Source organism: Miscanthus floridulus, chromosome 18 (assembly GCF_019320115.1).
Source record: "Miscanthus floridulus cultivar M001 chromosome 18, ASM1932011v1, whole genome shotgun sequence".
In the NCBI taxonomy this organism is placed as follows: Eukaryota; Viridiplantae; Streptophyta; class Magnoliopsida; order Poales; family Poaceae; genus Miscanthus; species Miscanthus floridulus.
Window position 1 is genome coordinate 97,511,186 of NC_089597.1, and position 144,179 is coordinate 97,655,364.

The window sequence follows — 144,179 nt, forward strand, 5'->3', positions numbered from 1 at the left end:
ACACTTCGACGCTGTGGATTTCCCTTCGTGGAAATTGGGGTCGTTTCACCTACCCCAAGAGCGGCACGATCGACTACGTTGCCCAAGGAGGGGCACAAACACTCCAACAACTCAATCGTCTACCCCAAGAGTGGTACAATCGACTACTTCGCCCAAAGAGCGGCACAAACACTCCAAACAACTCGGTCAACAACCCAAAGAGCGGTACGATCGACTACTTCACCAAAGGAGCGATCTATAGTACAAATTGGTTGATTACCCCAAGAAAAGTATAATCAACTCCATCAACTCTACTACATCACAAGAAGAAACAAGCTATGGTAAAGTAGAAAAAAGCCACAAGGAAAGACAGGGTGAAACTTTTCCATATTATTCAAAGACATCTCAGAAGAAAAAGAAAGACAAGTCGAAGCCTGCTCATTTCAGTCAAAGACAAATTCAAAAGCAGGGCAAAGCCTGATCATATTTTCAGAGACAAGTATATATTACAAGAAACCACAAGTTCATTACACAAAACATCTAAGGAGCTGGAGGCACAACAGGAAGCACATCCATCTGTTCCAAGATTTGGTCTGTAAGACCACCAAGCTCTACCTTCGCCTCATCCCATCGCTGCACAAACTCTGTAGTCACGGAAGGATCTACAATCTGCTGAAGCGGAGCATCAGGAGTGGTAACCCGGATGAAGGATATAACATTGTTTACACAACGGTAAAAACCACCCTTGACAAACTCAAAAAATCGAGTTGACAACACCGGGATAATGCCTCTCAACCCTTGAGCAAAGTCCTCCTGGCGACAAACAGCAGCAATAATAGGCTTCACAGCTTCATAAAGAGCCCGGAATTGATCTTGGGCACCTGTCAGCTTAGTTTGGAGAGCCCGGAATTGATCATGGGCAGCTGCTAACTTCTCCTGCAAATCTTGCACCGACTTCAAAGCCTGAACAAGGTCACGGTCAGCTCCAGATCTAATCAGCTTGGCCTAAGCAAATAAATCTTGGGCCTCTTTCAATTTGATATCAGAAGAAGAACTTACAGACTCGGCTTGATTTTGAGAAGTACGGAGGGTATTGACCATCTCCTCTCATTCTTTCTGCCAACTCTCCTTATCCTTAACAAGAGCTGAAAAGAAAGCAGACAAAGAACTCAAAGAAAGAAAGAAAAAACAAGGCAGAAAAAGCAAGTATGCAAAGAAAGGAGAACCCACTAGTTTTTTCTTTCTTCAATGCGGAGACCTCATTCTGAGCAGCAGTAACAGCATGCAAAGATGAGTCGCGCACCTTCTCAGCCTCAAGCACCTTAGCATTGAGGGCGGACTCCATAAGAGCACACTGCGCCTTCTCATAAGTCAGGACAACTTCAGTCCGAGCCAGTTCATCTTCCTTTCTTTTCAAATTGGCTTCAGCAATGGTAGTAAATTGCGCCTCATGAGGACTAAAGAAGACATCCTGATCTTGAAATAAAGACTGCAAAGCAAAAATATGTGAGACAGCAGTAGAAAAAACCAATATCGAAAGTTAAAAAGAACTCGAATACCTTGAGTTTGGCGCCATACGCGCCCGAGAAATTTTCCCACAAATAAACCAACTCAGACAGCCGCTCAACATGACCGAGTTGGACCAACTCCTCCCCACCCTGAGTTAACAGGAGAGTACTTGGAGTAGAAGTCAAAGGCTGGCTGGCACTAGAAGTACCAGCAGCATCCACAGCAGCAACAGACGAAGGATTATTATCAGCCGGCTCCCCATTCACTGCATCCTCCCGAGCAGCTGCTTCGAGGTTGTCCAACAGGGACAACCCGGTCGGCAGAATAGGAGCAGCAAAAGGGCTGCCTAAGTTCACTTCAACTCGGTGCTCCATTGGAGGAGACACCGGAGTTCCAATAGCCTCCTCCTCAACACGCGGAGCAGGAGAGGCAATACGTGGAAGAGAAGCTACAAAGAAAACAACCCGTCAGACAAAAAAGAAAAAAACCAAGAAAGCAAACATAAACGGGAAAATAACTTACCAGCAGTAAAATCTTGTAGAGGTCCACCCGCATAAAGAGCCAGGGAAGAAGAAGTATCCTCCGAAGGCCTACATTCGAAAAAAGAGCTCGGGCCAGTCAGAGACAAAAGCAAAAATGGTGAATCAGAAGACAAGATAAATATACTTACTTGATAACCTTCTTAAAGTTTCTAGCCACCCCTGAGAAGCCAAGATTCGGGAGAGGCACATCGAACAAATCATCCTCAACCACCTCAAAGGAGGGGATTGGGAGGGCCTCCAGGACAGAAGTAGATACAACTGTCATAGAAGGGGCACAAGGTGCCGGTTTCTGACTATAATGAAAAAGCAATTCAGTTATTTAGGAAAAGAGCAAAAAGACAAGCACAAGAAAATTTACAGCGGAAGACTTATGGTCGAGTGATCAAGGGGACCTCATCCTCAGTCTCCACCTCGCTCAAGACAACAGACCGGCCTTCTATCAAGACAACAAAAGCTGGGATCAGTAAAACAAAGCAAACCAAAAGACAGAGGCAAAAACAACACAGGAGAAAGCACAAGCTCACCTACGAGAACATTACCTGTTGAGGCAATCTGACGAATTGAACGTTGCCTCTTGGGTAAAATATGCTTAGCAGCAACCTCTGACTTCTGCTTCCTAGATGACAAGATATATTGAGCAATTCAAGGATCAGGAACATACTCAACGTAGGAGTGGTGACCTTCAAACGAGCCAGTAATCAACCTGGCAGAAGAAGAACCCGACCCGGTAGCAGCAACTACCACAGGACCGGCAACAGCATCATCATCTTCATCTCCTTCTTCAGCGGGCTCTTCAACAAAAGCCCCGCCACCACCAGCAACATCTATCTCAAGCTTAAAAGCCCAACCAAAACTCTGCAAGAGAAGAAGAAAGAAGTCAAAAACAGAATACGAATTACAAAAACCCAAAAGAACTCGGAGGAGATTACCACTTACCTCAGGAGGAGGATGAGCAGCATCATACTCTTCAACACGAGTAGGCATCACAGAGACCCCACCCAGAATACGCCCCAGGCATTCAAGAATGACCTCCTCAGGCAACTCAACATCAGGAACAAGTCGAGAAGGATCTGAGGCCCCAGTATATTCAAAGCCGTAATGCACCCTCTGCATAAGAGGTTGCACCCAGCGACACAAGAAACTGGCAACTATACAATTGTCACTTAAGCTTGCCTGTTTAAGCACTGCAACTCGAGCGAGTACAGGCTTCAGAGCAGCACGCTCAGCAGAAGAGATTTTATCTTTCCAAATAGAGAGGGGAACGAGAAGAACAGAAAGATCATGAGAAAAGGAAAGAGCAGGTTTTGAAATATAAAACCACTTCTCCGCCCAATTCTTGACAGAATCAGAAAGGGTAAGAGAAGGGAAAGAAACTCCCTGATGGGATTGGATAAGGCAGCAGCCGAGAAAAGGAGTATTATTTCCGTCTAACAAACGCACACGGAAAAAATGACAAAAAAGAAGAAGATTTGGAGGAATTCCAACGAAAACTTCGCAAAAATGCACGAAGGTAGAAAGAAAAAGAACCCCGTTAGGGGTAAGATGATGGATTTGAATCCCATAGGATCCAAGAAACTCAAGCAAGAAATTGGACAGAGGATAACAGAGCCCCGCCCGCACAAAAGGAACAAAAAGAACATATTGATTCGGAGTGGGAGAAGGGACATCATGCTCACCAAGACCAGAGAAATTAGAGAGACATTTCTCTTGAAGAAGGCCATGAGCAACAAGCAGATCCAACTCTGGCTCCGAAGTCGACGGCTTGGGGAGTTGCCTCTGCATTTTCCGCATCGCAACAAATTCGGTGTTCTCGATCACCTTGAGCGACGCCTCCTCGTCGATAGATTTGCCCTTATTCTTGCTCTTGTTCTTCGCCACCATCTCAGAAAAACAAAGACAAGATTTGGACGGAAATAGCAGGAGATCGAAGGCACAACAGAGCTAGGGTTTTGGCTGAGATTGGGGAATTTTTTACTGCAAAGGCAAATTAAGCCAACAGTAACAAAGCAGTTATCTTTATACAAGAAAAATACGCGGCCCACGAGGCCCAAAATCACGCGGATTGCCCGAAGAGGCCCTTCAAAGTTATCGTTCCACAATTACCGTGCACACAAAACGAAAAGGCAATGGTCCGTTCAGACTATAACGGATACATGACGAATTAACACATTCACAAGGAGGCAACCAGGAAAGAAGGATGCAACAAGTCAGTCATGACAAAACACCACAGTACAAACATACAAAAGAGCTCGGCCACATCAATAAACAACTCGGTCATAGAGCAGAAAGGAATATTTTTTTATTTCATCAAAGGTACATTGAGATTACAACATAATACAAGATCTGATGAATTCGACGAAGAAAGCAAAGGAAATCATTCAGCATGAGGTTGCAACCCTCGAACCAAGATTCGATATTACCAGGTAGGATAAAACAACTCGAACGCACTTTTCTCCAAAGGAAAGGCGCACATCCAAGATTGCTATAGGTGATAGAGAAGGCACCCACAAGTCATCCAAGATTGACAACGACAACCACATCAATATGGAAGAACCCGACACCATCTCTCAACACGTGCTGATCTGTATTGGACTGAACCTAAATGGCACAACAGAAGACTGAATAATGGCTGATCTACAACGGACTGTCGAAGAACAAGCTGAAACACGCGCCAATCATCACTGTAAGAAGAACAAAAAAGAAAGAGCAAGCACTGGAAGATGAGGCAACGCAACATGCATCACTCACATCACAAGTCCTACACCATTTGCCTTAATATCCCTTACAGCTAAATACCACCTCGAGACTAGCCTGCTACTAGTCTCTATCACAAGACCTACACCATTTACTAACAGAAGAAAACAGAAGAAAGAGAACAGGCCTGGGGCTCGTCGAGCTCCCAAACTATAATATCCATGACTACAAAAAGAAGAAAAAGAAACTGCACAGCAGGGTATCAGGAACAGGCCATATTTATAGCACAACTCAGATGCACATATGCCAGACTCATGGAAGAAAAAAGAACTCCAAAAGGACAACCATGTGAACCATTGCAGAGCCAGGACTTCAGTAAAAAATCAGATGTGACTAGACCATCACGAAGGAACAATACATACCCAGAACAACCACAGTACAAGATAAAGTATATCCAAGAGAATATTCCACAGCAGCAATACAACCCGTGAAGACACATTGAATTCTCCAACAACCAGAATGACAGCAGCAATAAGCAGCCGAACAAACAACTCGGAGACGTGTGAAGGATCACATACAAAACTACAGTGTCAAAGGATTACAGTTGAAAAAGAACTCGGACGGAGAAAAATTATAAATCTCATTGATCGAAGACAAATACAAATGTTACAGATGGCCAAACAGGACCAGATAAACTCAGACATAAGATAGAGACAAGATTCTTAAATATTGCAACAAGGAACCTAGTGGCAGCAGCAGCGGCAGCTCGGACGCAGAAGAACAGATAGAGCAGCATGATCATTACCAACCAAGCATAAGCCCAGGGGCTGCTCAACCTCACACACCAGCATATCTACGAATGAAGAAAGAATTGAAGAAGAATTTTCCTACTCAAGGCAGAACCACAACCAATAAAAAATGTATTTATAGCAAACCATAGGTAAACAAGGCTAAAGATCACAAGAAAGAGAGAGGAAAAGAACAAAAGAGCAAAGCAACGAAGGCGAATAGTGCCCAAAAGCAAGATTCCTGAGAAAAAGTAAAAGAAGACGCTCACTTATGGCTATACAAAACCCAACCGTGACCAGCAAAAGACAAAGACCAAAGGAGTACAAATCAAGACCCTTCTTCCGGCTTCCTTTCAATAGAAAAGAACCCAGAGAAGGCTCGGGGGCTGCAAATACCTACCACAGAAAAACATATTTTCAAATTTTTTGACCCTCCAGCTTTTTTGTATAAAAAAACAAGAGACTCGGGGGCTACACTCAATGAGTGCAATTTTTGTAAAATTGCACTCGCTGCACTCAAAGGAAAAAGAACCCGGAGGACATCAAGCAAAAGTGCACATCAACCAAAAAAAGAATCAAAGAAGACCATCTCAAAATTTCACTTCAAGAAGGACTCGGATCAAGACTACAACAACTCGGCCCTTGAAGCTCAATCATAAAATGCTCGGGGGGCTTGTCGATGGGGAACCCTACGAGCCCCCCATAGACCATACTGCAGGGAGGTAGGCCTTGGTAACAAGGCCTACAGCCCAATCGTCAAGAAGAACGCGGAGCAAAGCAACGTGCAAAACCGAAACTTCAACTCAAACTATACCAGGAAAGGCGCCTGAAGCGTAGCTTAGGACTCTGACCTTGTATCCGAATAGGACACAAACAACGCCTCTCAGCGCCTGGACTATAAAGGGCTGGTGATGGTGCCCATTGTAAAAAAAGAAGGCATACCCGATACTCAAAGCAATACAACGCAAACAGGCTAACGCCAAAACTGGACGTAAGGTTATTACTCGACCAAGTCGAGGGCCTGAACCAGTATAAATCGTGAGTCTTTTTACGCAACCGCCGAATTTCGCTATTCGCCGAAGCCCGAACAACTGTCCCGGATACCCCCGTGGCAGGCTATCAGTGGTAAAACATCGACAATCCATTAGTACTAAAAATTAGCCGACTAATACCTTATACCTGTTCATTTTTAGTAGGAGACTGTTTAGATTCACCTGCTAATTGGTAGTTGGATAGTGGGTTAAATGTGTATATGAACTATTAGCACCTATTAACAACACCAAACCTGTTAATGGAATTAATAGTTAGCAGCCCTCTAGCTAATAATTAGCATATTTATTAGCAGATCTATTTGGATCCACTATTATTAATTTTAGCTGCTAATTTTTAGTGCTCATGGTTCATAACTTACAATTTTTTTCAGCATAAATATAGGTCACAATAGCTTTTTTCTGTTATAGAATAACAGCACCTTTTTTCATAGTGGAGACCTTGCTAATGCTGAAGATGAGAAGCTCGGCAACACAACCATAGACGGTTGTAACACAGAGATTTGTCATTTGACCTCAGCTTGCTTTGCGACCTGAGCAAAATACCCACTACCCGTTACCCGAACCTGAAATATCTAGCCCCGAGCGTCGCATCTCCGCCCTCACCAGCCGCTTGAACTTTGGAGCGGCAGAGCCCCTTGAACCCCTCTCGCTGCACACCGCCACGCCGCGCTCCGCTCTCGTCCCATCCCCTCTCTTCCCCGATGGACACGCCGACGAAGCGGCGGAACCAGCCCGGCGGCGCGCACCCTACACGCCGTAAGGTCGTGGAGGATCCCTTCCACCCCGCACCCCCTACACCTGCCGCGGCGGCGGCGTCCCCGTCCCGCCTCGTCGGCGCCATCGTCGAGAAGGGCTTCGCTGCCGCCGCGCCCTCCTCCGCGCCCCGCCCCTCCGTCCTCCCCTTCCCCATCGCCCGCCACCGCTCCCACGGCCCCGTAAGCCGCCGCCGTCCTCCCAAACCCTAGGCCCCTAACCCCCTAACCTCGATTTGCTTCGTTGCTTTTTGATTGTATGCTCCCCGCTGACCAACTACTTCTTCCCGTTTCGCAGCACTGGGGTCCCGCGGCGAAGGACGCCTCCAAGAATGGGGCTGCGGACGACGACGACGAGATGGACATGGACGAGACAGACTACCATCCTGTGGCGGCTGATGCAGCTGGTCCTGTGCCAAGGAAGGAGAAGAAGGGCATGGATTTTAGCCGGTGGCGTGAGTTTGTTGGCGATGCTCCCCCCAAGCGGAGGCAGGGGAAGCCAGTGCAGGCCAAGAAACAGAGTGATCAGAGAATTGATGCTGGGGCTGTGGCTTCTAAGGTTGGTGGTGTGGCAGCTACGGGGAGAGCATTGGAGGGAGGTGCTATGCGGCTTGACAGTGGAGAATTGGAGGGAGGTGCTATGCGGCTTGACAGTGGGAATGCTAGGGAAGGACCCGGTGCTGTGCTTTCGGTTTCTGATGTGGTGTCCAAGAAGCCAATGAGTCAGGCTGAATCGAGAGATGAATTGGTGAAGGCAGGTGAGGTTAGGAATTCGACATCACAAGCAGAGAGTATGGACCTGGACGGCAGGGAGTCATCGATGGAAGCAGAGATCAGTGCAGAGAACATGGCTAGGTTGGCTGGGATGTCTGCAGGGGAGATTGCAGAGGCCCAAGCAGATATTGTAAATAAGCTGAACCCTGCATTGGTGGAGATGCTGAGGCGGCGGGGAAGGGAGAAATCTGGAGGCACGAAGGATGTGGGTAAGGACAAGGGTCTGGAAAACTCAGGACCGCAGAAGACCAAAAGGGCTACACCAGGGGATTGGTTGACTGCTGGTGAACATAGTGGGCACTCTTGGAAGGTGTGGAGTGAGAGAGTGGAGCGGATCAGGTCTTGTAGGTTCACATTAGATGGAGACATATTGGGGTTCCAATTTTCTCACGAGCAACAAGATGGTATATCACATGGTTTTGCTCATCTGAGCTACATTTGCTTCTGTTGATGACTTGATGTGGTATCCTTTAGATGACAACCTATATCTCCCACTTTCAGGCAAGAAGATGCATTCAGAAAGTGTTGCTGAGCGTGATTTCCTTAGAACTGAAGGAGATCCTGCAGCTGTTGGGTACACAATCAAGGAGGCAGTGGCACTTACCAGGAGCATGGTTTGTTTTTTATACACCCTCTGTTTCTAATATTATTTTCCATTTACTTGGAGGGTTTTTTCCTGTCGAATATGAAGGAGAGCTGCCTATCATTGCATTAAGAAGAAAACCCAGAATACAATGCGCACACAACACACGCCACACCCACACACCAGTCACTCTTAGTTAGAATCGCTTCAGTTACATCAAAAGCATGAGCCGACCTGAACACTATCAAGCCAACTACTTGGCGACTACCTCCAGATGTGATAACCCCTTAGTGCCAGCAAGGCGCCAAAGATGGGCCTCAAGGATATTTCTAATCACAAGCTAAATGCTGAGATTGGCTCCATTAAACACACAGACACAGTCATTATGATGTTTCCACATCATCCAAGCACTTTGGACAATTAGCGGGTTCAAATCTTTCTTGACTTTCTCCACTGCATCCAACCATTTACTTGGGAAAGGTTATTCCAAAAATGTCTTCTCAATAAGAAAATTAAAAGTGTGATTGTTACGATAATTTCCACGCTCTATCCTAGTGATGTGAAATAGGCTCAGGATTTCTAGCATGGAATAAAATATGTATTACTTGAGTTCTTGTGGCCTTTGTATTATGCACTATTTTATGGGGTACATATTTTACTTATATTTTTTTCAAGGATTGGTTATTTTTTTCATTTCTCGATTTGTGGATCCCAAGGAATATACGTTGTTAAGGTGAAAAAAGGCCTTTAGTTCTTAATTTGTATCATGTATATGCCATGCTTATGTCGCAGTATGACGTCTAAAGGTGTGTTAGCCTGTGTGTCCATGCATGTGTCCAGGTTCATTGTGTCTAGCAGATTTTCAGATAGTAGTCAAGGAGAATAATAGACAATCATAGGAGTTATGACTGCAGTAATTAGGAGGATATCATGGGCAGGTGTATGAGCTATATATATGAAAAAATGGTGAGAGAGAGAGGGAGGGAGGAGGGAGGAGGGAGGGAGGGATGGATGGATGGATTTGCTGTATATATGATAAAATGGTGAGAGAGAGGGAGTGATTTCCTAGTGCCTGTGATAAACATTGAAGATAGAGGGAGTGACTTCCTAGTGTGTGTTTATAATAAACACTGAGAAAGGAGGGAGTGATTTCTGTCAAGTTGTTAGGTGAGGTAATGAGTTTTTTTCACAAATTTGGTTTGTGTAGAGCATCAGCTATTGAACTGGTTATCTGTCAAGTTCAATGTTCTAGTCTATTTTATACTTCTGTGTCAACATAGGAGTGCCATGGCGAGCGTAGTAAATACTAAATAGTAACTGTCATTGCTTCAGGTTTCAAAGAATGCATTTTTTACATCATTTGTTAAAATATATTTTTTAATTTTTAAAAGTTGCAACATCAAGACATGTGATATAATTCAGCTTCCTCAAATTGTAGGTTCCGGGGCAGCGTGTGCTTGCATTTCAACTTCTTGCTTCTATTCTGAATAGGGCATTGCAGAACCTTCATAAGATTGATCTAATGGATAATGTTAAAGGAATGAATTCTAATGAAGAATTCGATGACTGGCAAGCAATTTGGTCCTATGCCCTTGGGCCTGAACCAGAGTTGGTACTCTCCCTAAGGTAAAAATACCTTTCTTAAATACCCCCTTTGTTATCAATGAAGACCCATTTTCTTGGGAGTTAGCTTCACAATTTTATCTTCTGAGGAAAAGAGTGGAGCTATTGCATGGCTTCTACTCTTTACCCCTATCTATTGCTGGCACTGGCATGCTATCTACTGAGTGTTTGTGCTATGTGACCTTGTGATCTAAACGTTATTCCTTATTTATTGGATTCAGTGCTTCCTTGTTACATGCATGGAGTAATATTATGCATTCAGATTTACGATGCGTATAAACGAAGAGAACCATAAATGGAATATTTGAATAGTTTGATCAGTAGTAAACATGTAAAAACAATCGTGGACCTCTCATATTTGTGTTGTCCCTTAGCTTTGTATTTTAAAGGTGGCATTTGTGTCGGTGTTTGCGTGTGCATCCACCTTGTTATCTGAAATACATGGTTGCATTCTTTTTGTTTGACCCAAAGCTAACTATTTGGATTTGGGACCTAGTGATGCCAGTTTCTTTTCTTTCCTATTTTCTACTTTGCACTTTCTGTTACTAACTGAAGCATTTGCAGGATGGCTTTGGATGATAACCATGATTCTGTAGTTCTGAGTTGTGCTAAAGTAGTTAATGTCATGCTGAGCTGTGAGTTCAATGAATCCTATTTTGAATTTTCAGAGGTAACTTTGTCTTTTTTGGGAGGTTCTCCTCTATTTTTTGTTGCTAGTTTGAGCCTCATTTTGTCATTGTTATACTTGCAGAAAGTAGGTAATGGAAAAGATATCTGCACAGCTCCTGTATTTCGTAGCAAACCTGACCTAGATGGAGGCTTTCTTGAAGGTGGGTTTTGGAAATACAACACAAAACCATCAAATATACTCCCACATTATGGTGACAATGATGAGGACGAAGCTGATGACAAGCATACAATTCAGGATGATGTTGTTGTGTCTGGCCAAGATGTTGCTGCTGGTTTTGTTAGGATGGGGATACTTCCACGAATCTGTTTTCTGTTGGAGGTCAGTTTTTGTCCTTTTATTCTTATTTGATTTGTTGTCGTTTCTTTGAAAATACCACCCCACCAACGTGGCACTGACAAGTAAGGATCAATTCAGGTTTATTGAATGATATCAGAGGCTGTTTGAAAGTTCGATTGATTTATCATGTCCAATGCTGCTATTGGACCACCTGGTCCTCACCAGCAAATATCATTTGCTTTGGTCACACCATGTCAATATCTGTTGCTAGTGAAAGTGTAATAAGATAATTATGATCAGCTTCTGAATTTTTAGCACTAACCTTGGAAATTGGGATTCCTTGGAACATATTGTGGTGCTAGGTGTCCTATAATTATGACTCACTATCAATTACTCACTCAAGTAGAGCTTTTGTGTTGTTGCTTGCCTCATCCTGTGGGGCTAGTATCTAGGACATTTCTATTCCTCTTAATTTATGCTTGGAGTTCCTGACATTTTTTTTAATAATTGCCATAAAATTTTAATTGTACGTGCCTATTAATTTATCATATCTTTTATCCAACATCTGCCTATAATTTTGAATGTATCCCCTAGCTTCTGTGCTGTTCCTTTGAACTCGGTCATGATATTTGTTCCACCAGGTATAGTGCATGTGCATTGCACTTGTACATTTTTAGTGAGCCCTGTATCAGCTAATGCCTAGTTGACTCTTTTTTTTTTGCTAATAATTTTGTTCTTTTATTTCAAAAAGTGATTGTAATCATTAAGGGTGTTAAACTGAACCTTTTCTTTTCCATTGATTCAGATGGACCCATCTCCTGCTTTAGAAGATTATCTTGTATCGGTTCTTGTAGCACTAGCCAGGCACTCTCCACATTCTGCTGATGCAATCTTGAATTGCCCAAGACTTATTCAAAGTGTTACTAAGCTGTTGATAAATCAAGGATCAATGGAAATTCGCTCCTCACAAATCAAAGGGGTTACTCTCTTGAAGGTAATTTTTTGGTTCTTTTGACACCCCTGTGTTATAGAGTTATCGTGATAGATAGTTGGCATCATCGATTGACATGTTGCACGCATGTTGATGGCTTGATGCTGAATAATTCCAGTAGGTGCAGATTATTATTAGACAGGTGCTTCTCTTGGTCATCCTTGCATACTTTACTGACCGGGAGTGGAGATGTGTTATAATATTCCCAGTAATGTGTGGCACTCGTCTGAATTATTAGTTGAGCTCAGATGATTTTCTTTGTATGCAAGTGCATTAATAGTTCATATCGATTGCCATATGGTATAGATGTTTCATGAATTGGTTCCTTTCTAGTTCATGATGCTCATTCCTTGTCTCCCTCAATCACACTGCCCTCCACATTTTATGTACCCACACATACTAATTTATGTGTTTTGATATTTTATAGCGTACATATTCACTTCTATGTTCCAGTAATATTATACTTTGAAAATACAGCATCTTGAAAGCTACTGCAATCGACTCATATTCTAGAAAACGTGCGCGGCTTCCCTTGTTTTTCTGCCAAACAGGACTTCTTTTCAGCATCTAAAGCCACATATTCTGTTTTGATCAGGTTTTGTCCAAATACAACAGGCAAACTTGCTTGAATTTTGTGAACCATGGAGTTTTTCAGCAGGCATTGTGGCACTGGTACAGAAAAGCTGGTACTATTGAGGACTGGGTAAGATCTGGAAAGGAAAAATGCAAGCTTAGTTCAGCAATGATGGTTGAGCAGCTGCGGTTTTGGAGAACCTGCATCTCTTATGGGTTTTGTATAGCTCATTTTGCTGATTTCTTTCCTGTTTTGTGTCTGTGGCTCAGTCCTCCTGAGTTTGAGAAACTAAGTGAACACAATGTTCTTGTTGAGTTTAGTTCTGTTGCTAGAGAGTCATATCTTGTCTTAGCAGCTCTGGCACAAAGGTTACCGCTCCTTCATTCAGTGGAGCAGCTTTCCAATCAAGATCTGGGAGTTTCTGCCAGTTATATTGAGACATGTTCTTGGAGCCATGTTGTCCCGATGGTAGACTTAGCGTTATCTTGGTTACATCTTAATGATATTCCCTATGTAAGTTCACTAATCAGCGGGCAGAATAGGAATACAGAGCACATGGTAGAGGCAAGCTATTTGATTTTGGTGATTGCTTCTGTGCTAGGCATGCTTAATTCAATTTTGGAAAGAATATCACCAGATGTCACTCCTGAGGATAAAAGTTACAGCTTGCCCTGGATACCGGATTTTGTCCCCAAAATTGGCCTGGGCATAATTAGTAATGGATTTTTCAGCTGCTCGGACACTGTTGCTGTTAGAAATGCAGAGCATCAGTCTTTTTGTTGCGCGTCTTTGGTGCAGGGACTATGTTATATGAGATGCCATGGTAATGTTGATGTATCATTGTCTTCCATAAGCTGCCTTCAAAGATTAGTGCAGCTATCTTGGTCTGTTGACAGAGTGATCCAGGGAGCCAAAAAAAGTTGTTCCGAGTGTTTCAATGAGTCTGGAACAGGTGTAGCTGGCAAGCTACTAGGAGAAGGTATCTCCAGTTTATGGCATAATGATTTGCTACACTTGCTGACTTCGCTATTGCCAATGATTTCATCACAATGGTCCATATCACAGAACATAGAGATGTTTGGTAGGGGAGGGCCAGCTCCTGGTGTTGGGTTTGGCTGGGGGGCATGTGGTGGAGGGTTTTGGTCTCTTAAATGCCTACTTGCACAATTGGATTCGCAGTTGGTTGTAGAATTGATCAAATGTTTCTCTTCAGTTCAAGGAAGTCCTGTCATCCTCGATGAAGGTGTGAAGTCAGATAATGTGACTAACACAGTTGTGACAGCTTCAAATTGGATCAGTTCTTCCCTAGGGTTGTCTTTGATTGCCGGACCTGGACAAATCTATATGTTGGAGAAAGCTTTTGATATGATTTTTGAACCTTCTATTCTGAAGTATCTCAAATCATCTATACACAAATTTGCCTCTGACATGGAATTACTGAAACCTTTTGAATGGGACATAAATGAAGATGAATATCTGCTCTTCAGCAGTGTTCTCAATTCACATTTCAGATCCAGATGGTTAGCCGTCAAGAAGAAGCATTCAGATAAATACGCAGGAAATAATAGCAGCACTAAGATTTCAAAAACACCAGAGACATTGGAGACAATTCAGGAAGAAACAGAATTGACAGAAGCTGTAAATCAACCTTGCAACACATTAGTGGTAGAGTGGGCGCATCAGAGACTGCCTCTTTCTGTCCAATGGATTCTAAGCGCAGTTTGCTGCATTGATGATCCAAAAGGCACGCTCTCAACATCAGCCAACTATATTCTTGATGTCTCAAGGGCTGGTCTTATCTTCCTTTTAGGTCTGGAGGCCATTTCAGCTACCCTGTGCCTCCATGCTCCTTTGATCTGGAAAATTCATGCACTTTCGGTCTCTATCCGCTCTAGCATGCGTTTGCTACAAGAAGACAGAAGTAGGGATATTTTCTGTACTTTACAGGAATTGTATGGCCAGCATCTGAACAGGTTATGCCAGAAATTCTGTAAATCTAACTCTGTTGAGGAAGTTAAGGGTGTTGCAGTGGCCACTTCAGAGGAAGCAATGGAGATGATCAGTAGCCTCGAAGTTCTCAGGTTCCAGGAGAAAATTCATGGAAGCTACACTACTTTTGTTGAGAGCCTAGTTGATCAATTTGCAGCTGTCTCATATGGAGATTTTGTTTTTGGTCGGCAAGTGGCCATTTATCTGCATAGAAAGGTTGAGCCAGCAGTACGGCTTGCAGCATGGAATGCACTGTCTAATGCGTATGTGCTTGACCTGTTACCCCCGCTAGACAAATGCATTGGCAACGCCCAAGGATACTTGGAGCCTCTTGAGGTACATTTTCTTTAATTTATTTTGCATTTCTGTTCCAGAGAACCTTTTTCATGGAGTAAGTAACTATGTGAATGATTTATTTTGGAACTTGACCTTTGTACTCTGTTTGTCTTTGTCTATTGCACAGCCTACAATATGCAGTAGACAGTGCAAGATTTATACTATTTTGCTGACATTTATTTTGGTTTTTATATGTATGATTTCCATACCATCACTTAGTATGATTAACTTCTGTAGTTGGCTGCCTCTCCATGTTCAAAGAACATAGTCTCACTGTTTCAGTTTTTTACAATACTTCTGCAGGATGATGAAAAAATTTTGGAATCTTATGCTAAATCATGGACGTCTGGTGCCCTTGACAAAGCTTTACAGCGTGATTCCATGGCCTTCGCATTGGCAAAGCATCACCTTTCAGGCTTTGTCTTCCAGTCCAGCGATTCTGGCAAAACGCTGCGAAACAAGCTGGTCAAATCGCTTATCCGGTGCTATGCACAAAAGCGGCATCATGAGGTAATTGCTCGCTCATGTTTCTTTGAGTGCTTGGGACTCTGCAATTCCTTCCACGTATAAGCTTGACCTGTCCTGAGTATCTGTTGAATTCTGTACCACAGGCTATGCTGAAGAGCTTCGTTCTGCAAGGCATCACACAGGATTCCAATAGCAGTGGCAATGAGCTTGGATGGCGATTCGAAATCTTGAAGGATGCCTGTGAGATGAACTCCTCCCTCTTAGGTGAAGTCCAGAGACTGAAGGCATGTCTTGGCCAATGAAGGCCAGAAAGTTATGAAGGCCAGAAAGTTAAGTGTGTCATTAACTAGGCAGCGTTGGTTAGGAAAACTATACGGCAAAGCGACCCAAAATATGCAACTATGAGCAAGCTCACGATTGGCTAGTGATTACTTTCGATTTTGATGAGGGGGACGCCGAGCAGGCAGCAACCCTGAGTCTAACCCGCTATGTTAGGCTTCCTTGACTCCCCTACCCCCTCTCATACAGTATCGTGGTTTGACATCTTGAAAGATGCTCGTTAGTCGAGAGATGGCACTATTCCCTCAGGTCAAGTCAGAACGAAGGCATCGCGTATTCACGCATAGTCAATAGAAGCCAGAAGATGGGGACGTCATGAACTTGATAGGTGATCAGTAGTTCTACTTGTTGCTTTGGAGATAGGTTTCAGTTCCAAGACGTCTAACGGACACGGAGAGCACAATTGGCAGCAGTGCACAAACTGCAATTGTCGCTGATCCACTAGCCGTGCCATCGATCGACGACCGATGGCTTTGACGCTTGTATACTGTTATTATTAGTGGAGGACTCCCACTAAGGATGGCAACGGGGATATGCCCGTCGGGTATCGCCGGAACGTTCTTTTCCCCGCTACGGAGAATTCATCCTGTCCCCATCCCCATTAACTGTCTCGGGTATAGATTCTTGCACATCCCCATACCCGTCGGGTATCGGTCGGGTAACAGATACCCGACGGGTACTGCATATCCGATAAACAAGGACACTTGGGGTCGCAGCTTTGCAATCGGAGACGTTTCTTCTTCACCCGGGTATAAGTGTCGGAGTCTCGGAGATGCCGAGGAGAAGGAGCGAGGTTGCGAGGAGGACGAGCAAAGGTGGCAGAGAGACCGAACTGAGGAAGCGTGGGGCACGAGCGCTTGTGAGACAGGCGTGCTTGTGCTGCTGGTGGAGATGGTGAGGAAAAATTGAACGAGGGTTCCTAGAACACACAAACTATATATATGACTGTTCAGATTTGGACCAAAATACCTATGTTGAGTTTCTTTGGGCCTAATACTCGCATGACAGCTCAAATAGTCGGGTTCCCCAACGGGTAACGGGGACGGGTAAACAGGGAATGTTTCCGTACCCGCTATACCCGTCGGGTATGGATTCTTTCCCATTTAGATGCCCGCGGGTAAAGATATGATCCTATCCCCGTCCCCTAATGGATCAAATACCCGTCGGGTATCGGGTATCGGGGGGCCGTTGCCATCTTTAACTCCCACTTTCCAAGCAGAAAAGAAAAGGCCATGGCATGCTCATATACTACGGGCTGGCTCGTTGCTGAAATAGCCAAATAGGGAGTTGATGCTGCTGCTGCTTATCGCCTCCGCCGCCGGCTGCAGCTTCTTCCTCGTCGCCCGTGCAAGTGCACCGCACCACCGACCCAACCAGACAAACAACAGCCTCGCTGCATACCGAGCTAGAGGGACGCGCTGCTGGCGTTCAAGCGATCCATCACAGGCGATCCCGCAGGCCGGCTGGCGTCGTGGCGGGAACAAGACCATGACTGCTGCCGCTGGGGAGGGGTCCGGTGCAGCAACGTCACCGGCCATGTGGTCGGGCTCTATCTCGGAGCCCCGACTGCCCCCTGCGATTTGGGCGATTCTGGCATCCTTGGTACTGGCTCGGCCTCCTACGATGACCCAATATTCCAGTGCTCGGGTGGAGCATTTCTTGAAGGCCAGGTACCACTGTTCTCTCTGCGACACCTGGAGCATCTCGATCTCCTCTCAGCTCGGTAATCTTTCCAACCTTCAGTATCTCAACCTCTCCAACACTGGCATGCACTCCTCGGATGTATCATGGATAGCACATCTGCCGCGGTTACGGTACCTTGACTTGGGGTCCCTAAACCTCAGCACAGCATATCACTGGGCTCATGCCGTGAACATGCTCCCTTCACTCAGGGTCCTTGGCCTTTCTCGGAGCCAGCTTTGCAAGTGCAAACCAGTCGCTCCCGCACCTTAACCTCACCAAACTTGAGAGGCTCCATCTCTCTCTCAACTTGTTTAATCATACGGTGGCATCTTGTTGGTTTTGGGGTTTGACGACAAGCCTCAAGTACCTGAGCGTTAGTGCTATTTTATCCGGTCGAATCCCTGATGCTCTAGCAGCCATGACATCCCTCCAAGTCCTAGATTTTTCAGGGTTTATAAATTCCGTCACGGTGCCGCCGTATTTGCTGAGAAACCTGTGCAGTTTAGAAATCCTGAACCTAGAGCTATCCCTTGCGTCTGGGAACATGACAGAGTTCCTTGAGAGCTTGCAGTAGAATTGTTCATCACACAAGAAAATACAGCAACTCAACCTGGCAGGTAACTTTATCAACGGAACCCTACCAACTGGGATGAGCCGATTTATCAACTTAGTCACCCACTCACCCTCCAACAGTCTCTCTGGCACGTTCCCATCTTTTCTGCAAGGCTGCACACAGCTGGGGCTCCTAGATCTATCAGGGAATAACTTCACTGGGAAATTGCCTATCTGGATTGGGGACTTGATGGAATTGCGATATCTAAGGCTAAGCAATAATCTGTTCTATGGGAACATTCCATTCAGCATTACCAACCTTGGAAAACTTTACAATTTGAATCTCGCAGGCAATGGTTTATCAGGAGCTATCCCTTGTCATTTGTCAAATTTGACTGCGATGGCAGGAAATGGTGAGAACGATGACTCTGGCGATCAAGATTGGTACTTTGATGGATCCCTAAGTTTGTTACCTGTGACCACAAAGGGCCAAGAACTTTATTATTATTTTGCACTTTCCAGCATGGTGAGCATTGACCTGTCATCGAATTACTTAACTGGTGGAATTCCAGAGGAAATAACTTAAACTTTTAAAGAATCTAAATTTGTCAAGGAATTGAATGGGAGAATTCCACATGAGATTGGGTTCATGCAATCGTTGGAATCGCTGGAGGCTGGACCTCTCAAGTAACAGGTTCTCGGGAGAGATACCGCCTAGCCTGTCGAACATATCATATCTGAGCTACTTGAACCTGTCACACAACAATCTATCGGGAAGAATACCCTCAGGATCACAACATGACAGCCTCTACCTACAACATCCAGATATGTAATAGTGGCAACAATGGTCTTTGCGGGCCTCCTTCAAAAAAAAAAGAAATTGCTCGAGGAGTACTGTGAAAGGTCACGGCTATGGCAGTCACAACAGAACCGCACATATACCAGAGCCAGTGTTCTTCTACCTTGGGCTCGGGTCAGGATCTATTGTTGGTCTCTGGGTGGTGTTTTGCATCCTGCTTTTCAAGAAAACATGGAGGATTGCATATTTCCTCTATTTTGACAAGGTATATGACACAATATCTGTGTTCATAGTTGTTACTTGGGCAGTCATCTTCGCCCGAAAGACAACCGCACAGTAAGCTAATCAATCGATCAGAAAGCTTGGCTAGAAGGATGTGTGCGAATCAGGCCATGTATTACAAAGCAGTTGGCTTCTTTGTTACTCTATTTTTGTTTTGTGTTACTATTACATTGGCCACGTTTGATTAGCTGTGCTAGCAGTATGCTGTTCATTTAGAAGTTAAATATTACGTTTTCTTTTACTTTGTCTACACTGCCTGTCTGTACTATATACAGGGGTGAAAACGGTACGGATATTTTCCGACCGTATTCAAGACCGAATCCGTTTAGAGGGGTTCAGATCTGTCCGTATCTGAGTCCGGATATTTAACATCCGACACCGTATCCGTATCCGAATACTCAAATCACATATTTATGATGTCGATATCTAATCGTATCCTATCCGGCATGGTTGACACTATCCGTATTCGAATCCGAATCCGGACAGAAATATAAAAACAAATGTGATTTCAGTGATATCCGTTCGTATCCGATCCGTTTTCATCCCTAACTATATATATATATATATATATATATATATATATATATATATATATATATATATATATATATATATATATATATATATATATATATATATATATATATATATATATATATATATATATATATATATATGCAGAGAGGCCAAGGAACGGCACTATCAATTTGTTCTGAAGCTAACTGTTGCTTAACGCTTGTAATGAAAGCATGCAATTTCACTCTCCTGTTTTTTTCCCCTGTCAACTGTCATGGAAGGCAAGGAATATGAATGTTGACAGTCATAATCAAAGGTCTCACAGCAAGAACAACAACAGACAGACAAACCCAACGTAGCAGTAATGTTCACCCACCTCTATCCAACCGTGGTAATTCTCGTGGGATATCATATCAAAGCGCGAGGTGTGAACTGATTAATTAATAAAGCATTAAGCTTTGAATCAGAAATAATCCGAACTAGACGCCCTGGCGGCACCTCCACGGCGCAGGACCAAATTAAGCAGAAGCCAGTGGCCGCGTGTGTCGTGCCGGACCGCCGGTGGTGGATCCACGCTGGGGTCGTGCCTGCGTAGGGATGCCGTAAGGTCGGGTGCCAAGACAAGCGAGGCCGTTGTCGTGTGTCAGTGTCACGCTCTGACTATGGCCTCTCTGTTGACCATTGTTTATTGTTCCCTGGAATATGCTCTCGGCAAAACCGTGTAGGCCCCTCTGGTCGTCTCCGGCAACCGGTTGACGAGGCATTGACTAGTAATAGCTAGCGTGACCTTCTCGTAGACTTCTTTGAATGAAATAGGGCCCCACTCGTGCTCATATGCTGCTGGGATCGTACGCTTCCTTCACCTGTTCGCTTAATCGTCTTATCAGACCAATCAGCTTATAAGTCACGACCATGATAGCCGACGTTGTTTCTAGTCAGGCACGCAGGAAAGGAATAGAGCAGCTACCTACCTTACCTCACTCCTGTTCTGGAGTCCTGTTGGCTAGCATCTGGGTTGATTAAAACCCACTTGACTTCTCTTCAACCATAGAATTTAGAGCATTGGTGGCTCCTTCGCGTGTTGACATATGTCGTTCTCTATTTTTCAAAAAAAAAACCCTTATGATTCTTAGAATCAACCCGCAGTCCAACCCCTTCCCACCCCGCAACTCTAGCCTGACCTCTTGATCCCTCTCCTTTCTCTCCTCTCCCCGTCGCCGCCGCCGTGTTTATCTCCTCTCCCCGCCGCCGCCGCCTCCTCCGCACCTCCACCCCTCCTGCGCAACCTCCACACAACCGTCGCTCGAGATGGAAGCCGCATGGTCTTTGTGGCATGGGGGCGCACAAGATCAGCAGGCGCCTAATCGGGGAAGAGGAGGTAGCGCTGGACCCTCCCTACCCTCTCCTCCCCTCGCCACCTCCATGCCGGCATGAGCGCCGTTGTTGCTCCTCGATTCGTGAGAGAGGGATCTCCGCCTTCCTCATCGCGTCCTTGGACCCGACAACACACTACGGTCTTGCCCGCCTCTTCTAAAGCCGTCGTTTTATTCCATTACAATCCCAGCAATATAGTGCACAAGCAGCGAATCTTTATTCACGAGTGGTGCCGGTAAACTTCCGTTCCCCATTCCTACTGCTTAGATCCGCTCCCGTTGCGTGCTTTGTTCTTCGCTGTTGCTCTGGAAAAAAAATATGGCCTCGGGTGCTCTCGTGCTGAGCAACAGCCCAGAGGCGACAAAGTGAATCAGCCGAGTGAAAAGATCCTAATGGCTAAAGGGGGGTGAATAGCCTATTAAAAAATTTTACAACAACACTTAGCAAACCGGTTAGATAAATATGAGACGAAGCGAGTGTTGCGCTAGCATACTAAAAATATAAGCCACCTACCACAATTCTAGTTTATATAGTCTCTATCCACACAATGGCTATGTCACTACACTAAGTTAGTGTGCTCTCAAAGGCTAACTAAAGAGCCACACTAACCAAACTAACAAGCTCTCACGACTAGCTACACTAAAGAGCTTGACAACTAGTTTGCGATAATGTAAAGAGAGAGTGAGCAAGATGGTTATACCGCCGAGACGAGGAATGAACCAATCAATCACAAGAATGAATACCAATGAAGATCAATCGCCTCGGAATCAAATGATGACACAATGATTTTGTACTGAGGTTCACTTGCTTGCCGACAAGCTAGTCCTCGTTGTGGTGATTCACTCACTTAGATGTTTACGTGCTAATTTGCATCACATGCCAAACACTCAATAGGGTGCCGCACAACCAACACAAGATGAGGATCACACAAGCCACGAGCAATTTACTAGAGTACCTTTTTGGCTCTCCACCGGGGAAAGGTCAAGAACCCCTCACAATCACCACGATCAGAGCCGGAGACAATCACCAACCTCCATTCGACGATCCTCGCTACTCCAAGCCGTCTAGATGGCGGCAACCACCAAGAGTAACAAGCGAATCCCGCAGCGAAACACGAACACCAAGTGCCTCTAGATGCAAACACTCAAGCAATGCACTTGGATTCACTCCTAATCTCACAAAGATGATGAATCAATGATGAAGATGAGTGGGAGGGTTTGGCTAAGCCCACAAGGTTGCTATGTCAATGCAAATGGCCAAGAGAGTGAGCTAGAGTCTGTCATGGGGCTTAAATAGAGAGCCCCCATGAATAGAGCCGTTGGCTCTCTGTTTCCTGAAAAAACGGGGTGACCGGACGCGCCGGTCGTATTGACCGGACGTAGGATCCCAGCGTCCGGTCCTTAGATCTTCGCCACGTGTCCCCTGCTTCAAATGCTGATCGTCTGATCTCAACGATCATCAGTGCATTTAAGTTATGACCGGACGCACTACAATATAGGACCAGACATAGGACTCCAGCGTCCGGTCACTTCCAGTAAGGGTCCAGAAATAGAAATTCGCGATCGGACGCTTCCGGTCACACCCGACTGGACTGGCCCAGCGTCTAGTCACTCACCATCTTTTCTGTGCACCGCCACATCAGCAGGACCGGACGTTGAACAGTGTTCAGCCAGAGTTCGGTCAAGAGACCGAGGGCGGCCTTCACTGCGCGCCACTGACCGGACGCTGGGTGACCAGCGTCCGGTCACTGTATCTCAGTGACTATCACTTCCTTCATTTCACCAACTTCTCCAGCCTTGCTCAAATGTGCCAACCACCAAGTGTATCACCTTGTGCACATGTATTAGCATATTTTCACAAATGTTTTCAAGGGTGTTAGCACTCCACTAGATCCTAAATGCATATGCAATGAGTTATAGCATCTAGTGGCACTTTGATAATCGCATTTTGATACGAGTTTCACCCCCTCTTAATAGTACGGCTATCAATCCTAAATGTGATCACACTCTCTAAGTGTCTTGATCACTAAACCGAAAAGCTCATATCAATTTCACATTTGCCTTGAGCCTTTTGTTTTTCGTTCTTCTTTTCCAAGTCCAAGCATTTGATCATCATCATGTCATCATCATCATCATGTCATGATCTTCATTTGCTTTATCACTTGGAGTAGTGCTACCTATCTCATAATCACTTTGATAAACTAGGTTAGCACTTAGGGCTTCATCAATTCACCAAAACTAAACTAGAGCTTTCACCAAGCAACTTATTCTTTTCCCTTCTCCATCACTCAGGCTCTCTTGAGCATATTGTATACCAACTTTCTAATTTACCTAACTCAAAATTATTTGTTTGTTCAAGATTTTTTATTTAGTTAGCATTCATTGCAGAGTTTGATGATGGCAGGGACAACTGTACTAAAGTGTCTAGGTGGGCATAATCACCATGGCAGGAAGCCATAACCAATACCATGGCTTCTGCAAGCTTTATCACAAGCCAGCAAGGTCTCATTCTTTTTCTTTTACCGATTTTCTATGCTTTCCCACCCTACTTGGTTCAAATAGATTTTTCAAATGTTCAATATCTTGCTTGATGAAAAAAGATAAACTATAAACGGATCTCGACATATCTATTTGCATTACTAAATAATTACTACATTGGTTGATACATATTTTCAGTTAAGTACTATGCATCTTAACTATCAATTGTTTCAACCAAATTTCATCCCTAAGTTATGTTCTCAACAATTATAAAATAGTTTTTAGCACATTCAATCCTTTGTTTTCTTCTACGAAGAGCTTACTAAGGGTTCTATATAGATTGTTGACCAGGCTGCATTTGTTTGAACGTAGGTGGTCATCGCTTCTCATCCATCCATCTTGACCTTTTTAGATTCAAATTGATTAACTTGTCCTAAAAAAAGGTTCCCTTAGCTATTTGTAAAATCTGAATGTGAGCCGAATGTTGATGTTGTATATAATTAATGTTTACCAGTTTGGTCGATACAAAGAGTAAAACACATATTAGTGTTCAAGTTGACGTTAGTTGCGGTAGTTTTGCAGCTTTGAAACGACATGGATCCATAGAACACCAACTGGGCAAAACAGGATATGGGGTGCGGTTAGTATTGAAGGCAGAGCTCAAGTGATGGAGTCATCATGGGTTGTCAGGTATGTGAAACTCCCTTTCATAGTATATGATATTATTTTGTGCAGAACTTACATATATTTCTAATTAATACAATGTCAGATTGAAACACAACTGTGAACTGTAGGTATCTGCCTATCTGAAAGTAATTGAGCTACTTGTTCGGCACATTATTTCCGCTTGAAGACATGTAACATCATGGGGTTTAAGTATGGTGTTGTTCTTGTGGATCTATGTTTTTTTATGGGTTTTGCGATGTGGTATTGTTAAGCCATTGAGCTTTCATAATTTGTTGGTTGAAGCACGAAACAATGCTCCATCTGACATACTAACCTTTAGGTTTGAATTATAATTAGGCATTTCCTAATTTCTTCCCTCGATCCCTGCTGCTATATTCTTAGGTTTCTAGCTGTTAGAAAATAGGCATGGGGGAAACTAACAAACTAGGTGCACTCTCACACTTACCTGCTTTGTCCACTTCCTAATTTCTTCCCTCGATCTAAGCATCTCTTCTATACTTCTCCATTGCTCCTTCCTAGCTGTATTGGCTTTGCACATCTATTCTGGTGGTTGACATATATGGCACTATGGTAAGGGTGTAGGGGACCATGACGCCTAAGAGGGGGGGGGGGGGGGTGAATTAGGCAACTTAAAATTCTAACTCTAAGAACCATGGCCTCTTTTTCTACCCTTAGCAAAACCTCTGCAAAAGATAAACTATCTTAGTGTGCAACTACAGTTTTGCTAGTGTGTTGCTATCTCTACCACAAAAGAAGTAATACATTCAATTTAAATACGGAAGCTAAAGAGCAAGGTAGAGATATGCACACTCCCGTCGATGACTCCGGTATTTTTATCGAGGTATCGAGAAGCGCGCAAGCTTCCCCTTAGTCCTCGTTGGAGCCCCTCGCAAGGGCCAAGCTCCTGGTCGGGTAACTCCGTGGGTAGACTCAGGCCTTCCCCACGCACAAGTGGGTCTCCGACGTGCCTTTTGGCAAGCCTCTTCCGGATGCTCCCCGCCGTCTTCACTATCCAGCTTCCGACCGAAATGTCGCGGGCCTTGTTCCCTCCGGTACACGGTGGCAGCCACACCACAAACGCGGTTGGTGTGATCTCGCAAGACTACAAGCCCCTCTGATGTACAACAATGGTGCGCGCAAGCACCAAGTGGTAAGAGGTATGCAAACCTCACTAAACACTAGGCCTAAACCTAGAGTAAGCGCATAAGCGGTGGTCTAATCAACCTAAGCACTTCGCAAAGCACCTACGCTAATCACCTAATGGATCACTAAGCACTATGCATGTGGAGATCACTAAAATGGTATATCAACACCCTTGATATGTTTCCTCAGCTCCACACTACTCAAATGGCTGGTTGAAGGGTATATTTATAAGCCCCACTGAGAAAGTAGCCGTTGGGGACGAAATCCCTCTTTTCTGCTACTGACCGGACTCTGACCAGCGTCCGGTCAGCACTGACCGGACGCCTATGATCACGAAAACTGCTCTCTAAAACCTTACTGATATTGACCGAACTCTGGCACCCAGCGTCCGGTCACTTTGCTGCTCAGCGTCCGGTCCAGCGTCCGGTCGCTGCAGCTGACGCCTGCTGTTGCCGAGCCTCTTGATCGAAGCGCCCAGTCACTTTCCACTAGCATCCGGTCCAGCGTCCGGTCTAACGTCCGGTCACCTCTGTGAGCTCGTTTCTTCATGATCTTATGTACGGTTTGGTTCCTATCTTCGTGCTTGGACTTTGTTTGATATCTTGGGTCTTCTCTTGTGCTCCTAGGGTCTTGCTTATGGTGTTGATCATCGGATCATCATGTCACATTCGTCCAAGTCACGTCTTGCACCCTATTGAAGTACAAAATAATCACTTGCAAATTCATTAGTCCAATTTGGTTGTGTTGGTCATCAAACACCAAAATTCAAAGTAAATGGGCCTAGGGTCCATTTTCCTTACAATCTCCCCCTTTTTGGTGATTGATGACAACACGACCAAAATAAGCAAATAATAAAAAATTGGAATTTTAAAAACTCTCTACTTGCTAGGATGCAATGCAAGGGGCAAGGTTATATGATGCTAAAAGATACTACTTGTTAAACTAAATGAATACCACATGAAAACTTATCTTGCCCTTGCAAATGTCCCCATGTAACATTATAGATTTAAACCTTGCTTCCTACAAAATTTTCAAATTACATAGATTAATCCATAATCCACTATCCTCCCTTTCTTGGACCATTACCACTTGTAGACCATTACCACTTGTAAATTATTAGCTTTTGGTTCTACAAGATAATGCTTGCTTTTGGTCCTCTAAATTCTCCCCCTTTGGAATCAAACACCAAAAAGGAAGACATTAGTAGCACAAGGGAGGGTCAAACTTTGTGATCCTTTGTATGTAGAGTGGAATATGTCACAAAATTTGACTCTCACATTATATAGACTAAGCTCCCCCTAAATATATGCATACATATGGTAGGAGGCAAAGCATATGCATAATTGACAAAATATTGCTCAAGGGAATTTAATCTATATAATGCATGGAGAAAGCATATAAATATCAAAATGATACCGGTTTAGAAATACCATATGTGGAAATCAATTTGATTTCTACCACTTACAATAGGTGGTGGATATTTGAAGTATGATTCTTAACTCTGGGGACTCTATTTTCCTTGCAATGAGACTACTACACATATGATAAGCTTGAAAAGGTGTTAGTCTCAAAGCATCCAACTTGTAGAGTAACCTCCCCCTAGATTTGTGCACACAAGTATGAAATACTTATAGGAAACATGCACATTGATTTTAGAATAAAAAATACCACTTGAAAGATGACATCACATGAATGTGAGAGTCATTTTCAAAGGCGATATTCGGGAGAAATTATCTACAATTTGGACTTTGACACATATTAGATGAACAATTGTAAGACAAGCTATGTGCGGTGCTCCTAAACAATTTTAAACCATGTAGGTTTGCTCCAAGGGTTAAGAATGAAACCGAGCAAGCCTACCATAAGATATATCTAGTGTATGCATGACAAAAGATATAAGCATGCAAATGCAAACATAGGCATGAAAAGTAACTAGATGCTTAACGATACCAATTTGTAAGAAATACCACTTGTAGGAAATTAAATCTAGTTACCTAACATGGGAAGGGGAATTTGGGTACATAGTATTCACTAACCCACTTGGCAATGATTTTGTTCATCATGATGCACCCCATGAAATACACCCATACTTTGCCAAGTCTCTAAATTCCCCGAAGTCCATTGGACTTCTCACTTCCCTTTCGGGATCCAAACCTTCTTGGTGCTCTTCATATTAGAAATGATCTCCTTTGGCACCCAAAAGCATTTGACCCCATTGTTGGCTTGCTTGTTCACCTTAATGGCCACCACCTTGTCATTTTTCTTCTTCGTCAAGAGATAAGGTGTGGAGGCCTTTTTGTTCACCTTGTTGGTGTAGGTGTTTGAGAGCTTGCTTGTTTGCTTCTTCTCTTTCTTCTTTGCTCCTCTCCTATTCTTCACCTTGCACTCATAGGACTTGTGATCTTCCTTGTGGCACACATAGCAAACCACGGTTTGTCCTTCATCAAGCTTCACTCTCTTGACATTGCTATCTTGATGAAGTTGGGCTTGCTTCGCCTTACCTTTCACTTGAGTCAAGTCCTTGGTGAGGCGAGCTACTTCTTGCTTGAGTTGCTCATTTTCCTTTGCAACCTCTTGTGTGCATGTATCTACAACAACTTTCTCAATACAAACTTGGTTGCACAAAGACGAGTCTAAACATAAATCATTATAAGAAGTAGAGGCATCCTTTTTAGGCATATTAAAGATGAAACTTTTCTTTTTAGATGCCTTAGTGGGGGTTGTACCGACAGCTTCAAGATTAGCAACTTTAATAGTTAGATCATCACAATATTTGCACATGGTTTCCATTTTAGCAAGCAAACTTTTATAAGCATCTTATGATCTAACTAACTTTTCTTTTAATTTTTTATTTTTCTTTACAAGTTGCTCATCATTGATTGTGCATGCATTTATTGTTGCACTAGCCTCACGTTGCTCAATTTTAGTAGATAGTTCAACATTGAGATTAGCAAAGTTCTCATATTTTTCAAGCAAAGTTTTGTATGCTTCTTGTGAACTATCTAGCTTTTCTTTTAATTTTTGAGCTTCTTTTGTTGACTAGTGCAAACTTTAGCATAATTAAGATTTGTTGCACAATTTCATCATAAGAAGGCATTTCATCATCACTATCACTCTCACTAGAGGATGAGCTTTCGTTACATCATGCCATAAGGCACACACGAGAAGAGCTTGATGATGAGTGCTTGAGTCCTCGCCTCTTGTGATGGTGTTCTTCTTCACTTAAAGAATCATCCCATGACCTTATTGATGTGAGGGCTTGGTTCTTGCACGCCTTCTTCTTTGTCTTGGGTATGGGCTTGTTTGGATAAACTTCCATAAAGTGCCCCAACTCGCCGCATCCATAGCATCCTCTCTTTCTTTGCTTATTTCTTTGATTGGTGAAAATGAGATCTTAAATTTAGATGGGCACACCCTTGACAATGAGCCTTTGGATTATCTTCTCCACTTTGTTGATTAGTTTGATTGATTCTTCATCAAGGTCGGAGGTGGAGGAGGAAGATTGATCATCTTCACTTGAATCTTCATCATCATCATCACCGTCATCCTCATCTTCTTCTTCATCTTCACTTGAGGAGCTTGAGCTTGAGCTTGTCACAACTTGCTTGCCCTCCATCTTCTTTTTCTCGCTACATACGAGAGCTTTGCCTTTGCTTGATGAAGAGGCTTCTTCTTGACCCATCTTACGTGATATTTCAAATGCCACTATCTTGCCAATGACTATGCCCGGGGTCATGGTGCTCAAGTCATCTATGTTATGAAGGATGGTGATGATGCTTGCATATTTCCTTTGTGGTAGCACAGAGATGATCTTCCTCACGATGTCCGCATCATCTAGCTGTGTTAATCCTATTGAATGGAGCTCATTGATAATTAGATTCAAACCAGAATACATATGACGAACAAGCTCATCATCATTCATTATAAAGGAATCAAAATTTTATTTAGCTAGACAATGTTTTTGCTCACATACATTAGATGTGCCGTCATGGAGCTCTTGAAGTTTTAACCAAATTTCATGTGCCGTATTTAAAGTGAACACTTGGTTAAACACATCCATGCTAAATGATTCAAACAAGTAATTCTTAGCTCTTGCATTGAAATGCATTTCCTTTTCTTCACTCTTTGTGGGTTTACCGAGATTCTTAATGGGTTTCATCCCGTCATAAGTGACTCTCCAAACACCCAAATCAACTGCCTCAAGGTGGCAAGCCATTCTAGCTTTATAATAGGGGAAGTTAGTGCCGTCAAAGTACGAAGGCCTAGAGGTATCCATCCCAACCACTCTAAATAGCGTCGGCTCAACGACAGTTAAGCCAAAGATCCAAATTGAGCCAACCGGCTCTGATACCACTTGTAGGGGACCGTGACGCCTAAGAGGGGGGTGAATTAGATAACTTAAAATTCTAACTTTAAGAACTATGGCCTCTTTTTCTACCCTTAGCAAAACCTATGCAAAAGATAAACTATCTTAGTGTGCAACTACGGTTTTGCTAGTGTGTTGCTATCTCTACCGTAAAAGTAATAATACATTCAATGTAAATGCGGAAGCTAAAGAGCAAGGTAGAGATATGCAAACTCCCGTCGACGACTCCGGTATTTTTACCGAGGTATCGAGAAGCGCGCAAGCTTCCCCTTAGTCCTTATTAGAGCCCCTCGCAAGGGCCAAGCTCCTGGTCGGGTAACTCCGTGGATAGCCTCGGGCCTTCCCCACGCGCAAGTGGGTCTCCGACGTGCCTTCCGGCAAGCCTCTCCCGGATGCTCCCCGCCGTCTTCACTTTTAAGCTTCCGGCCAAAACGCCACGAGCCTTGTTCCCTCTGGTACACGATGGCGGCCACACCACAAACGCGGTTGGTGTGATCTCGCAAGACTACAAGCCCCTCCGATGTACAACAATAGTGCGCGCAAGCATCGAGTGGTAAGAGGTATGCAAACCTCACTAAACACTAGGCTTAAACCTAGAGCAAGCGCATAAGCGGTGGTCTAATCAACCTAAGCACTTCGCAAAGCACCTACGCTAATCACCTAATGGATCACTAAGCACTATGCATATGGAGATCACTAAAATGGTGTATCAACACCCTTGACATGTTTACTCAGCTCCACACTACTCAAATGGCCGGTTGGGGGTTCTATTTATAAGCCCCACTGAGAAAGTAGCTGTTGGGGATGAAATCTCGCTTTTCTGCTACTGACCGGACTCTGACCAGCATCCGATCAGCACTGACCGGATGCGTCTGGTCACAAAAACTACTCTCTGGAACCTTACTGATGTTGACCGAACTCTAGCACCCAGCGTCCGGTCACTTTGCTGCTCAGCGTTCGGTCCAGCGTCGGATCACTGTTGCTAACGCCTGCTATTGCCGAGCCTCTTGATCGGAGCGTCCGGTCACTTTCCACCAGCGTCCGATCACCTATGTGAGCTCGTTTCTTCGCAATCTTGCGTACGGCTTGGTTCCTATCTTCGTGCTTGGACTTTGCTTGATATCTTGGGTCTTCTCTTGTGCTCCTAGGGTCTTGCTTATGGTGTTGATCATCGGATCATCACGTCACCTTCATCCAAGTCACGTCTTGCACCCTATTGAACTATAAAACAATCACTTGCAAATTCATTAGTCCAATTTGGTTGTGTTGGTCATCAAACACTAAAATCCAAAGTAAATGGGCCTAGGGTCCATTTTCCTTACAAAGGGGACTGTTGCTCTCTCTATGGCTTACTCTATTACATGGATATGTCTGTTTGCGACATGTGTTGCTTGTTCATGTGTGCTTGTCATTTGTCTACCAAATGTTGTTGTAGTTATGATACATGTTGCAGTGGTACCTTCTTTTCTATACTGCTTCTTGACGTCGTGTAGTGTGTGATGTCATGGTTGGTCCTTTTTTAGGCATGCCAAAATTACAGGAGGGTAACAAACATTTCAGCGACACAGTTCAGATTCAGTAAATAAGTCCTTTCTTTTATTGTAAATGGAGGAGAAGAGAGCTCCCCACCATAAAATGAACCAAGCTAAAGTGAACCAAACTATAACTGCAGGCGTGAAAATACAGTTTTTAAAATTTGATACACTCATTTTCCTGGCACTAGTAATTTCAAAGTACTTTCATTCCGAGATCTGACTGCAAACTCAAGTTGGTTGTAGATTAGACATTTATGCTTTCTTGCTACACATTTTTTCTTTTCGATTGCTGCTGCTCCCTGCCCCACACACTTAGATAAGGGCGTCCCCAACAAGGGTGCAAAACGCTAGCAAATAATATATTTTAGTCTAGGTGGAGGAAAGAGAATGCAAAATTCACAGTCGCTAGCGAGATGTCAAGCGCTATGCTCGCACGGAGCCCAAGTAACTCACAGTCTATGACTTGTGGCCCTCCCTTTCTTTTACTATGTGTAGCAAGCATTTTCTACTTTGTTTACTCTCTCTCTCTCTCTCTTCCATGTTGCTGGCGATTTGCATCGCTCTGTTGGGGACGCCCTAAGTTGAAACTTGAAAGTCATTGACCTTACATGTGTATATAAATTTCCGTGGTTGCTCCCTAGCTGTGGTCACCAATAATTCAATTAGTTATGTGAAAGCTCTTTTGCTTGTCATAGATTTCTGACCCAGTGTAACAATTAGCTACTAGACAATATATGCAATTGCCTCTTTTGAATAGGTCATGTTTGACATCTCATGTTTATAATTTTTGGTGAAATTTGGATGCACACGTAAAAAAGAAAAAACTTCATGTTGTTGTCTAGATAGCCATATGAGCATCATTTGGAGCTTTATATTTATTAGTCTAAAACTTGTAGACCTTACATGTGTACCTGATTTTCTTGGTCCCTCTAAATATAATAACTCTTTACCTCTCCTATTTGCAGTGCGATCGAAGAGAACTAATCATCGAAGGAAGGTCACAGTGCTTTTGCCTCTACCGGTTGCAGTGGAGTGATGATTTACATGTATCTGAATCCTCATTTACAACTGAAGTTCAGTACTCTTTTAGTTTGCCTATAGCATTATATTTCTACCCTAATTGTTGCGGTATATTTGGATCGACATTCTAAGCTACCGGCTATAGTGTTCGATATGATCATGAATTTTGATCTTGAACTGTAATTGATGTGCATGTAATGTATGACTGGATAGAACCATAATGGCTACTCCATGGCTGAATAGAATCATAATGGCTGCGATGGCTATACAACTTGTGTTGTTTGCGAATGCTTCATGACGTGTGCTAAGTAAAAAAGGGCAACCCCAGTGCACGAAGCTCCCACTTGCGCTGGGTCCGGAAAAAGGTCCGATCACTTGGGTCTTTTGTTAGTAGCCTTTCCTGCATTTCTACAGGAGGTTGTTTCCAGGACTTACCCGTGACCTCATGGTCACAAGGCAGCAGCTTTACCACTGCGCCAAGGCTCCCCTTCATGACGTGTGCTAAGTATCGTATGATATCTCTTTGCTCTTGTGCCACGGCCCACAATAATAATAAATATGTGCTTACTATCTTAACTGTGTCCATGATAATATATTGTTTTTTCTCAAATCACTGTAGGTCGCCCGAAGGCGCCTGATGTTCTAGTGGTATCCATTTCCGCGGCTGCCGGCTGGGTCATGCCATGCGGCGCGTAGCGCTGAACACCCTGGCGTTTTGCGCGGAAAATGCTAGGAAACAGATGGTGCCGCGACCCACGACGGCTACTACTGGGAGACTGACCAGCTGCTGCTGCTGACTTGCTGAGTGTCTCAGCCTCTCAGCGCGTCCGTGCTACTTCAGGCATCTCATTCTCGTAATCACCTTCAGAAACCTGCTATACTATTGAGTGTTGCCAAAGCACGTACTTAGGAGTATATATGGTAATCACGTTGTCGTAAGCATTTGCATCCATGAGCATCATATTCTTAGTGATGCTGTCATGTTTTTTTTTTGAGAGCAACTACGGTTTATTTGCCCTTGCAACGTTAAGATCCATCCATCGCTCTTCGATAGATTTTTTTTTTGGGTTCAAACAATCAAGGTCTACCGATGAGCCAATATATATATGCCATATCCGAATACTCTGTTACCTCCGCCCTAGATATAATTCGAGCGTCATTTTAAGTTAAACTATCTTGAGTTTGAATGAATTTTATACATACAACTACAAATATTTATTATATATATCAAACATATACCATTAATCTCAGCATAAAATATAATATCATAATCATAATATAACTAATTGAAGTTGTAAATGCTAATTCTTTTTTCAACTCTTACAAACTAGATAAATTTGAAATAGATTGACTAATGACACACCTAAAGTTGGATCTCTTCTGTTTCATATACTACTTCTAAGGTTTGGCGCGGCGTTGACGTCAAGTCTACGGCCCTAGTATTTTTCACCATAGCTTGGCGTGACTCGAGATTGCGACTGTTATTATATATTAGCATGTGCTACACGGGTGCCGATCGGTTCTTGGAAGAAAAAATATAATTAGTACGCATCCATGCAAATAAACAGTGCCATTGCTTCTTGCTTACTTTTTGTCTACGGTTGTTTAGAGAGAGCTAGCCTCGCTGCCAGTCAAATTCTTTCTTTAATTTCCCATTTCTACGTGTTAAGTGATGCGCGGAGGTGCGAAAAATCACATCCAGAAAATACCAGAATGGGTTGTGCGCCAACTAAGGGCCACGTCCTGATGTCCCCACGCCCGCGCGCCGTGTGCTGCTGCGCCTGCACAAGAGAGCATGCTCCACCGTGGGGACCAAACCTTGTGGTGCGGGGCGTCTGGTTCAGCGTTTGTTGGGTGCTGGCCCGCTCTGACGCTCTGCATGAGCGCATGCACTTTGACCAGAGAGTGCTCGACCATTTGGGCACTGACCATTCGTTACGTGTACGTTCGACTATTGGAGCTAGCCCGCATGATAGAGATAGGCAGTGGCGCAGCGCTAGATGGGTGCATGCAGAGTTTGCCTACCCACGAGTCAGAGCGCATGAGGAGCAGCCACCTGTTGCAACATAATGAAACCAGGTGAATCAATTGAAATATACGTTTGCAACATATGTGTATAACCACAGCAACATATGTAACATCTCGATAAAACACTTGCAACATACGTCTGAATAGGTGAAACATTTGGAACATATACTTACAACATACATGTATAGCCACTGCAACATATGTAACATACAGATAAAACACATGCAACATTCAGATGAAACAGCTGAAACATTTGAAAAACACACTTGCAACATATGTGTATAGCCGATTTAAAAAAAACATACGTGTATAGCCACTGCAACATATGCAACACACATATGAAACACTTACAACATACGTTTGAAACATATACTTTCAATACACGTGTATAGCCATTGCAACATATGCAACAACAGATCTACTTTTGCAACATCTAGATGAAACATATACAACATACATGCATCTGAAATGCATGAAACATACTGTTACAATATGTGCTCATCTACTTGCTGCTGCTCAATGAAGGCTCGTTGATGCGAGCGCGGGGTAGCGCAGCGTGAGGCGCCGGTGGCGCGCGGTGCGAGGCACGGGCGGGGTGCGTGGCACGAGGTGGCTCCCGCGTGAGGCATATGGGCGCGCGGTGCAAAGCGGATCCGGCACGAGGCGCGAGGCGGTTCCGTCCCGATGGAAGCGTTCATATTTTTTTAATAATGGGCCGGTCAGACCTAGTCCATAGGTTCAGTAAAGGCCTGCGTCCGGCCAGACAACCGCTCGGTACAGAGCATTATTGGCTAATAAATCTTGCTTGACCATATGGATTATGGGTAAGAGTGGGTTGATATGCATGAATCACAAAAGCCAAATGAGCAGTAGGATAAGGGGTGCGTGCCCCCTAGTTGTGAAAATTGTAAGTTGGAGACAATGTACTCGACCTCTTGGGCATCAAGGTCAACCTTCAGCGACCATCTGGTCCGTATCCTTTATCGCCCTGTTCGCTTCAACTTATCAGTTGTACCGTTTCAGCGAAATAACAATTTTTCTCTCACAACAAATCAGCATCAGCATCAGCCGTTTTTTCTAGCCAGCCAAACAGGGCCTATATCTAGTTTATTATTTTGAGTATAGTTTCTTATCTCTTCTTGGCTCATGCATGCATGCTCAAACCGATTCCATGATCGAGCTGTTTTTCAGTCATGGAATATTATTTTTCTCTCCCAACATTTAAGCATAAGCATCCGCATAAGTCGAATTTCAGTATACTGGAACCCGAATCGGATAAACTAAAACCCCTTAATACAGTGGGAAGAGATTCAAACTTCGTGGTCAAACTGGATAGTCGAAACTCGAAAGAAGTAAGATCGAGATCCACGAATTTTTTTTTACTTACAATTTCTTCAAACCATCTTCAAACATCCTGTCCTGCAGCAATCCCCACCGTCCAACAAGATAAAGCTCAACATCCCGAAACTGCCGACCAAAACGAAACAAACACTCCGCTGCAGCAGCTCCACCCTTCATCCGGATCCCACTCACGAGAAGAACTCGCCACCACGCGCAATCCTCCCCCGGTCCCACCGGGGGCCCCACGGAAGACGGCCCGGCCACCACGTCACCATCGGAACGCCACGGTCGCGATGACTGCCGTCGAAACATCCATTGAACGAACGAGCTCATCATCATTAAACCGCCCCGTGCTCTCGAAGGAACCCGCCCGCCCGGCCGTTGCTTCCCCGCCGCTCCCGCCGCCGCAGACCGCACCAGCTCAGCTGAGTTGACTTCGCCACCTCCTCTCCTCCTCCTCCGGCGCCGCAGGGAGGGATGGAGGGTTCGTCGTCCTCGCCGGGCGACGGCGGGGGCGGCTTCCAGTTCCAGGTCGCGGTGGCCGTGCGCGGGGACGGCCGCGCCAGCCACCGAGCCGCGCGGTGGGCCGCCGCCAGCCTTGTCCCGGCCGGCGGCAGCGTCGCGCTCGTCCACGTCATCCCGCCCGTCTCCTTCGTGCCGTCTCCATGTAAGGATCACTTCACTTCCCGCCCTCCCTCCTACCTCCCCCTCCTCGATCGAGTCCTTTGGGTTCCAAATGGCAGCGACCTGACGTTGGGCTCCTCCACGGTTTCTCTTGGTGTGGCGAAGCGGGGGAGAGGGTGCCGGTGGACAAGATGGAGCGGGAGGTGGTGGAGATGTACGCGCAGGACTGCCGCGGGCGCGCGCAGGAGGTCTTCCTCCCCTTCCGCCGCCTCGTCGGCCGCGGCGGCAGAACCGTGAGTGACCCCGCGCGTTTCACTCTGCATCGTAGCTTTGCTGGTACTGCGTCGTTTCTGATCGACTGAATTCGCAGGTGGAGACGGTGGTTCTGGAAGGGGATAGCGTCGCGGAGGCGCTGGTGAAGTACGTGGCGGAGTCCGGCGTCCGTAGTCTCGTGCTCGGATCCGCCACACTCAGCTGGTTCCGGAGGTGAGGATTTAATTCTGTTAACATTTTCTCCTGGTACAGAAGGTGGTTGGAATTTTCACTTTTGACAAATCAATGCCGATGTTGTTCGGATTTACTACTATTTATTAGGGAATTGCTGTTAAATTTTGCTGAAATGAAATAAAATAAAGGACACAAGGAGCAAAAAGGAGTGCCCCTTTTTTGGCGATAGTGTCCCCTTTTTGGAGATAGTGAGATGAGCTTCATTCTGTCAGCCTAACGGTTTGGCATGCAACAGGGACATAGGGTCGTAGATGAACAAACATTTCCTCACGATTGAGCGTCATTTCTGTCAAAGGCTAGCACTTTTTGCAAATCTCTCCAAGCACAAAGGCTAGAATTTTGCTTTTGAGAACCCCAAAAGTGATGTGATGGATCATGGGCTATCAACGGTTTAGCCTTTTTCCTATCCTAATTAAAACAAAAGGAAAGCAAGGGAGCAAAAAGGGGATAGTGACTTAGTGAGATGCGCGCGCGCATTTGGCATAGTGAGATGTGTACAAGCACTGCTACTCTGCTAGGGAACAAAAGGAAAACAAAACTCAAAATATAAACAGACAAACCTTTTGAGATAGTGGGATGTGCGCGCAGCATTTGTCTTTGGAAAGCTGGGTGCATGAACGTACGTTGGATTGATCTTATTTTTTATGAAGACCAACCTCTTTTAAGCCCCTTTATGTTTTTGAGTAAAATATGATAGGACTAACCTATTGTCCCTTGGCAAGAGTGGCAGCAGGTATGGTCCTATTTGATGCTTATCTGTGCAAGTTATGCAGGACTAGTACAACTGATCTCTGCTTTTTGTTCCAAATGAGCAGTTGGTTGATAATTTCTTGTTGACCACCTTGAGGAATGCATTGGAAAAAAGATAGAGAGTGTCCATATTGGGATATTTTGCCACAAAAAGGCTCAGCAGTACCTAGTGCTTATCCTCTTTTTCTAAATTTGTGATCACCTCAAAAGATGTACATGCAAGATGGAAAAGAATTGTTCTTGGAAGGCATAAAACTACCCTCTTGAGCGTCCCACATCAGACATCACAATTCACAACTCACATACCTTTGCTAACAATTCTTTTTTGTGCAAAGGTTGCTTTGATCAGTTCTCATAAATATATTTCTGTGAAGCTAGAAGATGTCATTTGCAAAGCAGGATTAGCAGCTGGTTTCTTTTTTCCTTTTTCAGTTGTATAGTTTGGTGCATTATGTGCCTCAACTGCCACATCTTTTTGGTGGATCTACTTTTGTTGCTTGTGGTAGCCTTCTAGACCCCTTAATTATTTTTTTCTGGTAGCTGTCCATCTAATGATTCTGTACCAACTCCTATCAAACTGAAAAACTAAAATTCCAGTTTAAACCTTGTACTTGCCATGTTGTGCTCTGCGTTTTCAATATGACTATGTGACATTTCTGCATGTATAGCCGTGTCAATATATATTACTTAGGAATAACATTTCAATGTTGCTTGGCTGAACCCATTATCGACTTCAAATGCATATTAATAACTAAAATATATTTGTTGTTATTTTTTTTAAATGGAAATGGGCGTTACCCAGTTTGAAAGAAGAGGAAGAACTAAAATAATGGGTTTGTCTGTTTATATTCTGAACTTTGTCACCATCGATTTTTAGCCAATCATTGACAAATGGTGCTATTATTCCCTTTTCAGGATTTTACGGCTCCAAGATGTGCCTTTTACAGTTCTGAAAACTGTGCCAAGTTTCTGCAACATATTTGTCGTGTCCCGGCGCAGATTAACAATAAAAATTGCAAATCAGGCTCGAAATAGCAGTATGTATTGCTCAGTTTCCTTTCCTTCAATACTTTTGTCTTTGTTTACTATTCGTTTTGAGTTTCTTTTTTCCCCAAATATATGTTTCTTTACAGAGTCGAACGCTTCTATTCGGATTCAGTCAATAAGTCATAAAGCATTTGATCAAATACAGAGGGACTGGTTGCAAGACAAACAGGCTTTGAATAATCTGGCTGATGATGAGATACCAAAATATTCTGGAAATTCTAGTTCAGGCTCATTCTCTCAAGTCTGCAGTTCTCTAAGCACTTCTTCCAATGCCATTAAAAGTTCAGAAAGTCATAGAAGAGGTTTTTTAGGAAGCTTAGGTCGAAGGACACCAGGGAGAGAAAGGAACAAAGATTTTGATGCTATTAGCCAATTGAAGGAAGTTCATTATGTTGCCTTAAGCTCAGTTGAAGAGGTCAGAGCTTTTTTCCATCCTTAAGAACATTCTGGCTAGTGCTCACTTTCAGATACATCAATTCATTTCTGGAAATACTCTAAAATTCAGTACCACTGACTTTGTTTTCTGGCTTCATTTCCAGTACCAACATATAGATGAAGAAGAAAAACTGAGGAAGGAGCTGAAGGATACTTTGATGGTGTATGACAGAGCTTGTGGAAATCTCGCCCATGCTAAGAAAAAGGTCAGTGATGCATGATAGTACACTACTTGGCCCTTAAAAGTAAAGTTTTATTTTAAAAATCTGTCTGTTGATTCACTATGAGGCATTCTTATTTACGCTTAACTATCCAAGGTTGATAATGATCTCATGATTTAGCTGGTACAGTCCAAACTTAAGTCTTTCATTTAGTATCCTTGGTTCCCCCCTCCGACAGAGGATTTTTACTTATATGCCTATTTAATTTTTACTGTTTCAGATTCAGTTACTTTCTAGTGAGTGCTGTGATGATGTGAATAAGGTGCAAGACGCACTGCAGAGAGAGGAAATGTTGAAACAGACGGTTGCAGATGAGAAAACCAAACATTTAGAAGCAATTGGAGCAGTTGAGATGGCAAAAAATGCATTTACACACGAGACCTATTCCAAGCACCAGGCTGAAATATTAGCTAACATGGTGTCTATTGAGAATGCTAAGGTTGTGGATGTCCTTTTATCAACGGGCAAAAGTTGCAGGCAGTACTCGAAACATGAAATAGAGCTTGCCACTGATTACTTTTCTGATGCAAAGAAGATTGGTGAGGGTGGCTATGGGAACGTATACAGGTGTACCCTTGACCACACTGAAGTAGCTGTAAAAGTTCTTCAACAAGATTCCACCAATAAGATTGATGAGTTCTTGAGAGAGGTACGCTGATTTATATGTTTCTAATTTTCTCATTGGACATAGTCAATTACTTTTTTTTTCTAAATTTTGAAACCTCAAGTTGCATGTATGTGTGTTTTTTTTGGCCTTTTTCAAACTTGCTACATTTTGTACCAGCTGTACTATGTCATAAACATAACATACCATGTGGTTAAATGATTCATTACATTGATCTATTGTGTGACAGGTGGAGATTCTCAGTCAACTTCACCATCCCAATTTGGTTTTACTGCTTGGTTTTTGTCCTGAAATTGGATGCCTTGTGTATGAATACATGGAGAATGGGAGTTTAGAAGATCTACTTATCAACAATAAAGGGCAGCCACTCCATTGGTTTCTTCGATTCCAAATTATCTTTGATGTTGCTTGTGGGCTTGCTTTCTTGCATGGGACGAAACCAGAGCCCATTGTCCATCGTGACCTAAAGCCTGGGAACATCTTGCTGGACAAGAATTATGTAAGCAAAATTGGTGATGTTGGTTTTGCAAAGCTCATATCAGATCTTGTGCCAGAAGGGTTCACAGAGTACAGAGACACTGTCATCGCTGGCACACTGTATTACATGGATCCCGAGTACCAATTAACTGGGACAATTCGACCAAAATCAGATCTTTATGCTTTGGGTATTATCATTCTTCAACTACTAACTGGCAAGCGTCCACATGGGCTGGTAAGTAGTGTAGAAGAGGCAATTAAAAGGGGGATATTATCAGATATCCTCGACAAGTCTCAGCCTGATTGGCCAATTGCTGAGGCCGAGATGTTGGCAAAACTTGGGTTGTGGTGTACAGCCTTAAAATGCAGGGACAGACCTAACCTTGAGTCGGAAGTGCTTCCAGAGCTCGAAAATATCCTAAGCAGGGTTACTGTTTCTCTCAAACTCGAAAATATCCTTGCACCAAGCCACTTCTTCTGTCCGATACTGCAGGTAAAATTAGCTAGGTACTTTACATCAACAGTTCCATTTACCCGTTTGCCACTCTAGCTAAATGGAAGAATTTTGATGCAGGAGATAATGGAACATCCTTACGTTGCTGCTGATGGGCACACCTATGAGCACAGGGCAATCAAAGCTTGGCTCGAAAAATACAAGATATCCCCAGTGACAAATCAGAGGCTTCCACAATTATCCATAATTCCTAACCATTCCTTGCATGCGGCAATACAACAATGGAAGTTACGGACATCTTAACAAAGGCATGAGATGACTGTTTTGTTTGTTGTATATAGTTTGATTCATCACTGTCCTTTTGAGTTAAGATGTAAATAAAGAGCAATAGTTCAATAGTGAAAGAAGATAGTATTGTAGGAATAAGTTGTGTTAATAGTCTAGATTTGTTAGAGCTGGTTTAGGCTAAATGGCCTATATCTTGTACTCAAACAATTGAAGTTACAACTGAATTCAGTTCTGGGATGCTGTATGTTTTTGTAGCTATAGCCTACAATACATTTTCTTGGAGGGTCCGATTACAATTTTCAGTGTGATTTCTCTGAGATCAGGTATCTTGGTGAAGTGTTGTTCTGTACACCATTATCAGTAGCTAAAACTCCTCAGTTATGGCACACTTTGTACTTCTTATCTTAATAAATAACACACAGCTCTCCTACAACGTTTGAGGAAAAAAAATCCTCAGTTTGGATTATCCAAACCATCCTTTGTTTTCTTGCAAGAATTAGCCTAACTCTACAAAACATCTGAAGGCATAAAATATGGAACTAAGAACTGGAACTGCCCAGGATGAAATTTCACAACGTGATTCCAGATTTTATTTTTGAAACCACTACGAAGTATCTTATTGGTATGGGATACAAGTTGTTCGTCGAGGTACTTGACAAAATTACTCAAAACATATTGACTTTTGAATGGGTGCTTCCAAGTGGTTCTATGCTATACTGCTAGCAGTAACCTGTACTTCTTTTGGAACAAGTAATGTGCAACCATCCATTCATCTCCATTGTTGTATCCAAAAAGTTCAGCTACCGAGATGAAGAACGTCCGCCAATAAGCTATCCATTTGGTAGTTGATTCCTTCCCATAAGTTTTCTCGAAGATCGGTCTTATTGAAGTGATACTCTTGTCCATACGTTTTAGCCACTCCTCGCTGCACAAAAATGACCCCAAGTGCTTAAGTTAATCAATACACTGTACTGGATGTCGATGCACTTGTTGCCTGACATTTTGTCCTTTACAGTATAAAACACGACAGTGCAAATGGCAAAAAATGATAAATCCTCTACTTACAAGATAAAGCTTGAAATGCAACTTTTGCATTTCCTCACTAATAGTCACAGGAGTTGCTGACTAAAAAAATCAGTTTAGAATGCATGGATTATTACAGCGAGGATAGTTTGAAGCTTGAAAGGATATACTCCCTCCATCCATAAAAGAATACAAATCTAACATAGTACCAAGTTAAATTATCTTGAGTTTGACTAACTATAAATAAAAATTATCAATATTTATAATATTAAATAAGTATCATTAGATTTGTCATGAGTTTGGTGCCATAAATACTAATATTTTTACATATATGTTTAGTCAAAGTTTGGACAAATTAACAAAGAATGTATCTAGATTTACATTTTTTTTTGGACAGAGGTATATAGTACCTAGTTCTCGCATAATGCGTGCCACTGACAAGCCAATGATTGACCACAGATACATCTTCCTGCAGTAATATAGTCAGTAAAATATCAATAACCACATGTTATCAGAGTCAGTAAATATAAACATTTGTAAGAGTATTGATTGATAGCCGGTCAACCGGTATTCATACTTAATGCATGAGAGCACTCCTCAAAAAAGAAAGAATGATTGGACACTACCTGAAAGTAGAGAAGTAGGTTTGCAGATGGCATTGTTCCTCCACTGAAGAAATACCTCGTGATCCAATCATCATCATTTTTATCCTGTCAAATTGTGAGGTGATGAAAGTTAACATAATTGTTGAAGTATAAGTGAATTGCTCACTTCTCCCCATTAGCTTAAGCTTTTGGATTAAACTGGTCGTTACATGCATCTCAATATGGTATCAAAGCCAAGTTTTGAATTCGAATCCTGGCAAAAAAAAAAAAATAATTGTTGCTCGCTCCTAGTCCACGTCTGACAGTTTACATGGAATGCGTTCAGTATGGATCAGATATTGAGAACTTAAGTTCACATGGAATGCCTTAGATATTGAAATTAAAACTATGCTGCGTGCATCCGACAGATTAGCTACAACTTTGTGCACCAGCCAAATACAAATACAGGTACACAGTTTATTAGGTGGTGGAATGCACCAAATGACCAGTGAAAATGCAGGATCATTAATCTACCTCAAAATGATATGGAAATGTTTTGTGGCAGAAGAAGTGAACAAATAGTAGGCCGTCCTCTTTCATCCACCTGGATATCTTCTTAAGAAGTGACTTGTAGTTTTTCATGTGCTGCATAATGGGCCATGACAAACGATCATTTGCCTTGATGAATATTGAAAGCACAGCAAGACACCAAACTGAATCATACCTCAAACATCTCTATAGATATGATCCTGTCAAAAGAGCGCTCCATCTCAAACTTGCTGATGTCTGCTACAATTATCTCAACATTTGACAACTCATTTTCCCTGAAACAGAATTGAAGTGGCAATGTGGCATAACAAAGCATTACCGGAAGGGAAATCAAAGTTAGACCAAATGGTGGTAGATCTGTCTGCATATCTAGCAAATCTACATGCATGTGAAAGATAATTTTTTGTCAATAGTATGGTTAAAATAACAGAAATAGGTCTTGACAATTATATCCTTAAACAGTTCATGATATTTGAACTTCATTATTTGCAAGTTTTCAACAGCTGCAGAATTGACAGCAATATAACAACATGATGAACATGAAACAAATTGCAGTGAGAGGAATAGTCTGCAATGGTCACTTAGAAGGGTTACATGGAACATAAGTTGGCACTACATGTAAAAATAATCAACTGACTCCATGTACCACCGAAGCACTGAAACCATTACGCTTACCTACATTGCTCTTCTATAAAAGCCTTTTGTGTAGTAGAGTTGCATATCCCTGTTACACTGCAGTTCCTATATTTCTTTGCAATGTACAGCGAAAGGGATCCCCATCCACATCCAACATCTAGGATGCTCTGGCCATCTTGTAGTTTTGACCTCTCACAGTACAGATCCATCATTGCAACCTCAGCATCTTCTAGGGTGCTTGAATCATCAGGGAAGTAGCAGGAACTGGAAGATTCAATGTATTCGTGTGGATTAACCAAAGAGAATATGTCTTTTGCTTAAACTAAGGAGTGGGAGTATACACACTGCACCATCAGCCACTCATATAAACAGACCTCTTCCTAGTATACCATCTGACCAGAATGTCTTTTGCTAAAACTAAGGAGTGCGCACAAACCTGTATTTGAGATTCCTTCCAAGCACTAACTTGAAAAATGCAGTTGGCAACTCATAATGTTGGGCTTTAGCTTTGTCTGTTTCAATGGCAATGGGCATCTCTTCAAGAGCTGCATCACGGAAAACACGCAGCACAATAATGAGAAATTCGATTCCTAACTCCTAAGAGATCAATAGCATCACAAAACTAGTAATCAATCAGGGTATCGCTCTGGTGGCTAGGTTAGTCTTTACTGAAACATTAGATAACAAAACAGATACATATTGGCATCTGTTAGTCATCATTGGAGCCTCAGAGGATTGTAATGCAGGGTTGATGATACTTTGGCCAGATTGGTACAACTTAACGGCAAACTATCCCAAAGAGGGCCTATGTTGCAACAACACATGATCTCGGTTGCTCCCGTAGTCCCGTCGCCGGCCCCTTCCCCGGTCCCCCGACTTCCCCCTCCGCCCCTCCCAGTCAGTCGTCCGCCCGGAGCCCCAGATCCACGGACGCGGCGCCGTTCTCCTGCTCCTCCGGGTCCAGCAGTCCAACCGCTGTTCTCCTGCAGTCAGCTAGGGGCTCCGTCGAGAGGCGCCGGGGAGCAGCGGCCAAGAGATGCCGGCGTGCAGCGGCCAGGGGCGGCCGGCGATGGCAAGCTGCGCCCTGGGGCGCCGGCAAGCAGTGGGCAGGGGCGTCGGCGTGCAGTGAACCCCTCCACTCTCTGGCCCGCTGACCTGGGCCCCACGCACCTGTGTCCCAGACCGGTGGGTCCGCCCTGTCAGCCTCACCCCTCCCTTTCTCCTGCCACCCGTCGCCGAGCCGGACTCTGCTCCGACGGCAACCGCCAAATCCCGAGAATCCTGGCCCTCCTTTGGCCTGATCCCCACGCTGAGCGGCCGAGCCCCTGTGCCGCGTCGCCCCATCTAGCCCTTCGCAGCAGCAGCCGCCGCGCCCCAGAAGCCAGAGCTCCCAGCGTCGAAGCTAGGGTCCACGGATCCTCAAAAGGGCAAACCAAGAGACAGAACCACGGATATGTCAAGAAACGTGTGGTCCGTGCTGGTGATCTTCTTGATCTGCCTCTTTGTTTGCCCTTTGAGGATCCGTGGATTCTCATGGAACTTCTCCTCCTCCTGGTCTGCGGCCACGCGGTGGCCGACTTCGCCATGGATGGAGCACAGTCTGCTCGAGAACGCGCGGTCGTCGTTTGGGCATGTAGGCTTCGACCTGTCTGGGAGGTTGCATCTTCTTGGATTAGAAATGTGGCATGCCTGCCTCCTGCGTGCCTATACAGGTTTGGATGTGCATTTGCATAATATTGCACACGCAGCAGTTTACAGACAGTACCTTCCATTTAACACTGAATGACTTCTTTTACTGTCGCATGGATGTGCATGTCTTCGTTTTGATGATTGATATAATTCACCATCCAGGGTGGTTAGAAGAAAACAGCACTGCCTTGTCTTCGTTTTGATGATTGGAATACTGAAGTTCAAATCAGAGCATTGTGTCTGTGCAGCTCTGTATAACGGATGCGGTACCCTGTCTTATACTGTGGCACTTTGTAATTCTTTTGCAAATTTATTTTCTCATCTTCTCTCTGAAATTGTTTCCAAATAGTCAACCTATCCTGCGACAACTCAATGTGCCATGCATTTTAGTTGAGGCATGTTGTTAGCAAATTGGAATAATAAAATGGAGATTCTCTCTTTTCTTCAATGTAATCTGACTGATCTATGTTGTAGTGCAGAGTGATTCCATATTATACGTTGTTATTTTTCGTGCATTATATCCTGACATCCGTCTCACAATAATCTCTCTCCCTCTACTTTCAGATATAATTACAGTTGACCTTAGTGTTCAAAGGATGACCAGTTATTTTGTTTCCCATTTCTCTTCAACTGTTGTCACATTACTAGTGAGCAGGTAATTGGTCACAGAGGAAGCAATCTCATATTCCTAATGAAAACGAAAATTCAGAGATTCAGAGTTCAGGAAACCAACCCGTTTTAGTTTCTTCTTGGTTGCAAGTACGCACTGATGATGCATGATAAATCAGAAGGTGCTATTTGCTTTTGTCCTACCTTATGCGGAAATTTAGGATATGCAACGACTTAAAATATTTGTTTTGACTTTTGTTTTCTTTCCTTTTCCATATCCTGTGTATCCTAGCTTATGGTCACTGGGAGACCAGATAAATGCTTGATCAGTTTGGTGATTTTTTTACTCCATTCATATGTGTTTAACTAATGTTACCTTTTTTTGCTTTTTGTTTTAATTTTGTAAGCTTGGGGCTAATACAACAACAACAACAACAAAGCCTTTAAGTTCCAAACAAGTTGGGGTAGGCTAGAGTTGAAACCCAGCAGAAGCAATCAAGATTCAGACACGTGTCTTTTAAGCACTCCTATCTAAGGCTAAGTCTTTAGGTATATTCCATCATTTCAAGTCTTCTTTTATTGCCTCTACCCAAGTCAACTTCGGTCTTCCTCTGCCTCTCTTCACGTTACTATCCTGGCTTAGGATTCCACTATACACCGGTGCCTCTAGAGGTCTCCGTTGGATATATCCAAACCATCTCAACCGGTGTTGGACAAGTTTTTCTTCAATTGGTGCTACCCATAATCTATCACGTATATCATCGTTCCAAACTCGATCCCTTCTTGTATGACCGTAAATTCAACGCAACATACACATTTCCGCGGCACTTATCTGTTGAACATGTCGTCTTTTCGTAGGCCAACATTCTGCACCATACAACATAGCAGGTCTAATCGTTGTCCTATAAAACTTGCCTTTTAGCTTCTTTGGTACCCTTTTGTCACATAGAACATCAGATGCTTGGCGCCACTTCATCCACCCTGCTTTGATTCTATGGCTAATATCTTCATCAATATCCCCCGTCTCTCTGTAGCACTGATCCTAAATATCGAAAGGTATCCTTCCTAGGCACTACTTGACCTTCCAAACTAATATCTTCCTTCTCCCGAGTAGTAGTGCCGAAGTCACATCTCATATACTCAGTTTTAGTTCTACTGAGTCTAAAACATTTGGACTCCAAAGTCTCCTGTCATAACTCTAGTTTCTGATTCACTCCTGTTCGACTTTCATCAACTAGCACTACATCATCCGTAAAAAGCATACACCAAGGGATGTCCCCTTGTATGTCCCTTGTGACCTCATCCATCACTAAGGCAAACAAATAAGGGCTCAAAGCTGACCCTTGATGTAGTCCTATCCTAATCGGGAAGTCATTCGTGTCTCCATCACTTGTTCGAACTCTAGTCACAACATTGTTGTACATGTTCTTAATGAGCCCGACGTACTTCATTGGAACTTTATGTTTGTCCAAAGCCCACCACATAATATTGCTTAGTATTCTATCATAAGCCTTCTCCAAGTCAATAAAAATCATGTGTAGGTCCTTCTTCTTCCTATACCGCTTCATCACTTGTCTTATTAAGAAAATGGCTTCCATAGTTGACCTTCCGGGCATGAAACCAAATTGGTTCATAGAGACCTGCGTTATTGCTCTCAAACGATGCTCGATAACTCTCTCCCATAGCTTCATAGTATGGCTCATCAACTTAATTCTCCAGTAATTAGTACAACTTTGAATATCCCCTTTATTCTTGTAGATCGGTACCAATGTACTTCACCTCCACTCATCAGGCATCTTGTTTGATCGAAAAATATGGTTGAACAACTTGGTTAGCCATACTATAGCTATGTCCACGAGGCATCTCCACACCTCGATTGGGATACCATCCGGTCCCATCGCTTTACCTCCTTTCATCCTTTTCAACGCCTCTCTGACCTCAGATTCTTAGATTCTCCGCACAAAACGCATATTGGTGTCATCAAAAGAGTCATCCAACTGAAAGGTTGTGTCCGTATTCTCACCATTGAACAATTTATCAAAATACTCTTGCCATCGATGTCGAATCTCATCCTCCTTCACCAGGAGATGCTCCATTTCATCCTTAATGCACTTAACTTGGTTGAAGGGAAGGTTGAAGTCCCTTGTCTTTCTCTCACGAACCCTAGCCATCCTATAAATGTCATTCTCTCCTTCCTTCGTACTCAAATGTTGGTAAAGATCCTCGTACGCTCTACCCTTTGCCACACTTACAGCTCGCTTTGCAGTCTTCTTTGCCACCTTGTACTTCTCTATGTTGCCCACACTCCTGTCATGGTACAAGCGTCTATAGCATTCTTTCTTCTCCTCAATAGCCCTTTGGACTTCCTCGTTCCACCACCAAGTATCTTTAGCCTCGTCTTCACTTCCTTTGGTTACTCCACACACCTCTGAGGTCACCTTCCGAATGCTGGTTGCCATCTTCTCCCTCATGTTGTTTATGTCTTCTTCTTCCTTCCAAGAGCCCTCTTTGATAACCATTTCCCTGAATACCTCTGACGTCTCCCCTTTCAGTTTTCATCACTTTATTCTTTCAATCTTAGCTTGTTTATCTCTACGGGCACGCACCTGAAAACGAAAGTCTACCACCAAAAGCTTATGTTGAGAAACAACACTCCCCTGGTATCACCTTGCAACCCAAGCATGCTCGTTTGTCCTTTCTTCTTGTGAGGACAAAGTTAATCTGACTAGAGTGTTGTCCGCTACTGAAGGTCACTAGATGAGATTCTCTCTTTCTAAAGAAAGTGTTGGCTATCATCAGGTCAAAAGCTACCACGAATAACAAGAGGGATTTCCTTCCTCTTTATTGAACTGGAGGTATGGATCTTGAGGTTATCAGAAAAAAAAATACACATGACTATGATTATAGGAAGCAAGAGCTTTTTTTAGTTCTGCAATATGGTTAAGTGACCCTCACAAAATGCTTGCGCACTGTCAATTTGGTGTTTTTTGCATATTTTTTCGAGGAAAAAAAATATTGTTCTTTAATCTACCTGCAGAGCATTAGAGGTGATAGGGAAATAGATGTTTTAGTCCATAGAGATCCATGGTCAGGCTTCTCACTACTAGCGCTGGTGGTTAGTGCAGTCCTCTAGATTTCTACTCAGTTTATAGGTTTCTTGAGGGACATTCCTCTGCTTAATTCAATTGTTTCCCAAACCAATGTACACATTCCTCTCTCTTACTCATGGTACTTAATTCAATCGTTCCCCAAACCAATGTACGTAGTACACGTTCCTCTCTCTTTGTCATGGTGCCACAGTGGATTAAAGTTCCAAATTACTTTAGTCTTCAGGGATTCAGTGTGAGTGATCCCTGGTGACTGGTGTGACTGAGCCCTATCAGCAGTCAGCTCCCATAATCATGCAGAGAAAATGAAACATAGAGTTTGATAGGGATTTGTTGGAACTTCCTGTCACTTATCTTTTACTCTAATTAAATTAGTTTTCTGAGCTCTAAACTTGGTTGAGTATTTAAACTTGCCAGGAGTGTAATGTAGGACTTTTAATGTCCCATTTTAAGTATATTCACACAAACAGGTACTCTATCTGAAGACATCTCTTGTGTTTTTCCCTGCCATAGTGATGGGTCCTTGGTGTGGGTTCAGAAAATAATCAGTGCTTGGGTCCTTGGTGTGGGTTCAGAAAATAATCAGTGCTTGACCCATCAATATTTAGGATACCTAGGATGGATACCTTTCGATATTTAGGATCAATGCTACAGAGGGACGGGGATATTGATGAAGATGTTAGCCATAGAATCAAAGCAGGGTGGATAAAGTGGCGGCAAGCGTCTGGTGTCCTATGTGACAAAAGGGTACCTTTATAGGACGGCGATTAGACCTGCTATGTTGTATGGTGCAGAATGTTGGCCTACGAAAAGACGACATATTCAACAGCTAAGTGTCGCGGAAATGCGTATGTTGCGTTGGATTTGCGGGCATACAAGAAGGGATCGAGTTCGGAACGATGATATACGTGAGAGATTAGGGGTAGCGCCAATTGAAGAAAAGCTTGTTCAACACCGGTTGAGATGGTTTGGACATGTGCAACGGAGACCTCCAGATGCACCGGTGCGTAGGGGAATCCTAAGTCAGGATAGTAACGTGAAGAGAGGCAGAGGAAGACCGAAGTTGACTTGGGTAGAGGCAATAAAAGGAGACTTGAAAGGATGGAATATACCCAAAGACTTAGCCTTAGATAGGAGTGCTTGGAAGACAGCTATTCACGTGCCTGAACCTTGATTGTTTCTGTTGGGTTTCAACTCTAGCCTACCCCAATTTGTTTGGGACTTAAAGGCTTTGTTGTTGTTGTTGTTGCTTGACCCATCACTATGGCAGAAAATAATCAGTGTTTTTTTCTGCCCGGAAGCCTTATCTTATTTAATTTCCTCACAGGCTGCAGCTTATGGCACTTGGACTCTAATATAATGAGGTTTAATAGGGTTCAGTTTGGTATTTGTTAGTGCGAGAGAACAATGTATTCCTGGCATTCCCTACCAGTCTCATAACATAGCAGTCCTTGTTTTGCTTAGATACTGACCTTTTGAAACAACAATATTCATTTGCTGCATGAATCGACAAGTTCCATTTTTTTTGCAGTGAAAGGTATTCTTTAATCCCCTGCGATATATGAAAAATGTAAGTAACTGCTCTTTTGGTGCTTCCACGTTAGCTTTCTGTTGGAGAAATCTTTGTGAAAAAAAATGGCATACTGCTATTTGATTCATCGCTTCCTCTTTGCAAGGCATGTGCTATTTTTTATAGGAATTACTATGTCTCAGCTGCTACTTGGTTGTCTTAGCTTTACCACATTGTCAACGTAAAAATTTATTTTACCTTGCCTTCTTTTCATCATTTAAAGGTAAATCAGTGTTAACAACTTTGAGATTCTTTTCAGCATTCCAATACTGTTAAACATTTTTGCACATTACTAATATGTTTCTGTAAAGCCACATCAAATAAATTCTCATAATTGATTAGTGCATCCTGTTTTTCAATATTACAGCGATCTTGTGTATGATCTGTCAATTCTGAGCAAGCGCTTGACAGAGCTGGATTTCTCTACAGTGTTGACCATCCTAACCATCATAGCTATTCATGTATAGAGTACTGTACTCTCTTTTTCTGTTTCTGAGTGAAGCTGGGAATATGCTTTCATCTAAATGGGCAGGTTGTGGAATGAAGTTGCCCATTCATATTTTTGAGTCCAAGGGCTACCTCATCAAGAACAATGGCTTATCTATGTTGACATATTGAGAACATGTGTCTCCTGTAATATGTTATGTTCATGTCAACTTATTATATCAATATAATGCGCCGTTACTAAATATTGGGTCTTTGAGTGTTATTCATTCTTTGTCAAGGTCATTTCATTTGACAAATAAAACCACAAAGTTATCACGCGTGCATGGGTGTGCACAAATTACTAGTCTACAAAAGAGGGGTGGCCTCATCAGGAACATTGTGTTTTGTGTAAAAATGGACCTTTGGAGACAAGGCTTCATCTCTTTGCTATGCCTTTTGCAAAGGCTGTTTGAGGCCAAGTGTTATCTTGGGAAAATCTCATGGTGCAGCTGTCGCAACAGGACCCTGAATGCATTGCCGACTGCTGGGAAGATGCAGCAAGCAAGATTCCAAAACAGGGCCGCAGGCGTTTCAACGGAATACTGATCTATATTGTGTGGAACTTGTGGAAGAAGAGGAATAGGAGGATTTTTTAGAACTAGTTCAAGACGGCATAGCAGGTTGCCTCCTTGGCCAAAGAAGACATAGTGCAAAGGCGTAGGACATTTTCCTTTGAGGGTGAACACACTGACCGGTGGGAGGGGTGTTTCAAATTTGGTCCTACGATCGGCATGATTGGCCCAGTGGGCGCCATGTGTACATAAAACATTCTTTTCTATACTTATTTGAGTGGCAGAGCTCCTGTCTTTTCTTTAAAAATAAATCTCCATCTCGTATTTTGAGTTAACCAATCTTGGTTTTGATTAAGTTTATAAACAATAATATCAACATTTGTATCTCCAAAATAAGTTTACTATGAAAATATATGATGTGATTAATCTAATGATGCTTTTCTTGTATCACAAATATTAGTAATTTTTATATATTTAGTCAAAATTTGATATTGTTTAACTCATCGAAAAAAATGTGATATGTAGTCTTTTTTTTTGGACGGCGGTCAACCTAACACCCCATATATCCCCGTTGAATATTTCCCACTTACACCCCCACGACCACGATCCACGAATGCCTTATCCGACCTTTAACTGAAACCGCCGCGCGGCGGTTGGGGTGGCGGAACACTCGGTACGGCGGCGCCGATGTACTCGGTAGTCGATACCTACAGCGGGCCGTTGGCAGTTGGAAGACTGTACCCGGTAGTCGGGACTTGCAATGGACAAACTGGAGGAGCTGTACTCGGTACTTACAGCGGACAAACTGGAGGAGCTGCTGCAGCTGGAGCGGCGCGGAGGGGAGGTAGCCCTGGCGGAGGCGCTGCGCGAGCAGGAGCCGCGTCAGGCGCCGGGTCACCGCGTCCGGGATGAGGTTGCGCTCCAGTGCCACCAGCGCAGACCGCGTCGCCACCTCGTAGGCCCGCTCGGCCACGGACGCTGCCACCATGCTGACCGTCGCTGTGCGGGTGCGCGGAGGCGGCCTGCTGGAGCTGGAGGGAGAAGGAAGTGACGAGACAGGACAGCTAGATTGGGCGGGCATCTATCGGCTGCGGGTTGGTGGTGGTGGGAGTTTCGTGTGAAAGCAGACCAGCCACATCGGTGCTACAGTGCGCGCTATTTTTCAACAGTATTTTCTATTTATAGTTTTTTCCCCAAATGAACATATATGCTAAGTCAATACCATAAATCCAAGTAGATAAGTTGTACCAAAAATATATATAATCATCTAAACTACACTTAAGGGACTGTTTGGTACTACTCAGCTTCAACAGTGAATCAATTATTTTTAAGCTTCAGGTCCATAAAATAGCTTCACCAGTAAAGCTAAAACTATTTTCATAAATGTTTGGTAAAACAATTTCTTCGAGGAGATAGCATAGAGAAAGGTAGGAGAAGCTAGTATTTTTAGCTTCATCTAGAGATATGTGCATGTGAGAGGAGCTGAAAAACAACTTTTAAGAAGAAGCTGTTTTATTCAGACTTAAAAACAGTTTTACGAAGGTAGAGTAGAAGCTCCACCAAATACACCCTTAGTTTCAATGTGTTCGTAATAAAATAATATTATTTGAATTTAAACAAGATCGAATTTGGAATGGGCTATGAAAGCAATAGGGGTGATACATGGTAAATCGTCTAGTGGCACTGTACCCACGCGAACTGAGCCTAGTTTAGTGGGTTAGGTTCCTTGTGGTAGAATCTATTCACCTAGGTTCAAGTCCTCGACTTGGCACGGGTGTTCGTATTTTTCTGGATTTATTCTAGGATTTAACGACATTGTGCTTTTAGTGGTAGACGATATTCCCGTCGACAACGAGGCGCCTGTGGTGACTTCGTCAATCTCGAAATCTGCCGGCGCAGTTTTACGGAGGTGCTCATAGAGGTATGGTTTACGTGCGTACGTTCACATGGATGAATGTGCGTACGTTGTGAGCGTCTGTGTCTATACTGTGTAATTCGAAAAAAAAATGAGTGGTTGCCGTATAATCCGGTGTGTCTATGTGGAACTTGGTTGATCATTCAGTGAGGCCAAGTCCTTAGCCGCAACAAACCCAAAGTTGTGTGTTGTATGATCCGATGGTGACACCTCGGCGGATCATTTGGTGAAGCCCAACTTGATTTAGTGAAAAGTTGGCTAGATTACTACAGTGTACCGTAGGATCCGATGGTTAGGTTGTGTTTAGTTCACGAATTTTGGGAATTTGGCTACTGTAGCACTTTCATTTTTATTTGGCAATTAGTGTTCAATAATGGACTAATTAGGTTCAAAACGTTCGTCTCACGATTTTCAACCAAACTGTGTAATTAGTTTTTTTTCGTCTACATTTAATGCTCCATGCACGTATCGCAAGATTCGATGTAATGGCTACTGTAACATTTTTTGAGAATTTTTTTGGAACTAAACAAGGCCTTACTTTGTGACTCCTGAGCGTATCGTTTGGTGGGGTCAAACTTGAGTTTGTGACAAGTTGGCGAAGTCTCCGTACTGCATCATGTGATGCGGTGACTATGGCACTCCAGCATATCATCTAGTGGGAAATATTTTATATATTCCCTGCTAGCAAATGGAGAAAAAGCATATCAGCAGCAACATATGTCCCGATAAAGGCAGTGGAGGTAAGCGGCTTATTCCGACGGCTAGCAGGCCCTCCATCCTCTATATAAGTTCAGCTCCTCTATTTCAATGGCACAACGCGATAAATTTTGGATCGTGCCAGCGTGGAACAAACGCAAGCGCTATGTTGTGCCTAGGATCTTAGCATGATTGGCTACATGTCACCATATGTATCTTGGACCATGCTTGGACCAACATGGCATAAAAGAACCCATCTATTGGTATTTGCCTTCTATAGATCTATCGTAGCAATGGTCATCCTTGAAAACACGAAATATACCTTCCGTTCATTGTATCGTAGCAACTTGTTAGTTTTATAAGAACAAATAAATGCTAGCAAATTAGACATTATTGTCTACAACATCCTCTAGAATAGTCTGAAGCACCCGATCAAGTCTCGGTATGATGAAAACTATGCAGGGTACGATTGGTTGGTTGCATATATGCGAGCTAGGCTCACGGGATTCAAGTCAGATGATTAGTTGGTTGTATGGCTCCACGGGCCTAGTTCTGTTCACGCAAAAAACTCTCTTAGCCTAGCTCTCGAGACACAGGGATTTTAGGTGTTTCATCAAAGCCTGGCTCGCCAGATGCGAACAGTTACTAGGTAAGGACATTACTAGCATATTTTAAGTGATATTAATGTACTTCAAACAATATTAAGCATGAGTAAGATAAGTTAAGAGCAATAAAAATGGTTGCATATAACAAATACTACCGTGATTGTGTTTACTTGCCTAATTTCTCGTGCAAGCAACCAAACATCATCTTAGCTCGACCCTCGTGCAAGCAACCAAACATCATCTCAGCTCCACCAGGCTAACTAGATGCAAGCAACGAAACATGCTAGTATTGTATTTTGGGTCACGGTTGTTGGCGACGGTCATCGGAGACAGGCCTCGACTCTTGAGAAACATTGAGGCTCTTATTCACCCCTCTCCTCTCGTAAGAGTTTCAGTCTGTTTTCACTTTTCAATCTGTGTACTGTAATGTCCTCAGTTTCAATTGGTTCGTCCTCAACGTTGGCAGTTCATTCTTTGTACACTATACATATATGAATTCCTCACATTTCAAGTCTCCGCGCTAAGAAAAATAGTATATATTAGATTAAGGCTCAACCCAAGCAGGGAACTACGCGCTCTGCGCCTCCAAGAACGCGTGGAACTCCGCCCTGGCCATCGCCAGACGCGGCGTCATGCACGGCGACGATGGGCACGACGCCGCCGCATCCGCCACCACCGCCGTCGAGAACCTCACGTGCCTCTGCGACGACGTCGACGGCCTGGCCGAGTCGATGAGCCGCGACGACGCCGAGTTCTTCAGGATTCCCCTCGTCGCCGCGGGCGGTTCGCCGTCGAACACGAACGCCATCTTGACCGGCGCCTCCGCGTCGTCGTCCGCGCAGCTGGTCTTGGCCACCTCCGTCGCGTGGCAGTCGACGGCGTCCACGGGCGGCGGTGGCGGAGGAGGAGGAGGAGGGCTCCACGACCCGCACTCGAACCTCTCCAGCGACGCCACCCGCGACGCGCTGCTGCAGCGAGGCCTCAAGCCCGACTGCTGCCGCCTCTGCATGCTCGACGACACGGCCGTGCCCGCGGTTGTGGTGCCGGCGGCGAAGGCGGCCGCGGGCTTCCTCTTGGAGAAGCCCGGGAAGAGCATGCACAGAGCGCCGCACGTGAAGCCGTCCTCCGCGGCGGCGAGCGTCTTGGGCTGGACCGGCTCCGGCTCCTCCTCGTCGTCGTGCGGCGCCATGGTCCTGCCCTCGGCGCGGGACGCGGACCTCGACAGCGTGGACGGCGCGGGCGCGGCGACGAGCCGGGCGAGCGCGGCCGAGTGCTGGCGGGCGAGGGAGCGTAGCGCGGACGCGGAGGTCGGGCTGTGGGTGGCAGGCTGCTGCTCCCACTTGCCGCCACCAGCACCTGGACGAGCGCCGGCGTGCACCGGGGAGGAGGCCGCCGAGCACGGCAGGCTGGCGCCGACGAACGTGGGCCGACGGAGAGGCGGCAGGATCGGGGACGACTGCACCACCACCTCCGTGAGCACGGAGGGCGCTGAGAGCGGCGAGTCCTCATCGGCCACCATGCCCAGGCGGCGCAGCGACGCGGGGTCCACGGGGATCTGATGTTCCTTCACCGTGGATGGCGACGCTGGCGGGGCCGGGCTCGGGCTCTTGCCGCCGCGGTCCGCCGGCGCGGAGCCTTCTGCTCCTTCCTGTGGCGTCTCCTCCGCCACTGGTCGCGCTTCGCTCATGGCGTAGGGCTCCGCCGCCGCCGCTGTGGCTGCTTCATCCCCCTCACGGGACTGCATCGCCGTGTACCACAACGACATGTATGGACTTGTATTGGCGGATTGGTGCATGAGCTGACGAAAAACTGATCGTGCGCGCGGGCTGCTTAAAACAAATGGCGGTTTGACAATTTACATGGACGGTGGTGGTGCGTAGTGGGGAGCATGAAAGGAGAAAGGCATCACGACGTGGTACGTGATCGTCATGTACATGTTGTACTCCTAGTATTGGCGCCTTAGTGCTTCACCATAACACTATGATAAAAATGAAAAAAATACAATAAAAACTTTAGTCGAGTATGATAATCAAACGACGTTCAGAGTCAGACACTTCTTAAAAGAACAGCAGCAGCAAGACTCCCGGGCTGCTTTGCGTTGAGAATTCATATATAACTAGCGTGAGCCCCCACGCGTGGGAAGGAGGGCGGAAAAAAAAAGAGGAAAAATATAACGGGTGTGTACTGTTCCATAACGGGTGTGAACTGTTTCGTACCGGTTTATACTGTTCTGTATTGGGTTGGTACTGTTCTTTTATCGGGTGGTACTGTTCCTTATTGGCACTGTTCATCGCGGAGCTGGAACCCGGTGCTTCTTATCTACAGTGATCTGAGTCTAGGAGCATCGGATGAACAGTAAATCACTGACAAATTTAAAGTTCTTACTGGCGTGGGAAGGAGGGCGGAAAAAGGGGGGAAAAGATGTAACGGGTGTGTACTGTTTCATAACGGACGCGTACTGTTCTGTATCGGGTTTGTACTATTCTGTATCGGGTTGGTACTGTTCTTTATCGGGTGATACTGTCTCTTATCGGGTTGAGCACTGTTTATCGTGGATCTGGCACCCGGTACTGCTGATCTGCAGTGATCTGAGTCTTGGGGAGCGTCGGATGAACAGTGATTGCAGACAAATTTAAAGTTCTTATATATAGATATAGATACTAGCAAAAACCAAAATAAAATACTTAATGTAGAAATTTTCGAGTTAAAATAGATCTCAATTGACGCTTTTAGAGTTCAGGCGATCGCCACCACATAAGGACATACCCAATGCCTGAAAGAAACATAAGGACATACCCAATGCCTGAAAGAACGGTCATGTTTCTCCAATCTTATGTGAATCACTTCTTTTGTAGCAACACACAAGAAGCACCCACATTGGTAATAAAAAGTTATCATCATAGATAAAAAAAAACATTTGGTAATAAAAGGTGTTATCCTTGTTATGCCCAACTAAGCTCAATTGTTCAAATTATCGTAAATTTGACGAACTTTATAGAAAAAATTGTTTACATATAACATCTATCATATCAATATGAAAAAATATTTTCTAGTAGTACAAACTTGGTGTCATAAATATCGACGCTCTTTTTTATAAAGTTGATCAAACTTAAAATAGTTTGACGTACGACGACTCGAAAAATTAATTTAATTTGGGACAAAACACAAAAGGAGTAGTTGGGTACCTTCTTAATTAATATGGAGTTGTTAGAGTCCGGACGCTCGCACCCTGCTGCACCCCCGTGTAATGTGCCCGCCCACCCGCCTACCGTGCTTCACATGGGGGCCCACGCCGCTTCATTTCCCATGCATGCACTCATGTCGATCTGCCGCTCGCGCCCCCTCCGCTCCCACACGCATGCACGGGAGCCAGCTGTTGCAAGCATGTGGTTGCTGTAGGTGGGTCCCACTACAACATGTGCAATACCAGATGAAACATTTGTAACATATGTCTAAAACTAGATGAAACATTTGGGGCATACACTTGAAACACCATTGCAACATGTCCAACATCCCGATCTACTTTTGGAACATCCAGATGCAACATTTGCAACATACAAAGAAGACAGATGAAACATTTGAACATATGCGTCTGAAACACTTGCAAAAGAACACTTGAAAAGCCATTGCAAACATACGTAACATCCAGATAAAACACTCGCAACATATGTGTGCAACATATGCAACATGTAAATAAACACACTTGCAACATACGTTAGAAAAACAGATTAAACATTGGGGATAGACGCTTGCAACATACGTGTACAACCATTGCAACATCTGCAACATCCCAATCTACTTTTGGAACATCCGTATAAAACACTTGCAACATATCTCTAAAAGATTTGAAATATTTGAATTATACACTTGCAACATGCATGGTATCCCAGTGCGACCTCCTCCGCCGTCTGCATCGGGGCGCAGCCGTAGTAGGAGGCGAGGTCGGAGGGCTTCCGCACTAGGGCCTGACACTTCTCCTTGCGCTGGCGGCGCCTGTCGACGTCGTCGGGTGGGGCAGGCAGCGGAGAAGGAGCAACAGCAGGAGCACCGGGGTGGGCATGTGGAACAGCGACAGGAGCAACAGGGCGGGCGCGCGGAGCAGGAGCAGCGCTAGGAGTGGCGAGGCGAGCACGCGGAAGAGGAGTAGGAGCAGCTGGTGTGGGATGGCAAAGCAGGAGCTGGAGCCGAGGCGACCATGGTGTGGGGATGGGAAACGCCACGGCAGATGCGAATGGGAAAAATCTCTCTTTTTTTGATAAACCGTGTATGCTGTGACGAGGGGAGCAGGCCTGTGAGCCGGTCCGTAGGTTCAGCTGGTGCGTCCGGACAGACAGACGTGGGACGGACATCCGCGGTGGAGCATTACCGTAATTGATAACCTATATCCTACCAGAATTATGAGGAAGCATGGTTATACAATGTTAGAGGAATGTGAAGTGGAACTACCCAATCCAACATGAGTTCTTAACAAACTCAGAATTCAAAGAATAATTGGTAACGCTATGTTTAATGAGATACTAACTAGCAATTACCAAATTTTCTTTTCTAGTTTGCTTATTGGCTTTTGACTACACTATCCATCAGGCCCACCACCGAGCAGCATTCAGTCGTGAACCGTGACCATGAGCACTACACCGCGCCCTTCGTGTCGTTGCAACATCAAGTCACGATCCTTCAAGGGTTACTGCACTACTAGATGAAGATATAACACGTAGTGATACTATCAATGAATATAAAGTGAGCTTATTCCTTTGTTTATATTACGATATCAGTAAAAAATTGTTGCTATTTAATGTTGATATTTTCATGGTCTTCTTACGCTAGGGAGGTGTCGACAGAATATCGTAGGCAGTCCTTCGAGGGGTATTCCACGAAGGTAGATTGATCGGCAGAGAAGCATGTGATCAAGAACAAGAAGGCAACAGAGACACACGAGTTAGACAGGTTCAGGCTGTCAGTATGACGTAATACCCTACTCCTATGGTCTGTTAGTTTGTATTAGCTATCGTATGATATTGTGTGGGTTTGGAGGGGGTCCCTGCCCGCCTTATATAATCCGAGGGGCAGGGTTACAAGTCTGTTAGATCTGAGAGATAACCGGAAAGTAATAACAGATTACAGAAATCTTGGGATCATACATATCCTAGCAGATCTCGTACTATCTTTAGGATATCTTTCCGGTGTCTTGCGGGAGGCGCCGAGCAGATTCGTGCCCCACAAGGCTTCGTCTTGTGGGCTAGGCCGCCCCTAGGGGCGTAGCCCATGTGGTCTGCCGTGGGTATCCGGGGTTGTACCCCCACAGCTAGTCCCCGAGCGCCTTGTACCCGTTGTGCAACACCGTCTTGAGCTTATCCGAGCAGGTGCGAACAAAGCCAATCAGTTAAACTCATGGTCCGACCACCGTGATGAGTTGCCAAGCAGTTGTGAGTAGTTATCGAGCAGCGTGAACCATAGTCGAGCAGCATGAACCATAGCCTAGCAGCGTGAACCATAGCCGAGCAATATAACCCAAGTACGGCTTGCCATAAGGATGTAAGGAGCTCAAGTTCAGAGTTAAAAATTTCTTCACAGTGGACCAAGTGTGCCCATTTAGAGTCCGACCACGAGAAAAGGAGATAATCTTCTTCAGCTTCAAGAGGCGCGGAGTCTTCCAGAATAAAACAAACACATTCACCACGAGGTGAAGTGTGCTCACTTAGTCCCCGAGCCTGACAGTAGATGATGTAGTCATGTGACGCCAGGGTCCAAAGTAGAAGAAAAATAGAAGACCAGCCGAGCAGGCAGCCAGTCCCCGAGCGTAACCCCGAAATAAGAAAAAGCATATTCACCGCAAGGTGAAGTGTGCCCACTTAGTCCTCGAGCCTGATAGTAGGTGACGTAGTCACGTGGTGCTAGGGTTAGAAAGTAGAAGACCAGCCGAGCAGGCAGCCAATCCCCAGGCGTAGCCTCAAGATGAGAACAAGCACATTCACCGCAAGGTGAAGTGTGCCCACTTAGTACCCGAGACTGATAGTAGGTAACGTAGTCACGTGGTGCCAGGGTCAGAAACATCAATCAACTTGGAGAAAATAGAATCATAGAGAAAACACCGGAGCAATGGCTGTACAGTAGTGATTACTGAACCGTAACGGTTGTCGGAGATGTCGGCGAATATTTGGCGAGCCATAACAAAATATGGAGATAAATCAGCAATACGGGTCGGGGCTACACGAAGGCCCAGGTAACGGCCCACCTTTAGTTGCGGGGAATTTGGAGGAACGCAAATCACGGGAACGGTTTTCCAAAAACCCTCGAATGCGAAGAGGTGGGGGGAGTGCTTTATAACTACGCCGCCGCACCCCACGCTCATACCTTTGCCCATTTGCCATTTCGTCTTCCTCCTCCGCCATCGCATTTCTAGATTCACATCCACATGCACATCCGCCACTAATCTCAAACTAGATCTGAGAAATGGCGCCCGAGAAGGGAGCTGTGAAGCCGAAGAAGGCGGCCGCCGGAGCCAGCCGCGATGAGGATGGGTGCCGTCAAAGATGGGGAAGGCGGAGCTCAACAGGATGGTGGCAGCGGGCGTTCTTCCAGACCGCGTCACCGCCGGATGGTGGCCAGCCAGCGATGAGCCCTTCCCGATGCCTAACACTGATGAAGCTGTAGTCTTTGAGGATTATTTCTGGCGTGGGTTGGGGTTCCCTATTCATCCTTTCCTGTGGGATCTATTGCAGTTCTGAACGATTAGTCTGTGCAATCTCCACCCAAACACCATATTACATATCTCAATTTTTATCCATTTCTATGAGACGTATCTGGCGGTTCTACCGCACTTCAACCTCTTCAGACACCTGTTTTGGTTGAAGAAGAAGGGCGGTGGTGGTTCCAAGGTGGTCGGCGGTGTATATTTGCAGCTTCGGGATGGGATGACCAGCGAGTACATTAATGTACCACTAGACACTTCTCTGAAAGGGTAGAACTCTAAGTGGTTCTACATGAAGCAGAGCCACCCTACAATCCGCTGCGACATCCACCACATCCCGGAGAGCCAGAAGAGCTAGTTGGAGAAACCGAACAGCGCTGACTTGGAGCAGGTGAGGGAGTTCCTCGACTTAATTAAAGGCATGGAGATTAATGGCGAACTGGTGGCGGCAAGCTTCATAGTGCACCGCGTCTAGCCCTGCAAGGAGAGGGCTCACCCGGGCTTTGACTTCAGGGGAGATGACAATGGGACCCGGGAGAGGACGGAGCGACTGACGAGGAAAGATGTGCAAGAGCGAGCCGTAGAGCTATTCACTCCCAACGCCTCGTTTAGCATGTCAAGGCAAACGAGGGCCTTCAACTATATAAATCCGCCTCCTCATGTAACCATCTCGATTGTTTTGCTCATGTTGCTTTGTATCCATGATTGTTGCCGAGCAATGAACCGATTCACTTATGCAAAGATCCATTCATAGGAAAGAGCGATGTACTTCTTGGGCGTCCCGAGGAGCGATTGGCCGAAGGGTGTAGATTCCCGGCCACCACCATAGCCTGAGGAGGAAACCATCAATGTCTCGACGGAGAGTCCATCCCCAGTGTCGGAGAAAATCTAGGGGAAGAGGGCAGCGGTTGACGAGCTAGCCCAGAAGAAGAGGAAGACGGCGGCCACCGCTCCCCTCAAACCGCGTGGCATCTCGCTTGGTGGCGACCAGACCACTCAAACGCGAAGGACCGTGGTGTTCCAGTGGTCAGATGATGATGAAATTTCGATGGCTCATCCACCGAGCACTGAAGCACCTCCACACAGCACGCGCATGGAGGAACAAGCAAAGAGAAGCGAAGAAGTCCCCGAGCAGCGGGCGAGGGGAGTCCCCGTGCAGTAGGCGATGGGAGGCCCCGAGCAGTAGGCGGAGGAAGTCCTAGAGCGGCGGCAGGAGCAGAGGACGATGGTGGAGGAGGCGGGACCTCCACCCTGAAGCACGGGAGTCGACCCCACGGCAGCGCCTAGGGGCTTGAGTACGAAGCGCTGGTTCAAGAAATTGTACCAATAGACCAAGCCGTAAGTATCCTTGCGTTGGAATTACTTTAATGTCGTTCCTTAGCTTATTTGTCGCTTGGCGAACTGATCTGATGTAGTGTGAAACATGTGGAGGATCTAACCCCGCCGGTCTAGACTGTCGAACAACCGAGGGCTGACCTCGGGGTGGAGGTAACGCTGGCGGCTCCCATCCCAGAGTCCCTAAGGGCTCGACAGCCGGAGGAGGAGTCAACCGCCGGTACTGGTGGACTTGGTGATGACGAACGGGTGGCATTGACAACGGACAAGTCGGCGGCAGTGCCCAAGGCAACAGCGGGAACCATCGGGTCTTTGGGAGTAGAGGCTGGAGTTGCTGGCGATACACCGGAGTCTGGGGCGGCGAAGCCGGTGGTGCCCGAGGAGCAAATGGTGCCCCCTAAGGTGTCATAGGGCATGGTCGGACCCGCTGTCCGGCCACAGAGCCCCCTGGTGGTGCCTCGAGCTACGGCAGAAGAGGATGAGGTGGAAGAGATCAAGCGTGCTGAACCTCGACCTCAATCTGTCTGAATCCTCTACAAGCATGGCGACAAGGTTGTGGTTATCGAGGAGGAAGACACCACCAGGGAGATGAGGAGATTGAAGACCACCCTTGCCGGAGTGGTGAAACAAATCGAGGTCAGTACTACATCTAGAATGCTCGTCTATGACGTTGGAGATCAGAGTTCATCATTATCGTTGTGCATTTGCAGGGGATAACTCGGGCTGCCAAGTAGTGGCACCAATTGATAAAGAGGATAGAGCCCCTCACCGACGAGAATGAAAAACTTAGAGAGGTGATGAACCTAATGGAGAGAAACAACCAGAGGGCCCGGCGTGAGCGAGACCTTACTGAGTCCAACGTGTGGGACCTAGAATACCAGAAGGGGGTCCTGTCCGAATAGCTGGCAGCTGCGTCCGAGCAACTGCAGTGCCAGTTCGAAGAGTTGGCGAGTGCCTCCATGCAACTGGAACAGAAATCTGAGCACCTCAGAAGTGTATCTGAGTAGAAAGCAGGTACGGTATATCGACGAATATGCTTTGTGTTGCTGAACAGCCATATTTTTGGTGATGACTGTTATGCTTATAGTGCAAGATGCAGAGCTCGGCCAGCTATGCTAGGCCCTCAAACAAATCCAAGAGGAGAAGGCGAAGGAGACAGGGCGAGCAGACAAACTGGTCGAGGAGCTAAACGGTGAGTACTCCCTGGTCGGAATTACTGCTGAAGTAGTTTCCTTGCTTGATGGAACTTTGTAATGCTTGCAAACTACCATCGGAGGGTCAAGGCACAGTTCGATGTGCTAGAGAAGGACGCCTGGACCCAGAGGGACAAGTTTGACGCCATAGTTGCCGAAGTCAAACTAGTGCTCGACTACGTCGACCTCAAGGTGGCTCCTCAGCTCAACGGCAGGTCGCCATGCCCGGACATCATCATCGAAAGGTGCAAGACGGCGTGGGAAAGCTTCAAGAGCTTCAACTGCGACACCGTTGTTACGTCATTACTCATGCCCTTACAGTGGTTTGGTTCCACTATCAATCCATTGACCTTTAGGCGATAGGGGCTGGATTCGCTGAAGGGATGGGCGAGGCGAAGACCCAATAGCTGGAGGATGAGGTGGAGAACGCGGCGAAAAAGCTGGCCGACGACATCGACCTGTTTGGTGAGATGAATGGTGATGGCGAAGCTTGGTGATCTGCTCAGAGATTATCATCTGTAACATATGGACAGTGTAGTTAGAACATGTGAAAGCGCAAAAAACATTTATGTCTGTGTATAAATGATATAAGGTGCATGTGTATGCAGTTTACTGGTATTTCGGTGAAAAAATCTTTGTAGTTTTGACCATAATGTAATTATATGTAGTATAAGTAGCATCCAAGCAGTTAGTTCATTGTTGAACTCCTTGGCCTTAGCTAGCCCATAGTCCATAACGTGGAGCGCGGAGCCCGTGCACGTGTAGGAGGAACAGGCGTCACCAAGGAACCATAGCCGACCACCCATAACGCAGAGCACGGAGCCCGTAGCACGTGTAGGGAGAGATCAGAGACTGAGCCTTCTCCATAGAGCACAGAGCGGAACGTGTGCTGCTCAGTGGTTGGCGAAATAACTTGGAGGTAAATGTAGTATAAGTGGCGTCCGAGCAATTAGTTCTTTACTGAGCTCTCGGCCTTAGCTAGCACATAGTCCATAACGTCGAGCGCGAAGCCCATAGACGTGTAGGAGGAATAGGCGTGACCAAGGAACTGCAGCCGACCACCCATAATGCAGAGCGTGGAGCCCATAGCATGTGTAGGGAGAGATTGGAGACTAGATCTTTTCCGTAGAGAACAAAATAGAACGTATACTGCTGGCTGATCAGCGAAATATCTTAGAGATTTGGAGACAAATCTTCAGCAATTTGGAGAAAAATGTTTTGGTAAAATACATTGGTGATTTGGAGAAAACGTGTTCGGTGATTGAGAGAAAACGTGTTCGGCGATTTGGAGAATACATGTTCGGCGTTTTGGTGAATACGTGTTCGGTGAAAACGTTGGAGACTTGGAGACACATGGGTAGCGCAGTTATGACGATTTTGTATTGGAGTTAGACATGGAGTAGCTGAAAGCTCGGTGACTGTAAGTGGAGATTAAACCATAATGGAGAAATAATGGAGACAAATTATGGAGACCAAAACTTTATTCATCATAAAGTGGAGAGTACATATCTAGAACGTTTCAAGGATAGAAACGTATAAGGTGCTTGATGTGCCATGAATTGGGAACATCGATTCCGTCTAAGTCACATAGGCGATAAGACCCTGGTCGAGTAACCTCTTTGACGTCGTAAGGCCCTTCCCATGGGGAGGAGAGCTTGTGCATCCCTTTGGTTTTTTGTTTTCTGTGGAGAACGAGGTCACCGACTGTAAATGAATGACCTTTGATGTTACGGTTGTAGTACCTCCGCAAGCCTTCTAGATATTTGGCTATGCAGACATAAGGTGATTAGGCGTTCTTCCTCAACCCTGTCGACATCCTCTATCCGAACAGCTGCGGCTTGCTCTTCATCATAATTTTCCACCCTAGGTGCTCAGAAGGCAATATCCACTGGTAGTATGGCTTCTGAGCTGTAAACCAAAAAATATGGAGACACACCGGTGCTACGACTAGCTTGAGTGCGCAGTCCCTAGACTACAGTAGGTAGCTCCTTGAGCCATCTGCCTGGATGCTTTTCTTCTTTCTAACATAGCCTCTTTTTGAGGGCATCAAGGATCATGCCGTTTGCCCGTTTGACCTAGCCGTTGGCTCTAGGGTGGACAACGGAGACGTACTTGATGGAGATGCACCGGTGTTCGCAGAAGTCCCAAAAGTGATGGCCAGTAAATGTAGTTCTAAGGTCGGTGATGATGCTGTTCGGGAGACCGAATCTATGGATGATATCTTCAAAGAGCTCGACTGCTTTCTTTGCAGTAGCCAAGACGAGCGATTTATACTGATCCACTTGGAGAACTTGTCGATGGCGATGTATAAGTACCAAAAACCACCTGGCACTGACTTAAAAGGCCCAATCATATCCAGTCCCCAGCATACGAAGGGCTAGGAAGCTGGGATGGTCTGCAGCTCTTGTGCTGGCACATATATTTGCTTGGCGAAAAATTGGCATCCTTCACAACATCAGACGAGGTCTTCTGCGTCAGAGATGGCCGTGGGCCAGTAGAAACCAGCTTGGAAAGCTTTGCCGACCAGTGTTCTTGAGGCTACGTGGTTGCCACAGGAACCAGAGTGAATTTTGAGAAGTAGCTTCATTCCGTCTTCTTGGGTGATGCACTTTTGCAGTATCCCTTCCTTAACACTTTTTCTCATCAAGTTGTCGTCCACCAGCACATAATGCTTGCTTTGACGGATTAGGCATTTGATTTTAGTCTTATTGGTGGGTACTTCGGTGCTGGAGAGATACTTTATGAACTGTTCCCTCCAATCGGTGGCCGGCAAAGGTACCATAAGAACCAGCTGCTCGGAGGGGGGAACTTCCTGAATTTCCTTATCTTCCTTAATGGATGGCGCTAGAAGATCTTGAACGAAGACCCCCAATGGAATCATGGCGCGAGAGGAGCCTAACTTGGATAAGTGGTTAGCGAGCTGATTTTGATCGCACACCACGTGGTGGTACTCGATACCGTAGAATTTCCCTTCAAGCTTCCTGACTTCGGCGCAATATGCATCCATCTTCTCACTGGAGTAGGACCAATCTTTGTTGAGCTAGTTGATGACCAGCACGAAGTCCCCGTATACCATGAGGCATTTGACGCCGAGCTCAACGGTTATACGGAGTCCATGGAGACATCTTCATATTCGGTGGCGTTGTTGGAGGCCAGAAAGTGTATCCGGAGAATGTATCGGAGCTTATCCTTGGTCGGCGTAAGGAACAGAATGCCCACACCAGCACCATTGATGTTAAGGGCGCCGTCGAAGTACATCACCTAGTGCTCAGGGCAGGTTGCGGCGATGGGCTCTTGGATCTTGGTCCACTCATCGATGAAATCAGCAAGCGCCTGAGACTTGATGGTGGGCTTGCTTCTGAATTCAATGGAGTAAGTGCCAAGCTCAATTGCCCACTTGATGATACGGCCGTTGGCCTCTTTGTTGTGGAGGATGTCCCCTAGAGGGAACTCGGTGACCACGACGATCTTATAATACTCAAAGTAGTGGCGGAGCTTGCGTGACGTAATCAGAACGGCGTATAGTAGCTTCTGGACCTGAGCATAACGGGTCTTAGGCTCGTTAAGAACCTCGCTAATGAAATATACCAGATGTTGCACCTTATAGGCATGCCCGACCTCCTCGCATTCGACCACAATGGCTGTGCTGACGACACGAGAAGTAGCGGCGATGTAGATCAGGAGAGTTTTGTCTAGCCATGGCGCCGTCATGATCGGAGGCTTTATTAAGAACAACTTGAGCTGCTCGAAGGCTGTGTTTGCCTCCTCCGACCAGGAAAAGCACTCGGAGGCCTTGAGGAGTTTGAAGAACGGTAGCCCTTTTTTGCCGAGGCGCGATATGAAGCGACTTAAAGCAGCTATGCAGCCTGTAAGCTTCTGTATATCCTTGACACATGTTGGCCATTTCTTGTTGGTGATGGCAGAGACCTTGTTTAGATTAGGCTCAATGCCTTGTATGCTGACAATGTAGCCCAGGAGTATACCGGATGGAACTCTAAAGATGCACTTTGAAGGGTTCAGCTTCCATCGGTACCTTTTAAGGTTGGTGAACGTTTCTTCGAGGTCGGCGATAAGATCATTAACGGTCTTGGACTTAACAACCACATCATCGATGTAAGCTTCGACGTTACGGCCGATCTGTTGATCGAGGCACATCTGGATAGCCCTTTGACAAGTTGCCCCGGTGTTTTTGAGTCCAAAGGACATGATGGTGTAGCAGTACGCACCAAAGGGCGTGATGAACGATGTCTTGATCTGGTCTTCTTCCTTGAGGGAGATCTAGTGATAGCCGAAGTAACAGTCAAGGAAGGAGAGCAGTTCGCAGCCAGCGGTAGAGTCTACAACCTCGTCTATCCAAGGCAGACCGAAGGAGTCTTTAGGGCAGTGTTTGTTAAGATCAGTGTAATCAACGCACATTCTCTGTTCTTTATTCTTTTTCGGACAAGAATAGGGTTTCCTAACCACTCAGGATGATACACTTCTTTTATGAATCCGGCAGCTAAGAGCCATTTTATTTCTACCCTAATAGCCTCCTTCTTGTCTGGCGCGAATCGGCGGAGTTTCTGCTTGATCGGTTTGGCGGTCGGTGAGACATTCAAGGAGTGCTCGATCTTCTCCCGTGGTACCCCCGACATGTCTGTAGGTTTCTAAGCAAACACATCGACGTTGGCATGTAGGAAGGAGATGAGCGTGCTTTTCTATTTGGGGTCAAGGTGAGCCCCAATCTTCACAGTCTTGGAGGGGTCGTTGAGGCCGAGGCCGACCTCCTTGATTTCCTTGGACTTGGCGGAGGCACGAGGAGGCTCTAGCTCTGGGATCTCCATGTCGTCGGCGGGCACCGTCTTGGCTTCGGTGACCACGCTAACCATCTGGATGGAGAGGTCAGTGGCTTCGGTGAGGGTGAGACTCTTTGTCTTGCAGGCATAGGCGATGGAGAGGTTGGCCTATAGGGCCAGGACTCCTGCAGGCGAGGGCATCTTCAGCACCAGATACGCTTAGTGCGGTACAACCATGAACATGGCTAGAGCTGGCCGACCAAGTATGGCGTGGTAGGCAGTGTTGAAGTCGACGACGTAGAAGTTGATGTGCTCGACGCGATAGTTGCTTGCCATGCCAAACTGTACTAGTAGGGTGATCTCTCCAAGTGGTTTGGAGGCCCTGCCAAGTACCACACCCCAAAAGGAAGAGTCAGAGGGTGTGAGATCTGCTAATCCGAGGCCCAATTCTTTTAGGGCTCCGATGAAGAGGAGATTCAGAGCGCTCCCACCGTCGACGAGCACTTTTCTGAAAAGCACCTTCTAGACGGTTGCATCGAGGATGAGGGGGAAACGCTCTATGTAGGGAATGTCCACCCACTGGTCGGCCCCTCTAAAGGTGATGGGGACCTCAGACCATGGGCGATAGCTGGGGTTGACGGTGGCGTCTTCTGTAGTGACGGCGAGCACCTACCGTGCGGCGAGCTTCCATTCTCTTCTGCTCTTGATGGAGGAGAGCCCCCCAAAGATGGTGGCGACCACCTTTTTGTGGTCCTAGAAGGCATTGTTATTGCCCCCAGGTGGTTGGCGCCCCCTGGCTCTATCGTTGGTGTTGTCGTCCAGCTTTTTGTCCTGGAACTCCTTAGCCAGGATGAGGCATTTCTTCATCTTATGTTTGGTGTTCTTATGGAGAGGGCACGGACCGTCGGGGATCTTGTATTGCTCATCATAGTTGCACTTGGCCCGAGGTTCATTGACGGTGGCGATGATGTGGTCTAGTCAGTGGCGGCGATTTTAGCCAGACTTGGGTCCTTTAGGCCAATCATGGCCGCTGTCACGACGGTAACTGTGGTCGTCGTAGCAGCGGTCGTTGTGGCGTCGGTCGTTAGGGCGGTCGTCGTAGTGGCATGTTGGGCGATGAGTACCCACATCCTCATTGAAGCGCACCTTGGCTTCCTCGGTGTCAACGTACTGGTTGATGGTCGTGATCATCTCACCCATCCCTGTGGGTGGCTTGCAGTTGAACTTGGAGAGAAGCTCGCGGTGGTGGAGTCCTCGGATGAAGACAGTGATGACCTCAACTTCTGTGATGTTGGGAAGAGAGTTCCTCATCTTGGAAAAGCATCGGATGTAGCTACAGAGGAGCTCGAACGGCTTCTAGTTGATGCGGTTCAGATCGTGCTTGGTGCCCGGCCGAGTATATGTAGCCATGTAATTGTCGATGAAGACTTTTTTCAGCTCTTCCCAGGATCCGATGGAGTCTAGGGCAAGGCTTGTAAACCAGCTCATGGCGGCCATCATGAGCATGACGGGAAGATAGTTCGCCATGACACTGGTGTCTCCTTCGGTGGCGCGGATAGCAGTGGCGTAAGCCTATAGCCACTGTGTTGGGTTCATCCTTCCTTCATAGGGCTTGACCCTAGTGATTTTGAAACCATGGGGCCACCGAAGTGTTTGGAGCGCCCTCATGAATGCTGGGGGCCCCTTGGGGTTGTCGGCGCCATCATTTGTAGCGTTGCCATCGGTGAGCGGCTCGAGAGTTGAGTCCAGGTTATCGTACTCTTGCTCGTACTCCTGATGGCGGCGAACTTCTTCTTCATGGCGACCGAAGCGGCGTTTGTCGATACATCATCGTGCATCTCGGAGATTGTTGAGGTGCACTCGGATGTCCTGGTCGACCTCCTGGTTGGGTTGGCGATGATGTTCAATGTGGTTGCCCCTAGCTCTGCCCTGGAGGGGTTGTCTGTCGTCGCGGTGCTAGTCGGTGAAGCGACTTGGGCGGCGATCGGATCTTGTGGCGACTGATCGGCGAATCGAGGTTGTGGTGTAAGAAGATCTCTGATCCTGGTAGATCTCATTGAGCTGGCAATGCGCCGCTTTAAGCATTGCGACGACCTTGGCGACCTCCGATGTCTACGGGAGTCGGGCGAGCTCATTAGCGACCACGACCAGGTTGGCGTTAGGGTCTTGTAGACGTCGTGGCCGTCAACACAGAGAAACTCAACGTCGAGGTTGCGCTGGAGTGGCCTTCCTTGCGAGTCGAGCTGCTGCTCGGCCATCACAAGGGTCATCTCATTTGCTTGGCATTATGCGTGGTTGATGCTCCGGTTCTCACGAGCGGCGCGTTCCTCCTTGGTTTTGCCGTTTCGAGGGGGCTGTCGACGCTGACGTTGAAGATTGCGCTACCACGGAACGTAGGGGGAAGAAGTAGCTCGGTGGTCGTTTCGGCGATGTTCTCTGTAGAGCCCTAGGACTCGGAGTCCGGATTCTTCTCTAGGATGGTCTGGAGGGACGCTTTGGAGCATCGGCCAATGTGGAGCATGTTGACGGCCGGCGGAGGCTAGTCGGTAGAAGGATGGACATCTCCAACCTGGTTAGTGAATCTACCCCTTAGGGCATCTTGGTAAGCGGCGGCGGCGTTGGTGAACCCGAAGGGTAGGGCCATAGCCCCTGGAGTTTTTCGAGCAGCCTCCGATAGATCTAGATCGAAGGGTGGTCGGCGCTGAACCAGAGTGTCCAGAGCCAATTCAGCGATGGAGAGGCAATCGACGAGCTTCAGGCCAACTTGATCGATAGATGCGATCAAATCGTTATTATTGATCTGCCTCCTCTGGTAGCGAGGAAGCGGGCGGCGAGTCGTCAATGAAGGCGACCTCGGAGGCGGTTCCGAGATCGGATCTGCAGTCACAGGCGTAGGGGTGATCGGCGCATAATCGATCTGCATCGGCTCGAGGCACTCTCCGACTCCGTCAGCGTTGATGATCCACGAGATCGATCCGACCGTGAAGATCTGGCTGGGCTATGGGAGGGACGAAGAGTGAAAGTGCATCTAGCCCTTTAGTAGGTTTTGGATGATTGAATGACAACGTGATTAAAGGACTAACCCATTTGCTAAGTGTGGACAGGAAATAGGTTATCTCACAGGTACTTAATGAAAGCCAAAATGATGTGTTGTTGTATAAACAATCTAGTTCAAGCACAAGACAACAATGCAAATGGAATTCATGTGAAGGCTTATTTATTGTGGGATTTTCATGTACTATGTGAAAGCAAGCTCGTGATTATTGGGTAATGAGACATGAGGGATTGCATATGGAATGGTCTCATATTTGAAGCTTGCTAAATTAAAATGAAAAAGATAACAATACATATGAATGGATGATTCAACACAAGATGTGACTTGATGGCTTGAGATGGTGAAGATAGCAAGGAAATGCTTTGAGGTACTAAGCAAAGGTGAAGGGCAAGCGATGGCTTGGCGGCCGAAGAACCTAGCTAGGGTGAAGAAGAAAGTACTTGCATTTAGTTGAGGTACTAATCAAGCTAAGATGGTCATATTGATGTAAAGGATCAAATCTATAATGAAGTATTTGATGGAAGTGACTTGATACATTTGGGATTATTCAAATTTGATGAATGGAATCAAGTCACATGCTCTAGATGGCTATGCTCTAGTGAAAAGATCAACATCAACTTGTTAGCACCCTTACTTGATGAAGATTGGAAGGGACGGCATCAATTCAAAAGAAATCAACTCAAGTGGTATAAATTCATTTTTCCTTTGATCTTGAGTTTAATAGGTATGCCGTACTATTAAGAGGGATGCATCATGTAGATAGATAATGTTTCATAAGTGCTCAAGCCAACCCATGTGAGTTTTGAGTATTTGAGCGACAAAAGAGCTAACTGATTTCTTGCTGGTCTGGCAATACCGGACGTGTCCGGTATTCATACCAGACGTGTCCGGTATTTGACCAGCAGCTGTAAAATTGTTGTTCTCGAGTTGGTTCGTCGAGAGTTCCGACGTAGGTCGGGAGTTCCGACGGTCGGGAGTCTCGGCATGGGTCGGGAGTTCTGACGTCTCGCACTTCAACTGACTTGGAGGGTTCACTGTCCTGGTCATACCAGACGTGTCCGGTATGGATGACCAGAGGCCAACGGCTAGTTTACAAAAGCCTTGAGGGTCGGGAGTTCTGACGTGAGTCGGGAGTTTCGACGGTCGGGAGTTACGACGGTCGGGAGTTCCGACATGCGTCGGGAGTTACGACACCTCACTAACTTTAACTCAGTTACATGTTTTTCAAATTTGCTGAGGGTCGGGAGTTCCGACGTAAGTCGGGAGTTCCGACGATCGGAAGTCCCGGCATTCATCGGGAGTTCCGACGCCTCACAACATCACTGTAACTTAGTTACCATTGGCGTAGTGTGAGTCATACCGGACGTGTCCGGTATTGCAACGGCTATAAAATGGCTAGTTTTTCAAGGGGGCTATAAATACCCCCAAGCCTCCACCTTTGGAGGCTGCTGATTCTGCTGAGATAGACACACAATTTTGAGCCTTGCTAACTCTCCTAAACCCTCTCTCAGTGAGTGTGTGATCCAAATTGCAAAATCAATTTGTGGGTTAAGAGAGAATTTGAAAAAGAGAGCAAGCCACCACTTGAGCACCTGTGCATATTGTCAATCTCGTGATTCGCATTTGTTACTCTTGGACTCTTTGGTCCTAGACGGCTAGGCGTCGCCGGAGAGCAACCGAGAGATTGTGGTTGCTTCAGAAAGTTTGTAACGGTCGATTCCGTCACCTCAGAATCATCTAGTGGAAGGAGGAAAAGGAGTTGGAAAAGACTCCGGCTAGAGTGACCTTCGTGGTACCCTCTAGGGCTGACCTTTGCTGGGTCGCCCGCAGCCCCCTCAACGGAGAGTAGGACTCGAACGAGTCCAAACTTCGGTAAAACAAATATCGTGTCTTAAGTTGCATTTCATTCGATATTTGTGTTGCTCTAGCTCATGTGCAGGTTCTCTGTGTTTACTGATATCTCTAGTAGGTACCTGCAGTTTGGTTTGAAGATAGAAATCGAAAGGAGCAAGTTCGGGGCTGTTCTGCAGAAACCGTGCATACCGGACATGTCCGGTATTCATACCGGACACGTCCGGTATTAGAGCTCTGTGCTGAAAATATTTACTTTCAGTTCTAACTTTGTGTTGCAGGGTTATAGCTTCTAGATACATTATTTATACCTTGTATACTCTATAGCCAACTTGTGAGGGGTGATATTACTCTTATTTGGAGTTTCCAATTTGGAAACTCCCTTTACTAATTATTTCCGCATTTAAAGGTGTTAATTTTCAGAAACGCCTATTCACCCGCCTCTAGGCGGCATCCTAGGTCCTTTCAAAGAGCATGCGGAAAAAGCCATCTTGTTCGACAAGGAAACAACACGCAATCCCCTACCTGATGTGCCATCTTGTTCGACAAGGAAACAACACGCAGTCCTCTTGTTGAGCATATTGTGGATGCAAGCACACCTCTTTCTATAGTTGATTGGAGCAACTACAAAAATTTGTCAAAAGAGGAAGAGATATGCGTGCAACTCAATGCTCAAGCTATTAATATTATTTTGAGTACATTGAGTGTAGAGGTTCAAGATGAGGCAATCTTCAATGGACAACCACCTCCGGAGAGTGCTCATCTTATTTGGACTAGACCTTTTGATTTATATGGAAAATTCAAATGTGATGATGCACTTGAGATTGAGTCAATGGAAAGTATGTCCATTGTGTCATCATACAGCGAAGAAGCCTCACAAGACCTCAAGAGCGCCGAGCCGGAGCAAGAAGTGCAAGCAGCGCATGACCTGCTGTCTGCCTGCACATACCGGACGTGTCTGGTATGCCTACCAAACGTGTCCGATATGGTTGAGGCAGCAGACCAGCAAGCAGCTGTTTGCAATGATGCTCAAGCCCGGTGGTGACCAAGTGATGAGTCAACCTCAGTATCTCATGATACTCATCACTTGTGTCTCATGGCCAAGAAAAGCAAGAAGAAGGTTAACAAGAAAGATCAAGAAAAGAAGAAAGCACAAGTAGATGATCAAGATGCGAGTGATGTTGAAGTTGAAGACAACTACAACCTTGATAATCTCAACCGCAAAGACAAGTTCATCATCATGAAGATAGTTGAAAAGAATGATGAGCTTGAAGAAGAGATAGAGAAGCAAGAGCAATCGCTTCAAAATCAAGAAAAGTTTCTCATCTCCAAATTGCAAGAGCTAAAGGCAATAAATGACAGGCATGAAAAATTGTCAATTGAGCATGCTTTAGTTACTAACTCCTCTTCTAGTGTTTCACAACTAGAAAAGGAAAACTTCGAGCTCAAGGCAAGGCTAGATGAACTCTCAAGCAAATATAATGTGCTACAAGCAAACTATGTTCATCTCAAGTGCTCTCATGAAGAACTAGTAGAATCAAGCATCATGCTTGAGGTGGCTCATGAGGTTGTGATTACATCGGTAAATTTTTCTCAACCTCTCACACATCCGCTCACTAGTACACCATCTCAAATAAATATTTCTTGTACTAATGAATGTGCTCCTCAAGCAAGCCAATCTTCGATTGAGCTAAATCTTATAGAAAACATAGAGCTCAAAGAAGAAGTGCAAAGATTAAAGAAAGATGTGATTCGGTTGAAGGGTAAGGAGAAAGCACAACCTTCTCAAGATAACCATGATAACATGGTGAAGAAGCTTGAGAAGGGTTCAAACCTTGCTTCCTCCAAAGCTCAACAAAAGAATCACATCTCAAGCAAGGCCAACACAATCAAGAGCAAGAAACATGGAAAAAGGATATGCTATGGTTGTGGATTGTATGGACATGAGTGGGCTATGTGTCCACACAAGAGTTGGGCCGACAAGGTTGAAGCCACCAATAAAAAGGCTTCTACCAAGGAGGCCAAGCAAATGAAGAGTCATGGACAAAGTGCTTGTCTCATGAGCAAGAAATTGGGGCATCCTACCAAGAAATGTCCAATGTACAAAGAGGCAAGAAAGGAAGCCCAAGTTGCAACTAGAAGATGCTATGGGTGCAATGAGATGGGCCACAAGGTTGATATATGTCCATACAAGCAAAGCAAGCATAGAGCACACAAAGGCCGCATATGCTATGCTTGTAGAAGAAAGGGGCATCTAAGCTATAAATGCCCAAATAGTAAAACTCCTAAGCCAAACACATTTGTTTATAATGATATGCTTAGGAAGACCACAAATGGAGTTAGCACTAGTAAGGTGATGTGTTCACCACAAACTAGTGTTAAAGCCATTTGGGTACCTAAGCACTTGTTGACTAACTCAAAAGGACCCAACAAGAGTTGGGTACCAAAGTGTGCTTAGGTTAATGATGTAGGTACTTGGTGGTGAGATGAAAGCCTTCGGGGTGGTTGAGCAAGCAATTTGACAATATTCTCTCAATCTATCAACCAATTCTTATCATAATCCCTTATATGGTTGACCCGAAGATAATTCAATAAACATATCATATATTTCATCCTCACCATTAGTAACAAGTACCTAAACCTTTTAGGATAGCCACCTTGTTCATTTCATGTTCTATAGTTCACAAATAGGTACACTTGTGAAATTATAAAAGTGGCTAATTAGATTCAATTAAAAAGAATTCTACTTTGCCATATGATGCTTTTGATCGCTCTCTAGTAGAGTAATTTATTTGTTGAGATGCTAGTATACAACAAATGATAAAGTTGAATCACAGGCAACAAATTAATTGGTTCTGTCCTGCACATATCGGACGTGTCCGGTATTACTATCGGACGTGTCCGGTATTGTTGCAACCAGAACACAATTTGAATTACAACTGAGTCTTTGATCCGTATATTTTCATATATCCTTAACTTACTCAGAAGCTTGTGATTCATCAATTCCTAAGTGGTTTGTGAGTATGTCTCATCAAAATCTAAGTATGGCAAATTATTTGATTATGGTCAAAATGGAAAATTGGCTCCAAATGTCTTAATAGAATAAAAGTGCTTGTAGAAAGTCATTCAAATTAGTTGAAGCACTTATTTAGGGGGAGCTAAATTTCTATTTTGCACCATTGTGAACTAACAAATTTATCTAGCATTCTCTATAGTTCTTTGGATGAAAATGTATCTAGCATGATTATTTGGCAATTGAGGTCAACATAAAGATCATCATGCTATTTATCCTCTTAGTGGTATTCTTGTGGGCTCAAGGAAAAGGTATGTGTTTACATACATACATTGTAAGTGCATCTAAGGCCCTTTGTATGTTAGAATGTGCATTTGTGTGACATAGGAGAGATGTCTTTCAAAACCACTAACTAGCATGAGTAGGAAGTGTGAATTTGAAAAATTATTTGAATCTTGGTCTTTGTGACCTAGCCTTGTCATGTGATGATTATAGCTCTACTTGATTGTTTGATTGACTAATCACACATGACATGGCTTTCTTAAGTCCACAATCTACTATCTCTCTCTCTCTCTCAAGTAAGCGAAATCTTGTATATGCCAAATATTTGGAAAAGAGAAAATCATTTTGCGGCATTGGATAAGGAAAGTGATGATACTCAGCTTGGATCAAGATTATATACCTTTGGACTAAGAAATAACAGAAAAGGGGATTGGAAGAGAGAAAACACATTTTGGAATAAATTGGGCCATCCCGTGTATACCGGACGTGTCCGGTATGATACCGGACGTGTCCGGTATGAGCGGGACTATAAAAACATAGCATACCCCTTCGGCCCAAATAGACTTGTCTCCTCCAAACCAACCAGCCGACGCCCTTCTTCCCACCTAGGGCAACCAAGGATTTCACCAAGGAAAAGGAGAGAAGGAGATCGCATTGGAGAAGGCTTGCATCAAGATTGAAGGCCCGAGGATTTGGATTTCTCATCGCCTTCTCATCTCTTCTCTCAAGGTACCCTAATCACGGACCTCGTCCGATCTACATGGTCAATACATGATTTTGAAATTCCTTCGGTCAAAATGCTGCATTGGTGATGTAGAAGCAATGCCCAAAGTTTGGTATTAATCCATGTTGGTTTGAATCAAGGAACCCTGGTTAGGGTTGCTAGTCGCCCATACTGGACGTGTCCGGTATGATACCGGACATGCCCGGTATGGCCCAGCAGAGCAGGCTCTCTGCTTTCTTTGATTCAATCCTATCCTAGAATTGTATATTAGGCATAGTTTCTTCAGTATCTATGTTTTACAAACCTTGTGACAATGGTGTGTCGAGGTGATTGTAAAACCTTGGATAAAAGAATCTATGTCTAATTACAATTCAAAAATAAGCTATGGGCATGTATCTAAAATTCTATGAAAATCTTTGGATACAGGACAGCAACCATGAGTGGACGACAGGAGCCGAGGTCCAAGCATAGGCATGATCCAGCACTTGAGAAGTACAAGAAGGCGAGATAGGATATGCATCCTAGATTCAAGCCAACCAGCAGGAGGTCTACCAGGGCTGCCTCTAGTGCAGCAGCTCAGTATGCAGAGGGGTCCAGGAGCTCTTCTTCTGACACAGACACTGATGAGTTTAGAGTGGAGTCTAGAGAAGAAAGAAAGAGGAAGAGCACTAACAGAGGATCAGATGGTGACAGCTCAGATGAGGAGCAGGAGATTGAGGAGGAGGAGTCAGTTCCTCCAGCTTAGCACCAGCCTAGTCAGGGGATGCATTATGGTCTTCTTGAGACACATCTGCCCAATGTGCCCTCCTATGTTCCTAGGGTTGACTACAGGGGAAAGGGTATGACCAGGAGAGCTAGAGATGAGCGAAGGGTTGATCTAAGAGGGTTACCTAAGGTTCAGTACGATCACCGCTTCCAAACAACCTTTCACCTGGATTTCTACTCTAGTGTGATTCTCACCAGGAACCCAGTGATTGCCAGGTCTCAGTGGATTGACTAACAATATATTAGAGAGTTGCAGAAGGCCTCAGTTGATCATGCCATTGCCGTCTGCCAGAGCACAGGAGTTTATGAGATCATGGAGTTCCAGCATGACTGGAACACAGAGGTAGTAGCTCAGTTCTATGCTACTCTGTTTGTTGAGGAGGATGAGAGGCGGATGCACTAGATGCTTGAGGGCCAGTGGTACAGTGTTGACTATGATGTTTTTGCCACCCACCTTGGCTTCTCAGAGGATGATCTCTAGAGGGACAGGATCCACACCGAGCAGGTGTTACTTCCTGAGCAGCTCGCATATATGTATCCTCCTGGTGGTGAGAGAGGAGCAGTGGGGAAGGTTCTAGGTCTTCACCCTACCTACAGATACCTGGATAGGATGTTCAGGAAGACTATTGACTGCAAGGGTGGAGACAAGGGCAACATTGCTGATTACTCTAGGAACCTACTCCACAGGATGGCACCTGATGATTGGCCCTTCAGCGTGTTTGATTTTATTTGGTCCGAGATCAGGAGTGTTGGAGAGAGGCCCCTCAATGGCTGTGGTCTTGCTCCTTATATCATGCATATGATTGAGCAGGTAATAGGGCACACATTCGAGTATGATAAGATTCACAAGGCCCTGAAGATTATTGCAGATCTACCTGAGACAGGGTTACCTCCAGTAGGACCAAGAGGAGGAGCAGCAGCACTAGAGGCAGATGCACCTGGGAGTGGTGCACCAGCAGGAGCTTCACCTTCACCACGTGCTCCTTCACGTTCTACTTCACGCCATGGTAGTCCTTCCTCACCTATCCGTAGGCTTTTTAGCTCCATATTTGGGATGTGCCGAGACATCCAGACCAGGCAGCAGAAGGAGAGGGAGGCTAGGAGGAAGGATACTCGAACCTTGAAGCAAATTGCTTCTAGGCTTGAGCTTGATCCTCCTAGGTCTCCACTGTCAGATGAGGTAGCTAGTGAGCAGGAGACTGAGGAGCAGCAGCAGGCCAGATATGACCGAGAGTATGCTGAGTTCCTTCTGAGGCAGCAGCAGCAGGCACCTGAGCACCCTAACACTCTACCACTTCAGGCTCGTGTGCCTACTCACTCTCAACCATGTCCCAGCACTGCAGACGACTATGCTACAGATTGGTGGAGTGACCTGACAGGTGGTGGTGGCTACTATGGCTCTGGTGGCTACGACCCATCTGGTGCCGATGGTTCTCGTTCAGCTGGTGTTGCCCGCTCTAATGACGAAGATGCTGGGAGAGACGATGATGATGATGAGTGATGCCAGAGATTAGTGATAGCTTGTAGCCCCTTTGTCCTTAGTATGTCATTGTTGGACCTTTGTGGTGATAGATGACAAAGGGGGAGAGAGACTGATTAAAGCTTCAGGATAGTTTCATTTGCTTATCTTTGTACCTAAAGATATGTACTGCATGCTGTAGTTTCTTGTTTTTGAACTTCATTGATGTATCTTGGATTTGAGATAGACATGTATCATGTGAGAGATGAGACTTATGCTTTATCTATGTATCTCTTGAGACATGATCTTTATCTATATATCAGTGGTTTCTAGACTTGAGAAAATTTGTAATGAGTGCTATGTGTGAATTACATGTGTCATATTTATTTTCATAAGGACTATGCATGCTAGAATGAAAATATTTGATGTGATGCCTTTATATTTATTCTTGTGTGATATATCCTGTCATATGCATCGTGATTTCTCTTTGTCACACACACATGCACCCCAAGGATGCAATGATTTAGGGGGAGTCTCCTATATGTTTTAGTATGTGCAATTGACGGTTGAGGTCATTTTGTGAATTTTAATCATAAGCACATATTAAGGGGGAGCCTCTCATAAATCATTGAACCCAAAAGTTTAAATGTTTATATCATTTTATAAGCTTTAATCAAGTTGTCATCAATCACCAAAAAGGGAGAGATTGAAAGTGCATCTAGCCCTTTAGTAGGTTTTGGATGATTGAATGACAACGTGATTAAAGGACTAACCCGTTTGCTAAGTGTGGACAGGAAATAGGTTATCTCACAGGTACTTAATGAAAGCCAAAATGATGTGTTGTTGTATAAACAATCTAGTTCAAGCACAAGACAACAATGCAAATGGAATTCATGTGAAGGCTTATTTATTGTGGGATTTTCATGTACTATGTGAAAGCAAGCTCGTGATTATTGGGTAATGAGACATGAGGGATTGCATATGGAATGGTCTCATATTTGAAGCTTGCTAAATTAAAATGAAAAAGATAACAATACATATGAATGGATGATTCAACACAAGATGTGATTTGATGGCTTGAGATGGTGAAGATAGCAAGGAAATGCTTCGAGGTACTAAGCAAAGGTGAAGGGCAATCGACGGCTTAGCGGCTGAAGAACCTAGCTAGGGTGAAGAAGAAAGTACTTGCATTTAGTTGAGATACTAATCAAGCTAAGATGGTCATATTGATGTAAAGGATCAAATCTATAATGAAGTATTTGATGGAAGTGACTTGATACATTTGGGATTATTCAAATTTGATGAATGGAATCAAGTCACATGCTTGAAAGGTCCTAATATGGCTAGAGGGGGGGTGAATAGCCTATTTAAAAATCTACAAATCAACTAGAGCAATTTGATTAGTATGACAAATAGCGTAATGCAAACTTGCTCTAGCTCTACAAGGGTTGCAAGCCACCTATCCAACAATTCTAGTTGCAATGAATACTTAGGCACACAAACTAGCTATGTAATTACTCACTAAGAGCTCTCAACCTTGCTACTCTAAAGAGCTCAACTAGATGAATGTAAATAATAAAGCAAGCTCTCAATTCTAATTACACTAAAGAGCTTGTATCAACTAGTTTACAAGAATGTAAATGAGTGAGTAGAGTGATTATACCGACGTGTAGGGGATGAACCAATCATAAGATGAATATATAGCCAATCACCGGGAGAATGACAAAGAAGAGAGACAATCGATTTTCTCCCGAGGTTCACGTGCTTGCCAACACGCTACGTCCCTGTTGTGTCGACCAACACTTGGTGGTTCGGCGGCTAAGAGGTGTTTCACAAACCTCGTCCACACGATTGGACACCGCAAGAACCGACCCACAAGTGAGTTAACTCAATGACACGAGCAATTTACTAGAGTTACCTTTCGGCGCTCCGCCGGGGAAGGTACAACTCCCCTCACAATCACCGAAGGCGGCCACGAACAATCACCAACTCGTGCCGATCCTTCACCGCTGTTCCAACCGTCTAGGTGGTGGCAACCACCAAGAGAAACAAGCGAAATCCGCAGCGCAACACGAATACCAAGTGCCTCTAGATGCAATCACTCAAGCAATGCACTTGGATTCTCTCCCAATCTCACAATGATGATGGATCAATGATGGAGATGAGTGGGAGGGCTTTGGCTAAGCTCACAAGGATGTTATGTCAATGAAAATGTGCAAGCATTGTCCCTTGAGCCGGCCATGGGGCTATAAATAGAGCCCCCATCAAATAGAGCCGTTATACCCCTTCACTGGGCAAAACGCGCTCTGACCGGACGCTCCGGTCATACTGACCGGACGCTGGCCCTCAGTGTCCGGTCACCCGATGGACGCCACGCGTCACCAGCTTCAAACACAGTTCGTCAGATTCCAACGGCTACGAGACTGACCGGACGCTCCGGTCAAAACTGACCGGACGCTGAAACCCCAGCGTCCGGTCGTTTCCAGTAAGCTCCCCGAGGCATATTTTTCTGACCGGACGCGTCCGGTCCACCTTGACCGGACGCAGCCAGCGTCCGGTGCTCAACCCTTAGCCACTGTGCAGACCGGTCAGTTTGACCGGACGCAGAAACCAGCGTCCGGTGCATCTCAGGTCTAGCGTCCGGTGCAATACCGAAACTAGCGACCTCTCTGCCAGCTCGACCGGATGCAGCCTTTCAGCGTTCGGTCGCTAAGTGACCCAGCGTCCGGTCAGTAGACCGACGCCAGCATCATTTTGACCAACTCCATTTCAACTCTAACTTCTTCACCCTTGCTCAAATGTGTCAATCCACCAAGAATTTTGCATCCGGCGCAATAGAAAATAGACATTTCATTTTCCCGAAAGCGCCGAATCCCGCCTCGCAAGCTCGGCGGGAGGGAGAGAGGGACCCAAACCCATCTCAACCCTGCAAACACCTTGTGCACATATGTTAGCATATTTTCACAAATATTATCAAGGGTGTTAGCACTCCACTAGATCCTAAATGCATATGCAATGAGTTAGAGCATCTAGTGGCACTTTGATAACCGCATTCCGATACGAGTTTCACTCCTCTTAATAGTACGGCTATCTATCCTAAATGTGATCACACTCACTAAGTGTCTTGATCACTAAAACAAAATGGCTCCTACATTTTATACCTTTGCCTTGAGCCTTTTGTTTTTCTCTTTCTTCTTTTCCAAGTTTAAGCATTTGACCATCACCATGCCATCACCATTGTCATGATCTTCACCATTGCTTCATCACTTGGAGTAGTGCTACCTATCTCATAATCATCTTGATAAACTAGGTTAGCACTTAGGGTTTCATCAATTAACCAAAACCAAACTAGAGCTTTCAATGCTCTAGATGGCTATGCTCTAGTGAAAAGATCAACATCAACTTGTTAGCACCCTTACTTGATGAAGATTGGAAGGGACGGCATCAATTCAAAAGAAATCAACTCAAGTGGTATAAATTCATTTTTCCTTTGATCTTGAGTTTAATAGGTATGTCGTACTATTAAGAGGGATGCATCATGTTGATAGATAATGTTTCATAAGTGCTCAAGCCAACCCATGTGAGTTTTGAGTATTTGAGCGACAAAAGAGCTAACTGATTTCTTGCTGGTCTGGCAATACCGGACGTGTCCGGTATTTGACCAGCAGCTATAAAATTGTTGTTCTCAGGTTGGTTCGTCGGGAGTTTCGACGGTCGGGAGTCCCGGCATGGGTCGGGAGTTCTGACGTCTCGCACTTCAACTGACTTGGAGGGTTCACTGTCCTGGTCATACCGGACGTGTCCGGTATGGATGACCAGAGGCCAATGGCTAGTTTACAAAAGCCGTGAGGGTCGGGAGTTCCGACATGAGTCAGGAGTTCCGACGGTCGGGAGTTCCAACATGCGTCGGGAGTTACGACACCTCACTAACTTTAACTCAATTACATGTTTTTCAAATTTGCTGAGGGTCGGGAGTTCCGACGTAAGTCGGGAGTTCCGACGGTCGGAAGTCCCGGCATTCATTGGGAGTTCCGACGCCTCACAACATCACTGTAACTTAGTTACCATTGGCGCAGTGTGAGTCACATACCGGACGTGTCCGGTATTGCAACGGCTAGTTTTTCAAGGGGGCTATAAATACCCCCAAGCCTCCACCTTTGGAGGCTGCTGATTCTGCTGAGATAGACACACGTTTTTGAGCCTTGCCAACTCTCCTAAACCCTCTCTCAGTGAGTGTGTGATCTAAATTGCAAAATCAATTTGTGGGTTAAGAGAGAATTTGAAAAAGAGAGCAAGCCACCACTTGAGCACTTGTGCATATTGTCAATCTCGTGATTCGCATTTGTTACTCTTGGACTCTTCGGTCCTAGACGGCTAGGCGTCGCCGGAGAGCAACCGAGAGATTGTGGTTGCTTCGGAAAGTTTGTAACGGTCGATTCCGCCGCCTCGGAATCATCTAGTGGAAGGAGGAAAAGGAGTTGGAAAAGACTCCGGCTAGAGTGACCTTCGTGGTACCCTCTAGGGCTGACCTTTGCTGGGTCGCCCGCAGCCCCCTCAATGGAGAGTAGGACTCGAACGAGTCTGAACTTCGGTAAAACAAATATCGTGTCTCAAGTTGCATTTCATTCGATATTTGTGTTGCTCTAGCTCTTGTGCAGGTTCTCTGTGTTTACTGATATCTCTAGTAGGTACCTGCAGTTTGGTTTGAAGATAGAAATCGAAAGGAGCAAGTTCGGGGCTATTCTGCAGAAACCGTGCATACCGGACACGTCCGGTATTCATACCGGACACGTCCGGTATTAGAGCTCTGTGCTGAAAATATTTACTTTCAGTTCTAACTTTGTGTTGCAGGATTATAGCTTCTAGATACATTATTTATACCTTGTATACTCTGTGGTCAACTTGTGAGGGGTGGTATTACTTTTATTTGGAGTTTCCAATTTGGAAACTCCCTTTACTAATTATTTCCGCATTTAAAGGTGTTAATTTTCAGAAACGCCTATTCACCCCCCTCTAGGCGGCATCCTAGGTCCTTTCAAAGAGCATGCGGAAAAAGCCATCTTGTTCGACAAGGAAACAACACGCAATCCCCTACCTGATGCGCCAACTGTTGACAAAAGATGTTCGGCAGTCCACCGAGGGGTATCCCGCGATGGTAGATTTGTCGATGGAGGTGCGCGTGATCAGGAACCGGATGGTGACATAAGGTGCGGAGACAGCGATTTAAACAGATTTGGGTCGTTTGATCGACGTAATACCCTACGTCCTGTGTCTTTGGTGTATTGTATTGATCTGGATGACCATGTAAATCTATCGATTAAGGGACCCCTGCCTCTCCTTATATACTCTGAAGGGGTAGGGTTACAAGGAAAGTATCATATTTGGTGCTATACAATATCTTGCAGTGCACGTCGATCAGTGCCGTGCACGCCTTGATCTTGTGGGCTGGGCCACCTCTGATGGTGCGGCCCATGTCTTGTCTTGTGGATACCGGAGGCCATACCCCCACAGGAGGGCAGACCCGATTGTATAACACTAACACTCTCCCTTAGTATGTTATGCTCGTGGCACGTTCGTTGTAACTTTTATTATTTCTCGATCTTAATACAAAGATACGTAAACCTTTTGCGTATTCGAGAAAAAAATTTAGATAAATATCATATGATAGGTACTCTTTTTAAGTTTTATTTTTTTGAGAAATAGGCACTCTTTTTAAGTGTCTTTATTTATTATAAAAAAGGAAGAAAGCAGACCGTGGGCTAACTTACACGATTACACTTTAGGATCACACACAATTACGCCCTAACCGGCACCTGGGCCTGGAGCAAAAGCCCCCGTGCGTCCTCGCTGCACGCGGCTGGGCCGTTCCTCCGCAATGTACTTCCACTTGCTCCGCGTAGGCTGCCGACCGCCGTCCGTGACCGCCCGAGTGCCAGACGCGCACCGCTCCCTCCGTCTCCGGGGGCGCAGGTGCCTGCCGAGATTTCTCTCCGGCGTGTATCCATGTCATGCCGCTCAGCCGCTCAGGCAGCAGCACACGGCAGAGATATTAGCCCCGTCCAAATTCCAAAAGCATACCAAATTATGTGAATCAAGAAGGAAGATTAAAAACGGTTGCGATAAGATGAATGCATCGAACAGCAAATTCATCCAACAGGTGCTGCTTAAAAAAAGGACAGACATGATCCAGCAAATCTCTGAGAAAATCTAGGGTTGCATCGACAAACGATATGCAACGAATAGTTTCGAATTCAATTTAACTATTTTGTGATTGACTCTGCTCACAGGTCCGCATCCACTGAATCACAAAGTCAAGCTAACTGCCATGATTAGTCTGACTTGAAAGAGATCTCAAACCTGAGATTTCACTCCTCCCAATATCAGCGATCGTTACAATACCATGACTGGGGCAGCAAGAGTAGTCATCTCAATAGATAACATGCATTACCACTCATTTTTATATGGAAGTAAAACAGAATAAACAAATAACAATCATGCTGTGATCATAGGTCAACCATGTTGATGAGTTACCAAGGATGCCACATAGGTTATCTTAGCTAAATCATGGGAATAGTGCAATGTATGTGGACATGATTCTACATAAACCTCATAAGAAAACAAGGTTTCCTTCATTCTCAAACGACATCATGTTAGCAATCTCAAAAGGGATATTCCCAACATTCCTATCTAGGCCACTATAAATACCTGGCCTGCTGTAGATGTAGCGTACCAACTTGAGAAGAGCAGATAGCACATCTGATTAGTCTGCAACACACCCAGTGTTTCAGGAAATGGAGATTCCAGTGATAAAGATGGATCAGCTGCATGGCAAGAAGAGGTCAGAGACACTTTCACTCCTCCATAATGCCTGTGCGCAATGGGGTTTCTTTTGGGTAAGTAACAAAATATGAATCATTGTCTAGATGAGGAGAATTTCATTCTATTTTCTAACATATTGCATGCTAAACTGCATGGCAGCTTGAGAATCATGGAGTCAATGAGGACCTCATGAATAAAATGAAGGATCTGGTGAACAAACACTATGAACAGGACAAGGAGAAGAACTTCTACAGTTCAGAGAAAGCAAAAATCCTAGATTATGAGAAAGCTTCATCAAATGTTGACTGGGAGTGCAGTTTCATGTACCGTCATCAGCCAAAATCAAACAGTCATGATATTCCTGAGCTGCTTCGGTGAGTGCGAAGTTTAAATAGAACAAAAACATTTTACCAAGTCTAACAGTCATCTGTTGTGAACTATAAATCACAAAATTGTAAATCAAACTAACATGATCCAATGAACTGTGCAGTGCAACAGTGTTTGAATATGCAGAAGAAGTAATCAAATTGGCTCAACAGCTTGCAGCAGTTATGAGTGAAAATCTTGGGCTGGACAAGGATTATATCGAGAAGGCATTTTCTAAACCTTCTGTAGGCATCAAGGTGGCAAAGTATCCCAGGTGCAGTCATCCAGAGCTTGTGATGGGCCTCAGGGAACACACTGATGCTGGGGGGATCATACTTCTATTTCAAGATGAGTTAGTCCCAGGTTTGGAGTTTCTAAAAGATGGTAAGTGGATCGCAATACCTCCAACAGAAGGCAATAGAATTTTTGTAAACCTTGGAGATCAGATTGAAGTGATGACCAATGGAATCTACAAGAGCATATGCCATCGGGTCCTTCCAAATAAGAATGGGAGCCGCCTGTCTATTGCAACATTCTATAACCCTGGTGCCGATGCCATAATCTACCCAGCTCCAAAGCTTACATATCCTAGCCAATATCGTTTCCAAGACTACCTTAATTTCTATTCTACTACCAAGTTTAGTGATAAGGTATCAAGGTTCCAGACTACAAAGGCAATATTGAAGTGAATCACATCAAAAGCCTGGAGAAAACAAGTATCTTGTTCAGCAATACTGCATCAGCGTGTAGATGCGTTTGTATGTATTGCTCCTAATGAACAGCAACGTGTTAATTTATGTATTTTACTTTCAGTGTTTATCTGTTTGAAGACTACTTGTACTTAATGTAATATATTACAGGCATGTGGGTTTCTTCAGACAGTAAAATGTCATGTTAGTTATGAAGATGCCAATAAAGGGCATACCCAGTGCAGAGAGCTCCAGCTCTGTGCAAGGTCTGGGGAAGGGTGTTAGTGGCAAGCCTTACCCTTGCCTGTGCAATGCGAGGAGACCGCGACTCGAACCCGGGACCTTCCAGTCACAGGCAGTAAGACTCTACCGCTTGCACCAGGCCCGCCCTTTAGTTATGAAGATGCCAATCTATTATTTAATTAAGAATCTTATAAACACTAAGAATTAACATATACAATAATAAGTTAGTTGCTTTGTATATGAACCAACCTTCAGTTTGTATGGTTTAAAAACTAAGAAGCTGTATGTTTTGAAGTTAGCAGATGTTAAAGCACCACGCATGCATAGTAGTACTTCTATAAAATTAAACAGACCTTCCAAGAGAATTAAACATTCAGTTAATCTAAGTAGAAATGTAGACTCACAAGTTGTTCGAGCTTTAAATGCCTTAGCAGTATAAATTCAACTTGCAGGGCGCAGTTTTGCCAATACAGCTTTAGTCAGGAAAGTGTTGGTTCTCTCAGCAGCTCTCTCGAGTAAAACCCTCTGATGCTTACATTCATGCCAACACTTTGACACGAAGCACTTCAGAAAGTTGCCAAATTTCAATGACCTCGGGAACTTTGATGCCTGGTCATCAATCACATAAATTAGCTCACCAACGGTGCTCGGTGTCAAGCAAATATCTTGACTGAGAATGTTGTAAAATAGTGTGAACAGAGATTCTGTCCAGACCAAATTAGTACCAATACTCTCCTGATGCTGAGGTATACAAACTGGTTTCCTCTCTTGTTCCTCTCCTGAAAGCAGCCTATGGCAGAAAGCAGTGACGTGCAGTGGATGCATGCATTCCTTGACAATACGTGTTAGCACATCACACTGGGGAACATTTAGCCCGCCCTTTCTAAGAACCAGTGGAAACAGTACAGCTTCCAGTGCTGCAGCTGGATGGCGCTTGCAGAGACCCAATGCAGTGGAAAGGAGAACCGATGAAGCTGGTCTTTGAAGCTCGAGTAACTGTGGTAGGAAAACAGAACACAGAACAAGTGCTGGTCCTTTTCCATCCACTCCATCTCCCTCAAGCACTAAGTTGGAAAGCAAGACCCTCAGAGTGTCATCATCGGCTTCCCACGGCCGTACTAAGCTAAGCACTTCAGCAGCATTCCTGGACTGAACGCAAAGGTCCTGCAAATCCTTCACCACCCGCTGAGCCGACAAGACAGATTCCACTGTCACAATCTCCTTCCGCATAGCCAGGACCCTCTGCACGATTGAGTTCTCAAGCGGAGGAGCCTGAGGAGGAAGAACACGTCCAGGCGCCTCCTGCATCTCCACGTCCTCGTCTTGCACCAACACCAAGGTCTCCAACCCAATCCCGTCCAAACCATCCCCACCACCACGACCAGCACGGGTCCTGCTCCCGCTCCCCATCAAGCTCCGGCAATCAACGGGGAGCCACGGCAGGACAGGATGCGCCCGCGCGGCCGCTTCTTTAAGCCACGTTGGCGGATCGTGAAACCCATCGATAAACTCATCGGAGTCAACACCAGGGACGCCCACCTCTTCAGGCAATCCGTCGATCAGGTGGCGGGCGCCGCGGCGGACCCATAGTCCATATCGGCCAGGCTGGGCGGAGAGGACGCGGGCGGCGAGGGTGCGGAGGAGGTGCGGGTCGAGGAGGTCAGCGGAAGAGGCGAGGAAGGACAGCGCCTGGGACTGGAGGAAGGGCGGTAGGGTCTGGAAGAGGATGGCGGCCGTGAGGTCGGAGGCGGAGGCGGGGAGCGTGGGCGCTGGCAGGAGGAGGAGGCGCAGGAGCGCGGCGGCCGGGGGAGGCGCGCTGGGGCAGTCTCCAGAAGAGGGGGAAGAGGAGAAGGCGGCGGCGTTGGCGGCGGGGGAGACGAGGAGGTGGCGGAACAGCGGCAGCCACTGCTCCATTGGGGGATCGCGGGAAGGTTCCCGCGTTTTTGTTCTGAATTCTGACGATGAGGTTGAAAGGGGAGTGAAAAACTGAGCTTCCTCTCCACACCAAAACAGCATCAACTCCGGGAAACGAGAATAGACCTATAATCTATGAGCCGGTCTCCACAGAAGTTTCATAAGAGCTTTATAAATACTCCCTCCATTTTCTAAATTATAAGATATTTTAAATTTCTTAAGTACAGTCTTTATTAAAATATCTTATAATTTAAAATAGGAGAGTGTAACTTACTCTCTTCATTTCAAATTATAAGTTATTTTAGTTTTTTTAATATATAGCTTTTGCTATGCACCTAGATATACACTATGTCTAGATACATAGTAAAAATGTATGTACTTAGAAAAAACAAAACGATTTACAATTTAAATTGTATGGAATAGTAAATATGCCGATATGTTACAATATTAATGAAGGAAAAAATAATCAAAGTTTAGTAGAAGTAAAATAAGTATCATGGAAGATGAAATTAGTCTATTATTTGTAACACTTAAAAACTTGAAAACTAATATATAAAACCTCTAATAAAACTGACCTTAGCAACCCGCCATCAAAGTAGTCAATAGCGCCACCATGACATACCGGATAAATGGGGGTTATGTTGCTCTCACTTGCGCCAAGCAATGGCGAGGTATAGAGCAGGGATCACATTTGTAGTATTATGTTAAGGAAATATTTATATACCTAAAAATTACGAATTATTTAAGGCCTAATCCACCAAAATAACCTAAATAGGTAGGATTTAGCGCACTACTTCTTCTGTCCTAAAATACAAGATACTACTCCCCAAAAGTCCCAATCATAAACTTCATCCGTTCTAAATTTAAGTCGTTTTTGCTTTTCTGGGTACACAACTTTTGCTATGCACCTAAATATATATTGGTGTCTACCACCAGACTCAAAATATGGTAAGAGCAAGGTCAACCATAGAGCTAGGTGCTTGGCTATAACTCAAGTTATAAAAGCTAAACTATACAATAGTTATCTTCAGTTTGTCTATAATTTTTTTATTATGATTATGTGGCATCATTTCTTCTATTCTCTTTCCTATTCCTCCTCACATATTTTTTTGACCGAATTCCTCCTCACATATAATTCTATCTGGGTTCTGGGCCCACTACTACATAGCCTCTCATGTCCAATTTGTTGCTTGCACGAGAACAAAGCTCTCTTCTCTCCCTTTCTTCTCTCTTTTACATCAAATAAAAACAAGCTGATTCTCTTAATTATAAAGATTTTTGCAACAATTGGCTTATAGCCAAACTAATCTCTTTTACATCAGCAAAAATATCCCCTTTTATGTCAATTGTTGTACTTGCTCTAAGCACAAAATCTCTATAATTAAGAAAGGGTTACATGCGTCATTTGCAGTACCCCTTAATTTGTCCTAGAATTCCCGATATACCTTATATTTCAGGACCAAGAGAGTAGTAAAAATTACTTATAGTTTGGGCTTAATCCACCTAATAAATAGAGTGGATTTAACATGATCATTTATCGCGCAGCTCACCTTGGCAAGATGTTAATTGTGTCACTACTCTCTTTGTTCTTTTTTAGACGTTGTATTAGTTTTGTTCTAAATCAAACATTTCTAACTTTAACTTTTAATTTTAAGTCACGGTTTCCTCCGAGCACTCTTTGAGGGCATTAAGCCCACGCGCCACGTTTGCGCCCCTTCCATATATACTCTATTCTTCTCACTTTTTTCCTCCTATGGGTACCCAAAAATTAAAGGACGGTACTCACTCTAGTCTTGTTCTATGTCAAGTTCCTTTAGGCTTTTTAACAATTGTATAGCAAATACCAAATAAATGTGATATCAAGAAATATTCTATGATGGATTTAATAAATCTAATTTGATATTTTAGATGTTTATGAATTTCTTTTATAAACACGGGTGCAAATAAAGTTCAATGGAATTTGACATTTGGACATAGAAATAATATACTTCATATTTTGGAAAGGAGGAATTCCTGACCTGACGCAGACATCAACTACTGTCCTGTAGATATCAGCCACTAAAAAGAAGGCGCACGAACAACGAACAAAAAGCACGGCAATCACGAAACCTTTTTTCTCGCTTGCAGTGCCAACCGCCAGAATTATTGACGTGGACGGGCCATCGGCACCGCATGCAAAATCGGTTGCCTGACGAGACGTTTGGTCGATCCACCGGCCACCACCACGTATCATCTAATTCCAAGGCCGTTATGCAAATGCAATGCAAGTACATGGATCATGGATGCAATGCAAGCTGCAACTGCGAGCCGACATGTGTAATACATGCCATGCATGGTGGTTGGGTGAAGATAGGAATTGGTCACCAACTCCTCAATCTATCCAGACCCAGCCAAATACTACTCCGTACTAAACAACTTGTGTGTGCTAACTGCTTCCCTGCCAGGACCAGTCCATGCGCCCTGTAACGCAAGAGAGCCCGGAGCGAGCACCTGGCAGTTGCCAGCAGTGGCTACTGATGTTTTATCCCTAGGTTTCGCTTCAACTAGTATTTCATAATTGTTTGCATGTTCGCTTGAATTTACCAGTCATGATTAGTGTTTTTCTCTCACAACAAATCAACGAACAATACTTTTCTAATTGGCTTTTTCAGCGAAACGATCAGAGCCCGGAAGCTCAAGAAAACAAGGGACCTAGATGTGGGAAAAGAATAATTATTTCTCTCGTGACATTCACACAATAAGGTATCGTACATAATGGTAAGAATAAATAACCTCATTTACAACTCAATGTTGCAAATTTCTACCGAGAAAATGGAAGTCTATGAGATTCATGCAGACTGCAGAGTGCAGACAAAACCATTCTACTAGACTACTACTATTCAAGAACAGATCTCCAATAAATACCACTCTTTTAAATCTGTATACGTACGTATAGTGAGCACGAATTGTGTCCGTATGTACGCCGTATCTATAGATACCGTATGAGCAAGAAAGAATTGGTGTCATGTGTGTGTGTCCTCCCTTCTCTTCCCAGCAAGCAAATTATTCACAACTTGGTCTCCATTTCCGATCATGTCGTCCTGGTGGCCAGCTTGACGCCGGACAGGTCGCCGCCGAACTCCTCGAGCACCACCAGCAGGTTGCCGCTGGGGTTGAGCCAGGAGCGCGGGACGTGGTAGTACCTCTGGGAGATGTCGCCGCAGTTGGTCTGGCACTTGGTCTCGCTGTACGTCCCCGTGTAACTGCAGCCCCCGCAACTGCCGGAGGCCTTGTACGACCAGTACCGGCCGATGTGGCGGCCGTTCACCCACACCTGGCCCTTCCCCATGCTGCCCATGTCCAGGGCCACCGGCGCGTTGCCGGACGGCGCGTTGAAGTAGGCCTGAAGACGATCACAGTCACACACGCGCGTGGTTTCAGAAATGGGAGCCTTGTTACGTGTGGTGGGTGGCAATGTAGAGATCTGTAGGACACTGACCTTGTGCCATGTCAAGGGTTGCTTCCCGGCGGCGCTGCCCCACTCGACGGACGAGCTCCCGGCGACGGAGTGCACGCCCAGCGACTCGCCGTGCAGGCCGATCTGCGTGCGCCGCGAGATCAGTCAGTCAGTGTGTGTCTAGGTTCAGACTTCAGAGCAAATGAGCAGCAGGTACCTGGTAGGTCCATTTCTGGTTGCTTAGGTCCCTCTTCCCCTCGTTGAGGCCGGACAGCGTCACCGGACCGAGCACGCCGACGTTCCACGCCTCGTAGTGGGTGCCCTGGTTCTGCAGGGTCACCAACCACAGGAGGTTGTAATGCGAGCTCTGAAATTCTACAAGAGTGCAATGACGAAATAAAGACTCTGAATGTCCGGTGAGCTTACAGGGAGGCCGACTGCTGCGCTGAGGATGGAGATCTTGTTGCTCCCCTGCCACATCTTCACGTACCCGCTGTATGTCAGCTTCGGGCTGTCGTAGCCGCCATACGCGGCGCCTGCCATTGAACAACACCAAGAAATGTTTCATTAGTAAATAAACTGGGCGATGCAACATTGGCTGGGTAGAAAGAACAACGAGATTCAGACAGACGATACCGTAGGACTGGCCGTTGACGAACACCTGCAGGGCGTGGCCGGCGGAGTAGATGGTCAGCTGCGGCCACTGTCCGGACTTCAAGAACTGCTCGTTCGAGTTGATGTTCACGCTGCATTGAAACATTCTGAGGTCAGCACGCAGAGATCGACCATATAACTGCTGTGTTCATCAGAGACAGAGAGAAGTGGAGGAGGAAAGGCTCAGTTCAGGGATGCCATCACTCACTAGGTGGTGTACCACAGGTAGTCTGACTTGTCCCACGTCATGCTGAGCTGCTCCACCAGGCCGTCCTTGGTGAAGGCGCGGTCGTCCAGCGAGTTGGTGGCCTCGCTGTACGACTGCCACGAGAAGCCGCCCACGGGGCTCATCCTCGCCGGCGCCGACGACTCGCTCACCGTCGCCGTGTTGAACACGGCGGTCTTGCAGTCCGGCAGCACGCTGATGGACCAGGCCGGGAGGTCGTAGCGCCGCCCGTTGAACACCACCCGCGCCGCCGCGCTAGTGTGGTAGTTGGACAGGAACGCCGCGCAGGCGCCGCTGCTCGACTTGAACACGTACGCCTGAAAATTAAAGTGAAAACACAGCTCCACTCCATGAGCGGCTCCTCTGAGCTCGATCCGTACATTTTTTACAGAATTTGGCCGACCTTCTCGTAGTTCCCGATGGACTGGATCGTGGGGTCGCCGGAGACCAGCGCCGGCTCGGCTTGCTTGATGGCCTTGTGCAGGTCCCTCAGGTGACCCGATTTCGGTTGCCTCAGCAGACCTGAACATGCCATGGTTTTCAGAGTCTCAGTTACAGACGGACCATGAGACATTCAGAACAATCTACTGCAACAATTCCAGTACATTTTTCTTCCTCTTATTAACTGTCACATACTGAAACTGAAACTGCCATGGCGGCCTACCGTATTCGTCGATCGGCGCATCATAATCGTAGCTGGTGGCGATGAACGGCCCGCCGGAGGTGCGGTCGAAGTTGGTGCCTCCATGGTACTGAAGAAACAAAGCACATGCTAATTAAACATCATTATCCTTTTAGAAATCAGGCATCCTACTCATGTGACTTGACTGACCCATGTGGCAGCTCAGCTGGAGCCAGCCAGCCCAGTGACTCACACTCACCATGTAGTAATTGACGAAGGAGCCGCCCTTCTGGATGAAGCGCGCCACGGCGAAGGCCATGTCCTCCACCGGCCGGTGCGGCACCGCGCCACCGAACGCCGTGAACCTGAACGCATTTTGGTTTCATTCATTCACGGCGATCTTAGCTGGATGTTAGTAGAAATAAGTTGAGTGTAACAATTACCAGCCGGTCCAAGCCTCGGTCCACATGGTAGGCTTGCTGTTGGAGTTGGGGCTGAAGTAGTCGCAGTAGAAGCCGTTGCAGGTGTTGATCTGAAGCCATGATCAGCATTTCGCAAGGAGAGGATGGATTAAGGTAGTGTAATTCAAAGATAGTAAGGTAATTAAAGAATCTACACATACCAAATAGTAAAATTAACTTAAAGATAACTGAAGTAGCAGTATGAAATGGGACAGGCATCAGCATAATTGTTTGTCCGCAGCAAGCAAAGCAAATGTGCCAGGTGGAAAGGAGGGACCGCGCGCGGCAGCGATTGATGTCCTAACGACGACGAGAGGGAGAGAAAGCGAGGTGGTTGATTAGCGCGTCTTAACCACGAACGCGACGGAGCGACGGATTAATTGGCCGTTATATCAACCGAATTAACCACCGCGGGAGCAAGAACGGCAGTGGAGCGGTTGAACAAACTGGAGTAGTGAAGTTTTTTTTAATTTACCACGGGGTCCGGTGCGTCGTCCTGCTTGCACATGACCCAGGGCACGCCGGCGCCGGTGGCGACGGCCATCTTGGCCGCCCAGCTGGCGTAGGGCTTGGCGCCGCCGCCCATGACGGACTCCATGGGCCCGTACTCGTTCTCCACCTGCGCGAGGATGATGGGCCCGCCCTGCCACTCGAAGAGCCCCTCCGACTTCATCATCGACACGATCTTCTCCACGAACGTCTGCATCGCCGCCTTGAAGGGCGCGTTGTCGGTGCGGAAGCTGACGCCGGGGACGTACTTGAGCCACACGGGGAAGCCGCCGAAGTTCCACTCGGCGCAGACGTAGGGCCCGATGCGGAGGTGCACGTAGAGCCCCGCCTGCTTGGCGAGCTTGACGAAGCGGACGAGGTCGTAGCGGTCGCCGAAGTAGTACTGCCCCTGTTGGGGCTCGTGCCCGTTCCAGAAGACGTAGGTCTGGATGACGTCGAGCCCGCCGTCCTTGGCCTTCTGGAGCAGGTCCGGCCACATCTCGGGGGTGCTGCGCGGGTAGTGTATGGACCCCGAGATGAGGATGCGGCGCTGCCCGTTGATCACCACCGCCCTGTGGTCGTACGACACCGCCGCATTGGCTGGGGACGGGACGGTGATGATGGCCGCCGCCGCCAGCAGGGCCAGGAGGAGCACGCCGCCGGACATGGTACCGTGGCGGCGCTGGAACGGCCTTTGGCGGCCTGACTAGCTCTCCCTTCCTGTCTTTTTCTCAGCTTCTCGGAGAGTGGCCGCAATGGCAGTGGACGGGAGGAGGGAGGAGGAGGAAGGGAGTGGGAGAGAGGATGGAAAGGGGTGGTGCTGGTGAGCTTATATCTGAGCTCTGCTGGCTGATAAGTGGGAGTGCGTTCCTGGTTTCCGATTCTTTTACCTGCTGCGCCGCGCTTTTGATCTTTTGCCTGCCCTCGCTTTTGGATTGGATTAGCTAGCGCTTCCTGTTTTACCGTTGGACGAGTGCGCAAGCAAGAACCAAGAGGCAACAGATGGGAGAAGAGTGGTGGAGTGGTGAAGCGAGAAGCGGAAAGCCGAAGCAGAGCAGGTAGAAGAAGGAAGGCCTCTACCTCTGCCAGCACTCTGCAGTGAAGGAGGGCGGCTATTTAGTTGGCGCCCAATCCCAACATAGGAGGGAAAGGACAGATGACCCCCACTGGCTGGACCCCTTGGGTTCAAAGTTTAACTAACACTTGAACCGAAGGAGAAGAAGGTTGGGCCCATCCACAGTGCCTCTTTTTTTTTTCCTTTTCCTTTTCCTTTTGGAGCGAGTGAACGTGGCTAGGTATTTATTTTTCCTTCCATTTTTTTTCTTGAACAAAGTTCAGTGCTGGTTATATGGGGTCATGGTTTTCATCAAATAAAACATGATATGTCATGGCATCCCATCCCAGCAACATTATTCATGCCCAGATGGTCATTGCTCATGAACGTTTTGTGAATTTCAGTTGCCGGTTGAAGTGGAAGAAAGCGTGGCATTAAGCAAGGCATCAATTCAAAGATTACGAGGGACGGCAAAGCCTGGCTGAAAAGATCTGTATTATTGATAGAACGGCGTTAGTTCTTATCTAAAAAAGAACGGCGTTGGTTTGAGGGCATCGCTGGCATTGGTGGTACAAATACGCAGGCCTTGTACGTCTGCTGACTCTTGGGTACGCGTCCTGGATGGTTGTTCCAAGTTCGTTGAAAAATGAAAATGGCGAGCAGATCTAGCTTTGCACCGGGTGCGAACGGATCTGTAAACTGCGCGGATTACTGGATTTTGGTGGACCAAGTATAAATCGATGCACCTACAGTACATGTACAGCGTTGCTCGCTGGCTTCAAATCCTCGGAATAGTGCGCCAGTGGTTGGTACAGTACACTACAAGTACTAGGCAAACCTACTCCGCGCTAGTTTGAAGCATATAGGCTGAGATAAAAGCGGTTTCAATAGTTTGATTCAGTCTAGCAGCGTGTTCGCTTGGTCGTATTTAGCTTATAAGTCATGGCTTATCAGCCAACGAAAAGTATTTGTCTCTCACATCAAATCAGCCAACAGTACTTTCAGCCATGGCTTATCAGCCAAACAAGCTCAAACGAACAAGGCGTAAAATGAGTGCACTTTATTCACGGCATTTTCAACCAATCTTGCTTTTTTATATGAAAAATTATTTTATCATAACTCATCATTTTAAAATATAGTATATGTTGAAGGGTATATCTCCTCAGCAAGTGATTGATGGAGAGCTTATCCATCAGTCACCACTCCTCCATGTCTCTCTGCAGCGATTCCTCCCCCTCCACCGCCTTCTTCTCGCTCGTCGCCGCCCTGCCTTCCCGACCCCCGCCACCCCCGGCCGCAACTGTCTCGCCGTGGCCAGCCCGCCTACCATCCTCTCCCCCTTGTTGACCCCGCCCTCCCCTAAAGTCAAGGAAGGTTGCCTGTGGCAAACCTTGTCCTCACCCCGCCCCCGCCCTCACCACAGGTGGCCAACGGCGAGCTGCTCGCCGCGCCACCCACAACCCGTCGCGCCCCTCGACCCTGCCCACCCTAACCCTATGGCAGCGTGTCGGCGAGCTCGCCACGACCCCCCTCCCCGACCTGGTCCGGCCGCCTCCACCGCCGCCAAGGCCCCTAACCGCCCAGCCGCCGTCCCCACCGAGCCCCTTCTTCTAAGCCTGACGGAGTTGGGGAAGAAGGGGGTGGCGCGGGCCACCAGAACCCTAGGTGCCTCCGGAACTAGGGAAGAAGTGGGCGGGCGCGGGCACGGGCCACGGCGATGAGCGCGAATCGGACGGCTAGGGATCAGGCAGGCGCGAATCAGATGGAGGAGGCAGGTGACGGATGGATTTGCAGGATAGCAGGCGACTACTGTTGAGTAAATCTAAAAGACTAAAGAGTGTAAGCGAACAAAATTGAATCATTATAGATATTACCTAATTTTAAAATGTTAACAAAGTTTATTCTCAAGATATGGATCCAATGTAAAATCCTGCGGAAGTAGAACTCTCAGTAATGGTCATTTCAGCTTCCTACTTAGGACGTAAAATCTGAATATCCATATCGGCGTCGCTACTAACAGATTTGGAAAATACTTCTTGTCTACAAATTTGATATGATAAAGTGACCTTCACTGGTTGGGTGCGAGATATGTTCATGCACACACCTAGCCATCTAAATTTAAGTCCTATCCCAGCTTGAAATTAATCCACATTTATTTTCTTATTAGGTAAAAACCACCTACCTCCTCTTATGATACTTACATTTTGTAAATCTTGCCGTCTAATTGACGGTGTCATTAGAGCTTGTCTGGTTTGCCTATCTAGCCAAACCTGTCTCAACCGACACCACTCCTTAAATACCGATATTGACGCCTTGTTTAGTTTCACCCTAAATTCCTAAAAAATGCTACAGTACCTATCACATCGAATGTTTGCAGCCCGTGCATGGAGCATTAAATGTAGACGAAAAAAAAACTAATTGCACAGTTTGGTGGGAAATTACGAGACGAACATTTTGAGCCTAATTAGTCTATGATTAAACACTAATTGCCAAATAAAAACGAAAAGTGCTACAGTAGCCCTAAATTCCAACTTCCTGAAACTAAACACGCGCTGAATTTTCAGCGTCTGAGGCCGAGAGATGCTTGCCCGGAGCAGGGGTTGCTGGAGTGCGCCAACCGAACACAGTGAGAGCCTCCTAGTTTTGGACGCGGTAGTAGTGAGATATGCAGTTGTGCACCACTGATCGAGCCGCCCACGAACAGCAAAAGCTGTGCCTCTTAAAGGTGTAACAAATCTTATCTAGCTAACGCCATGACCTGTCTGTCTGCAATGCGAGTGAGGTGGTGACACTGAGCTTTCCACAAACAAGGAAAGGTGGACGTACCTGCACAACGAAATTTCATGGAGACGATCGTTACAAAATGACACAAGCTCTTATGCCTACAACTACAATTGGATTTACACTAATTGTGCCTCTAATAAAGCACATTGTTGCTAAAACATCATGGCATGGCATCTGTTTTTTTAAGGGAACTATTTCCAGCCTTTTAATTTGTACCGTGATTCATACAGCTTTGGACAATGAATTGCATGTGTCATACAGATGTTGTTTTACATTAGTTGTCATTTTACAATCCCTATCATAACACGCAATCTATTTTTCTTCAAAAAGAACACGCACTCTGTTTTACCCACTCCTTATTTCCTTTTTTTCTTGATAAAGTTCTTATTTCCTGTAAGGTTGTTGCATGCAAGGTGCTAACATAGGAGCAAGGGCAACAGATATGTCGATATCAGAAAGGATGGATGCTCCAACGACTTCCAAGGTTGTAAGTTTGTGGGGGTCATAACCACCAACGTATCAGTGGTTAGGAGTGTGTTCTTTCAGCCTTTCGTTGCAAGCATTACTTCAGTGAATGATGATGAGGGTGCGGCGGTGGCGCTACTGATTGTCCTGGAAGAAGGCGGAAGCGATCTCTTTTATTTCTCATCATCACTGACAGTGAGAGACTGACACAAAAAGCCCGGATTTTTTTTAATATATCGCCGCCCCCTGGACAAGATCTCTCACCGACCAAAAGCTTTCGATAGATCTTTACTAGCAACACTGCGCCAACAACAACGGAGGTTACGGAAAGGAAGCGGCTCATGCAATTATATTAGTAGTAGATGCCATAAATCGCACTGCAGGAGTACATCACATTTGGTTAACGAAACACTCAGCGTACGAGCTTGCCAGTACTGCATTGCATTAGTTAGCTCATCAGCATGCAACCCTTACGAAAGATAATTTAGCCAAGAGGAATGGGTAAGGAAGTGTCAAATATAGTGTTTGTAGTTCGGTTGAAATCATCCAACATTTGTTCTTTGACGGCTACTTTGCACGTTTTGTTTGGAATACTGTGCATATCACATATGGAATTTAACCTCCTACTAGTTTCGCCAATAAGTTTGGTTCCTGGCTATATGGTTTAAGTCTAAAACTTAGAAACTAGATTTTTCTGGGAGCTGCTGCACTGTGTTGGTTGATTTGGTTGAATAGAAATAATATGGTATTTAACAAAGCTAAACCTAATACATGGATGCAGGTAATTTTTAGGACGACGTATTGGATACCACAGTGGCCCATGCTGTATAAGAAAGAGGAGAGACCATTGTTCTTTGAGGGATGCAAAAGATGGGAGACGTTGATTATGGCTGTCTTCGCGAAATTCGGCTGGAACTTCATGAATCATATTGAAGCATAGTGTTTTGCTTTGTTCGCTGCGCCCAGTAGTTGGGCTGAACTTTGTTTCTTTTCCTTGGACTTGTAAGCCTCATGACTTTGATGTTTTTCTGTGATTGTCAGCTGTGTATCATTCACGGATGATAGAGGCTAGAATTTTGTTTCATTATCTAAAAAAACAACCTACTAATAACAGGGAAAATAATTGGGATGACTGAAAAGCAGTTAGTAGTACGTAGATGCTTGGTTTGCAGCAATAGGCATCAATTGTACTCCGTAGGCTGAAAATACGGTACACAGTTCAACAGAGTTTCTTCATCAGAAAAGAAAAACACTGTGACAGTGATCACTTTTCAAAGGGTACACACACGTACACACTTGACAAATACAGTACAGTTAAGTAGACACTAAACACTCGTGCACATTGTGGCTCACATGAATTCTCTGTTGAGTTGCATGCAGCCGTTCAAACCATAAGCATAATATAAGGTGATGGGAAAGGATGAATAATTCACATGTATTTCGTCACTCTCACTTATGTGCAGGCTTCAGCTTCACCAAACCTCAAATAATTAAATAAAAGTCAGCTGCAGTTTTTTCATTTAGGATCAGAAATTAGAAGAGTTTTTTTCCCTAGTTTTGCCTTCTTATTGTAGTGCACAGGTAAAGACAGCTTTTCTAGAATCTCACCGGCTTCTATATGTTGGGAAATCCTCCTCATGAGTAGGTGCCGAGGAGAGTAAATGCTCCAAGTGAGCAGACCCACACGTCATAGGTGCAACACAGGAAATGGACCAACCTTGTGTGCATCTAGTGTTTTGCCTCTTGACTTACAAGAGAAGAAGAGGGAAGCTTCGTGAGTCCCAGTTTAGCACAAAGAGAACAAAGCAGCTCCAGTTCAGCCCCTTGCTCCTTGCGTGTGAGAGACGGAAGAAAACCAGAGAAAAAAAAGAGAGGAAGAAGAGTGAGATTAGAGAGGAGATCTTGCAATAGGTCAAGAAAGATTCGTCCTCAAAGTTGTGAAGCTTCAGATCCACATCCTTAGTGCCTCTAATCTGAGTTCCACCATCATTTGGTGAGGTGTTTTCACTCTCTAAGTAGCAGCCCAAATCTTATTATTGTTATCCAAGATCTGCGTATCTTGATGTATGATTGCCTCTGTGCTATCTAGAGATGAACTTGTTGTACTCCCACAAGCATATAGTGGAAGAAGATTTGGCTGGCTTGGTCCCGTGGTTTTTACCCCGATTTGGGGGTTTTCCACGTTAAATTTGGTGTCTTATTATTGCTGCGAGTTTGGCTACGACTAGTTGCGACTGCAGTTGCAAGTGATTTGCCGCAACTAGTTGTGCTTGCTGTTGGTGCTGTTGTGATCAGTTGCAAAACTGCGATTGATGTGAACACAGCTGATTAGAACAAGCTGTGACTGCTTCTGATGTGATAACAACTGATTGGGACCAACTGTGACTGCCTGCTATTTCCTCCATATATATGTGTGATGCATATTTTTTCTTCCATGAATAGGTGACGACTTGGGCTGATTTCGCTTTGTAGTGAAATTAAGCGCTTCCGCTATCACTAGCAAGTGTGTTAGTGTCGTTATCCCAACATAAACTGGTATCAGAGCCAAGGTTAATTGTTGGAGATGATATTCCTCACTTTGGCAATGGAGGACAACAACACTCCAAGTGGCATGATCAAGTTTGATGCTACAAATTATTCTCTATGGAAGCCCATGATGGAGGATCTGCTTTATTGCAAGGATTTGTATGAGCCAATTGTGAGAGATAAAGTACCCACCAGAGTCACGGAAGAAGAATGGAGAGTACTGAATCGGAAGACAGTAGGTATGATCCGTTTGCACATCAACCATAATATTTTTCACCATGTTGCTAATAATAAAGTTGCGTTTGAGTTGTGGCAAAAATTAGAGTCTATGTATGAGCGGAAGACAACAGTTAATAAGGCCTCGGTGATAAAGCAGTTTGGAAAGCTAGAGTACCGAGATGGCAGCAGTGTTATTGAACACTTGAATGTCTTCCAAGGCCACATAAATCAGCTGACAACAATGAAGATAAACCTTGATGATGAGGTGTAGGCACTGCTGTTGTTGAGCTCATTGCCGGACAGCTGGAACATGCTTGTTGTATCACTTAGCAACTCAGTTCTAGATGGGAAGCTGGCCCCTGATATGGTGAAGAACAGCATGCTGAATGAGGAAGCCAGAAGAAAAGAAAAGGGCAGCCATTAGGCATCTTCTTCTGATGCATATGTGGCTGAAAAGAAAGATGAAAATCGAGGCCGCAGCTATAAGAAACCTCAGCGAGGCAGAAGTAAATCTAGGGAGAGATCACAGTCAAGTTCAAGCACTAAGTTTATTTGTTTTCATTGCGGTAAGGAAGGCCACAAAAGAAATCAGTGCAGAATTTATAAAAGAGAGCTTGCACAAGCAAAGCAAGGCAAGAATACCAAGCAAAAGGGTGAAGACTCAGTTGTAACTGCAGCCGGTGAGGATTATCTCATTGTCGATGATGACAGTTGTCTCAATGCTATTACTGGTGATGATTTGAGTTGGGTAGTGGATTTAGGAGCCTCTTTCCATCTAACATCACAGAGAGAGTATGTCATATCTTACACTAGTGATGACTTTGGCTATGTGAGGATGGGAAATAGAGATACGTCAACCATTGTTGGCAAGGGCACTGTATGTATTGAGACAAGCACAGGTTGCAAGTTGACACTTGATAATGTGAGGCATGTCCCTGATATTAGACTGAACTTGTTGTCGGTGGGAAAGATCGATGATATTGGTCTTGGTAGTTACTTTGGTGAAGGAAAATGGAAGCTCACCAAAGGTTCCTTGATTCTGGCTCGTGGTGCCAAGCAAGGGTGTCTTTATGTGACAAAGACAAAGTTATGCAAGACAGATGTGAACATTGCTGAGAGGGATTCTAGCATTGAGTTGTGGCACAAGAGACTTGAACATATGAGTGAGAAGGGGCTGCACTCCCTTGCTCACAAGGACTTCCTCCCTGAGTTGAAAGGTATTACCTTGAGACCCTGTGTTGATTGTTTAGCTAGTAAACAACACAGGATTGCTTTTTGTACATCCACTATTCCACATCGTGCTAAGAATATTCTTGATCTTATGCATACTGATGTTTGTTCTATGACAGAGAGTTCCCTTAGTGGTGCATTATATTTTGTCACATTTATTGATGACCACTCTCAAAAAGTTTTTGCATGTCTTGAAGAACAAATTTCAAGTACTTGATGCTTTCAAAGAGTTCCATGCCAAGGTTGAAAGAGAAACTGACAGGAAATTGAAGTGCATCAGATCAGACAATGGCAGTGAATATAGAGGACCATTTGAGAGGTACTGCAGGTTGTATGGAATCTAGCAATAGAAGACAGTGCCGAAGACAGCTCAACAGAATGGCCTTGTAGAGAGGATGAATAGGACACTCACTGAGAAGGTCACAACTATGCTCTCTCATGTAAAGTTACCAAATCAGTTTTGGGCTGAAGCATTGATGACTGCAGTATATGTGCTGAACTTGTCTCCATGTGTTCCACTTGAGGGTGATATTCCCCAGAAGGTATGGTCAGGAAAGGAAGTATCATACAAGCATATGAAGTCTTTGGGTGTAGGGCATTTGTGCATGTTCCTAGAGATGAGAGGTCAATGACAGCAAGACCAAGCAGTGTGTATTGCTAGCCACCTTGATGAGCAGTTTGGCTATAGGCTGTGGGATCTTGTTAACAAGAAAATTGTGAGAAGCCGAGATGTAGTGTTCTTTGAAGATGAGACAATAGAAGATATTGTGAAGCCAAAGAAGCCAACCACTACACCTCAAGTTATTGATATGGATCAAATTCCTTCTCCTATTGTGCATGGCAATCGTGGGGGAGATGATGGCACTAAAGGTCCAAGTTCGAGCCAGGGTGATGATCAGTCATCTGAGGATGTTGATGCTGATGTTGATGATACTCTAGAAGAACCACAACAGGAGCAGTTGAGAAGAACTAGCAGAGTTCACAGGCCCTCTAGCAGGTATCCACCACATGAGTATTTGTTGTTAACAGATGCAGGTGAACCCTCATGCTATGAGGAGGCAATGTCTGATGAGCACAAGAATCATTGGTTGGAAGACATGAAGGACAAGATGAATTCCCTTCATAAAAACAACACCTTTGAGTTGGTGAAGTTGCCAAAGGGTAAGAAAGCACTGAAGAATAAGTGGGTGTACATGTTGAAGTCTGAAGAGAACAGCTCACAACCAAGATACAAGGCAAGACTGGTTGTGAAAGGCTTTGCTCAAAAGCAAGGTATTGACTTCGATGAGATATTCTCTCCTGTGGTCAAGATGTCTTCAATCCAAGTTGTGCTTGGTATGGCTGCCACCATGGACTTGGAAGTGGAACAACTTGATGTGAAGACATCATTCTTGCATGGTGACCTAGAGGAGGAGATTTATAAGGAGTAACCAGAAGGGTTTGCGGTTGCAAGCAAAGAGCACTTGGTTTGCAAATTGAACAAAAGCTTGTATGGCTTGAAGTAAGCTCCTCGATAGTGGTACAATAAGTTTGAGTCTTTTATGACAAATCTTGGTTACCATAAAACACATTCTAATCATTGCGCCTTTATGAAGAAGTATGTTGAGGGTGATTTTATTATCCTCTTGCTTTATGTTGATGATATGTTGATTGTAGGAAACAGCACAAAAAGAATTGCTCTCCTAAAGAAGGCGTTGGGCAAGTCATTTGCCATGAAGGATTTGGGTCTGGCAAATCAAATACTTAGCATGAGGATCTCCTGTGATAGAGCAAACAAGAAGATTTGGCTATCATAGGAAGAATATATTGAGAAGGTACTTGAAAGGTTTAATATGCAAAATGCAAAACCAGTTAACTCTCCACTTGCAGGACATCACAAATTAAGTAAAGATCATTGTCCTACAAGAAAAAAGGAGAAAGAAGCAATGAAGAAAGTACCTTACCAATCTGCCGTTGGTAGTTTGATGTATGCCATGGTGTGCACTAGGCCTGATCTTGCCTATGCAGTTGGGGTTGTTAGCCGGTTCATGAGTAATCTAGGAGAAGCACATTGGGCTGTCATAAAGTGGATTTTCGGGTATCTCAGAGGTACTTCCAAACTGTGCTTATGTTTTGGAAATGGTGATCCTATATTGCATGGCTATACAAATACAGATTATGCTGGAGATAAGGACTCTAGAAAGTCCACATCGGGATACCTGATGACATTTGCAGGGGGAGTAGTGTCATGGCAATCAAGGCTGTAGAAGTGTGTTTCATTATCAACAACAGAGGTCGAGTACATTGTAGCGGTCGAAGCTTGCAAGGAAGTGTTATGGATGAAAAACTTCTTGTAAGAGTTGGGACATAAGCAAGAGAAGTGCAATCTGTTTCGTGACAACCAAAGTGCCATTCATCTTGCCAATAATTCAAGTTTTTATTCTCGAACCAAGCACATTGATATGCGGTACCATTGGATTCGAGAAGTGGTGAGTTCCAAGTTGTTGCAACTTGAGAAAATCCATACCAGCCACAATGGTGCGGATATGATGACCAAAGTGCTACCGAAGGAGAAGCTGCAAGTATGCAATGAGGTAGCGGGCATGATGGTGCCCCCCTCATGAGTTGGAGGGGGAGATATGTTGGGAAATCCTCCTCATGAGTGGGTGCTAAGGAGAGTAAATGCTCCTAGTGAGCAGGCCCACAAGTCATAGGTGCAGCACATGAAATGGACCAACCTTGTGTGCATCTAGTGTTTTGCCTCTTGGCTTACGAGAGAAGAAAAGGGAAGCTTCGTGAGTCTCAGTTCAGCAGAGAGAGAATAGAGCAGCTCTAGTTTAGCCCCTTGCTCCTTGCGTGTGAGAGAGGGAAGAAAACCAGAGAAAGAAAAGAGATGGAGAAGAGTGAGATTAGAGACTAGCACTCGCAATAGATCAAGAAGGATTCGTTCTCAAGGTTGTGAAGCTTCAGATTCACATCTTTGGTGCCCCTAATCTGAGTTCCACCATCATTTGGTGTTCTTTCCACTCCCTAAGTAGCATCCCAAATCTTATTGTTGTTATCCAAGATCTGCGTATCTTGATGTATGATTGCCTCTAGTGCTGTCTAGAGATGAACTTGTTGTAATTCCACAAGCATATAGTGGAAGAAGGCCCTGTTTGGTTACCCATCCTAAAAGTTTTAGGACCTAAAATTTGGATATAATTTGCCTAAAAAACCAAACACCTCCTCCTAAAAGCTCCTAAAAACTTTAGGAGGGGCCAAAAATTTTAGGAGCTCCACCCCCTCCTAAAAGCTCCTAAAGTCCATCCTGGACCCCCACTACCCCTCCTTTATTACCCTATCGCTTCTCTCTCTCCCACCCCCTCTCTCTCTGCCCCTACCCTCCACCGTCGCCCACCATGCGAGTGCCGCCGGCCTTCGCACGCACAACCACCGGCCACCACGCGAGCGCCACCGGCCTCCACGCGAGCTCCGCCATTCGTACGTGAGCTCCGCCTTCCGTGTAGCCCCGCGTGACCGACCTCCGCGCCATTCGTTCGTCCATGAGCGAGCCAGCTTGTCCGTCCGTGCGCGAGCTCCACGCCGCCGTCCTCCGCACGCGCCACCACCAGCCGCCACGCGAGCGCCGCCGGCCCCCTCGCGAGCTCCGTCGTTCATGCCGTCCCGCGCAATCGAGCTCCGCGCCGTTCGTCCGTCCATGAGCGAGCCAGCCCGTCCGTCCACAGCTCCACGTAGCCCCGGCCGCTGCACCACGTCCGACGCCCTTGCAGCTCCACCACATCCGGCGCATCCACCTCGGGGCACAGCTCCAGCACCACGTTCGGTGCATCCGCCTCAGGGCGCAGCGTTTGGCCATGAATCTGGCAACTCGCGTGCCCAGCAACACCGCGTCCGCCTCGGGACGTAGCACCACCGCCGTATAGATGACGCCCACCATGTGTTCTATAGACTGTGTGAGAGCGGTAAACTTACCTTCACAAAGATAAGGTGATCCTATGCGACCAAGACGAGGCGGCGGCGCGTGGTGGAGCTGCTCAAGCTCCCGTCCGTCGAGATGGCCACCTCCGCGGAGACGGCGAGGGGGAGGAGAGCGAGGGCCACGACGGGAGCAGAGAAGGAGCAGGGGTATGGAGGAGGGCGGCATGGTCTTTTTGCTAGTGCATTTATTGCTTTTAGTCAGTTTTAGGAGGTGGAACCAAACACTATTTTAAGAGGTTTTTGCAGCCTCCTAAAAGCTCCTAAAACTTTTAGCTCCTGAAAATTTTAGGAGGTTGGAACCAAACAGGGCCGAAGATTTGGCTGGCTTGGTCCCGTGGTTTTTACCCCGATTTGGAGTTTTCCACGTTAAATCTGGTGTCTTATTATTGTCGTGAGTTTGGCTGCAACTAGTCGCGACTGCAGTTGAAAGTGATTAGCCGCAACTAGTTGTGCTTGCTGTTGGTGCTGTTGTGATCAGTTGCGCTTGATGTGAACACAGTTGATTAGAACCAGTTGTGACTGCTTCTGATGTGACAACAACTGATTGGGACCAATTGTGACTGCCTGCTGTTTCCTCCATATATATGTGTGATACATATTTTTCCTTCCGTGAATAGGTGACGATCTGGGCTGTGGTGAAATTAAACACTTCCGCTGTCACTAGCAAGTGTGTTAGTGTGGTTATCCCAACACTAATCCCACCATTTCGAACTTTGGTTACAAATTATTCTTTCTATTGACTTTGGATATATGAAAATGGTGTGAATTAATCTCTCTCCTAATACAATTATTTTGTAAGAAAGAATGATCAAAATTGTGCTTTGCAGATTGTGTGTCAATATCTAAAAATGTCAGGGCATCAGACATGTACATTAAAACCTCAATAGGAACGTGAGCCTGAAAATGGTCGACATGGCGCTATTTCGTTTCCATGTAGCAAACTAGCAATCGATATATACGTGTGCAACAGGTCACCGTAGTGTAATTTCAGATGGATTAGTATATTTGGTTAATGGATAAATAATTACATGTATCTGGCTCTATCAAAATGATAAACTAAGCGTAAGTAAAACTAAGCATTAATTTCAGCTCCTTTCAACCCTTAGATAATGAGATGGACTTCCTCAGAACGAAACAATGATAATGAGGCAAGCCAGTGCAATCTCTTATGCTAATAAGCAACAAATTTGATAAAGAAATACAAGTACTAGGGGCAGTGGATCATGGGTCATGAGTCATGACACAACTGTCAATTTGGTTTATTAGTTATATGCCTGGAAAACGAAAGAAGAACCATCGATTGAGATGTGTCCATGCATTCATGCATGACCACAAATCTTAGAAAAAAGAGAGTGGGGGCCAGATTCGGGAGATGAAGATTAGGGCAATAAAACAGATAAAATCTTAGCTACCAATCAGGCAATCACTCCCAAATGTTGAAGTAGATATTGCTGCAGTTATTCTCCAAGTTTGCAGGTTTTTAATTAAAATATGAAAAAGGACATGTCTACCCCTGTTAATAGTCGATTAGTAGAGGTAGGTATTTGTGATCATTTACGGATGCTGCACTTCAAAATACCCGTCTCTATTAATGAGGGAGCATACCTCTTAAAATATTTTTTATGGTAGCTACTGTGACTAGTTTACATTTGTAATAAGTAGTTTTTTTTCTGGACAGTGCCATGAGGCGCGTTTTTCATTAAGCGGGAATTTGTAAAAGTAGTTTAACTAGAAAAATGAGAAATCCTTAAAACACAAGGATGGGATCTGCGATGGAATGTGCATGATGCATGTGTAAAAATGGTTGTACCAAAAGAATGAAAAATACCTAGGAGCTGTACGTGCCATGTGCTGTATCAAGATTGGATCAATTGTTGACAATGTGGATATAGAAGAACGTTATCTTAAAATTAAGAAATATTCCAGTGACTCGCAGCACACGGCAAATCAAGATTGGATCAAATATCGAGCACTTTCCCGAAACGGTGATAAATATTCTCTCCAAGAACGTGAAATGCTCAAGAGACAGCAGTACATCACCATGCCGTATCAGAGGATTCAAGACTTTAGTGTTGGAAGCAAAGCCATGCGCATGATCGAGGAGGCATGAAGCATGGGCCTTTTTTTTTTTTGCCCCATGCATGTTTGAATGATGAGCACACTAGTACTTTCTTGTGCAGCTAGTTCCATGTGTGGGGTCCCGCGTCGTTCCAGCAGGCCGCCATGCCCCAAAGACAGAGAATACCAGCACAGCAATTGCCAACCGTGAGATCTCTCAGTTTGGCCGCGTGCGGCTAAGCCAGCAACTCCAACTCATCACCTGAATGAATACATGATGCATGGATCTGGGCAATTTGGCATTGTGGTTAGATCTAATCCATAGTGTCACTCCACAATGCAAGAACTTTGCTAGCTGATGCATGCATGTTTATCTGATGTGGCCTTTTTTTTACAATTAATAATGTGCCTTTCATGATCTAGCAAATCAGGCTTGAGATACGAAGGCCGGGATGGCACTGTTCTGAAATTAGGCTTAAGGTTTGAACGAAATGATGAACAGGCAGCTACGCTACGCTGCGCATTGTAGGCAAGCATCCATGCATCAAAATGTTAGTGCAGTTGGGTAGTTGATTGGATAAGCTAGATTGTGAGAGACATCAACTTGCTGTTTGGATTGACGACAAGTGAAGCGACCGATCCTGTTGTACAGCATGAGGTCATGTGTGTTAGGCAACCAAAAGTCTATGTTTCTTGCTTGAGCAAGAAGCATCGATTCATTCCCATGTCACTTATCAGCCTGCACGCTTCCGACTTAAGCCTATCCTATCACCAATCATATACAGAATCCGTTTTTTTCCTTGATAGAGTATACGGTAAAAATAATTACTGAAACTGCCGAAGAGAAATGAATGGAACATTTTTCTCTCACCAATAAACAGCTGTAACTTCCAGAATCCAAGGCTTAGCAGACCACAATCAAACCTTAAGCATTTAATTGCCATGTAAAATTTGAAGACATTTGTGAGTGGGCATCTAATTATTCAAGAAAATATGATATTAGTATTGACATAGCCTCCCAAAATTAATTATTTTTAATATTTCACTATTGGAACTTAGTGTCCACTATAGCACACGCTATCCGCAATCCGCTACATAGACACTAATCCGCTACGAAGTCATCATCCGCTATTTATTACCTTGCCACTGCCCCGAAAAAAAAAACATATCACCGTATGTATATTGCTATTTGCTAAGGGCTTGTTTGAATGCATGTGTATCAACTTCAATCCACGGAATGGAACTTAGTTTAATTCCACTCCAATCCACTTCAACACATGTGGATTGAAATGAATACACGCGCATCCAAATAAGGCCTAAAGCGAATAACTATAACCGTGGAATAAATTGCATGGACAGGGAGCTTCTGTTGCTTGGTGGCATAACAAAGAGAATAGAGTGCTGAAAGGTGAAAGTAACCCCTCAACAGCACTACACCAAGTCTCAACCTGGCTGTTTTTTCTTTATTTATTTATGCGGAGGCATCTTGTTATATATATACTGTACCTACCAAATACACTAACTAATTCGATGACCGTGGTCGAGTCTTGACAACAACTTCGATCAATCTTATCATCGTTTTGACTATAGGTCTTTTGCCATCCTAATGAGTCAGCCATTGGTAGATCTTGGTAGCTGTGACGACCTCGAACTACTCAGAACATGAACTCTTCAAAAAAAAAAAAAAAAACACCCAAATGGTTGTCCAAGTTTACCTAGGGCCTGTTTAGTTCCCCTCCAAAACGTTAAATTTTTCAAGATTCTCTGTCACATCGAATCTTTGGACGCATGCATGAAGCATTAAATATAAATAAAAAATAAAATTAATTACACAGTTTAGACGAAATCCACGAGACGAATCTTTTAAGCCTAATTAGACTATGATTGACACTAATTGTCAAATAGCAACGAAAATGCTATAGTGTCATTTTGCCAAAATTTTCGGCAACTAAACTGGGCCCTAATAAGGACTTGGCTACCACTGGTTTTTAGTAGGAGGGGCAACTCTCAAACCTCTTATGGTCACCCAGCTAGGTAGCGAGTAATTAGCTTTTGTAAACCAAAACCTCTGCAGCCTAGTAGGGAGCGCCGCTCGCACATGTAAAGTGTATGCTACCTTCTTATTATTATAAATCAAAGCCGAGCAACGGGATCTTTCAAAAAAAATAAAAAAGAAAAATAGCACTTGGTGAAGTTTTCATGTAACTAATCAACAACACGAAAGGAACGTAAATGGACAAAAAGGATATATTCCCTTTCTCTGCTCCAGTTCATACCGACCGCATGGGGCAAGGCGCCTGGATGCACAATGTCTGATGCACATGCACAATCGATAGACTGAAGAGAGGAAGAAAAGGTCAGAGGAGACAATTAATACCGATCATGACTCAAGAAAAGAGATTTACAAGGCTCTCCATTTTATCTTATGTTACACTGTTTCCGTACTTTATTCCTGTGCAAGATGCCAAATACTCAGAAAGTGACGGTGAAAAGCAGTAACCAAGATACAGATATAAAATGTCTCCATCCATTTTGATGTAGTGTTGTATATGCTTTCCACTGATAAAACCTGCAGCGAATCAGCATCCTTACAACTGCAGTGACCCAATCCAAATCTGATCCGTTTATCGTCTCTGAATCTTAAGGGTAGGAAGTGTTCAGGTTCAGAACTATTCTTCATCACTCGTACCTATATACTGTATCATATAAAAAGTGCAGACGAATCACACATATCTAACCTAAACTATATAGCATTGCATGCTGTGTGTGCAAAACAAGTCCACATACTCAATACAATATTGACAAAAGGTCAGTGATCTAATCAATAGATCGATTATGATCTGCTTTATCATCAGACTGCTCTTACGACAAATTTCAACGCGTAAGACGCCTCTTATCCCATTCTACAGGTTCTATGCCACAGGATTCAACAACTGCAGCAATTTTTAATATAGCAAGCTCGCACATGTCCGAACAGAACGGGTAGGAGTAGTAGGCAAGGATATATGCTTTGTTTGGGCTTGTTTGGCTTATAAGCCATGGCTGAAAGTACTGTTGGCTGGTTTGGTGTGAGAGAAAAAATACTGTTCGTTGGCTGATAAGCCTGTTCGGCTGGTGCTGATACGATCGTATACGATCGTGGATTATTACTGTTGGCTGGTTTGGTGTGAGAGAAAAATACTGTTCTAGCTAGAAATTTACAATCGTTTCCGACCAAGCGAACAGGCTGTATAAGCCAAATACACGTATGGAAAGTTGTTGGTCATGGATAAGGTCTGCATACGCGCTTCGCCGTGCAACTGCATAAGCCATGCGAGCAGTAGCAGGTTGCCGCACGCAATTTCCTTATCCAGAGTCCTAACTCCAATTACTTCCTGATAGCTCCATCCTTCCTTATCGGTCCAGCCCGATTTTCCTATCTGAACAGTGCGTGACGACAATATGACAAACAAGCAGATGATTTTTTTTATAAGAGAGAATCCAATAAAAAATGAACTTTAATTTTCTGATAGAAATGGGAATGTGTAATCGACAGAGCCACTTCAAACTGATTTCAGGCTTCTAGCACCTCAGTTCCAAGGCCTGTATTCTAAGCCACATTTAGGTGTCAATCGTTCTTTCCAAGACAAAAAGCTTGAGAATCTTAGCAATCGGAAGGCAACAATGCAGGAGGTAGTTGGCCTGGCCCAATGGTTTAACGGACAAAGTCACATCCAAAGACTCTAATGCAGACATCAAAACAAGTCAAATTTCAACTTCAAACTCTGATCTGCGTGTGGACAACAGTTTGATATCTGAACGCTGAGGGATCCTGATGGGGGCTTCCATAACCCAGAATAATGTTCAACAGTAGTGCATGCCGCTTCATGATCCACCATTGGCCACAGACCGTTGAGGGCATGCAGCATCATTATGCGAAAACAAATTCAGCTTCAAGCCTTCAACGTGTACAATGCAGTAACATGGAGGCACGGTGTTATACTTGGAAGACACTGCACATGACTAGGTGCGTAGCTTAGCTTTGCATGTGCTAAAGGGCTGTGTGTGTCATATAATTGCTGATCAACAAGGAGCATCTACAGAGAAGGGCACCAGACATACAGATATTTGATGGGGGAATGAAAGTGCAGGCCCAAGGGACCACAACGACCTAAAGAAAAACGGGAAAGGAGGCCCGCGTAGACACCTTTCTTGAGCTGTGTAATCATCCACTGATGCTTGAGAAATCCTCAATATCTGAACCCTACATGTTAGAGCCTAACATACAGCATCAAGGCTACCCATAACTACACTTGTCAGTAAACATATCAAACATGCATATGTATTGGCCGGTGAATAGGATATCATTGTCTAATCCTTTGCTTTTTCTCCTTTTAGGTACATAGGATTATGTTGAAAATATATTCAGAAAAAAGAAAACCATACGTCGTCGAGGATGAGCTTGAGCTTGACACTTCAGCTACCACAGTGATATGTATACCTGTGTGGTCCATCTCAAAGTAGTGACAATAAACCGTAGGGTCAGCGCGACAAGTATCAAGTCAATGATAGCAGGACTATTTTCAGTACCTGAGGACCCATGGACGGTGATAACAGAGGCTTTAATTTGCATGCGTTGCGTTCTTGAATTCTCTCAACACACATCTACGTGTTGAGAGAATTCAAGAACGCATTCTTCTCTCCTTATCCAGTCCTTGGAGAATATGTATGTAACCATACACTGAGCTTTGATCGGTGACAAGGACATGTATAAAAGTGTTGTTGAAATATTGGCCTGAACTTTTTTTCGCTCAACCTTATCAGACCAGATGATTGCTTGTTGTTGAACACAAACTTCGACGTCATTCCAAGGATGTGAACGAATAGAGGATGATTGCTGCTATCTATAGTGCTATTTGGCGATGATGAAAGGAAAGACTGGATCCAGATCTCTTCTGAAAACTAACTGCGTGCCTTCAAAAGTCAAAACTACTGACATCCCCAACCTTAACCGCGGGTAAACGATGCCGTGAAAATTTTCGATGTTGACCGTCTTATGGTCGTTCGTTGCCTTTTATCAGTTTTATTTAGGCTCTGTTCGCTTGAACTACTTCAATAATACTTTTCAGTTAATGAACAGTGTTTTCCTCTCACAGCAAATCAGCATAAGCCAAATTTCAGAGAAACGAACAGGGCCAAATCAAAATCAAACATGGCTAGAACTCTCAGGCCAACAAGGTTTTGCAACTTACAAGTGCAACCCTACATCCACCTCACCGTTGCAGATAACTTCGGAAACAGATGTTCAGTTCGGATCAACGTTTTTTTGACGTGAAAAATTGGTGCGGCAGGCCGTGCAGGGCTGTCCGTTCGGCTGGGGGCTGGCGGCGCGCGAGAATCCGAACTCCCAGTTGCAGGCTTCCAGTTCCAGCACTAGTTGCTTGGGTCTTGGCCTCTTGGGCGACAAGTGCCTTGCACGGGCCTCTGCCCAGTGAATTTACGTCTAATGCGAAGTTTCCTTGTACTGCTCCCTCATCCTCATGGGCCATGGCCTCCTCATTCTGCGTGGACTTGAGACTTAGAACAATCATGGCCCAGTGTCCAGCCGATACAATTTAGGTCCAAGTGGGGGTGAGGGGATGAAGAAGGCCTGCTAAGGAAGTGGACACTAGAAATAAAAGGCCGAAGGTATCGTGGCTCGTGGCTCGTGGGAGAGAAGGTGCGCCGGAGAAAAAAAAATTGTATCTATCAACTATCAATCATGGTCGGCTATTTTTTCTCAAACCCTAATACCTAACATCTTACTTCTGAACTTTCAAAATCTAACAAATTACCTTTCTAGTCTAGTTTTGAGTGGTTTTAAAGGCAGTTTTGTTTTTTCTCGTTAAAAATAATTTGGTAAATACTTGATAAGGTTTTTAAACTATAGAAAATGTTTTAAGGTTTTAAAATTTTCAAAAGCAATTAGATATATATTGGGATACAAAAAATCCAAATAAAATATTTAGAGCTCACGAAAACATCATTATAAAATTTAAAAAGTTAGGTGTAACTCTTGGAAAATGGAAAAAGATATTCAAAGAAATATAAAAAATCTAATTGATGCATAAACATGTTTTTAAAACTTTGCACGACAAAAATATGAGATGCGATGAGCATGAATGCCACATACATTAATGTTGAATGAATGCATTCGTGATGGTCTCTTATTATGTTATTTGTTGTGAAAAGTTACAAAAACACATTACATATCAATAGAATGTTTTGGGAGGGGGCAGGGGTTCAAAATGTTTTGGATATATTTTTTTTATTTTTATAGAGCTAAACCTATTTTTTTGAAGCATCTAGAAAATTTTCATGAGCTATAAATATTTTATTAGCAATCTATCTTTAGTGTTTTTGGAATTTTTTTAGAAGCTTAGAGAGATTTTCTGTGGTTTAAAATATTATCAAGTACTTTTGGATTTTTTGACTAAAAATATAAATTGCCTTCAAAACTACTCAAAACTAAGCAGGGAGATAGTTGAACGGTGTGGCAGAACCGCCTAATCTAATGCCTCCCAGGAGTGCTCGTCTTCCATTAGACACTAAGCACTCTAGGGAGAACACTAAATTACTCGGTCCCGTCGGGCACACCCCAGGGGAGAACTCGAAAATCCACATTTTTCCATCAGGATCACAAATGAGAGAATAAAGCTTACATCATTGTTAACCATTCCTTATATCACTTTTAATACAACATCAGAGTACAATATTTATTATTATAACAGCGGAATATAATCATATTATCAGAGTTATGAACAATTTAATTTAACAACGAAATATAAACAGGTTATCAGAATTACAGCGGAAATAAATATTTATTCATGACATGATGAATCATTGATATATAAACTATGACAACAGATTATAATACTTTCATTCATAAAAACATTTAGTGAGAGTTATAAATAAAAACTATGATCACAGCGTAAAGGAAATCCTCTCTGAGTCCACAAGGAGGAATCCACACACAAGGGTCAGCTCTAGCCTCCACCTGTCACCTGGAACAGGGGAAATAAAACTCTGAATACTCAATTGTACTCAACAAGACTTACCCGACAGGAGAAAAAAAAGACTTCAAGAATATGCAAGGCTATCTGGCTTGTGGGTTTATTGGATCGGCAGGAAGCATTACTAAATTTGCGTCCTTACATTCGCTTTTTATTAGCAGTGCATTAGTTTATTAACTAACCATTCTATATAAGCACCTGTACTACTTTTAAGCAGGTGGTAAGCAATCAGATTTCCTTTTTCTATCTTTCATCTTCCTATTCTTACTACGGTGCTAGACACGAAATAAGCCGTACCGGATCGTTTGGCAATTCGTGAATCAATGTCCCCAGCTGGGTATCCAAAAATACACGCCCCGCTTGTGCCCAAGGCACAAGCAGGACCAACCCATCACCCTCTTGTCTTGGGGTCCTAGGTCACCATCCAAACTGGGACTCCAAGCCCCGTCCCTGAGTCCCGAACTCAGTGCGGTGCAAGGACCTTCTCCACCAAAAAGAAACCTTGACAGTAGGACCGAAAAGAGCCAGAACCCACGACAAGAGAGCAACAAGTCTTCCAAGCACCCATACACAAGTATGTGCTTGGGATAATAAATCTGTGACTTACCTCGATGGCTTAAGCAACGACCGGTCCTTAACTAACACAAACAGGAAAAGCAGTGTAACTAAGCTATGCCCCGCGTCCACGACGACACAACCTCTTACACCCACCAATACTCAAACCATATTTTTGCCCGGTCACCAATTTCCTTTCCACCATTTATATTTTCCAAGTGATAATAATTCCATAATATATTTCCTATCTCTCACGAGTAACAGATAATCACTCGACTTCTATCGGAGTCTTGTAGCATAGCAATCTACACGATCCTATCATACTAGTATGACTCATAGGATAAAGATATATATATGCAAGTGGGTGTCATTCAACTCCTTAAAACTTAATGCACAAATATAATTTAAACTGTAGAAAAGTAGGGGTTATGCATCGGGGCTTGCCTGGGTAAGATAAAGTTAGTATCTGCATCTTCAGACCATCCACCATCAACTGAATAGAAAACCCCTTGCATCATCTCCTAGAGAGAATACCATTACACCATCTTCAGATTTCCAATTATCCTTCAATTGATTCGTTGATCCATCATCGTACCTATACGATATGCAATGCGATGTAATGCAAAGACATAATTAATCGACTGCATATGTGACTCAAAAAATACGATTTACGCTACTCAAGTTAACGAGCTAGTTCTAACGACGACCGTACTTAGGCTACATATCCATGTTGTCAAAAACAACGTTATTCCCCAACAATCATTTTAGTTATATAAACCTAAGTTGTTTCTTTATCCCATTCTATCCATTTAATCTTTATTCTCAATAGGATGTCATTATATATCTAACAAACTAATTATTCTAGAGCTATAAAAATTACAGTGAGTACCTAATATTGCTAGGAGCCTACTGTATAAATTTCAGATTCAACAATATTACCAATTGATCACAGCAATTCCTATAAATTTATATTTTTATAATATTAAGTATCCCAAATTAATTATATAGCTCATAAGAAAATTATCCAACTATGTGAACAAATTATACTAGTAGGTAGATCATGATTTTAGGAGCCTAACAAAACTGGTTTCATAATTTTTGGACAGCTACACAAATGTATATTAATTTTACAAATTTATTCCTGAACTAAATTAGCTAATTGTTTTAGAAACTAAAGGCCAGCGGCCATCAACCGGCCCAACGGTCAGAGCAGCCCAGGCGAGGCGCGGCATGCGCGGCCCAAGTGCGGCAGTCAGCGGTAGGCCGGCCCAGCGCACGGCACGAGACCGGCCCAGACGAGCGGGCACGACCCAAGTGGCGCGGACGGCCCAGGCGCGACGCAAAGCAGACCGCGGCCACAGAGGCGTAGGGCGAGTGGCCCAACAGGCCGGCCCACGCGGCGTGGCCCAGTCTCGGTGCGTGTTTTTGCAGGAAAGACCCCTGGTTTTTAACTAATGAACCTACGATCTAGCTCACTATTCAAACGAGTCATGTATTTCGCAATATGGACCCTGTATAAAACTTCTTGGATTCTCACCCATTCCTTCATCCTCAAAAGCAGAGCGCAGATGAGGAACACTGGTCGGCAATGGGAACGGCGTGGTGGGGCCAGGAAAGGCACGGCGATGGCGGACCACCCGCTGATGAGCTACGCGGGGAGCCCGCGCGACCACGCCTGGCCACGGCAAGACCCGAGCTGGCCCCAGGCAGCCTGCCCGTGAGAGCCGACGAGGCGGGCACATCAAAAGCGGCAGCGATGGCCCGGTGAGGATGGTAGGACAACGCACGGGGCTACGACAGCTTCAGGATAGGCACTGTTGGTGGTGGCGCGGCATGGCTACGCTTGGCTCGGGTGACTGTGGCGATGGCCGAGCACGAAGATGGAATGGCGCGGACGACGGTGGAGGTGGCGCTAGGGAGGAGCAACACGCTCGATTGAGCCTAGCGGCAGTAGGGGTGACCTGGTGCAGCGGCAAAGGCGGTGGCCAAGCTCGGCGTGGATGGACAGTGGCGTGGCACGACGATGGACAGCCACAGTGCACTGGGGGAACAGGAGGAGCCACGGCGGAGCTTGGGCGCACTGCGCGTGTAGAGGCAGCGAGGCCACGATGGCTGACGAGGCGGCTCGGCGCGCGGAGCTAAGACGATAGGGCAGCGCAGCCGAACCATAGCTCTAGTGCGAGACCACGGGGTCACACGCGTGGGCGCACGAGGGGAACCAGGCGGCGGCGACGAGAGCTGTGGCGTAGGAGATGGGGAGAGAGAAAATGGTGCTGCTGTCACAGGCAGCGGGGACACGGTGGCTGCGGCCTCCAGAGGCGTAAGCAAGTAGCGAGAGAGAGCGAGGAGGACGAGCGGAGCTGGGATGGCTACGGGCGGACTGGAGCTAGGAGGAGCAGGGAGGGCAGCGCTGCGGCTTGCGCATGGCGTGCGCCGCGGAGAGGAAAAAGGAGGGACACAGGGAGTGGGCCACGGCGACACAGGCACTGCCACGACAGTACTTGGTTTGGTAGAATCAATCAAGATACGCAAGGGCAGAGAGTAGGGAGTCATCCCGTCGCAACAGCGGCTGGGGCCAACGACACAGTCGCGACAACTTGGCGCATGCGCTAGGACTATGCGCGGTAGGTGGAGCGGACGGCGAGGGCAACAACGTGGGTAGTGCAGGGGCATAGGCGGCCAGGCGCTGCGGCAGCTGTAGCGAACACATGCACGCAGGCGGCCAGTGCGATGGTGTTAACTTATTTCCTGGCGGAACGTCACTCTGAATCATGCATTTATGGATGGACATGAATGCATGAGTTCCTGTATTTATTTTACCCTTTTTCTTTTAATAAACGTACTCACCGTGTGATATATGTAGTATTTTATTTACACAACACATGGGAGTGTACATTTGCATACGTCATTGCTTGCCTTGCACATTTAGATGGATTTGACCATAGACAACGTTTATCCCTCTATATTATTTATCTGATATGGAATAAATATTTATATATATATTGAATAGAGCCCAAAATTCGTGTCAATAAAACAATGCAGCATGCCAGCAACTAGAAACAATTTTTTCCAAGGAAGAAACAGTGGCGCAAGTGCACGCGAGCCACGTGCCGACAGCAGCAGCAAGCAGCAGCGGCCGACCAACAAGCTCAGTCCAATCACATAACACGCGCGCCGTACCGGCGAGGTAGGTGAGCTGAATGGCCAGCGGTACTTTCGTTATTATTTAGCTAATTTTTCTTTCCACAATTTTTGTTTATAAAAATTATTTTTCATGCTTAATCAAATAAACAAGCCATTCGTCCTTTTATTTGCTATCAGACATTTTTAAACTTAAGTCAAATTTTAAAATCCGAGAAAATTGTTTTGGAATTTTTTCTTAGGCCTAAATCGTGGTGCTAAACGGTAATACCAGGGGTGTTACAAACAGTTTTGAGAGTTTAGTGATAAGATGTTTGGTTTTAGAGTTTGAGGAGTAAAATCAAACTACCGCGATAGTTCAAAGTATGTCCAACCGTCTTTCTTAAACTCACTCTCGATCTCTATATTTTTCTACCTTCCAATAGCTTCTCTATATCTTGTGCGTACCTTGGAAAGCCAACTTCACTCTCTATCTTTTGGCTAAGGAGCCTAATTCGTCATAATTTCAGTTTTTTGACGAAAAACGGTTCGTCATAGAAGTCGCGTCATTCCTTAACTTCTATGATGATTTTAGAAATCCATCATAGATGTGGATAGATCTATGACGAAAACTGAATGTCATAGAACTACTTTGGCATGCGTTGTAGGGGCATCGACGCTGGCGGTTTCTTCCGTTGGAGATGCTTTCCATGTGTACCTGCTATAGCCGGTTGCATTAGAGATGGTTTGGGTATGTGTCACCTTGTTATTGGACAACATGGCCATCTCTGATTCTTGCACATTTCAGGTTCTTAATGGGCCACGTGTCGGCCCCCTATTGTTCCACATGTCTGTTTTCTACTGGCACATGTGCCGTGTTGCGGTTGCGTCACATGTCATTTCTTCATTGGACCACGTGTCGTATTTTTATTGGTCCACATGGCCGTTTCGTATTCGATCACGTGTCACAGTGCTGTCCGTCCACGTTTTGTTTTTTGATTCGGCCATGTGGCTTGACGGCTTCCTTCCATGTGTTGGATTTTTATTAGCCCACGTGTCGTGCCAAGGCTATTTCATGTGTCATACACTGGTTCATCCACGTGTCGTATTTTTATTTGATCACGTGGCCTGCCCAGGTTCTACCACATGCCCAACAATCAATTCATCATAAAAGTAATTCAAGATCATCACTGCTGCACAGATTGACTACATAATTATGCGACAATGTCTACATAATTATTCAGCATGACAATCAAATACAACAAATTACTATTTACACATCAGCAGCAACCCGCTGACAGTTTCACCACATCAAATTGGCACACGAGTACACACATCAAACCACAAATGTTCACTGCATCAAGTCAACAGAGTTGACGACTAAGAGTTACCAGAAGAAGAGCTGAAGCATATGATATTTTCACATAGCTTATTGTACTCCTCCTGTTGTTGTATCTTGAGCTCCTCAAACTCCCTTTCAGTCTTTTCTGTCTTCCTCTTCAGTTCATCCACTTATTCGACGAGGTTAGCGGAACTTTCCTATTTAGCAACAAGCTATTCCCGAAGCATTCTCTCCGCAAAATGTCTCTGTTCTGGCGGAGCTTGTTGGGATACCAGCATTCTTCAAAAAAGGGTGTTGTTGCTGACCTAGGAGTGGACCTAGCCATGGGAGAGGCAAAGGACCATGGGAACAACATCAGCACTTGTCATTGGTTCATGCCCATCAGCAACAGGTTCTGCTCGCATAGTTTCCATAGCTTCCTATGAAATTCAAGCAGTAAACATTAGGCTACAGATAGTGGAAGATGACTTTAATTGAAAACCCAAGAGATTAGTTCATAATAAGTAACGTAGGTTTCATATTGATATGGATTATGGGGCTGTTTGGATCTTGGCCACACATAGCCACACTATGACGAGTTGTGGCAGTGGCAGGGTTTTCATCCACCACACTGTTGTGGCTCATTATCTACTGAGTAAAGTTGTGGCAGCCTCATTTAAGTCAGCAACCAAACAGCTGCTTCGGTCCCCGTGGTGAGCCACAGTTTGTGGCATGGCGATCGGTGGCCCTCAACCAAACACCCTCTACATAAGCATAATGCACAAGTACTGATATGGATTACATACTATGAAATTCAAGTAGCAAACAATAGGTTACATATATGGATTACATAAGCACAATGCACAGGTATTGCAACTTCAAAATTAAATGATGATGCCAAATTTAGGGTCCCTTTGGTTCATAGGATTTCCAAAGAAAAAATATAGGAATCAGTAATCCTATGGAATCAGCACCGTAGAGGCCTTGGGTTCACAGGAAGAAATAGGGGAAGGAAAACCATAGGAAAGTTTCCTATCCTTCAACTTTTATAGGAAAATAAAGAAAAAAACATCCAATGAAACCTCATTGTATTGGTTTCCTATGTTTTTCCTGTATAAGACCAAACACCCCTTCTAACAAAATTCCTCTATTTTTTATTCCTCTGTTTTTCACATGCATTCCAATCATATTCTTGTATTTTTCCTATTCCTATGTTTTTTTGATCCTACGTTCCAATGGGGGCCTTAGGCTCCTGCCACTATTGCTTCTATTAATAGTGCACATGAGTTTTTGTTTATACAAAGGCTAGAGTAACAATAAAACACAACCATCACTTACAAATGATTACAGCTGTACAGCATAGGAGCGAGATCCTGTAGCCTGGTGGCACTGCACTTTTGCATGGTTTTGCTTGTTCTTCTCAGATCCATGAGTCAACTCTCTAGGTCATGTTGACTTCACTCTCTTGGACTGCCTTCCTCTAGGACTGATATCAGCGCTGCCTTTTGTCCTGCTGGTGGAGCCTCCTCTGTGGCTTCTTTGAACCGGACGCTAAAATTGGAGAAACAAATTTAAGTAGGAGGCATGTACAAATTGCATTGCTATCCAAACAGCAAAGCATTGCATTGCTATCTGCACCCCCTGGCCCCTCCTGTCCGAACTCAATACAAGGTAGAACAAGCACCTCAACTGCAAGGGCCACTGGCTCATCTTGTAAATCTAAATATGTTTCATCTGTATCACCAAATCCCTCAACAACCACCCCTGGTTCTTCCATCTTCCTATGATTCTTTATGACTTGTGCCTCCCGCTCTCATTCGAAACCAATTAGTGTCTGTTCATCTAGATTACAAAGGTATTTATTAACTAAAGCTTCTAGCGAATGTCAACATAAAAGAGATCAAGAGTATGCAAATAAGCACCTAACTAGTAACTACAACTTATACGGAAGTCATTAATCCAATAAAGCACATGTCAGCTACACTCAACTATAGGAAATATGCAACCCTATTGCTATCTACATATCCCTGGTTGAACCACTATAATACATGACACATCATAAAAGGAATTTGGGTATCTCTTCCTCCGCGTACCCTAGCTACGCTTCGTCATTGGCATAGCCGTCTTGTCATCGTGGTCGCGGAACTGGTGTGGCTGGCGTTGACGAAGGGGTACTAGATCTAGCTCTGGCTAGGGTTTTGATCTGGCTGGTCGTGATAGGTGCCAAAGTAGGGGATCTAGATCTATCCTATACCATCGTCGAGGCAGTCCTTTCGCCGTCAACTGACCTGCTGTTGACAAATCAAAGGGGATCTGGCTTCGGCTAGGGTTCAAAAAGCTATGAGAGAGGGTGTGGCTGGAGAGTGGAGATTGGAGAGTTGAGCTGCTGTGCCGATGGTGCCTAGGGTCAGAGAGGGATGGTAGAGGGGGCAGTTGAAGAGTGGAGAGGAAGGCCATAGGGCTAGGATTTGGAGCGGGAGGAGAGATGGTGGTGGCTGGAGGATGGAGATGGAGGCGGAGACAGTGACTCCTTGTGCTTTTATGTGGCCATCATAGTACCACAAATGCCCTTGTCTAAAATCGATGGCATGGTAAACCTAATTTTTGAGCGGAGGGCAAAAGAGAGACATCCAATTTTTGGTGCGTGTTGGCGGGACTGCTCAGCGTGGTGCGAAATTTTTGCCAAAAATCAAATTTTCACGCGGGCAGATCTCCCCGTCTGTTCAGGGCCCACCAACACTACAAAATGGAATCCCAAGAAATGGACAAAAGAAACTCAAAAACTTATGGCTACATTGGAATGGAGGAGAAACAAGAATTTTGAAGGATCCAAATCATATAGGGAAAAATCATATGAAGCCCTTTGGACCGGCAGCTCCGGCGGGAACCACGGCTCCACCGCAAGCAAGTCCGTGTCAAAATGGAGGTGGGCGGTGGCCAGGGCTGACGCAACCCTGTGTTGAACACCATGTGTCACTACCTCCCGGATCCATGTCGGTAGAGCACGGATGTGCTCAAGGAAGTTCGTCCCCGTCGACAGCACGGACATGACGTTCAGCTGCTCCATGATGGCTGAAAGAGCAAGAACAAAGAAAACCCTACCAATTAATAAGATGCGGTGCCACACAAAACAAGAAGATACGGTAATGACAATGCCTTACTAGCGAGCTGTGCCTGCGCTTAGCCCGTTGCGGCTTCAGCCGCGGTTGTCTCCCTATCGGCTACGACGAGTGCCATCTCCACAATGGAGAGGCACAACAGCAGCTACTCTGCCTCCCGGTTCTCCACATGGAGAGCCTGCCTAGTTGCGTCTAGGTCCCACAACATCATCTCCTCCCTTGGATGCTTCTCCGCCGCCATTGTTCAAGCTTGAAGAACGAGGTGCTAAGGAGGAGGCGGCGAGCAGGAAAGGTGAGTTCACAAGGTTACAAGGCAATTGTACTGACTCCCCTATTTTTTCTCTATTTTTATAGCAGGGGACGTGCATGGCCAATGGAGTTCCAGCAGATGCCAGGCAATAGCAGGAGGTAAGGCGAGGGCACGAGGTCACATCTCCATGATCTCTGCGGAGCACACCTTCTAAGAAATACGCGTCAAGAAATGGGCCACCAAAACAGAGCAGCCAGATAGTTGTTCATATTTTACTGCACTATGGCACATTTGATCTCATCGGACACTATACAGTACAAAGCTATGAGTAAAACTATTGCCAATGGAGTGCACTCGGTCACAACATTTGTATCAGTAGTAGTAGTAGTCATGAGTGGCTTTGATCTGTGTTGAACACAACTCATCTTATTTTTGTGTATTTGATAAGATTTGTTGAACTTGTAAGAATCATGCATGAAAGATAATTTTTATTTAGAATTTGGTTTTTATAATCTGATGTGTGCCTCTACAAACCAAGAGAAATTGAAGCAAGTCCTCAGTCTGCACCTCGACTGTCGTAACTGCTTGGATTAGACCACACTGTCTATACTTCATAGGATCACACAAGGTCCGGCCATCCAAAATCTTGACTACCTAGATAGTGTAATTGATGAACGACGTGCTCTTGCATTCCTGCATGGGCACGTGTAACACCTCAGGTGTTAGCCTTGCATAACTTGACTTGCATAACATGAGCATGATCATAAAGCATTCATATACAAGCTTTGACATTTGAAACATTCGATTGAAACATATGCAACATTCTTATTATTTCATGTTTCCATGTGTATGTGCATATGATCATGAGTGTAAACATGTAGATGATTGTGTGACCTTGCAAATAGCTTAAACATGTTTAGAATATCATCATGAACAACTTTGGTATTTAGGGCTAGGGCTAATTTGGTCATTAAGTCATAGTTTGAGTATGTATCATCATTTGAATGTAGCTTGTTTGACCAAGTTTGAACTAGGTGTTAGAGACCTTGCATGGAGGAGATCACTAAAGCAAAGTTGTAGTGTTTGACATAAGGAACAACTTTTATTTTTAGGTCATTGACTGATTTAGCTCCTAACATGCTTGAATTTGGATCACAAGAATTAGCAAAATCAACATTTCAACACTTAACAAATTTTCTAAGTCTTGGGAAACTGAACAGCCTGACAAGTCGATCTTTGTGATGATATTACTTTGTCTCGGTTGCGAATTAGAACTAGGTTCTTGAACGAAAGTTGTAGATGGTACATCGGTCTACAAGTTCCATTTAGATGGTTTACGCAATAGAGCTACGGATTAGCTGTTAGATCATCGTCAATTCTCACTGTCAGGCTAATACGCGCGCGACTGAATCAACTGACGACGTCGTTCAGTAGCCGACCACCGGCAGAGCCCGCGCGCCGCATGTCCGCGGCGACGGCCGCGCGTCGCCGTTGCCCTGACCGCGCAGGCCACGACGCGCCTGAGCGTGGCTTCAACACTCCAGCGTCCGCCCGCTCCCTCCCGTGCTCACCATTCTCATTTTCCCCGGCCTCTTTCCTTGCCGCAGCAGCAGCCGAGCACCGCACCGCTCCGCCGAGCTCGCCTGAGATCACCGCCGCCCCATTCTTCGATCAGTCGCGCCTAAAGCTTCGCCTCCCTCTGCTCTATCCTTCCCTCATAGCCACATCCACAGCCAATCTGTTGGTAAGCTAAGTCACCTTGCGCTGCCGCGGGGATGCCTCGCCGGAGCTCCGCCATGGCCGCTGCCGTGGCCGTGCTTCGTCGGAGCAGCTCTAGCCGTTTAGGTCACGTAGCCACCGTCATAGAGTCTCCGTAGTCCTATAGAGTGCGTCGCGTGACTTCGTCGTGGCCTTCACCGGCATGGCGCCGCCGTCCTGCTCTTCTGAGCCGCCATGGCCGCCACCGTCGTAGTTAGCGCCGGCGAGAAGCCCCACCAAGTATCTCAATGGGTGCGCTAGGTCACGAGGGTCATGTAGCGTAGATGTCATCGCCGGCGAAGCTCACCGTCGACGAGCCGTAGCCGCGCAGTGCCGAGCAGCGCTGCTGCTCTGTTCGTGGCTCACTGGCATGTGGGGTCCCCTGTCAGGCGGGTCCCACTGGTCAGCAACAGGAGTAGAATAGGCTAGTTCATTTAAATCCAGATCTGGTGTTATTTTGTAAATTTTGTATCTTCAGTTTGATAGCTCCAAAAATTGTGAAATAAATTGGTTAGTGTTCCTTAGGAAGTGTAGTATTTAGTAAAAATATGTTTTTAACATTTACAGTAGAAATTTTTGGAGATTTAAATAGGGATTTGAAATGTGCTTTTGAATGCATTCAAATTTGTTTATTTTATATCTAGAGTTCCTGTGCTCCAAAATTTATGAACTTTTTGTGGTAAGCTAGTATTAGCATATGTGAACTCCAGTAAAAATTTGAGGACCAGTGCATGTGTAGATTTATAGTTATAGATTTTTCTTTTATGAATAGTTAATCTTTGCATGAATTTTTATAAATAATTTATGAGTCCAAAATTCATGAATTTTGTTGGAGGTAATCCTAGTAGTATATGGATGCTAAGAAAAATAGGAAATCTGTTGCTTGACACTTTTAAATAGGGTTTTCCATTTATGCTATTTCAAGCCTTGCTGCCTTATCATTTTTGTATAGGATGTTCTACTTGGTAAAATGACATGAAATTTTTATAATAGTCCTTGGATAGCATTAGTAAGGCACTGTAATTTTTTAAGAATTTTTGAAACACATCTGATATATGTTTATTATTTAACCTAGATATCTAAATAAAATAATAAAGGCATTTAAATAAATAGTTTGAGCTTCACCATTATATTATCTAAAATGTATTTGGTATGCTTACACTATTGGTAGATTTTATGTTGCCAAATTTGGAATGATTACATGAAGTAGAAGTATTGTTACTTGATATTGCATGTTGAATAGTTTCCAGACAGATTCTAGAGTTTGATGAGTTGCATGTTGAAAATGATGTGTACTGTAAAAATGGTTAATAACAAAATGGTAGAGAATTTGTTAAGCTTTCCAGAAAGTCTAGGATCACTATATTTGGATTAGTAGAACTCCAGTTATGAGTGAAACAAGTAGCTACTGTTTTGTGGTATAGTCGATGCATTGTGGAAGTAGTTAATTAAATAATCGAGAAGAGATATGCACCTACTCAATCAACATGATGCACTTGTTAACACATTTGCATTCGTAATACTTATGCCATATTCATGCATCTAGGATCGGAGGAAGAGATAACGTTGCTGGACTTCGAAGAAGCAGAGGAAGGGAACCAGCAGGAGGATCCGCAAGCCGCAGCTCTCGAAGGCGTGGAGCAGAACCCTGAAGAGCTTCCGGAGTGCCCTGACCACCGCCCTACTTCCTTTCTGCGAGGCAAGCCCGGAGCATTATAAGTCTCCCAGTAATTTACAAGTGTTTACTTACGTACTTATGATTGATGCATTAGGTTATAAGAGTTGAATGGAACCACTTGATGCATGTACATTCCTTGTCCAGATATTACACCTTTAACCGGTATAGGTCCAGGATCGAATATATGCTTAGCCATGCTTAGACCGGTAGAAGTCGGGTGATGTCCTATCACCTGCGAGATCTAGGTGGATATCGGAGCACGGTTGGCTATATTTGCCATCGTGGAACAGAACCATGAGGTAAAAGTAAATCAAGACCGGACGGGAGGTCGATAGAGAAGCAACAAGACATGGAGGTCTTGGGTGTGGATCTATCCCCATCTGTGTCGATCAAGGACCGTACCATTGTTGGAACTTCTGACAAGATTGAACGCATGCCTCTCACTTAGCTGACCGGATAACTCGTTCCGACCGCGAAGCCGAGTAATTCAACTTAGGCCGGGACCCGTTCTGTTGTGCGCTCCTTCCGGGGAACGATCAGACTGAGCCCAAGGGCAGGCTTGGCCTGAGCATCCTGGCATCTGGTGTTCTAGATTGTGCGGCGCGGTACGGACCTACGAAATGTGTACCTAAGTTGTATCAAAGGTGACCTAAGGCTATCGTGGCTGGTAGGCCTGGGTTTGTGTTACGAATAAATTCCCAGCTGGTTGAAATCGATTCGAATCGCCGTCTCTCCCGGATAGTGAGAAACTTGACTAGCTCCAACATCGTAGTAACTGTGTTATGAAACATGATGGTTCAGATGAAAATGGAATTACAATACCTGCTATGGTTACTATTGTATGCTTCTAAATGATATACCACATGTTTGGCACAGGATAGTTGCTAATCTAGAAATGGATAGTTATAATTTAACTTGATAAAGGAATCATAATTTTACAATGGGTCAATTGCCTTTTACGCAAAATGTTATCCCGTTATGTCCACTTATACAGCCTTGCATAATCCTTGGAGTCATTTTATTTCTGGTTCATGACGGGTAAGTCTAGCTGAGTACCTTCTCGTACTCAGGGTTTATTTTCCCATTGTTACAGATGGCACTGTGTATCATGGTTATTGCAAGAGTTGCTTCTATCCCGCTGTGGATGAGGAGTAAGCCTTAGGCAGGCTTCTTTAGTAATTCCTATCTTTGCTTTTGTGGACCGTGATCTTACTTGGCACTGTATCAAACTATGTTGGAAACTTTAATTTCGAACTTATTTGCTTCCGCTTTATTTATCAAACTCGGTTTGTAATAACTTTTATTCGTACTCTGATGATGAAATGTATCTGCGAACTTTATGTAATATGTGGCATGTATGTTGAATCCTATATGATCTTGGTTGTTGTAAATCGTTTATCGAGACCTGTCGTGGTACTCGACGGACTACCGGGTTTATATGGGTTCAAGTATGACAGTGCGACCGCTTGCGGGCTGCCATTGTACTTGTATTCTTATAAATTGGTCGGTTCTATGACAGCACGTGCACGTGGGTGGCGTCAGCAACCTTTTACAGCAGGGGACGTCGCCTCTAGGCCCATCGCATTGATGTGACGGGGCAAAGCCCCACCACCCACTGACGCAAATGTCTCGATCGTGGGGTGGTCAACGGTGGACGTGGAGCTGATCCTGCATGCCAACCTCAACCCTTGATCTGTGGGACATATCAATAGTATTAGTAGTCATGGACACCCTTACAAATATGTGAACTCTTATTTGCATGTTGGTGTTAACTTTTGTTGAACTTTGTATTAGGTGGGTTAAACTTTGTTGATCATGGTGTAGCTCAGATCCTTTGGTTATTTTGTAGCTGGTTTCTAGACCCTGTTGGTTGCTTTTCGCTATAGATTTCTTTCTTGTTATGTTTGATCTGATCTATAATATGCTAAACATTCATGAGTGCCTTTGATCACTGTTGAAGCCAACTCGTGTCTTCGATAATTTTTGTTGACCTTAAAAGAACCATGCAGTGAGGTGTTGATCTGAACAAGTCTCGCCTCGATCTAATGTAGAATGCAGGAGCCATAGCTGTGTGACTTTTACTGCGAACGCAAGAAAGTCCGCCCGCTAAGTATTTGATCTCGTAGGACAAAATAAAGTGTTGTATGGAGTAGCAATCAGTCTACCCCTCGACTGCCATGGCTGCTTGGATTGGAGTCAAATAGGTACAAAAAAGACCTATCACAATCGCACCAAACATTCAGGTGTCAAGCGTGTCATGGTGGGCAAAAGCTCTTTCTCTGGATTCACTTCTTGTGTCTATCTTTCCTGCCACATTCGCTTCACTCTTGTCCACCGTGCAAGGTCTATATGAAAGGAGCATCCCCCCTTCCCTCATCCGATAGCATTTGCATCAATCGCCTACCTTCTGGCTCCCCCTCACCCATTTGCATTTTCCCAACTGCGTTCGATGCTGGTTTGAGGACCTGAATAAAGGTAATGCGCTTCATATCAAACCGTACTATTTGTATGAACTTATTATTGCGTTCCATGCTAGTTTGAGGATCTCAATTGACATTTATTCTAACCAAAATCATGCTTACAGATGGTAACTAGTTACCATAGCACGAATGTTTACTCTATAGCAAACGATCACAACATTTTCCCTGACCATGTCCATCTATGATATTAGACGAAATGACGTTTACCTATTTCTTGTAAACCGTATGTTTGCCTGATAGTCTGAGGAGTGTAAATTTGAACGGGCCAGACATGTAACTCTTGTTCTCAGCTATGAGTAAAACTTTTCCCTGATCAGCTGTGCTACAAACAGGAGCTGCACCGTCTATGGCTGCATGCATGAAGTAGTAAGGTAGGAGTAGTTTGATTTCTGAAATGGCAGCTTCAAACATAGCCGAGGGAGTGCAGATGACCAGAACCTATGAGACCATGTAGCCATCTCTAGCTACCTTCTGCCCCTTGGCTGCTGCAAGCATGTGACTCCTTGGATTGGACTGCACCGTACTTCACCGGATGATAGAAAGTTTGACCATCTAAAATATTCACTACTCGGATACTAGTAATTCTAATATAAGGTGTAAATAGAAACTAATATAGGGTTCTAGGTGTATTAACGTGACTTGCATGAATAGTGTAGTCTGGACTGCGGATCGGTTTGGTAAAACTATAGGGTCCTTTCTGTAGAAGTGGCACGCCTCCTTTGGGCCTTGGCCGCGTGAGAAGTGCCAGTCATGGGCCGCTGCCGCGTGTGCCAAGGCCTCTTGGCCGCCTAGCGTGGGTCGAGCTGGCCAAAGCCGGCCCCAGTGCCCTTTTCTTTTTCTAGTTTTAGTTTAAAATGGCTAAAACTTGTAAAATTCATAATAAATCAAATAAAAAGCGTAAAATGACAAATCCATTTTTTTGGATTCTACACAGATTGTACTACGCAGTGAACGCATAAAAATCACATGCTTTGGTGCAAAATAATTTGCCTTAAAAATTAATCTATTGTTGTTGTAATTAATTAAATTAGTTTCCTTGCTCCAAATGCTATGAAATTTTTATGGTAGGTTCATCATATAGTTAGGTGTCCACTATAATTTTTGTAGCTACTGAGTAATTAAATTGCTAAAATAGCAATTGAGCCCCAGTTTGAATATATAGTAAATCAAATAAATGAAATAAAGAAACACCTTGGAATTGTATAACTAAAACACTTGTTGGGGAATGACACCTTTTTTGACGATGTTGATATGTAGATTAGTATGTTAGTCATTAGAGCTAGCTTGTTAGTTCGTAGTATGTACTCTGTTTTAAGAGTTGTTGTTGCCTTGTTAATTAACTATTTCATCATCTCTGCATCGCATTGCATATCATAATAGGAATGATGGTGGATCGTGGAATCAACTGGAGTAGCGGAAAAGATGGTGCCCAGAGTCATGTTACAAAGATGGAATGCTAACTTTTGGTTATATTTTACCCAGGCAAGCCCCGGTGCATGACCCCTGCTTTTCTGCACTTTATATTATGTTTGTGCATTAAGTTTCAATGAGTTGAATGAAACCCACTTGCATATATATATATCCTTATCCTATGAGTCTTACTAGTATGACAGGATCATGTAGATTGCTATGCTACAGGACTCCAGTAGAAGTCGAGTGATTGCCTGTCACTCGCGAAAGATAGGAAATATATTATTGTTGTTACCATATTATAATCACTTGGAATATATATATGAATGATAAATGGAGACTGGGCAGGGATATGGTTTGGGTATTGGTGGGTGTAAGAGGTTGTGTCCTGCGGCCAACGGGGCATAGCTTGGTTACACTATTTTCGCTGTCTGTGTCAGTTAAGGACCGACCATTGCATTGGACTCTAGGCAAGTCACAGACTTATTATCCCGAGCGCATACTTGTATATGGGCGCAGGGAAGACTTGTTACTCTCTTGGTCATGGGTTCCGGCTCTTTCCAGATCAACTTTCAGGTTGGTTTTTGGGTGGAGGTCCAAGCACCGCACTGAATCTGGGACTCAGGGGCGGGGGCTTGGAGTCCAAGTTTGGACAGGGACCTAGACCCCATGATAGGAGGGTAGTGGGTTGGTCCTGCTTGTGCCTAGGGTACAAGCGGGGCATGTGTTTTGGGGTACCCAGCTGGGCACATTGATTCACGAATCGCCGGCGATCCGGTATGACTTGTCTACAATCTAGCACCATAGTAAGAACTAGAAGATGAAAGATGGTAAAATGATTCTGATTGCTACCACTTGCTTGAAAGTAGCATAAGTGCTTACATAGAATGGATAGTTAATGAACTAATGCCGACTACTAATAAAATTGAATATAAGGACGCACACTTAGTAATGCTTCCTGCAGATGCAATAAACCCACAAGCCAGATAGCCTTGCATATCCTTGGAGTCTTTTCTTTTCTCCTATCGGGTAAGTCTTGCTGAGTACAATTGAGTACTCAGGGTTTTATTTCCCCCTATTGCAGGTGACAGGCGGATGCTAGAGCTGACTCTTGGGTGTGGATTCCTCCTAGTGGGCTCAGATAGGATTCCTTTACGTTGCGATCATAGTTTTTATTTATAACTCTCACTAAATGTTTTATAAATGGAAGTTTTATAATCTGTTGTCATAGTTTATATATCAATGCTTCCATGTCAGTAATAGATATTTATTTATATTGTAACTCTGATCACATGTTTATATTCTGCTGTTTAATTAAATTGTTCATAACTCTGATAACATGATTACATTCCACTGTTATAACAATAAATATTATACTTTGATGTTGCATGAAAACTGATGTAAGAAATGGATAAAATATTGGAAGCTTTATTCTCTCATTTGTGATCCTGATGGAAAAATATGGATTTTTGGGTTCTCCCCTAGGGTGTGCTTGATGGAACTACGTAATTTGGTGTGCTCCCTTGAGTACTTAGTGTCTAATGGAAGACAAGTACTCCTAGGAGGCATTAGATTAGGTGGTTCTGCCACAATGGGCCCCACAAGTGGCCAGTACCTAGGCACATGAGCGCCACGAGCATCTCAGCCCACGATCGTGTCTCAGCTAGGTTGTTCTTGGCCGGATCCCCATCAACAGGATGCCGGGACCCCAATCGAACTAACAGCTAACGAACCACCAAATCTCACGACCATACCCGCGAAGGGTCCAACCTCGGCAAGGAGAAATCATCATCTTTAGGACACGCCATGGGCAACAATAGAGGGCCAGGGCTCTTAGAGTCCTTTCTTTCAGAAAAACCTCCGAAGGAGTATTCTACTCCTCCATAGGCTCAGGGGGCTACACCCATCGGGTGCGCTCGCGCGCACCCGCTGGCAAGTCAAAAAATCCCCTAGGCGATTCTACTCGAATCGCCCGGGGGCTCGGGGGCTACTGTCGGGGACCAATACTAGGGTACCCGAAGAGGAGGACCTAATGACCATCAAAATTGATTCGTCCGTGCGATCAAGAGCACGACTACGCCGCTTGCCGAGCTCTGCCTCGTCCGGCCACCGAGGCCATGGGCCCTGCCTCATCTGATCCCCGAGGGTTGGCTCTACCTCGATGGGCGCTGTGGCCATAGGCCCTGTCTCGCCCGACCCCTGAGGTTTGGCTCTGCCTCAGCTAACTCCTAAGGGCTGGTTCTACCTCGCCTGACATCTAAGGGTTGGCCCCGCCTCGCCCAATGTCTGAGGGCTAGCCTCGCCTCACCCGATGACTGAGGGCTGGCTCTGCCTCGCCTGACGTCTGAGGGCTAGCTCCGCCTCACCCAACATTTGAGCGTTGGCTCCACCTCGCCTGATGTCTAAGGCCTGGCTCTGCCTCGCCCGATGTGGGGGTATTAACCCCTATACCCTTACGGCTAAGATTGGGCCGGCCCAGATCAGTGGGTCCGGTCCACCAAAAGACGACGCGCAGCCCGACCAACCTATTCGGAGTCCCACGCAAGGAGTCAAGACAGATTTGGCGATCAAGCAAGATCTTTGTCGGTTAGAATAGGAATCCTTATCTGGTCACCTATGGCAATTGTAATTGACTAGGATTAGTTTCTAGATCTATAACCCTGCCCCGGGACTATATAAGGCGGGCAGGGGACCCCTCTAAAAAACATCTCTCATTGACATACAGCAATACAATCAGACGCAGGACGTAGGTATTACGCCTTTTTGGCGGCCGAACCTGGATAAAACCTCATGTCTGTCTTGCATCACCATCTTGTTTGTGGCTTGCGCATCTGTCTGCCGACAATCTACTACCTTGGGCATACCCCTAGGTAGACTGCTGACCATATTTCATCGACAGTGGCACGCTAGGTAGGGGGTGTGCGTACTGCTCTCCAAGCAAACAAGATGGTCCTCATCTCCGGCTCCGTGGCTACACCGAACGGCCTCACGTTTACCATCGGCCAGATCACCTAGACCACCGGCTCCGACGACTTCATCACCATGACCATGGAGGAAGCGCGGATTCCATCTACGTCGACCACGGCTCCACCTGCATCGGCTATGGCTCCAACCACGGTGGACACGGCTTCGACCACGGTGGACATGGCTCCGACCATGGTGGATACAGCTCCGACCACAATGGATCTGACTCTGACCATGGTACATCTGGCTTTGACCACGCCTGCATCACCTTCAGCCACGCCGATAACCCATCGTCCGCTTCCCCGCTACAAAGGGAAGCAGATCGACAACACCGACCTGCTCGACTCCATCGTTGGGTCGACACCAAACTCGCTGAAACCCTAGCTCTGGTAAGTACAATTCAAAGTCAACCTAATGAGCAGGTAACCGCTCCCCACAACAGATCTACCTGACTAGCTCAGGCCAGTCATCCTACACGACTTGGTACAGATCTCGTGGTCATATCTACTCCTAAAGGGCGCTCCGCTCATCGTCGACCAGCCTCCGCAATGGGTCTCTGGCTCTCCGAGTACAAAGCCTCGACGGATAACTACCAGGCCTAGCCCTACAGCCTACGAAACGCTGCCTCCAACTATGCATATAACATACAACGCTGCTCGGATCTATGTTTTGTACATCAGCCTCGGCCGAGGCCAAGCAACTTCATCAACATGATCCGGATTGAGGATTATCAAGAAGGATCCGTCCACACGGTCCAAGAGGGTGACTCCAGCTCCTCGTCTGGCATCGCATCTAATGCCTCCGTCCACACCGAGCTCCCGCATCACAACGATGAAGGCATCGAATACGATTTGGATATCCCAGACCATGCCCCAGGGTTCCCACAATTCCCGTCTTTCCCGCCAAGACGAGGGGGTTTGATCAATGTTGTCAGCAATGACGAACTGCCAGCAGTTGGTGAAACATAACAAGAGAGGATTGAATGCAAGGCATGCAATATTGACCGGTTTAATCGCCAACAAATCAAAGCTAAAGCAGAAGAAGAGGCACGACGCATAAGGGTCCAGCCACGTGACCTCAACAATGCTTTCGACAGGGTGGGGGACAAACAGGTCTTTAGGACTCCAAGCGCTAACATAGCCATTGCCATGGTGACAATGCAACGGCTACCCAACACCCCCGAAACCCAGGCAGTTCGCGATGATATACAAGCTTATCTGACGGTAGCTATGGCTTAGACCGTAGAGATGATGAATCAAGCCCGGGCTCCGTCCATTTCAGTTGAATCAAGCCACAGCCGCCAATACTCAAGTCGCTCACAGCCACTCAACCAACATGGCTCGAGCAACAACGACCCATCAGACAACCGGCAAGGCGGAAACGGTGGTCATGATGGTGGTCGGGATGACAATCGCCGTTGGGAGGACAATCACCGCGACGTTCGGGATGACAACCGCCGAGATAAGCGCAATAATCGCTGTGGTCGCAGGGTTAATCAGGATGGCAACCGGGATCGCCGTGATGGCAATAACGATCTTTGCCGCTACCTCGGGGAACGCGATCTGTGTGATCGTATCAACCAGAGAGCCAATGATCGAGCATCCCACGAAAGTTATCACCGTATGGAATATGACACTGCCCACGGCCCGCCGGGTCTGAAGCAGTTTACTCCGCACCTTCGCCAAGTCATATCGCCCAAAAACTTCAAGCTCGAGAAACTTCAGAAATACAACGGCAAGGAAAACCCTGAATTATGGGTCATTCTCTACGAAACTACGTGTAGATCAGCCATGGCTGACGAGCACATCATGTCTAACTACTTCCCAGTCACTGTTGGCCATGCAGGTTACCAATGGCTGGTTAGCTTGCCGGTGAACTACTTTGATTCTTGGCAAGAGCTCAAGCAAGCCTTCATCGACAACTTCATTGCTACTTGCGAACAACCCAGCAACAAATATGATCTGCAACGGATTCGAGATCGAAAAGATGAGCCACTGCGCGAGTACATCTGGCGTTTCTCGGAGATGCGCATCAAGGTCCCATCAATCTCCGACAATGAGGCAATCGAGGCTTTCATTACTAGCCTCCACTTCCACGATGCCCTAAGGGACAAGCTCCTTCGCAAGAGACCTGAATCAGTCACAGCGCTCCTAGCCACCGCTAAGAAATATGCGGACGCCGACGACGCTAAAAAGATAATTATCGAAGAAGCAGCAAGGGTTCCACGCTCTGACCACCCCCCACACCGTGACGACTACCGTAGCAACCGTGGTCAGAACGACAATTTTGACCGCCGCAACCAGCGCAATGACTCCCGCGACCACCGCGACCAACGTAATCAGCGGCGTAACCGCCGTGACGATTACAGGGGCAAGCGTGCTCGGGAAGATGATGGCGAGGTCAATACCGTTAAAAAAGGTGGCGGACATCGTAACTATGAAGACGACTATGCCAAAGCATTGAAAGGGCCCTGCCAGCTCTATCCCAAGTCAAACCATACTATGGAGAATTGCCGTGTTCTCAAATCTATCTACACGCGTCAATAGGTTCCGGATACATCCGACAAGCCTAACGACGCAGGGGAACAACGCAACGAGGACAACGACGATGAAGACGCAGACCCCCGTCACAAGTACGTCAAGCCAACCGATCGCGTGAACACCATCATTGGAGGCAAAGTGTCCATCGAGACCAAACGAGAATGCAAGCTGCTCGCTCGCGCTTGCTTGAATGTGGCCAACACCGACAACCTCATCGCCGATCCACGGCTCCCTCCATGGTCTCACCGTGAGATCTCCTTCAGCAGAAAGGACCAATGGGCCACAATACCTGAGCCAGAACGTTTTCCCTTGGTCCTCGATCCTTGCATCAACAAGGTTCAGTTTGACAGAGTGATGATCGATGGTGGTAGCTCCATCGATATACTATTCAGGAATAGTCTGCCCGCCCTGAAGATAGCCCAGGCGGATCTCAAGCCATACAAGGCACAGTTCTAGGGTGTTCTCCCTGGACAGAGCTCTACACCTCTCGGGCAGATCACGCTACCTGTGCAATTCGGGATGCCGAACCACTTCCGCACTGACTACGTCAACTTCGTGGTCGCTGACTTCGACGGCACCTACCATGCTATTCTTGGTCGACCGTCGCTCACCAAGTTCATGGCCATACCTCATTACAGGTATTTGGTGCTTAAGATGCCTACCGAGAAAGGAGTTCTAACCCTCAGGGGCAATGTATATGCAGCTTATACTTGCAAGGACGATAGTTTCAAAATAGCAGAGGCTCACGACCTCTCCATTCGCATGGCCGAGACCATGCTCGATGCCAAGAAGACCTCCGCCGACCACCTGGAGATTCCAGAGCTCGAGGCTCCATGCAAGAACATCAAGTCCAAGGAACACAAGGTGATCTAGCTGGTCGACGGTGATCCCAGCAAAATGGCCCTTATCGGGGCCAACCTGGATCCCAAATAGGAAGATGCGCTCGTCAGGTTCTTGAGGAGCAACGTGGATGTGTTCGCATGGAAACCTGCTGAGATGCCCGGTGTACCTCAGAACTTGATCGAGCACTCCTTGAATGTCAATGGCAAGGCCAAACCTATCAAGCAGAAGCTATGACGGTTCGCTTGCGACAAAAAGGAGGTGATTAGGGTAGAAGTTACACGGCTTTTGGCAGCCGGATTTATCAAAGAAGTGTATCACCCGGAGTGGTTAGCCAACCCGGTTCTTGTACGCAAAAAGAATAATGATTGGAGAATGTGCATTGATTACACTGATCTCAACAAACACTGCCCTAAGGACCCCTTCGGTTTACCTCACATAGACGAGGTCATAGATTCAACCACCGATTGCGAGCTGCTTTCCTTCCTCGATTGCTACTCTGGTTATCACCAGATCACTCTAAAAAAGGACGACCAGATCAAGACATCTTTTATTACGCCTTTCGGCGCCTACTGCTACACGACCATGTCGTTCGGGCTCAAGAATGCCGGGGCTACCTACCAATGCGCTATATAGGCCTGCCTTAAAGAAGAGATAAAAGACGACCTAATTTAAGCTTATGTTGATGATATAGTTGTCAAAACCAAGGAAGCACATACCCTTGTTGACAACCTGGAACGCACCTTTGCAGCCCTTAACACATTCCAGTGGAAATTAAACCCAAAAAAGTGCATCTTTGGTGTTCCCTCTGGCATACTACTTGGCAACGTCATCAGTCACGACGGCATACGCCCTAACCCGGAGAAAGTCAAAGCTGTCTTGGACATGAAGCCACCCAAAAAGGTAAAGGATGTTTAGAAGCTTACCGGATGCATGGCCGCCCTCAGCCGTTTCATATCAAGATTAGGCGAAAAAGGATTACCGTTCTTTAAACTGCTCAAAGCATCTGAAAAGTTTGAGTGGTCAGAGGAAGCAGACGATGCCTTCACACAGCTGAAACAATACCTTACATCACCTCCGGTCCTCACTGCTCCCAGAGAAGATGAAACACTCCTGCTTTACATTGCGGCTACCAATCGAGTAGTCTCCACGGCCATGGTGGTTGAGCACGACGAGCCCGGCCACGTCTACAAGGTACAGCGACCAATCTATTTCATCAGTGAGGTACTCAATGAGTCCAAGATGAGGTACCCACAGATTCAGAAGTTGATCTACGCCATACTGATAACATCCCGAAAGTTGAAAATGTTACTTCGACGGATATCGTGTGGTGGTCATGACTGAGTACCCTCTGCGAGACATCATTAGCAACAAGGATGCGAATGGGCACATCGTCAAATGGGCAATGGAGCTATGCGCCTTCTCCTTGGAATTTGCCAGCCGTACTACAATCAAGTCTCAGGCACTCGTCGATTTCATCGTCGAGTGGACAGACTTAAGCATGCCTGCCTCTCTGGGGTCCGATGAGTATTGGATGATGTACTTTGATGATTCTCTCAACATTGACGGTGAGGGGGTAGGAGTCCTTTTCATGTCACCATCCAAGGAGCAGCTCCGGTACGTCCTCAGGATTTATTTTCCAGCATCTAATAATACTGCTGAGTACGAAGCATGCCTACATGGTTTGCGCATTGCATTTGAGCTCAGCGTTAAACGTCTCTATGTCTACGGAGACTCTACTCTAGTCATCAACTAACTCAACAAGGACTGGGACACGACCAGCGAAAAGATGGATGCATACTGCAAATCGATCAGAAAGCTGGAAGGCAGGTTCTATGGCATCGAGTACATACACGTGGTCCGGGACAAGAATCAAGCAGCGGATGCGCTGTCAAAGTTAGGATCATCCCGAGCCAAAGTCCCACATGGCGTATTCGTCCAAGACTTGCTCATGCCTTCCATCAAAGAGGAAGATTCCACGGTCGACAAGCCTCCAGACCAACAATTGGTGGCTACGGTTCTGGTGTCGAGCACCACCGAGCCGCCTCCGACCACTCATGAGCTAGACTAGAGAATACCTTTCATCAAGTACCTAATAGATGGCAGCGGTTACACTGATCGAACAGAAAACGAGCGCCTGATGTGTCGCAGTAAGCAGTACCTACTCGTCGATGGCAAGTTATGGCGCAAGAACACAAAGGAGGAAATCTTGATGAAGTGTATAACCCAGGAGGATGGCGAACACCTCCTGGACCAAATCCACTCTGGCTCCTGCGGCAACCATGCGGCCTCAAGAACGCTGGTCGGTAAGGCTTTCCGAGCAGGGTTCTATTGGCCGTCAGCAGTAGCCGACGCAGAGAAGCTAGTCCGCCACTAAGAGGGTTGTCAGTTCTTCGCCAAGAGAATCCACGTACCAGCACATGAGATCCAGACAATACCAGCCTCTTGGCCCTTTGCATGCTAGGGACTGGATATGATCGGGCCCTTCAAACCGGCTCCTGGGAAATTTACATGTGTCTTTGTGCTGATCGACAAATTTTCTAAGTGGATAGAATACATGCCTCTGGTACAGGCATCCTCAGAAAAGGCTGTCATGTTCCTCAACTAGGTCATCCACCGTTTCAGCATACCCAACAGCATCATCACTGATCTGGGCACTCAGTTCACCAGGAACGCTTTTTGGGACTTCTACGATGAAAGGAGCATAGTAGTAAAATACATCTCGGTGGCGCACCCTAGAGCTAATGGACAAGTCGAGCGGGCAAATGGCATGATCTTGGATGCATTGAAGAAGAGGATGTACATGGAAAATGACAAAGCTCCCGGAAGATGGCTCAAAGAGTTGCCAGCCGTGGTCTGGGGCCTCAGAACTCAGCCCAGTCGTAACACTAGCGTCTCACCATACTTTATGGTTTACGGCGCTGAGGCAGTCCTCCCAGTAGATATAGCTTTCAGATCAGCACGGGTAGAGAACTTCGACGAAGGCAAGGTCAATGAAGTACGGGAGCTAGAAGTGAATAGTGTAGAAGAGAAACGGCTCAATTCTTGTGTACGTACAGCCAAATACCTTGCTGTTTTGCGTAGGTACTACAACAAGAACGTTAAAGAGCGGTTCTTCGTGGTCGGGGACCTGGTCCTGAAGTGGAAGACGAATCAGGCTGGTGTCCATAAACTCACAACCCCATGGGAGGGGCCCTTCATGATCAAGGAAGTCACATGACCAACGTCTTACAGGTTAGCTCACCTGGACGGTACGGACGTACCAAATTTATGGCATATCGACAAGCTTAGACGTTTCTATGCTTAACTACTAAGATATGTACTCCTCTTGTATTTTTGATTTACTTCAATAAAGCTATTATGATTCCTCCAACCACTCTAATGTGTCACTTCGAATTTTATGGTTATTCTAACTTAGCCAGTAAAAGCCGACCACCATTCCTTCTACGGTTTTCAGAGCAGGCCCTGTCTTCGGTTCCTCCCAACGCGTGCATGGGATCCGCTCTCTATGCTACGGGTGATCGGCAGGTCCCCCCTAGTTTGACTTGTCCGCGTCTATGTGTGCACAGGTCACGCACCTCACACTCCGACCACATGGCAAACTAAGGCTGCACAAACTTTTCGGGATGACGTGTCGAGTAAAATGGTACAGCTAAACAGAACGTTAACATGTTCTTACTTAGTTACACCAACATGAGTTTCAAGCTTAAATACATTTTATACAAAGCAAACAAGCTTATGATGATATACAGTTACGTTATTACAAGCTTGCCTGAAGAGGCCCAAGTTTACAATAACACAACTATGTCCTTCTTCTATAGCTCTAGCCTATTCTATTGGCTGGTCGGGACGCGCGGTGCCCGCTGCTCGCTGCTTCCGATTTCCTACTCGACTCTCGGGGACTCTTGTACTGGTCGAGCTGAAGGGGATGGCCCCGCCGATGCCTGGCTGGTCGAGACCATAGGTTTCATCGATTGGCTCGCAACGGATGGCGTTTCCAGCTGGCTTATCGATGGCATACCCTGTACAGGTGCTGTCTCGCCTCCACACAGGTTAATGTCACCAATTATCTTTGACGACAGGTCTAGCTGGGTCATCCGAAGCTCCTCAGCCTTGTCTAGGTCTACCTCCTTCGGGTACCCAGCCTCCAGGCGCTTGAGATCGATAAGGGGGTAGTGGGCACGCACCATGCTTAGCACATGTGCACCTGTGTACTCACCCGCCTCCTTCACGAACTCTTGGAACCATTCCCATGCCTTTCGACTTCTCTCGACCAGACTGAGCTGCGGCGTCCTTGGCACTTCCTCTATAAGCGCCGGGTCGATAAGGTCAAGGATGGGCAAAATGCCAGTTGCCACCTCCTGGCACCGGTTCTTCCATGTGTCCTGATCCTCGGTGATCTCTAGGCATCGCGCCTTCCAACCGTCACGATCTTTCATCACGGCTTCTAGATGCTTCTTGGCATTGACTTTTAAAACTATAACACGCACAAGATATTAAAATGTTATGCCACAACAGGATAAGGTGGCCAACAGAATGAGCAAGGTGGTCTGGAACACTTACTTTTCAGTTCCTCCTTCATCTTA

The 144,179-nt window shown here is 45.3% G+C and overlaps 7 protein-coding genes across 8 annotated transcripts; 3 read left to right on the plus strand and 4 right to left on the minus strand.

The window, feature by feature from the left end:
- The first annotated feature begins 7,151 nt into the window (after positions 1-7,151).
- On the plus strand, positions 7,152-16,062 carry LOC136520487 (transcriptional elongation regulator MINIYO-like). The gene is made up of 10 exons (XM_066514029.1): positions 7,152-7,499; positions 7,615-8,494; positions 8,592-8,704; positions 10,112-10,299; positions 10,861-10,966; positions 11,048-11,305; positions 12,069-12,257; positions 12,850-15,153; positions 15,457-15,663; positions 15,765-16,062. The coding sequence occupies exons 1-10, from the start codon at positions 7,266-7,268 to the stop codon at positions 15,921-15,923; spliced, it is 4,638 nt and encodes a 1,545-aa protein (XP_066370126.1). The 5' UTR covers positions 7,152-7,265; the 3' UTR covers positions 15,924-16,062.
- A 19,831-nt stretch (positions 16,063-35,893) lies between these two features.
- LOC136519917 (U-box domain-containing protein 34-like) lies at positions 35,894-41,449 on the plus strand. Its single transcript, XM_066513302.1, has 9 exons — positions 35,894-36,430; positions 36,553-36,680; positions 36,758-36,873; positions 38,560-38,681; positions 38,778-39,106; positions 39,231-39,332; positions 39,568-39,996; positions 40,202-40,942; positions 41,024-41,449. The coding sequence occupies exons 1-9, from the start codon at positions 36,241-36,243 to the stop codon at positions 41,204-41,206; spliced, it is 2,340 nt and encodes a 779-aa protein (XP_066369399.1). The 5' UTR covers positions 35,894-36,240; the 3' UTR covers positions 41,207-41,449.
- Positions 41,450-41,750: 301 nt separating this feature from the next.
- Positions 41,751-53,049, minus strand: LOC136519918 ((S)-coclaurine N-methyltransferase-like). Its single transcript, XM_066513303.1, has 8 exons — positions 52,752-53,049; positions 44,420-44,528; positions 44,023-44,247; positions 43,523-43,622; positions 43,333-43,443; positions 42,841-42,924; positions 42,625-42,683; positions 41,751-42,116 (listed from the first exon to the last, which is right to left on the minus strand). The coding sequence occupies exons 1-8, from the start codon at positions 53,035-53,037 to the stop codon at positions 41,903-41,905; spliced, it is 1,188 nt and encodes a 395-aa protein (XP_066369400.1). The 5' UTR covers positions 53,038-53,049; the 3' UTR covers positions 41,751-41,902.
- A 2,691-nt stretch (positions 53,050-55,740) lies between these two features.
- On the minus strand, positions 55,741-56,916 carry LOC136524242 (uncharacterized). The gene has a single exon (XM_066517686.1). The coding sequence runs from the start codon at positions 56,914-56,916 to the stop codon at positions 55,741-55,743; it is 1,176 nt and encodes a 391-aa protein (XP_066373783.1).
- A 30,086-nt stretch (positions 56,917-87,002) lies between these two features.
- On the minus strand, positions 87,003-90,424 carry LOC136522339 (uncharacterized). 2 transcript variants are annotated; one of them, XM_066516168.1, is made up of 2 exons: positions 88,834-90,424; positions 87,003-87,133 (listed from the first exon to the last, which is right to left on the minus strand). In XM_066516168.1, the coding sequence occupies exon 1, from the start codon at positions 90,341-90,343 to the stop codon at positions 88,871-88,873; it is 1,473 nt and encodes a 490-aa protein (XP_066372265.1). In that variant the 5' UTR covers positions 90,344-90,424; the 3' UTR covers positions 87,003-87,133; positions 88,834-88,870. The 2 variants fall into 2 exon arrangements, with proteins under 2 accessions (XP_066372265.1, XP_066372266.1); XM_066516169.1 differs by lacking the exon at positions 87,003-87,133 and having other exon boundaries at positions 88,840-89,038; positions 89,155-90,424.
- LOC136522340 (1-aminocyclopropane-1-carboxylate oxidase 1-like) lies at positions 87,104-88,267 on the plus strand. Its single transcript, XM_066516170.1, has 3 exons — positions 87,104-87,205; positions 87,291-87,505; positions 87,622-88,267. Exons 1-3 carry the CDS (start codon positions 87,104-87,106, stop codon positions 88,184-88,186), a joined length of 882 nt encoding a protein of 293 aa, XP_066372267.1. The 3' UTR covers positions 88,187-88,267.
- Positions 90,425-93,047: 2,623 nt separating the features above from the next.
- Positions 93,048-97,370, minus strand: LOC136520218 (beta-galactosidase 9). Its single transcript, XM_066513666.1, has 11 exons — positions 96,218-97,370; positions 95,725-95,813; positions 95,541-95,646; positions 95,324-95,411; positions 95,063-95,181; positions 94,642-94,976; positions 94,416-94,525; positions 94,206-94,315; positions 93,997-94,107; positions 93,822-93,923; positions 93,048-93,725 (listed from the first exon to the last, which is right to left on the minus strand). Exons 1-11 carry the CDS (start codon positions 96,896-96,898, stop codon positions 93,414-93,416), a joined length of 2,163 nt encoding a protein of 720 aa, XP_066369763.1. The 5' UTR covers positions 96,899-97,370; the 3' UTR covers positions 93,048-93,413.
- Positions 97,371-144,179: the final 46,809 nt, after the last annotated feature.

Excerpts from the sequence above, each read along its gene's own strand:
- LOC136520487 (XM_066514029.1), top strand. The coding sequence starts at position 7,266 with ATGGACACGCCGACGAAGCGGCGGAACCAGCCCGGCGGCGCGCACCCT. Across the intron at positions 10,300-10,860 it reads GAGTTGGTACTCTCCCTAAG|GATGGCTTTGGATGATAACC; the intron begins GTAAAAATACCT and ends AAGCATTTGCAG. Across the intron at positions 15,154-15,456 it reads GATACTTGGAGCCTCTTGAG|GATGATGAAAAAATTTTGGA; the intron begins GTACATTTTCTT and ends ATACTTCTGCAG.
- LOC136519917 (XM_066513302.1), top strand. The coding sequence starts at position 36,241 with ATGGAGGGTTCGTCGTCCTCGCCGGGCGACGGCGGGGGCGGCTTCCAG. Across the intron at positions 36,681-36,757 it reads TCGGCCGCGGCGGCAGAACC|GTGGAGACGGTGGTTCTGGA; the intron begins GTGAGTGACCCC and ends CTGAATTCGCAG. Across the intron at positions 39,107-39,230 it reads CCTTAAGCTCAGTTGAAGAG|TACCAACATATAGATGAAGA; the intron begins GTCAGAGCTTTT and ends CTTCATTTCCAG.
- LOC136519918 (XM_066513303.1), bottom strand. The coding sequence starts at position 53,037 with ATGCCCGCCCAATCTAGCTGTCCTGTCTCGTCACTTCCTTCTCCCTCC. Across the intron at positions 43,623-44,022 it reads TTTATAGAAGAGCAATGTAG|GGAAAATGAGTTGTCAAATG; the intron begins GTAAGCGTAATG and ends ATTCTGTTTCAG. Across the intron at positions 42,117-42,624 it reads ACGCATTATGCGAGAACTAG|CGAGGAGTGGCTAAAACGTA; the intron begins GTACTATATACC and ends ATTTTTGTGCAG.
- LOC136524242 (XM_066517686.1), bottom strand. The coding sequence starts at position 56,916 with ATGCAGTCCCGTGAGGGGGATGAAGCAGCCACAGCGGCGGCGGCGGAG.
- LOC136522340 (XM_066516170.1), top strand. The coding sequence starts at position 87,104 with ATGGAGATTCCAGTGATAAAGATGGATCAGCTGCATGGCAAGAAGAGG. Across the intron at positions 87,206-87,290 it reads CGCAATGGGGTTTCTTTTGG|CTTGAGAATCATGGAGTCAA; the intron begins GTAAGTAACAAA and ends ACTGCATGGCAG. Across the intron at positions 87,506-87,621 it reads GATATTCCTGAGCTGCTTCG|TGCAACAGTGTTTGAATATG; the intron begins GTGAGTGCGAAG and ends TGAACTGTGCAG.
- LOC136522339 (XM_066516168.1), bottom strand. The coding sequence starts at position 90,343 with ATGGAGCAGTGGCTGCCGCTGTTCCGCCACCTCCTCGTCTCCCCCGCC.
- LOC136520218 (XM_066513666.1), bottom strand. The coding sequence starts at position 96,898 with ATGTCCGGCGGCGTGCTCCTCCTGGCCCTGCTGGCGGCGGCGGCCATC. Across the intron at positions 94,526-94,641 it reads TACCTGTGGTACACCACCTA|CGTGAACATCAACTCGAACG; the intron begins GTGAGTGATGGC and ends GTTTCAATGCAG. Across the intron at positions 93,726-93,821 it reads AACCCTTGACATGGCACAAG|GCCTACTTCAACGCGCCGTC; the intron begins GTCAGTGTCCTA and ends GATCGTCTTCAG.